Source organism: Momordica charantia, assembly GCF_013281855.1.
Source record: "Momordica charantia cultivar OHB3-1 chromosome 6 unlocalized genomic scaffold, Mcharantia_2.0 BLBB01000006.1, whole genome shotgun sequence".
Lineage (NCBI taxonomy): Eukaryota > Viridiplantae > Streptophyta > Magnoliopsida > Cucurbitales > Cucurbitaceae > Momordica > Momordica charantia.
The window spans coordinates 13598110-13742288 of NW_028275164.1; the positions used below are offsets into that span (position 1 = coordinate 13598110).

At 37.7% G+C, this 144179-nt stretch overlaps 4 protein-coding genes, 3 long non-coding RNA genes, 1 other non-coding gene and 2 pseudogenes across 16 annotated transcripts; 6 read left to right on the forward strand and 4 right to left on the reverse strand.

Annotated features, from left to right (window-relative positions):
• Positions 1-4377: 4377 nt before the first annotated feature.
• Positions 4378-6813, forward strand: LOC148210723 (uncharacterized). Its single transcript, XR_015791319.1, has 3 exons — positions 4378-4545; positions 5576-5682; positions 6628-6813. It is a non-coding gene; the product is annotated as an uncharacterized LOC148210723 (long non-coding RNA).
• A 1143-nt stretch (positions 6814-7956) lies between these two features.
• Positions 7957-14223, forward strand: LOC148210724 (uncharacterized). The gene is made up of 3 exons (XR_015791320.1): positions 7957-9322; positions 9442-9590; positions 13919-14223. It is a non-coding gene; the product is annotated as an uncharacterized LOC148210724 (long non-coding RNA).
• A 4891-nt stretch (positions 14224-19114) lies between these two features.
• LOC111024666 (sterol 3-beta-glucosyltransferase UGT80A2) lies at positions 19115-80139 on the reverse strand. 8 transcript variants are annotated; one of them, XM_088124705.1, is made up of 16 exons: positions 80006-80139; positions 53315-53462; positions 49463-49507; positions 49087-49329; positions 34184-34295; positions 33848-34018; positions 26508-26571; positions 25032-25089; positions 24778-24896; positions 23992-24110; positions 22706-22836; positions 21986-22088; positions 21784-21860; positions 21241-21288; positions 20203-20352; positions 19115-19477 (listed from the first exon to the last, which is right to left on the reverse strand). In XM_088124705.1, the coding sequence occupies exons 4-16, from the start codon at positions 49276-49278 to the stop codon at positions 19298-19300; spliced, it is 1524 nt and encodes a 507-aa protein (XP_087980831.1). In that variant the 5' UTR covers positions 49279-49329; positions 49463-49507; positions 53315-53462; positions 80006-80139; the 3' UTR covers positions 19115-19297. The 8 variants fall into 8 exon arrangements, 7 of the variants coding, with proteins under 7 accessions (XP_087980831.1, XP_022158101.1, XP_022158100.1 ...); XM_022302409.2 differs by having other exon boundaries at positions 24778-24890; positions 53315-53475; XM_022302408.2 differs by having other exon boundaries at positions 53315-53475.
• LOC148210725 (uncharacterized) lies at positions 54742-80146 on the reverse strand (annotated as a pseudogene). The gene is made up of 3 exons (XR_015791191.1): positions 80006-80146; positions 55574-62353; positions 54742-55470 (listed from the first exon to the last, which is right to left on the reverse strand). The product of XR_015791191.1 is annotated as an uncharacterized LOC148210725 (transcript).
• LOC148210726 (uncharacterized) lies at positions 68801-72613 on the forward strand (annotated as a pseudogene).
• A 4415-nt stretch (positions 80147-84561) lies between the features above and the next one.
• Positions 84562-87357, forward strand: LOC148210727 (uncharacterized). Its single transcript, XR_015791338.1, has 3 exons — positions 84562-85288; positions 85376-85414; positions 87066-87357. It is a non-coding gene; the product is annotated as an uncharacterized LOC148210727 (long non-coding RNA).
• Positions 87358-87916: 559 nt separating this feature from the next.
• LOC148210728 (uncharacterized) lies at positions 87917-88246 on the reverse strand. Its single transcript, XM_088125164.1, has one exon. It carries the CDS (start codon positions 88244-88246, stop codon positions 87917-87919), a length of 330 nt encoding a protein of 109 aa, XP_087981290.1.
• A 25171-nt stretch (positions 88247-113417) lies between these two features.
• Positions 113418-113524, forward strand: LOC148210729 (small nucleolar RNA R71). Its single transcript, XR_015792021.1, has one exon. It is a non-coding gene; the product is annotated as a small nucleolar RNA R71 (small nucleolar RNA).
• Positions 113525-131722: 18198 nt separating this feature from the next.
• Positions 131723-132661, forward strand: LOC111019908 (uncharacterized). Its single transcript, XM_022296426.1, has 2 exons — positions 131723-131972; positions 132087-132661. Exons 1-2 carry the CDS (start codon positions 131723-131725, stop codon positions 132659-132661), a joined length of 825 nt encoding a protein of 274 aa, XP_022152118.1.
• A 5485-nt stretch (positions 132662-138146) lies between these two features.
• On the reverse strand, positions 138147-140569 carry LOC111019878 (uncharacterized). The gene is made up of 2 exons (XM_022296384.1): positions 139785-140569; positions 138147-139450 (listed from the first exon to the last, which is right to left on the reverse strand). Exons 1-2 carry the CDS (start codon positions 140548-140550, stop codon positions 138279-138281), a joined length of 1938 nt encoding a protein of 645 aa, XP_022152076.1. The 5' UTR covers positions 140551-140569; the 3' UTR covers positions 138147-138278.
• Positions 140570-144179: the final 3610 nt, after the last annotated feature.

A 144179-nucleotide genomic window follows, 5' to 3' on the forward strand; every position in this document is an offset into this window, starting at 1 on the left:
AGCAATGGTTGCTTCATATCTCTCAGGTATTGAAACATGAATCTTCTGAACCAGTCTATTGTCAGATAAATCAGTTTCTAATGTTCTTTCCTTATTAGCAATTCCAATCAACTTGTCTGAGTATTCTTTGATGGATGTAGAATAATTCATCTTTATTCTCTCAAATTCTCTCACTAAGTCCAACACCTTCATGCCCTTAATCCTCTCATCACTTTTATACTCACCTTTGAAGAACTCTCAGATCTCCTTTGCTGACTTCAAGACCATAATTCTGTTGAATATGGCGCCTTTGCCTTCATAGTGACCATCTCCTTGTAAGTCTTGATCTAATGCATCGTTGGGTTATCAAGAAGCGGACAATCTCATAATCTTGGTCAATTGCTTCCCAATAATCACAACCCTCCATGTTGGCTTGTATTCTTATATACCATGCTTGGTAGTTTTCACCATTAAACACAGATGGAACCAGTGAAGAAAGATTGTTTGATCCTAACTCCATCTAACACAACTCTCACAGGTGTATCACTCGGTTTCTCTTAGTGATATTTCACTGATTCTCGCTCATAGATCCCTTATGAATTTAGGGTTATGATACCACTTTAGTTCTTATTGAGAGAGAAATAAGAAAGTGGGGAAGTGGGGATTTCATTAAATAATGCTCCATATAAATACACATTATAATGCTAAAAATAGACTCAATTATCTCCACAAAATTAGCGACTTACTCCATTAACACCATAAGAATAGCAACTTAAAAGACTTGAATACAACTAAAAATAACATCAACAACTAAAAATAACATCAACAACTCCCTAAAAACTAGGATTTGGACTAGACCCACTCAAAACTAACATTCAAACTTGTAGCTGTAGCTTGAGTTAACTAATAGAGGAGCCTCTTGGAGCTTGTTAGCTATAGTTTTATCAAATGGAAATATATCCTCATCAAATACTACAACGTGACGTGAAATGTAGACTCTATTAGTAAGGGGTTAAGACACCTATAACCTTTGTGAAATGGACTAGATAATGAATACACATGAATAAGTTTTTCTTGCAAACTTATTTTAAGTAATGTCTCTTAAATAAGGAAACATTGATAACCAAAGACTTTAATAGTACTACATAATTAGCCTCTTTGTTATGTAATTAGCCTCTTTGTTATGTAATTTTTTGAATGGAGAGATCACATTTAAGGGTTTGAAGGGTGTTCTATTTATGAGATACACAACAATGAAGGTGTGAACCCAATATTTTTTAGAATGTGAGATTGAAACAAGAGTGTCAAACATGTTTCCACCACATTTCAATGTTTTCTTTCAACTACACAATTCTGTAGTGGTGTGTGTGGACATATGAATTCATGGTGGATTTTGCATTGCTCGAGATGAAGTCAAAGAGTGCTAGATTGAAATTCTCCATCTCCCTCATTTGGAACACTTTTATGTCAAGGAGATTCTCAACTAACTTTTGAAATTTAACCAAACAAGAGAAAAAATCAGATCTTTTTTTTTTCAAGTGATAAAACCATGTATACTTGAAAAAATCATCTATAAGGCTAGCATAGTATTTAAAACCTTAACAATATACGATTGGTGTTGGACCTAGTAAATAATATTAATTCTTTTATAAAGGATGCAAGCTTATGTTATTATTGGAAGAAAAGACATTCTACAACTTTTACCAAGTTGACAATCCACGCAGGCACATTTTTCCTTTGTGCAACTTGAGACATCAATAAAGCTTTTTTTAGCACGAAGTTTTAAAAAACCATCATTCATATGCTCCATCCTCATGTACCAGATCATATAGGGTGCTTTATTATTGATTATAGTGGCAGAAAAAGCTTGATGCAACTGTTGATGTGATTCTCGAAAGGCTTCAACAACATATAGGCCTTCATTTCTATATCCTCATGCTAAGACCTATGTTTGCTTTTGACAACAAATCTATTAACATCAAATAGGATAGTGAAGTTATTATCCTCAATCAGTTTGCTGATAGATAGAAGATTTTTCTTTATTTGTGGAACTACTAAAACCTTATTAAGAACAAATTTTTCGTTCTCATTTTTTAAGTGAATTTTACCAATGTGAGAAATGTTTTAGCCTTTTTCATTTCCAACATATAGCTTTTCTCCTCTATTATAAGTTTTGATGTGAAAGATATCTTATTTGGATCATTCACGATATGGGAACTTGCACCTGAATCAGTATATAGATTTGGATCATTTACCTGATTAAGATTCAGCGCTGCAAGGGCTTTAGAAATTTCCATCGATTGATAGTAACGATCAAATTAGTTCCAACATTCTAAGGCAGTATATGATTGTACTTCTGATAACTTTGACTGCACACATTTTTATCTAGTTTGAATACATTGTTGGTATTATCAGCATTGCCTTTAGTAGAAAAATGGTTGTGAGATTGATTTTGTGATAAGAAAGTTTATATGCCTGGGTGAAAACCACGTCCTTTTGAGTTAAAATGCTTTCCTCTTTCTCGTTTCCTTTCTCTTTGAGAGTAAAAGGCCTGATTGTGGGTTGGTTGACTTGACTTTTCCTTTTCTTCATCAATGTTTAGCTTTTGTTCTTTGACTCTTTAGTACAAGAACAAACTGGTTGTAAGTTGGATAGGGAGGCTTTAAAAATATTGTTGTACGAAAATTTTTGTATTTACCTCCTAGTCCTCTTACCAAATGAAATACCTTGGTAATATCATCCAATGGCTTCGACCAAGTTATCATAAGACTTTTAATTTTCTGATGTATTCGAGATTTCCTTTGTTCAAGCTATGGAGAGCTTCATTCAAATGGATCTCACTTTCATTAGTCATAGTTAGTAATAAGTTTTCAAGGGGGACCAAACCTGTTCTGCAGAGTCAATCTCTTCGAGCGTAGCCAAGACATCCTCACCAATGATTTCTAATAGCCAATAGGTCAATTGGCCATCATTTTTCACCCAAATTATGCAATAATTGGTTGCTTTATCGTTGCTTGCTCCTTCTGATCTTTGTCATATGCATTCCAAAATCACAAAGGGAACTTTTGTTGTCACCAAGAAGATGTTAGAAGTTATCGGTGCAGTGGGAGTAGAGCCTTGGTTGGTGCCAAGTAGATGTTATTCACTAACTATTCGTGCAGTAAGAACTAGGTCTTAATGGTTTTGGCAAGATGAGGGACGTTGTTGTTGCAGTGGGATGCCAGATAGGTGTTTTGTCTCCAAGTGAGAGTTTGTTGGGAGTGGTGGAGCCAAAACAATGGAAGAAGAAGATGATAAATGAAATTTGAAAGCTGCAAGCCGTACTAGCCGAAAGGACAACTTCTCGACGCTATGGCAAATAGGTAGAAAATTAGTGAGGTGCCCGCGTAAGTCATTGACTCTGATATGCTCGTAGTGAACGCTACGGTGTTTTACAAAAAGAACATTTTTTTTTTCTTTTTAGGTTTTTTAATTTGTGTTGTTGCTTGAGGGTGGGGACAGTAGAGTTTTGGTAGAGCAGGGGAAGAGGTCGAGTTCTCGGGTTGTAGTGCATCATCGACAACCTGTTCTCATGAACATTGGTAATGTTTTTCATTTCTGTATTGCTAGGTTCGTATTGTTGTAGTACCTAGAAGCTATATGTCATTTGTTGAGGCAACTAGAGAGAAAGTTGAGAGATTATTGTATGCCCATTGTATGATCCTAAGATTATAGTAGAGCCCACACATCGTGGAGGATTGGACGTAGTCATAGCTAGGTGAACTAGTATAAATTCTTGTGTCTGTGCTTTCTCTATTCCTTTATTGTATTGTTTGAATTTTGGATTCACTGAATGACTGTGAAATGGGAAAATGATTTTTAGTTAGAACTCTGGTTTTGAGATGAACTAGGATTAGTTATTTGTTGTGCGCATAGTTGCAGGGTATTTTTCGCATCAAATGCTCATCCACCATCTTCACACTTTTAGAGCTTGCTCTTATGCATGCCAACCTCTCTTCCATAGAGTATATAACCTATTTAATAGAGTTCAATCAGTATATAACCTATTTAATAGAGTTCAATCACATAGATTACATCGTTGGATAAAAATAACTAGTAATGAGACTGTATTGACTTTTGAAAAAAAAAAAAAAAGAGTTTGAGTGAAAGCACTTTCCTATCGGAGCTCTTTGAAAGAGCACTAATTTATTTTGTTCTAAAAGCAGTTCGAATACTTTCTAAAATCATTTTAAACCTTTCAAAACTACTTTTGGCTATTTAACCAAATTTTGAAAATTTTGAAAAATGTTTTAATTTGGTAAAAGCCTATCCTTTTTACTATTCTGAGCCTTATCTCAAACTCATATCTAGAATACTCTCTTGTGTGTGGAAAACAATAAATAAATAAGTAAGCTACAAAAGAGCAAACTCATTTTTTTATTTGATTAATTATATATAATTTCCTTCATTGTAGACCAGAATGAATCTGCAAGATGGCCTGCCTTCATCTTCCCATCTTCACCTCTCAAGGAATTGGATTCCTCAGGGCCATGGCTTAACCAATACTACCACACCTCCAACTCCAAGGTACATTACTTCTCAATTGAACTTCTATTTTAGTTCTAAAATTATACATCTATTTTATTCCAATTTTTTTGTGTCCCTAAACTTTTAAATATTACATTTTAATTTCAAAACTTTACTAAAAAAAATTATTCTCCTGGTAATAGTTTCATAAAAAATCTCCATTCATTCTGAACTTGATACCTTGCTGCTCTAAATTTCTTTTATGATTTACGAAAATAAACAATATTTAGATGTCTATGGGTCAACATTTATTTTTGTTGACACCATTATATTTTTGACAAGTATGAGAGTGAGAAACTATAAAGTTATTTTAGGGATCACAGATCCACTTTGGACGTAAGTCCTAGTTTTCACCCAAAATGTCTCATATCATTGGAGATATTGTCCCTCAATTATATACTTACCGTGTGCCAAAAAAAAATTATATACTCATGGTCTCTTCCTTTTGGTCTAGCAGACTTTGGTCGTAGACCCAATAATTCTCCCCTTGAACAAAGCACTACCGAACCTCTCCTTAAATAGTCATTCATCCGTGTTTTATTCTCGAGCACATCACTTTTAACGAGGTGCAACTCCTCTTCACCATAGCACACCGCCTCTTGATAGTTCAACCACGGATTGCATTGAGATGGTTGGGCTAGGGGTATAAATCTAATACCAATTGTTAGGGACAATAGACTTTAAACATCTCCATTAATGGTAAGATATGTTCACTTTGAGCACATGTCCTCGTAGTTTTTGCTTTTGGTATCATCAAAAATGCCTCATATGAATTGAGATATTGACCCCCACTTATACATATCCATGATCTTTCCCTTTCTGAATGAATGTATAGGACCTGTCAAGTTTTTATTATGCTACTTACCGACAAGTACCTAAATATTGTAATAGGGCTAAAATAACCCTATATCCAAAGTCCAGAGTCTAAAAGTAGATGGTAATTTTAGGGACCAAAATAAAATAAATACGAAAGAAACGATTTAATTGTTTTTATGTTATTAGTTTGATAAATCTTCAAGTTTGAAAACAGAGTCATTCCGCAGAGTAGAAATGCAGTGTATGACCCAACATATGAATCGATGGGATTACCAGTGGATCCTCATTTGCGCATGTTTCTGGCAAGACGTGACTCAGCTGGTAATCTTCATTTCAATTCTCTCTTTAATTAATTTCTCATATACTCCATTCATATCTGTGTAATAAAAGATTTAATAAGAGCGAGTTATTTTTAGTTTTTTTTTTCCCTCGAAGATTAAGCTGGTACCATGTGTTATTCTAGAAAACTGAAAAATAGTGGTGAACAAGTAAACTTAATTTTAAAAAATAGAAAACCAAAAATGGAGGTCTAAGAGAATTTGTTTCTTTCATTTTGTTCGTTAAATTATAAGTTTAGTCTTTAAACTATAAAAGTTTATCTAACCATACTTTAAAAAGTATTTAATAAATTTTAGAACTTCTATATTTATAGGTCATTGAATTTTTAGAAGTTTCTAAGTAATCTTTTTACACTAATCATTTAAAGATTTGTAGATACAAAATAAACGGACTCAGTAGATGTTTTTTTAAGTTGTTTTAAAAATTGTTGTTAAGTTTTAAAAGCTAAGGTTGTTGGTCAGATAATGATTTAGTTTTAGATTTTTTAGAAAAAAAAAATCATTTATTTACTCGTAACTTTTCTATTTGTTTTCCATTTTTATTAAAAAAATACTTTTTAACTCTTAATCATATTTCCAAAACAAAACAAAACAAAATTTGAAAATTACTTTTTAATTGTACGTTAAATATATAATGTTGTCCCTAATACTTGTAGCCTACCTAAAAAGTTTGTAAATAGTTGATTCTCTAATCTTGTAAGACTTCCAATTTAATCTTTTTATGTATCGAAGATCGTCATAAACCATAAAAGAAGAAGAAATTAATAAACTAAAAAACGTATTTTTATCATCACGAGACTATTAATTGTTAGTAGAGTAATATTTTCAACGGGTCTATTTTCTATAGCATCGAGTCATTTCAGATTAGATAAGTTATAATAAAAATGCTAATCTAATATCCATTTTCTCCTTTTTCCTTGATTTGCAGGTGATGAGATGTGAGAAGTAATTTGGGAATTAAAACTTCCGCTTGGCTTGAAAAACTTTCTTCAAATTTTAAATAATTTGGGAAAACTTCTCAAAATATTTAATATTATTTCCCTTTTCAACAACTGACTCTTAAATTTATAATTTGGAGTTTGTGATCAAAAACTAATTTGGTGTGATTTTTAAACCTGGTTTGGGCATTTCTTTTTATATGATTTTTGTGCAACGAACAAATGGACTCTTTTATTGGATTTATATTTTCCTTTCCATTAATCTTTTCTTTTTAATATAACGATATGTGATGGAAATTTGAACTTACGCCAATTTTGATCAAAGATAAATATATTAATTAGTTGAGTTAAGTTCAGGTTGGTCGTTGATTAATCTTTTTAGATAATATTTTTTAAGGAAAGAGAAATATAATTTCAATTTCATTAATGGAAATGTTAAAAATTCACATTATATATTTGTTTCTTACCAATGATTTTTTTTTTTTTTGGCTAAATATACTCAAAGTTCCCTGTTCTTTAAGATTTTTCTTAAGTTGGCCCATAATCATCTAAATTTCTTGAATTTACCCTCAATGCAATAAAAATATTTAGTGAATTTTAATAATAAATTGAATTTATCATTGTTTATTGGGAGCCAACAAAATAACTAATGAAATTAAAAATATATAGGAAAATTACGTTGGGTAACTAAATTTTTATACATATTTACAAAAATGTCAACCTCTTTTGTATTTTACAAATATGACAAAATATTTAAATTTTTATTTTCGGAATTTTTATTATTCCAATTTTACCCTTATGACATATGATATATATCCAACGTATATATGATATATGCCCCATGTATATCTAATATACGCCTGAAGAATATATGATATACGCTCGATGTATATCTAATATACGTTCAATGTCTATATGCATGATGTATATCTGATATACGTCCGATGTATATTTGATGTACACCCGATGTATCTTTAATGTACTTTCAATGTACATCTGATGTACATCTGATGTACATCCGATGTACCCCTGATATAAATCAGATTGTACGTGTTATACATCTATTATACATTTGATGTACCTCTAATTTATGATATACTAAATATATTTATGACTAATATACCTATGTATATCTTATATACATCCGACGTATCTCTAATGAACATTTGATGCATCATATGTGCATATTATATATCTAATAAACATTTGATGTACCTCGAATTTATGATATATTAAATATATTTGTAACTGATATACTAAATATAAGATATATCAAATGTTTATTTTCAGTAGTATATCAATTGTTTAAATTGTAGTTTATCACTACGATTTGTTGATTCATATAGTAAAATATTATCAAGAATTTTGATTGCTACATCACTACTCTTTAATCTATATTATTATTAATTAGATTCTAAATATAAGGGATATCAGATGTTTAAATTTATAAAATATATTTGATTTTTAACTTTTTTTTACGTCGATGATCCATATCAATCTTTATGCAATAACTTTCAATTTCATTTTATTTGTTTGTACCATTTTTTCATATGAAAAATGAGTGGATATATTAGTATTATATCAATACATAGATAGCGTAGTTATATCAGTAGATATCATGGTTATATCAAAGATATATCAGTGGTAAAGTAGAGGCATGTTAAGTATATATCACATATATATCAATGTTCAGTAAATCATATAATCATATAAGAAGTTATATGAGTAGATATCATAGTTATATCAGTGGTATGTCATTTGCATATCAGTAGTAAATTATAGGCATATCAAGTATATATGACATATATATGTGTTATATTAGTGTGGTAAATCAAGGGTGAATCGTATAATCATATCATAACTTATATTAGTAGAAATCATAGTTATATCATATGTATGTAAGTGGTAAACCATATTACAAGTTATATTAATAGGTATCATAGTTATATCAAAAGTAGTATATCAATTGTCGGTCTTATATCAGTGGTATATTAGAGGCATATTAATCATATATCACACATATATCAATGGTAAATCAATAAATAGTAAATAATGTAATTATATAAGTTTTTTTTTATATAGAGAAGTAAGCTTTATTAATGGGAAACAGCCACTGGGGCTACAGAAGAATGAAACTCCCCCTCAGCAACACGCAAAAGCAAAGGGGGAAAGCTTTGCTTCCATTCAATGGAGCTACTAACGTGAAGACCATGCTTGGCAAGAAGATCTGCTGCCCGATTCGCCTCCCGTGAAACATGCATGAAAGAATAGACTTCAAAATTGAGAGAAGCCGAGTAAATGTCGTGAAGGACAACTTTCTCAAGGCCAAGAGTATCCAGATCTCCATTTATTAAAGAGATTGAAATGCAAGAATTTGATTCCACTGAGAGGCTGGAACAACCAATTGAGATCGCAAAGAGAACACCTTCTCTAATAGCCATGAGTTATGTGATTAGGGAATTGTGGGGAGAATGGTGAAATTGGCACCCAGCCGCAGAAATTGAACCCGACGAATCCCTCAGAAGGTAGTCCAAACCGGTGGATTGATTAGCGACACCACAAGTTGCGTCGGTATTAAGCTTTAGACCACCCGTCGGAGGGACCCACGGGGACGCCACCAGTGGTCGCGGTTCAAAGAGAAGCCTCGGGAGATCATTGGCATCGCGAAAAGAAGACCAATAAGAGGTAATCCACTCTCACTTAGCTTGAATATCTGAAATGGGTCTCTGGTTGTTGTAACAATTGCGGTCATTCTATAAAACCCAGCAAGTGATTGCTCCAATTTCTGTCTCTGATTTACTCAGAATAGTTTGCCAAGCTACCCAATGATCATTGAAGGAGATGTTGTGGTTCTGTGGGAGAGGAACAATTTGCCAAATTAGCCGGGCACAGGGACAGACAAGAAGAGCATGAGATGTGGATTCCACCTTAGATCTACAACAAGGACAGTAAGGTGAGACATCTAAACCCTTCTTCCTCAAATTATCCATGGTTGGGATGAAATTATGCACTGATTTCGATAGAAACATCTGGATTTTTGTTGGTATGCTGAGCTTCCAAATTGTCTGCCAAAATTTGGTTTTGATAGATGGGTTGCTAGTCTCCGCATTTATCTCTTGAGGTTGTAGAGCTCATATGCACTTTTAACACCAAAGAAATCCTTCTTGTCATAGTGACACAACCAATAATCAGGTAGATTGGTGGTACTCAGGGGATTCTTAGAATCAATTCAATATTGTCCAGACAAAAGAGAGTAGACAACTTTTGTAAATTCCAAATACCTGGGGGCTCAATGAGAGATGAAACCATGATTTCATCCATAGTGGGGTAAGGAGAAGAGGCTTAAAAGTCTGCTCTCTTGGGAGCCATGGGTCTTTAAAGGCATTCGTGGCCAATGATAATATTGTCACTGATAGATCTATTGCGCACGAATTCCGATTGAGCAGGCGCAATAATATTCTCAAGGACTCTTTTAAGATGATTAGCCAAGACTTTAGAGATAATCTTATACGAAAGGTTACATAAGCTGATAGGACGAAAGTCGGAGACTAACCTTGGGTTTTTAACCTTTGGGATAAGGGAAATAATGGTTGCATTCCAGGCCCGAAGACTGCCACCATTATTCAGAAGCCGAAGACAAGCATCCACTGTTTGAGGTCCAACAACATCCCAATATTTCTGAAAAAAAATGGCTGGAAATCCATCAGGACCCGGGGCCTTGGTTGGATACATCTATCGGATAGCCATCTCAATCTCCTCCTTCATAAATGGAGCAAGTAATCTAGAGTTCATCTCAGAAGTAACCTTGGCTGGTATAAATTGAAGCACATTCTCCATTTCTGCCAATGAAGGATTTGAAGAGGTGAAGATGTCTGTGAAATAGGAGGTGAATGCCAAGTCAATCTCATTACTGTCCTCTGTCCAAGACCCATCAGTCTTCGAGATTCCTTGTATTTTATTATTCTGTCTCCTCAAAGTGGCCTTTTTATGAAACCACTTGGTATTCCTATCTCCTGATTTAAGCCAAGTCTCTCGTGATCCTTGCTTCCAAAAAAGTTCTTCTTGCTCCAACAAGCCTGCCAAATCATTTTCCAGATCATGAATAAAGTTAAAATCAATGGGAAGAGGTTGTTTGTAAGGATGAACTTCTTCTTGATCTGCATAAAAAGGCCTTTAATAGTAGTAGCTCCCCAACCGACAAGTGCTTTAGAAGTAGCTTTTAAATTGGAGTTTAGGGAGTGCGTAGCATCCGAAGAAATCCAATGGGCAGCCTGCAAAAATTATTGATATATCAATTATATAAGAAGTTATATTAGTGGATATTATAGTATATCAATGATATATTAATGGTATATCAGTAGTAAATCAGACGTATATCAAGTATATATCAGATATATATAAGTAGTATATCAATAGTATATCAGTACTACGAGGGTAAATTTGACTTTTTATTATTTGGATCTCCGTTTTTTCCAAAAGTTTTGTTATATTTTCAAAACTAAAATGTAGATGCAAAATTTGTTATTTCTTTAAATTTTTTTTTGCCATATTTGTAATTGTCCCAAATATATACTGTATTTTCATTTCTATAATTATTTTAGAGATTTAATTATGTTATTAGAGTTTTGGCCCAAATTTATATAAATAGATTTAGGATAATTGTGGTGGGTAGCAAAAATATTTCATGTATTTAAAAAACAAGTCACCCGCTTTTCAAAATTTCAAATATAGCAAAATATTTTAATTTTAATTTTCAGAATCTTTATTATTTCAATTTTACCCTTATGATATTTTATATACATCTGATGTATATCTGTATTTGATATAAAAATACATCCAATCTATATCTGATTTACATTCAATGATATACATCAGAGATACATATTATATATATATATATATATATATATATATATATATATATATAAAATGTACCTCTAATTTATGATATTCTAAATATATTTGCTACTAAACATAAGGTATATGAAATATTTAATTTTTGTGGTATATATCAACTGTTTAAATTCTAGTTTACTAATGCAATATTCTAGTTTACTATTTATTCTATATTAATATTAATTAGATACTAAATATAAGAAATTTCAACTGTTTAAATTTATAAAGTGTATCAATTGTTCAAATTTATAAAGTATATCTGGTTTTTAACTTTTTTTTCTCGACGTACATGGTTCACATAAACCTTTTATACAATAACTTTATATTTAAAAAAAAAAACTTTTTGCACCATTGTTTTTGTATAAAAAAATAGTGGATATAATAATATTACATCAACATATAGGTATCATAATTATATTAATAGATATCATGGTTATATCAGAGGTATATAAATGGTAAATTAGAAGCATATTAACTATATATCAAATATATATCAGTATTATATTAGTGGTAAATAAATCATATAATCATATATAAGAAGTTATATTAGTGGTATATATTTTGTATATCAATAGTAAATTAGAGACATATCAAGTATATATCACAGATATACAAGTGTTGTGTCATCAATGGTTATCATAGGTATATAAGTGGTAATCCATTCAAAAGTTCAGTAGATATAATAGTTATATCAGAAGTAAATGAATTCTATATCATTATTATATCAGTGGTATATCATAGATATATATCAATAGCTAGATATATTAAAGATATATTACAGATGTATATTAGATATATTACAAGAAGTTGCAATTTTAAAATAGTGTTATATTTGAAAAAATTATAAATGTAGTTGTTATTTTACTTATTTTAATAAATATTTTTGTCATATTTGCAACTGTCCTTACTTGGATTTATATAGGTCAAATCTTAAAGAATATGGTAGGAGAAAAAATTATCTACAACTCTCTCCTCTCCTAGTAGCCTCTCTCCCAATAAACTAATAGTCGACAAGATTAGTGGAGTCTGATCAAAACCATTTGCCTTTATGATTCGAAAGGGCATGGGATTCGATCCCAACTATTTTTTCGAAAACATTTTTTTAATTAAATTTATGCCATCAAGATTTGGTAATATCAATTTTTAGCACGTGCTTCCGCTATGTCTAGCAACTAAATCCACTCCAGCTTCCGACAATAGTATTGATTATGCTCATTAATAAAGTCTTAATAATTTTTAAAAAAATTTCGATTTCTAAAATTTGCAAAGATTTTTGTAATACACCTAAGAGTTATGAAAATTTATACCTTTTGTTCATATAGAATTTTTATATATTTATGAATTTTAAGAAAAACCACGAAGATAATCCTACTCGTTTTCAATTTTCAATTTTTATTTTTTTCTAAAATGATATTTATCATATTCAAAATTATTTTTAATTCTAGAAAGCATTGTAATTTAATTTATATTTTCATATTTTCATTTTAATTTTTGAATACATGAAATTTTTGTACATTTATAGATAGATTACATGCTACTCAATTTTTAATTAATATCATCATTTTGACTTCCTAAAAAAAGTAGTTAACTTAAAAATAAATTAGTTTTTTTAATGCCATCTAAAAAATTGGGAACTAAACTAAAAATATGTCAAAAATGAGAAAAATCTCATATACAATAACTAATTTGTTGTTGGAAAATTAATAACCCTAAATAATTTCACCTTCCATAGGATTATCCAAACACACACCACAATATCACACAACAAAATTATATTGGTTCACCAACTAAGAACTACGTGAACTCTTCCACTTAGATGTGGGTAATTCACTAATATTGTCAAGAATTGGATTACAATAAACTCTTCCAAAAAATATCTCTAGAGGTCCCAACAAAAGCCCTAGCTTTTAAGTAATCTAACACAATTACTGTAGGAATTGAGAAAGCTCACAATATGATCAAAATACAATTACCCCAATAAAGACGATCTTGATTTGCCCAAGCCCCTGCCCCCGAGCCGCCGCCTCAAAATGCTGCCAAAATCTCCCAAAATTGGCTGCTACTACAAACCCCTTTTGTTCCACGGCTAGACACATATATATATATATCAAAAAATAGGAGAATTTACAATATGTGTCCATATTTATCATCCAGTTTTGAAAAATGGCTAAATGATATTTGATAACGAAAAATGTCCATTCATATTTTTCTAATTATTTTGCAGGTTTGATTTTGACATTTCTACCATTTTTATTTAATTATGATTTTTAAAATCAAATATCCTAACTTCCATCATTTTTCCTAAATTCTATCCCTCCTTAATTCTAGTTTTTTTTTTTTCCAACCACTATTCTTTCATATATACGTGGGCACAAAACTCACCAGAGACATCACACTAAAGAAGATCATGGATGGAGACGATCAGAGCCGGGGAGAGGGGAGAAAGGGAGACAGTAGAAATCCAGCAAGGAAGAAAGAAGATCTTATTAGGCGATGGAACAGCGGTGGCGCAATGCGGTGAGTGATAGAGCTTGTTGCAAGTGGGGCGGACGGGTAGCGGAAGTGAAAGGGCCTATATGTTGAGTTTATACAGATAGATTGTGTAGATAGAGTGTTTTTTATATATTTTTTTTGTATTAATTGTTCACAAAAATACGCCTTATTTCTTTCACCTCATTTATCGTATTTGTTCCTCCTTTGTTCCTCTGTTCGTCGTATTTGTTATTTGTTCCTCTGTTTGTCGTATTTGTTATTTGTTTCACTGTTCATCGTATTTGTTATTTGTTCCACTGTTCGTCGTATTTGTTATTTGTTTCTTTTGTTCGTCGTATTTGTTATTTGTTATTGGGAAAATATTTGAGTTAGGTAAGATTTTGAAAATATTTGAATTATCCTTTCTACAAAGGTGGTAGAGAAAAATATAGGTAGGATTCTCCTATAAAAAGGGAAAATAATATATTTATTATTTTAAAATCATTTTAGGGAGGGTAATTTCGTAACTAAAAAATTAATGAGATTTTCCTATTTTTACGTTGACCATTATTGAAAACTTAAATTGTTTGACCATCTTTTTAAATTGCCTATTTTAAATGGCTATATCTGTTGTTATCCCAAAAAATAGGGCAACATTAAATTGGGCTCTTGGCCCATTAATTTGTTTTCACTCCTTTTTTTTTCTTTTTTCAACTTTTGTATCAAATTTCCAATAATCTCCCACCTGGAGACAAGTGTCTCCTCATCTTGACAATTATGTCAAGGCTCAGTTCTAACTGCTCTGTCAACGAATTGATCCAAACTGCTCGACCCTCCCAAGCTCTGTCTGATGCTACCTCGAGATTAGGCAGCTCTATGGGGTCTTGTCCCCCAGATTTAGAGACATAGCCACGTACTCCCACTTGATCTAAATGGTTCCTGCTGCTTCTTTCTTCGATCGAACCCACTGGGTCTCTGAAACAATATTTTCTCTCTGCATTATTAGGCTTAGCATTCCCACTCAAGCATGTTGCCACGATAGAAACATAGCTCGTACCCTTCGATGCACTAATTCGCCTACGCGACTTTATCAGCTCGTCTGAACGTTTAATAGCTAAGATATGAACTCGATGGCCTATCAAATTACCATTTCTCTTTTCTGTACTTCCTAGCTGTTTAACTTAAGTTGATGGCAGATTCTTCAGATCTTTTTTGGTCATCAATGTTGCTGGTCCTCTAAGATCTCGCCCTGAACCATATGCAACTACTCCATGCATTCTCTGTCTTAGTGAACCCTTGGCAACCCCAAACTCTGACACATAAACAGAAGATCTTTTATGGCCTGTCGCCACTACCCTGGATTCCCTCTTGAGCTTCCAGTAGCTCTCAACAAACTCACTGTTGTAGTCATCATCATCTAGCTTCCATGCGGATAACAAATTCAATATGAAGCTAGGAATATACCAGACGTCTCGCAATACCAACTCAACCCCTTCACATGACTTCAAACAAACATCTCAAATTCCTCTACCTTGGAGACACTCTCATTCCCCATCATCACTAAGCCATAAACACATGCAGTAAAATATGAGAACCAATGTCTGTCTGAAGTAACGCTACAGTGTCCACTACCCACTCCGATGGATGGTCTATAGATGTGTTCCTCTCAATGCAAGCTAGAAACTCTTCAATTTGTTCTTCTTCTGTTATAACATTTGTAGTGTTGTTCCCCTTCTTAAACTCTTATTTGAACTTCTTGCAAAAATGTTTAACGTGTCCCTTCTTATGGTAGTAATAACACTCCACTTCGCTGGAACTCCCACTAGCCATGTTATTTGTCTGCTGCTACTTCCCTGTGTAATTCATCTTGGCCTTCCCCTCGTTCTGAACTACCATAGCTGATTCGACCTAATTTTTTGCCCCTGAAGTAGATGTAGACATTTTCTCCAATTTTCTTCGGGTTTTATCAGATAAGGGAACATCACAAATAGCTGCAAATTTCATACTATTATCCCCCAACGGATTCGACACCGCGTTCTTCATCGTCTCCCAACTGTCAGACAAAGATGTCAGCAGCCTCATAGCCTTCACCTCCTCATTAATCTTGATATTAATCCCTTCCAGTTTGTTCAATATGTCGGTGAACTCATTAATATGGGAATTCACTGAGGTTCTCTCCTCCATGTTGATATTGAAATACTTGTTCTAGAGAAGTATTTTGGTGTTGGCAGAAGGTTTCTCATACCTGTCTTGCAAGACCTGCATCAGTTCTTTAGCTGTCGTTTCTTTCGCCATGACGCTAGATACACCCATCGATAAAGACATCCTGAAGTTTGCAATGACCTACTCATCCATCTCTTTTCAATCCTTGTCAGTCATCTCCATTGGCCTTTCCCCCAAAGTTTTATGTATCTTATTGCACGTAAAAAGATCCTTTACTTGCATCTTCCAAAAACTGAAATTCTCTCCGATGAACTTCAGAACCCCTTCACAGTAATGGTATGCATGATATTTGTCTCCCATGATACTACAACCTACGTTCTGATATCACTTGTTTGGAAATTAATGATCCTAACTAATTTCCTCTTCCATAGGAAGATCCAAACACACACCACAATGTGCAAATAAGGAAAAAACTGTAAAACACAAGAATACGTCACAATAAAATTATACTGGTTCACCAACTAAGGGCTACGTCACGTCTTCCACTCATATGTGGGTAATTCACTAATATTGTCAAGAATTTGATTACAATCAACTCTCCAAAAAAATATCCCCTAGAGGTCCCAACAAAATCCCCTAGGTTCTAGGCAATCTAACACAGTTACTTAGGTACAGGAATGAGAAAACTCAAGATATAATTATCCCAATAAAGGCAATCTTGATTTGCCCAAGCCTCTGCCAAATACCCCGAGCCACCGCCTAAAAAATGCAGCCAAAATCTCCCAAAATTGGCTGCTGCTACAAACCCGTTTTCTTCCACGGTTAGACTCATATATATATGTCAAAAAATAAGGCAACATTAAATTGGGGTTTTCGCCATTAATTTGTTTTCACTCCCCTTTTTTCTTTTGTATCCAATTCCCAACATTTGTGAAATTGAAAATATGTTTTGCAACTAGTATAAAAACAAAAGTCAAGCTGGCAATAAAAAAGATATCTAGCAAAATCACAATAGAGTTACAATGCAACAAAATCACACCAAAACATAAAATTCCCTCTCCTATACAACAAAATTTGCAAAATGAATCCCTTCCTATTCAACATTAAATTACAATATGCATTTAGCAATTTGAAAGGAAAGTAAAAAAAAAAAAAAAATTAATAAAAAAATAGTAAAGGAAATTTCAAACCTTAAGTTGGAAGGAAATTTTGTAAACTAGAAATTAAGGAGAGAAGTGATAATGCACCAATTCGAGAAAAGAAAAAAAATCCGTTAAAAAGAAATCTAGAGAGTTGAGGAAATATGGTAAATCTTTGGAGGGAACTTTTCTATATGAAATACTAGGAATGAATTTCTTCCAAATTTTCTTCAACTTTTCCCCCAGAAGAGTGAAGATTGTCTCTATAGACTAACACGATACCTTTAACATGTTTTGTCCTCCCTCGTATGTTTCTTAGTAAATCAATTAGGATGTCACTCAACCGAAAATTGCTCCAAGCCAAGCTTAACTTTGAAATTCTTATGATTGAACTGTCGAACACTACAAGAATTTTCTTTTTATTTGACGTAACTTTGGGTGACGAATTGCAATTGCGTCACCCAAAGCTATGTGGCAACGAAATTGCAATTCGTCGTCAAAAAGTTTCATCTAATTCGAGATATTTTAGACAAAATATTGGTTCAACAGGGTACTTTGATTTTCGTCAGCAAAAGTACCCTATGACAACCAAAATAAAGTTGTCACCAAAAATTTAGAATGATATAGGATTTTCTTTATTCAAAACTTTGCCATAGGATACTTTTGGTGTCCATATGTAAGTTTCGTCGCTAAAAGTTTTGAGAAAAAAGTGAGAATTTCATCGCCAATTTTTTTTTAATGAAAATTAAGATGATAAATTAGGGGTTTCACGACAGAATTTTATTTCATTGCCATAGGACCTAACCCTCTCCATTTCCCTTTCATTTCTGCATTTTTTTCTCTCCCCTCCACCTCCCTTTGCTGCCACTGCTCCCTCTCCCTTTGAAGTCTTGTAGAGAGTTAAGAAAATGAATTTTAATGATTCTACAAAGGATTTTTATTTTCTGTTAGTAGGTGTTGAAATATTGTAGCTTTAGTTGGATCTTTGACTAGTATATGTCTGGTATTTTTTTAAATTTTCATGTCTTTAATTTTGTTTATTTAATGATTTTAGTTCGCTGCATTTTGCTAATGTTGGTTCAATATTAGCTGGCCGTTGACTCCTTTGATTCCCCTCCATTTTGTTGGAAATTATTTATCTCGCTTCTAAATTTTGTATTCTTGCTCGGGACAAAATATGTCATGAGAAGTTTCTCTACTAAATCATCCCATGATGTGATGGAAATTGCAGGGAGTGAATTTAACCATGCTCTAACTCCAACCCTCAAAGAGTAAGGAAATAATTTCAACCATAATACTTCTCGCATTACTCCTTGTAGCTTGAAGGAATCGCTCACTTCCAAGAAGCACCTTAAATGTAAGTGAGAATCAATTATAGTACCATTAGTTTTCTATTTTAGACTTTCTAATCCATTATTACATATGAGATATGGTAAATGCAAATGGATATTACGACTAATTTTTATTAATGACAATCTTGAATAGTACATTTACATGAATCAACCAAGTAAATCAGTAGTCCAAAAGTTAGAAGTAAATTTCTTTTTTTTTTTTTTCAAATGACAAATATTCATTTGCCTTTTTTTTTTCAAATCATAAATATTCATTTACATCATCAAAGAGACCTTTCTCATTCTTTAAGTAGATGATATCTTACTCACTGAAAATGATATAAGATTTTAGGTGAAAAGACACTATAATATAAAAATTTAAATAGATATCATATTCTTGTCCCAAATACCTTATAGATAGTAACAAAATTAATATTTTAAAATCCACTAAAAAGTAAAAAAGCAAAGAATCTAAATTACCAAAAAATTAGATATCTTCCATGTGAATTATATTTATTGTTCATACGCCAAGTCTATTACACTACACTAGAAAAAAGGGAAAAAAAAAAGAAAGGAAGAAAATATGCTCAAACCATGAGGTTGTAAATGAAACTCAGGCTGTAACAATAAAAGAAAAGAAGAAAGAAGAAAGATGAAGTTTAGTTCTCTTTAGACAAATGGAGGAGTCGTCTAACAGAGAAGCCACGTTTAGAAAGTGAGAAACCAGTTTTAGCCAGCGTTTTACTTTGATGAAAATGCTTATGGAAAGCATTCACTGCACCTCCTACACCATCCTCACTTTCCATGGCCTTGGCAAGTTCCACAGCCCTCTCTTTTACCTGCAAACAGCCCATCACCATTTTTCTCAAATGCAAAATTACAAGTGTAGCCTCTATAGTTTGAGTTTAGTTTCGGTTTCATCTAGATGGTTTTAAAAGTTTCAACTTGGTCTCTATGTATGATTTTAAAAGAATCAATTTAGTCTTTGTAGTTGGGTTCTAAATCACTATTTACACACACCAAAACTCACTAGTTTTCTTCTATTTTTACTCAATGTTAACCTAAGAACAATCAGCTAACACACCAGCTCATCATCACATATTCTTGTAATGACACATACAATTTGTGAGATTTGACAAAACGGTAGACTAAAAAATTTGAATTTTTAAAGCGATAGGGCCTGCATTGAAACTAAACTCAAACTATAAGAATCAAATTGAAACTTTTAAAACTATAGATATCAAATTGAAACTATGGCAATGAGGACGAAATTTGTAGTTTACCCATAAAAAACGTACGGCCATTAGGAATACTGCAAAGAAATATGCATATCTAAACATATTTATGATATATGTATGATGAGATCAATAAATATATGTACCCTACACCTTACCTTTTTTTATTCCTATTATTTTCTGTTTTGAATTCATGGTTGCATATTTAATGAATGATAATATTTAATTGATAAGAGACTCTTGCACATAAGATCAGACAATTTTAAAAATAATTGACGGCAATTATAGTTTCAGAAGTCACCAAAAGTTCATAGAAGTACTTAAAATACCTTGGGATCTAGCATAAAGTTTATGGCATCAATCAAATTTTCAAGTGAAAATTGAGCAATCGGAATAGGTGGGGGTCCAAGTCCTCTTGCATGCACTCGCTCTCCCCAAAATAGTTGATCACCAAAGATCGGCACAATTGTTGTAGGACACTGAAGAAAACACAAACAAGGCTGAAATCTATTACCATACATAAATAACTGGGGAAATTCCATATATAACAACCTAGCTTAAAATAATAGTAAATCTAACCCAAGCTAAAAAATTGCAAATATGGCACAATTTTCGAAAAATCCATTATATATCTTGTTGAGAAAATGAATGTGATAAAATAAAATTGCGGAAGCAATAGTAAAATTCTCAATGTTTGATGAACAATGAGGAAATATGAAATATGAGAGAGTAGAATTCAATAGAAGGAAATCTCAACTTCTAATTGAAATGATACAAAATTGTGAATAAAAAAGTGAAAGTACAAATGTTGGTGATACAAACTACAAATGTTGGTGATACAAACTTCTCATGGAAGTTCACCCTTATATAGGTGTAGAATTCTTCGTCCTATCTAGTAACCAACACATAACTTAAACTAACATTAAAATGTAGAAACTTACCATTCATAAAAATGAAACTTAAAAAAGATAAAAAAAACAGAAAATTAAATCCAACAATTAAAGAAATAAACTCAAAGAAATGAAATTTAAACTTATGTTGAAAGAAAAAACTCATAACTCTAACATATCTCAACCCGGGCACATTTTATCACTGATGGACCCTATTAGTGATAGATTTCAAAAAACTCATAACTCTAACATATCTCAACCCGGGCACATTTTATCACTGATAGACCCTATTAGTGATAGACATTAATACACGTATGGTAGACGCATATCACTCATAAATATCTACCCTAAAAATTTGCCATATTTGCAATATCAGATTCCTTGTACCATATTTGCAAATATGGCAAAATTATTTACCACCCGTTACAATTCTCTTAAACGATTTACAAAAAGATCACTGTAATGGTAAGTATTTACCGCTGCTTTAAGTCCAGCTGAAGTTGTTCCTGCACCCCCGTGGTGTACCTGAACAGTTTTGGAGGGCACAATCATCAATCATCTAGTATTTTATATCTTATCATGCATGAAATCCTCTTTTTTAGCATTTTACAACTCAAATATGCATTCGTCTTTTGATACCCGTAACTAAACTTAAATAACAATTCATATATCATCCATCAAAAAGCATACATGTAAAAGCCTTGAAGAGCATTACATTCAATTAACCTAATTACGGTATGGCCATATAAATTGGTGCACGCAGCATATTATAGCCAATGGTTGTACAGCTATATTCAGTAATGAGACTTATTTTATTGTTGATATAAGAAACTATAATCTATTTTGCAGTAAGAAACATATTAATGTTAGACCACAATATTCTTAAATCATCAGATTCCTCCTTTTAATATATCCATAGATAGATGGAAAAGTTACAATTTCTAGATGAAGTCCTACTACCACAGCTTTGTTCCACAAAGTTGCAAAATTTAAAAATAAATAACACTTAAAATACTTTACCACAGCCATGCATCTCGGGAATAGCCAATCATGGGGACAATTATCCAGCACGTACACAAACTCTTTTGGCTCTGCCACTAGACAGAGAAATCCATATTGCTTCCATGAGTCAAGCATTCAGAGCCTCGTTATATATATTTTTTGTATTTCATAAATGAACCAGCAAAGGCGAAAACAAAAAGGATAGAAATATTAAACTAACAGCTTCCAAGACCACCCCAGCCCTTATTGATTATTCCTCTCCTTCCTGTTATTTCCAGAGCTTCAACTATAATCCGTGTCATTTCTTGAGGTTGTTCAACAGGCTGCATCAAACTCAAAATGAATAAAAATAGATGGATAATTTCATTTTGTCATAGTTTATTAGCACAAATTAAACTTAAACATTTTGATAGCCTAAAATGTCTAGGATGGTAGTGTTAGGACTGCGGTTGGGGTAGTTAGAAATATTATTAGGACAGTAAGGACATATTAGTAATTAGTGAGTTTGTTGGTTGGAGTTCAATTATAAGTAGAGTGAATGGGAGGGAAGGAATGTATGTATTCTGTTGTTTTAGGCTTGAGAGTAACTCGAATACTTGGAGAGTTCTTGCTCCTTATCATTTTTCCCTTCAATATAATTTCAGTTATTTGGTTTCTATTGCTAATAGGAACGTCAAAAGAAATGAGACAATACGTCCAAGATATTCAGAATTCTTATTCATTGTCAGTTCACTAATAGGATTTGAATCTAAAGTTGGAATTCTTCAATTTAGCTGTGGGCCTTTCAAGTCAATTTCTTATGTTTAACAACTACATCCTGAATTACATATAAAAGATTACTATATTTAGATATAAATTAAAATCTAACTATTTATAAATTGGAAGATCAAGTCAAGTTTAATGCAAGCATTGGAATGCAAAGATTAAAAATATAACTCACAAGGCTGCCAAATCCAATATAAATAGGCCTTTCACCCGCTTCCAACCATTCCACAAGAGAACTTGGCGGTTCATAATTGGAAGCAAGGTCAAGGAAACAAAATCCAACCACGTCAATTTTAGGGCCCCAATCTGAAACAAAGAGAAAAATTTGTCATCAAAGTAACGAGGAAGAGGAAGAGTGGGATCACCAAGTATCACTTGAAGTAGGTGAGATCCCAAGGAACTGAAAACGATAGCAGCAAGAATTTGTAAACAACTCATCCTGTGAAAGGGAGGAAAGAAAAGAAAAGAATATCAAACTTTTGAATACAACAATTACAATGGCCCCCTAAGAAATTTTAAGTTTAGAATTAACCTAAGCCTCGTAACTACAATGTGGTAGCAGAACAAGAATTTCAAACTTAAAAAATTCATCATCATGGTTCTTTGTACATATACATTCTTGGTAACACTTTAGCAGTCCATGTTTTGTGCTGCATCCATTAACTGAAAGCTTGAGCTCACAATGACAATGAAGATACAGGAAACGGAATAAAGCACTCAAGCTACAAAAAATCCTATACAACCTTAAAAGGGTTGTGGCAGGACCTATGTGCTTCTTAAACTTGGCATGCAAAGCAATAGTATAGAATAGAAACCAGAAGAAATAGTGTGTTTTAGTATTTAGCACTGTATTCAAAGCGAAAAAAGGGACCTAGGAAACTAAGTAATAGCCAGACTTAAGATAAAACAAAAACTACGAGGTGTAAAATCTGAAACCCTAAATAAATCTGAAACTAAGTTAATTTGACTGTTAGTTGACTAATGATAAAATAATGTGGCATGTTGAGGTGTAAAATTCTAAAAGAGGTCACAATTTTTATTAATTACATAATTTTTTTAGGATTACATGGTTTTTCATTTTCCTTTTCTTTCCTCTCTTTCCCTTTCTCTCTCCCTTCTCTTTCCCTTCTCCTTTACCCTTCTTCCTCTTCTTTTTCTCTGCGGGATGTTTGCTGTTTCACTTCTCCGTTTCAATAGCCATCCATGTTGTTTGTCCCAATGCCATTGAAACAAAACTAGAACAGATCCAGAATGAATCTTCCATGAGCGGGTGATAGAGGGTACAGGAATGAATGATCCCATAGCCGCACCAAGGTAGCAGGGAAGTGTTTGAGGCTGAAAAATCGGATTTAAGCCATATTTTTATTCAATCAAGGAAAAAAAAATTTCTTGACCTTTTTAAAAAGAAATTATTCTTCTAAATAAAGATGCAGAGAAATTAAGGAAGGGAGAGGAACTAACTCCAGTATAGTGCCAAGCATTGGCAATCAGGAAAATAACACTTGAAATGGTGAACCGACTCATCAAACCATAGAACCCGTTGCTTTTGTTGTAGAATATTTTGCCAGCAGGGATCGCTACTGGAACGGGGATTAGCCATGATCGGTCAGCAGCGAACATCCATTGGAGGAGAAGAAGAGGAAGAAGAAAGGGAGGGGAGGGGAGAGAGAATGGAAAAGGGAAGAGGAAAAAAAAAAAGAAATGCCATGTAAACCATAAAATAATAAAGATTAGTAAAAATTGCCACTGACACCTTAACATACGATGTCATCTTCTTATTAGTCAAAGCCAAACTAACTGAAGAACATTTTAGAACTATTTTCCTGACATCAAGAACTATTTTCCTGACATCAAGGATTGAAACTTCAAGGACCAAATAAAAACCAAACTCAAACCTCAAAGACCAAAAGTGTAGTTTGTTCATCAATATATTAAAAAAATTTGGAAATGTAATATTCAAAATCATCCTTTACAGAATCATAAGAAAATTTACGATATTGGCTATCCAGATAAACAGGTTTACCTGACTATGTGCATGCATAAACGCAGATGATGAAAAAGCAGAATTGGTAAGAATAACAGCAAGAAAATAACAAAGGATCATGCATGTGAAATTGAATCGCCTACCATGATAGTGCTGGTGTAATAGAGAGTATAGTAACAGTAATATTGTCTTTCCATTATGCTATACCCATCTTACAAACTATATTCTTTAAAAAATCTACAGTAGGAGAATGAAAGTTTCACCTTTTGGTTTGGGAAGAAGATGAGGACTCCATATATACCCATAAGGCAAATCCGGTGGAGTGCTGTAATGTCCACTGAGATAGGATATTCGTCTCAGTTTCAGCTTCTTCCTCCTGAAGCTATTTATAATGTCACGAATTCCAAGCCAAATTAAAGTATCAACTACGTTATACGACAACTGCCAAAAAGAAATATTTACATGTATTAAAAGAAATAAAGGGCCTGACAAGTGAGAACTATTAGTACTAACTCACCCTATATCCTATTGGATGCTTGACATGAGCTAGAGGATGAGGGAAATCACTGGTGGGCCTGAAAAAATAGTGCTGATAGTTACAGGATAATCCGATGGAACACATGTGCTTTTCAAATTACATATATTAGTTAATAGTACATCATAACTTCGTTCTTTGGCTTAGACACAATCATGCAAATGAAAAACATAGATAACCCTTGTTACTTTCAGGGGGGAGGGAGGGAGGATATCTAGGGAGGGCACTGTAATTAGTGAAGCTTTATGGAGGAAGGTCATCTCTAGCATTTATGGAGTTAATCCTCATGGGTGGTTGCCTAGAGATCCTAAAGGTAAATCGAGAGGTAGACCTTGGTTCAACATTGCTAAAACTTCGTCTTTCTTTATTAATCAGCTGGCCTTCAAACTAGAGAAAGGTAGCAGAATCAGATTTTGGCTTGATAAATGGAATGGAGAGGCAGCTTTAGCAGAAGATTTCCCAGACTTGTATGCCATTTCCCTTAAAAAAGAAGCTGTGGTGGCAGACTGTTGGTGTAATGTGTATAAAACATGGGATCTAGGCTTCCGAAGAGTCTTATTTGATAGAGAATTGGAAAGTTGGATGAGAATGGTTCAACACTTGGAGGTGTTCGTGTTAGAAGAAGAGTCAGATGCCGTTGTCTAGCCGCTGGAACAGAATGGTCGTTTCACCACGAAATCAGCCTACATGAAATTAAGGGAAACTCCTCCCAAATTAAAGTCCCCCCTATAACTTTCATTTGGAAGGACCCTATCCCGAAAAAAGTAAAGGTTTTCTTATGGTTTTTGTCTCCATCAGTTTGCTGCCTTTGCTGGAAAGGGGCAGAGACATTGGATCATTTGTTTCTTCACTGCCCCTTTGTTTTAAAAGGATGGCAGTTTCTATTTCAATGTTTTGGCATCCAATTATGTATGACTAAAGACGTGGAGAGCTGGTTATTAGAATGTTTTCAAGGGTGGCATTTCAATGGAAAGGCTAGAGTTTTGTGGAGATGCGCTTTCAGAGCTTTTCTTTGGAATGTTTGGATGGAAAGGAATCGCTCCTTCGAAGATAAAGCTAAGTCTTGGGATTCTTTTTGTAATAGTGTGCAGGTTTTAGCTTCTCGGAAATGTATAAGAAATACGAAATTTTTTTGTAATTACAGCCTCTCTCTAATTTTACAAAATTGGAGAGTTTTTTTTGTGATTAGCTTCCTTTTTGGAAGGGGCTGTCTTGGCCCCTGTCCTTAGGCTATTCTTGTTCTTTTGTTCCTTCTAATGAAGTGTTTCTTATTAAAAAAAAAAAGTTCATTTTTTCCTTCTTAAGATTTAATCAAATGGAAAATGCTAAATAGGCAATCAAACATTAATCGAGAATTATCTATGGCTATATCAATAATGTCATTGTAAGATTCATTTTTTAACAATATGCATCGATTGTTTTAGGTACTAGATTTTTTTATCACCAAACAAGACTTACGTCCATGGCATTGTGAAAAATATATGAAGTGGTAATCTCAACGCCTCAGCCACTTGAGTATGACCTGAAAAATCAGTCGAGCAATTTGTTAGGCCTCCAATTGTAAAAACATATAGTAGGAAGGGTAAAGAAGTCTTTTTAGGAGAGGAGGGTCATAACCGCCGAGAGAGAAGGAGGGGGGACCAGCTACATGTAGGAAAGAGGGAAGTTCTGCCTATAATGGGAAGGGAATGTAGGCTAAGGGGGGTATTCTAGCATTTTGTGTGGGTTAGCTTTTGGGCTGTTAGGGAGCGATTCCCCACCCTCTCAGATTGGTGGGTCTTTTGTTGCCTTAGGGCTGTTCTTGTTCTTTTTGTATCACCTTCGGCCTTCGGGTTATCTTTTGGAAGTAAATGCGAGTAGTGAGGAGTTGATACCTCACAAATTGGTATCAGAGCGTGTCGAAACTGGGCGATCAAAAGAGAGAATGACGGTAAAGGAGCTCGAAACCAGGTGTGAGGCAGTGGAGAAGGAAGTAGCAGAAGTGAAGGTGGAAATCAGAAGTGAAGGTGGAAATCACATTGTTACATCAAAAATTTGATGAACAGAAGAAGTTGAGTGAATGTATTCATGCGACGCTGAAGGCGTTCATGGCTCAGGTCATCGGGGGTAAGTCGCAATCCGTGTCGATGGTAACGGGGGACACGTCGGTGACAAAGGGGAAGGCGATTGAGGATGAAGTCTTAGGACAAGAGAATGGTAATCAGAATACACGAAATCGTTTCAAAAAGGTTGAGATGCCGGTTTTTGCAGGTCTGGAGCTGGAGGCGTGGATTTTTTGAGCAGAGCGATATTATGAAATCCAGAAGTTGTCTGAAGATGAGAAGATCATCGTAGCTATCATCAGTTTTGATGGTATAGCTTTGGCTTGGTATCGGTATACTGATAACAGAGAGAAGTTCCGTGACTGGAACGACCTCAAAGGGCGACTACGTGATCAGTTCCATCCGGCAAGCGAAGGCAGACAATGCGCACGGTTATTATCGATCAAACAGGAGGTCAAGTTCATGGAGTACCGACAGACATTCGAAGCTCTAGCGGCGGCTCTCCCGCAACTTTCCGATGAGGTGCTAGAAAGCGCTTTCTTGAATGGGCTCGACCCAGTGATGCGCGCGGAAGTAAGGGCCCTAGAACCCAAAGGGTTGGATCAAGTAGTGCGAAAGGCCCAACTCATCGACGACATTAACACGGCAAGTCTGGAAGCCGCGGGACAAAACACCACGGAGAAGGCCCAAATTGGCCCAATGACGAGCAAAACAGTTTCCAAAACCCTAGAGGTAATACCTACTCGTATGGTAACTCTTTCAAGTAAGGTCCCATTAACGACGCAGGTAGCAGGAACATCGCCGTCAACAAAGAAGGAAGCTCCCTTCAAGAAGTTACGGAGGCTGAGTTTCAGAAGAGGAAGGAGCAGGGATTGTGCTTCCGCTGTGAGAAAAAGTACACGGTGGGCCATAAGTGTCGAAACAGAGAGCTCCGAGTCTTCGTAGTGCACGACGAAGAAATGTTTGAGGTGGAAGATGATAAGTTACCGGAGGAACAAAAGGAAGAAATCGAAGAAAAAGGGGGCAAGATCGTCGAATGTCACCTGAATATGATCGTAGGAATCTCCACACCGGAACGATCAAAGTAAAAGGGGCGATCCAAGGGCGAGAGGTGGTGGTGCTGATAGATTGTGGAGCCACCCACAATTTCATATCCTTACCTTTGGTGGACGAATTGAGTTTGACGAAGACAGAAACAGTGAGCTATGGGGTGATAATGGGATCTGGAACTGCGGTGAAGGGCAACGGTATCTGCAAGGGCATTGTATTATCCCTGCCAGAACTCACAATTAGAGAGGATTTTCTTCCCTTAGAGTTGGGGACTCTAGACATTGTTTTGGGAATGCAGTGGGAGGCCGACTGGCCGGCATTCACATTGAGATTCGATAGAGGAGGAAAACAGATTACCATTCGAGGCGATCCAACCTTGGCACGTTTGGAAGTATCGATGAAGAGATGGGCAAAAGGGTGGGAGGACCATGACCAGGGATATCTAGTAGAACTGCGAACCTTGAGCACATTAGAGGAAGAAACAAAGGAGGTTGCTGAAAACCTGTCCCCTTTGTGGAAGAGCTCATTCATGAATACCTGGACTTGTTCCAGAAACTAGAGGAGCTACCTCCAAAAAGAACCGTGGATCATCGAATCCCTTTGAAGGAAGGGCAAACCCCAATCAATGTCCGACCTTACCGGTATGCCCATGCTCAGAAAGAGGAAATAGAGAGTCTAATTAACGAAATGTTGGGATCGGGGATCATTAAACCGAGTGTGAGTCCTTTCTCTAGCCCAGTGATCTTAGTCAAGAAGAAGGATGGCAGCTAGCGCTTTTGTGTACACTATAGGGCTCTCAACACTGCTACTATACCCAATAAGTTTCCAATACCGGTGGTAGAAGAATTACTTGATTAGTTGAATGGATCCAAGGTGTATTCAAAGCTTGATCTTCGTTCCGACTACCTCCAGATCAGGATGGTAGAGGAAGACACTCATAAGACGGCCTTCAGAACGCACGAAGGGCATTATGAGTTTCTAGTGATGCCGTTTGGCCTCACCAACGCTCCCTCCACCTTTCAGGCACTCATGAACAACGTTTTCAGACCATTCCTTCGAAGGTGCGTATTGGTGTTCTTTGATGATATTTTGGTATATAGTCCTGACTTGCAGACGCACCTCAAACACCTTGCCATGATCTTCAATGTGCTGCGGGCCAATTCACTCTTTGTGAACCTGAAGAAGTGCCATTTCGCGGTCGAACACATCGAATATCTGGGATATTGGGTCTCGGAGAAGGGAGTGGAAGCTGACCCCTCCAAGGTAGCAGCCATGATCCAGTGGCCAGAACCTAAAAATGTGAAAGAGCTGAGAGGGTTTTTGAGCCTCACGGGGTACTATAGAAAGTTTGTATCGAACTACGGCACTATTGCAGCCCCTCTTACCCAACTGCTCAAGAAAGACAGTTTCCAATGGTCGGATCAAGCTACTACAGCCTTTGAGCAACTTAAGAGAGCTATGGTGACACTACCAGTGTTAGCTCTGCTGGATTTCACGATCCTATTTGTCATAGAAACCGATACGTTAGGGACAGGACTAGGAGCAGTGCTCACGCAAAACCAGCGACCAATTGCTTACTTCGGCCATACTCTTTTCTTGCAGAACCAAGCGAAGTCAGTGTATGAAAGAGAGTTAATGGCTGTTGTTTTAGCGATGCAACGCATACTCTTTCGAGTTAATGGCTGTTGTTTTAGCGATGCAACGCATACTCTTTCCTGGGGCAGAAGTTCATTGTTCGAACGGATCAACAGGCCCTTAAATACCTTTTAGAGCAGCGTATAGTCCCACCCGAATACCAGAACTGGATCTCCAAGTTGTTGGGATACGACTTTGAAATACAGTACAAGCTCAGATTGGAGAATAAAGCAGCTCATGCTTTATCACGGATGCCCGCGACCCCAACACTAGCAGTCCTTTCGGTAACCGTAGTGATCTATGTGGACGTTATAAAGAGGGAAGTCTCTGAGGATCCTCACCTTGCCAAGGTGTTGACTAACGAAGATCCGGACAGTGGAGGAAAATTCCACCTGCTGAACGGCGCATTGCAATACAAAAACCGCTTAATCTTAACAAAAACATCAACCTTGATACCAGCTATCCTTCAGATGTACCACAATTCGGTAGTTGGAGGACATTCGGACTTTCTGAGAACCTACAAGAGACTAACAGGGGAATTGTACTGGCACGGGACGAAGGAAGATGCAAAGCGCCATGTGAGTGAATGCGAGGTGTGTCAATGACACAAAACAGAGTCCCTAGCTCCGGCAGGACTTCTTCAGCCCCTACCGCTACCTGACCGAATTTGGGAGGACCTAACGATGGATTTCGTGGAAGGGTTACCTAAATCACAGGGGCAGGAAATGATTCTAGTCGTGGTAGACCGTTTAAGTAAGTATGCGTATTTCATTCCTTTGAGTCACCCGTTTTCAGCCAAGGTGGTAGCAATGACTTTTATTAAGGAGGTTGTTAGGCTGCACGGCTTCCCGAGATCCATCATATCAGATAGGGACAAAGTTTTCATCAGCCATTTCTGGACGGAGTTATTCAGATTGCAAGGCACCACACTCAAGAGGAGCACTGCCTATCATCCTCAGACGGATGGACAATCAGAACAAGTGAATCGCTGCTTAGAAACATATTTGTGGTGTTTTTGTAGTGAGAAGCCTAAGTCCTGGGGATAGTGGTTGGCGTGGGCAGAGCATTGGTATAACACCACTTACCACAACTCACTGGGCTCCACACCATTCCAGGCACTGTACGGTTGAGCTCCTCCACCTTTGATATCTTATGGGAGTCAGAAAACAGCCAATGCCACTTTGGATCAACAACTCACTGAGAGAGACCTTGCTCTTAACCATCTGAAGGAACAATTACAGAAAGCCGAGGATCGTATGAAGAAAAGTGCTGATAAATTGCGCCGGGAGGTGGAGGATAATGTTGGCGACCTAGTGTTCCTAAAGGTGCGACCCTATCGCCAACTGTCTATAGCCAAAAGAAGGAATGAGAAGCTGCAGCCTAAGTTCTACGGACCCTATGCTATCTTACAGTGGATTGGTAAAGTCGCGTACTTATTGGACCTACCAGCGGAAGCACGAATTCACCCTGTCTTCCATGTGTCACAACTAAAGAAAGTTATTGGGACAGCTTTAGCCGCTCCTCTTATTCCACCACAGCTTAGGAAGATTGGGAATGGGCCGCAGAACCAGATAGAGTGTTCGCGTTTCAAAACAATACTACCACAGGAGAAAGGGAGGCTCTCATCAGCTGGAAGGGTTTACCTGACAAGGAAGCTACTTGGGAGAATGTCCGTGACATGAGCAAACAATTTCCTATGTTTCACCTTGAGGACAAGGTGACAGTTGAAATGAGGGGTGATGTTAAAGCCTCCAATTGTAAAAACATATAGTAGGAAGGGTAAAGAAGTCTTTTTAGGAGAGGAGGGCCATAACCGCCAAGAGAGAGAAGGAGGGGGGACCAGCTACATGTAGGAAGGAGGGAAGTTCTGCCTATAAGGGGAAGAGAATGTAGGCTAAGGGGGGTATTCTAGCATTTTGTGTGGGTTAGCTTTTGGGCTGCTAGGGAGAGATTCCCCACCCTCTCGGATTGGTGGGTCTTTTGTTGCCTTAGGGCTGTTTTTGTTCTTTTCGTATCACCTTCGGGTTATCTTTTGGAAGTAAATCTGAGTACTGAGGAGTTGATACCTCACACAATTTAAGTTCTTTAGATGATATTCAACAGTGTAAAAACAAACTGCTAAATTAAGGAATTTTTTTTTAAAATAACTATAAAAATATTTTTTAAAAACAATCAGAGCGCAGGGAAACCTTGAGGGAGGGGGGAATTAGTTTAAGCCAAACTAAAAAACCAATGTGGCACCGACAGAAATCATGTCATGAAGCTAACAATCTTCGATAATATGTTAATTCTAATAACAGTGGGAATGAAAAGAAAAATACAATTAACAGATGTAACCTAATAAGTAAAAAGCAAAAGCATCCCAATTCATACCAATATAACAAATAGAATACTGAGAAAAATATTTGGGTAGAGAACACCATTAAGAAGCTTTGAGCATGACAACATCAAACCTTTAGACTTGTTTTAAAAAGTTCTTTGATTCCTTTCAGAAAAAAATTATGAAATTGTAGGTTTGACATTGACCCAAAGAAGATTCACAAGGAGATAAAACCAGCCGTGCTACTAGTGCTCTACCACGAGAAAGCCTAAAAGAAGACTGTGCTACCAGTCGCAAAAGAAATTGAAAATGAAACAAGTATTTGTGTTCACGAGATGTGGAGTGCCAATCTTTAACCCCCCACCCCGTGCACACACACACACGCTTTTTCTCACTGATCAAGAGAATTGATTGATTTTTTTGTATTGTGTACTAGGGTGTTCTTCTAATCCAAGTTTGATATAGAATAAGAGCCAAATGTAGAGTCCCATTGGCTAGGAAGGGATTTTTTCTATTGATTTTTTATTAAAGGTGATAGCTTATTTAGATTTATCTCAATTAAGATAGGTAAAGTAAAAGAAGTTTTCAAGTGTAAGATGTAGCTTTTTGAGTCAAAATAGAACGCCCCTCTTTCCTTTTTTGTCATGAGAAGGGGAAAGTTTTTTCGCTAGTTACTTTAGAAAGATGGCAGGGTTGTGTTAGTACTTTACACATGGTTTTGAAAGTCGACGACTCACCTCTTTTCTTGGAATCTATAACTCTCTCTACTGAGAGAGACACCATTCATATCTATCGGTGGATATTCATAAATTTTCAATTCTCTCATTTTTTTTACAGCTTAAACTAAGCTTCATTTTTTTATAGGTTTTTGGTCTTAATCAAGATAGGTTAGAGCACGTTGAACCAGACAGTGGTTGCTTAAGTCTCATCCAAAAGTTTAATCTCTATAATTTTCTTTTCTCCCTGAAAAAAGTTAACATTGGTGGCAGCCCAAGATCAGTCAACTCAAAATCTCCTTGATAAAATGAGCTAATTTTCTACAAAAGAGAACACTTATGCTCATCCAAGCGTTGCTTTCTAACTTGCAATCTATTTTCTTTTGGTCTTCCACGCTCCTGCCAAGGTGTGTACTACAATTCAACAAATTCTTCCTAATTTCCTTTAGGAAGGAGTAAAATGAGTGGGAGAACACATTGTTAATCGGTAGATTGTATCCTCCTCTATTACCAACGGTTGCCTTGACATTGAAAAGACCATAGACAGTAATAAAGCTCTCATGACTAAATGAATTTGGCAGTTTTTTTATGACAACCCTGCTCTTTGGAAGGACATCATTTTGCTACAAACCAAATACTGGAATATATTGAAATATAAATAATAGAAGAACTACAATAACTCCCAAATTATTTGGGTATTTGGACCCTCCCTCTCTTGAGCATTCTTACTCGAGCCTAAACCACACTAAAAATACACAAAAACTAATTAAAAGACATAAAATCAGACTCCACTATAAAATCTTCTGCACTAGTAAGATGGAGACCACAACAATTTTTAGCACCCTTCCCTTCTAATAACCTAAACAGCACAAAGCTGTGGCAAATTGGATTGGTCAGCAAATGACCCATGTTGAAGGGTTAAGGAACAAATGGAAGTACAAAAAACAAAAACAAAAACAAAGTAGATTATAAATTGAAATTACACATTCAAAATTCCACGAAAAGAATATATAGAATAACAAATTTGATTCTAACCATATGCGGGGGGATTAGCAATTATCGCATCTGCTTTAAAAGGAATTTTAGATTCCGGATCAACATCCTGGCACGCAGGAAGTAATGAGAAAATAATATCCTTCAAATGATTTCGTTGAGTATGAATCTCCGAAGGTCCTGATGGAAAGAATCCTTTATTCTTGACCATATCTGTAGAAAATAAAAAAAATTTCATAATCATAAATAAGCTCCAAATCTTAGCATATTTTTAATACAAGAGGACATCCCTCACACAATAGTTTAAATACCGATCTTCATTACTATAGCATTTTGATGTTATGCAAAAACGTATGGGAAAATAATCGGAACACTTACAATCGGCAAGAACTTTAGCATCTCCTCCCAAAGGAAAGAACTCCAACCCAGTAGAGAGTACAAAATCTTTAAAGTTTGCATGAGTTGCCAATCTAACTCTATGGCCATACTCCTGCAAGTAATGTGTCATCTCTGCCAACTTAAAATTAACTTAGTTTATCAAAGTTTATTGAAGAAGAGAAGAGAGTTTCTACCAATTTTTATAAGCACTCTTAAGAATAGTAAAATCGCAATTTATTTGTTATACTATCCTCTTCTCCGATGATGAACTATGTTTAGCAATTTTAAGAAATAGCTTGCAAATGAGTTTTACATCAAAGACCTAAGAACCTTAAAGTACTTCTTAGGGATGAAGTTTGTGAGATCTATCTTTCAACAATAGAACAAATGACTGATATGCTGCCTATGCCTGTCAAGAAAAATTCTTGACAAACTAGGTAGGGAAGAGATCTTCAAACTAGCTTGGTAGGTACTGGTAGCATTACATTTATTTTATATTTATTGTAAAGAATAATTGTCTATAACATTTTAGTTTTTTCCTCATTTGGTGATGGTCTTTCTATGTATATGTATACTTTTTTAACCAGAAATGGATAAAAAATACAAAATGTTCAAAGAAATGACCTCCCAAAAGGAGAAAAAGATAACCAACAAACAACCTAAAACAGCAGCCTCCAAAACAAAAAACTTAAGCATACCAAAAAAGCCAACTAACCAAACTCACCAGAGCAACAAACTCTCCAGCAATAAAGTAAGCAAAAGCCAAAGTTAACACTCAACATGCCAAAGAAACCAAGCTTAAAAATAAAAAAACTAAAGATCTGCTCCCAAACAGCCAAAACCAGCCAAACAAAACAGCAAACCAGCTGCTCCTAAAGCTTGAGAAAAAGCTTTCTTCCCACTTCGTAGAACTTCTAGGTCTTTTTGAATTTAGATCAACAAATTGGTATTTGGGCATGATAGAAACAAAAGTGATGCCCACAGGCAGCAGGGTACCATTGCAATATTACGCTAAGGGAATGGAAAGGTAAGTAAGCTCCCTTCTCTCTCCTCTCAAAGTCGTCAATCCTAGCCTTTTGTTCGTGTTTGAAGTTTGTCCATGAGAGATTCCAGTTTTAGAATTAGTTCAGATTTTAGTTCTTTGATATCATGGTTATCATGGAAATTAATAGTTGTTGTGTGGAGAATACACATTCTTGCTTATGGTTCAAAGATTATTGGTTTTATGTGGAAGATATGAAATGCCATGATGTACTGCCCATGAAAATTCTGCAGTTAGTTTGGTTTGAAGATCAGTCAGTTAACATGATGCAGCTGCCAAAGCAAACTCTGCCAAAGCAAACTCCGTTTTATAATCAGTTAAGAAATGAGTGTGGTATGTGTAGAATTCAAAAATTTAAATTTGATTCAAGGTTTCATGTTGAATTAGTTGTTGGGCCTCCAACCGGAGGGAGAAGAAAGATTGTAATTGCCGTTGGAATTGGGAAAAGTGGTTGGATTGCTTTTTGAGATACGATTTTTAAGGGAGATGGGAGTCCCAGGGGATAAAGAAGCTCCAAAGGAGAAGAGCGCATCAAATTCTCAGATTTCTTATGCTGAGGCTTTGGTAGGAGAGAAGAACGGAAGTTTTAAGGATGAGGCTATTCAGAAGTTCACAAAGAAGGTCAAGGATCAGAACTCCTACTCCAATGGGAAGATGAGAAGTCAAGGAGTCCCAGCCACCAAAGGATTCTTAAAGCATTATTGGGTCAGACAGGAGTCAGTAGAGCTCGAGTGGGATAGTGTAATGGTCATTTCGATGATTTATGCACCCTGATTCAAATAGAAACGAATGTTTGCGGTTTCATTTTTGCTTACATCGAGATAAATATAAAATTTGGAATTTTTGTGGGTTGAGTGGGAGCTTTAAATGGAGAAGTCAATGTGCCAGGATTGTTCTTTAAGCAGAACTACAAGAATCAGTTGCTTGCAGCTTCTTCAGACTCATTGGACATCCAAAGACAGGAAGTTGTGGCAGATGAAGAATCTCATAAAGGAAATCCCTCTTCATTTATGCGATAAGAAGTTAGAGGACGATGAACATTTATTTCGATGCCAAATTCCGAGGTAGTGAATGAGAATTTGAAAGGGTTACTGAATGGGCTACAGTTGGCCATTCGGTGATTCTTCCTACTTTTAGGGAAGAAACGGATAGAAATAAGGATGATGTCACTATTGTGCCAGAAATAATCCCATTGGTTGAAAAATTGAATGACTTCTCTGTTGCAGAAGAAGACTTAATGGATGTCTTCAGCCCTAAACTTAATCTGGAAAAGTAAACTTTTATGGATCCTTTATTTCCAATAGAAGAATCAATAAAGAGGGGAGAAGAGGAAGGGATTATTCTTGAAAAGCCAAATGACGTTTGTACATTAAATGAGGAAGGGGAAAATGAAAGGTTTTTTCTCAAAAAAGTAGAGGAGGCTGGTTCATTAGTTGATATTCCAGGCAGACGCCTGACATCTCAAACTTACAACCAACTTTTAATGAAGAAGGGGGTGAGAGAACAGAACATGTGACAAGGAACGAGAGAAGGAAGCATTTAATGTTCATTCTCTGCATCTAATGCAGCTGCCCGTTCGCCAAGGGTTACTAATGTGAATGGTGTTTCTCCTTGTGAAGATATCCAATATTTGAATTAAATCTACCCAAACCATAAACTTAAGCTTTTGGGTTCATTGAAGGTTTATTCATGTTTAATATGGTATCAGAGCAAAGGTCTTCTGTTTGAACCTTACATGGTTGTTTCTTTCCCATTTATATTCATTTCCACTTGTTGGGTCTGGTGCAATTTTCTATGCCCACAAGTAAGAAGGAGTGTTAAGATATCAAATAAGTGAATTAAATTTAGGCAACCCATAAACTTAAGCCTTTTGGTTCATTAGTGGTTTATTCTTTTTTTTTTTTTTTTTTGAACGAGAAACAACTTTTCATTGATATACGAAAAGGAAAAATGTTCAAGATACAAACCCCAAAGGGGTGAAAAAAGAAAAGAGGGAAGAGGAAATATCGAAGAAATAGCGCAACAAGAGCAAAACAAGCTCGAAAAGATAAAAGACATTCTAAAACAGAACTCAGAAAAAACTACTTGCTACTGAGCTTGGAAAGCCAAACTAAATCCAGAGCCAACATCAACAAGAGGGAAAACCCGTCCTTAGCACCAAGAGCGAAAACCAAACTCCAGAAAGAACCCAGTAGAATCTAGGGACACAAGAATAGACCGCAGACAGAATTCAAATAATGAGTAATCACCAAAAACTAAGCCTCAAATCTGTCTTCAAAAAACAGTCAAATACAAACCAACATATGCTAATCTGCACACCGGAGAAAAACTTTGAAAGTCCCACCAACCAACCGACCAAAATAAAACTGCAGAAGGCGTAGGAGAAACATTCCAACTTTCCGAACAACCGAAAACTCAAAGGGCAGACTCTAATCAGACAAGAGTAATCCCCATTTCTTCAAAAAAGGAAGGAATTGTTGATTGTTGTGGGGAAACTAACTTCTTATCTTCTTTTTGCTCATTAAATAAAATTTGAAGATCTTCCTCAAAGGATTGCTCAGAAGCATCCTAAATAGGGATGTCTGACTTTGGGGAAGAGTCCAAGCTACTAATATTGGTTGGACCATCGTCGTCTTCAGAATCATTATCCGAGCATTCTAAACAGGATAATCTAAGAGGCAAACCCTCGTTAGTGGAGTGTATAGAACCAATGCACGGAACATTTACCTTGTCCATACTAACTTTACTAACTCCTTCCCTTTCCTTATTGAAAGACTTATTCAAGTTAACTTGAACCCCTTCAGCTAACAAAGGCTTTGTGAGTTTCTTTCCAAAAATAGTGGTAGACTTTCTACGAAAATAGTAAAAAGGAAGGGGTTGAATTAATCTTTCGGTATTCTTCATACTAGGAGGAAAATGGTTGCCCTTTGATTTTTGTTTTGAAATAGCTTCTGCATCTGATTCTTGAAAAACCGTAGGGCCAATATTGTCCATTTCCTTATCAAAGCCCACGACTTTACTGACCAGAGGGGTGCTCAACTGACCTGTCACAATTACTAGGCCAGCACGAGCATTTTGAGAAGATAAAGGGTCTGTTGCAACAATAGGCGAGGTCTTTGAAAGCTGAACGGAAGGAAATGAAGACTTGGCAGCTCCATTTATAGCAGCCAATTTTACCACAAACACCCCATATTTTGTAGTTATCTCAATAGAAGTCGGAATAAAGCCACATATATTCTTCTCTATTTGAATGAAGGCTACTGAACAGTTTACCAGGTTTAGCGATGTTGAAGAGATTTTCTTTAAACCTCCGAGATGGATTCCAATGGCCTTGAAGCAATTCGTGTTCCGAAGCTCTAAAGGTAAGTCACAAATTCTCACCCAGACACACCATCATTTCATTACTGCCATATTTTTCGACATCCCACTTCTCCATCTTCACATGAATACATCTAACTTGTGCCACTTGCCATTGAGCCAAGAGTTCAGGGCCGTCCATTTTCAAATCTAAATAAAGCCTTATCTGCCAAGAAGGGGTTGACTTGGCAATTTTCTGAGAAGACTCTTTTGAGGGAGACAGCAATTGCCTTCCAACTATCTTGAGCACTAAACCGTGAAATAACCATGGCGCTATCCCAATCTGTTTCCACAACTTCGGCTTCCTTTTGAACCCAATACGAGTTGCTCCCTTTTCTTCTCTCAAAAACCTCATCCTCTATTGTAGGGATGCCATCATGCTATCTCTTTTCTTAACCTTCTCTGTAAATGAAGAGGTGGAGGCACCCTTCAAAAGCTTCCCATTGGAGTTCCCCAAGAAGTCTTTTATCATGTCCCAAAAGGTTACCCAGTCGTTCTTTCTAGACTCTGCAGGTACAGATATGTATTTTCGTCCACCCGATGTGGGCCAAACAACGCATTCCAAAAACCAACCGTGCGAGAATCTCTTTTTCTAGAATCGACAAGTTCCATTCCCGTCCCTAACTTGCATAAGAAACCTTGAATGCAATGCGTTGGATTTATCAATATTTGTTTAAATATTAGTTGTTAATATTAGCTGTTAATATTTAGTCTTTATTGTTGATATTTAATCTTTATGGTATTTAGTACTTTTCTTGTTTGTAGCAGGTCATTCTCCTATATAAGAAGACCTAAGTTACATGTTTGAATATAATAGAATATTTTTATTCTCTCAAATTCACATGGTATCAGAGCTTAGGAAGTAAAACCCTAATTCTAAAAAAAACCCTAGCTTTCATCCAAAACCCTAGCTGTTAACAGTCATCCTCTCCTCCGGCGATCTTTTCGGACGATCTCTTCACAGCGACCCAGCTATCACCGTCAACCCTCTCCGCTGTCTGTCATCACAGATCTGCCATCCTTCGCAGATCTGTAGACCGTCGTGGTAGATCTGTGCCGTCGCACCGATCGTGTTTGTTTGTCTGACCTGTTCGTCCGGCGATCTCTTCTCAGATCGGTTCATCCAGCCCGATCTTTGCAGATTTGTTGTCTGCACATCTTCGCCGGCCTGGTCTGTTCGTCCGACGCCGTCTCTTCGCGAACCCAATATCCAATTTGTTTGTGAACCCAATCGCACGCCGTACATCTAAGCTTGCAGCCCAGTCGATGTCGATCTCACTGCCGCCTTTGCAGCCATCTCGATCCCGCCGCCACCGCCGCCGCGTCATTGCCAATCAGTTCACTGATTTCGCAAATCTCCTTTAGTTCTCCGTTGCCGCTGGAGATTCTCTAAGTATTGGCGCCGTTCAGATTCAAGTTTTCTGGTTTTTCAAACCCTTGGCCAGTCCGGTTCACGAGTTGGTCTAGTACAGTGCTTTGGTTCAAACCGGTTCGGGTTGGTTCATCCGGCTTAACTGATTCTGCCTTGGTTTAACTCTCTTGGTTATGGTTATCTCCTTTCTAATATCAATTTGTGGCCTGATTTGATTTGGTTAATTGTTATTTGGTTTGGTTCTGTTGTCAGCTTTTGTTCAGGACAAGTTGTTTATTTAAAATGGTCCAAATCTCAACTGACAATGGTAGAGAAATGTTTGGTGATAGTTGTGGTGACTCAAGTATAGAGCAAATTCATCAAATCCATGTTTAATACTCCTCCACCTAATAGTGTTTTAGAAATTAAAGAGGTCTTTTTGGCTTTTCATCCTTTTTTTACACAAGAAAATAAGACGTTCTCTCAATGAAAAATCACGTTCTCTCAATTATCTTCTGATCTTCTAGAAGAAAGAAGCTTGAAGTATTTGGATCTATCAGAATTAAATGCTAAGAAAATCTTGGACATTAAGCAACTTCATCAGTCTTCTGCCATTACTCAGCCAACCAATTTTTGGGAAGTGAATTCCCTCAAAATAGGTAACTTCAATCCTTCTCGTGGACCATCCAACATTAATTAAACAAGAGACATTTCTTATGAGTAAGACAAGGAATCTCAATTAAGTATGAGCAGCATTGAATTTGATCCCCCTTGGATGAAAACAGCAATGTCAATAGTGATGAGTCTTTTGAAAACCCTCTAAGTTCTCCTACGCCTCCCAACACAGATGGTCTGGAAGTAGCTCCATCTCCCATTCTCAATCCGTCATTCTCTTTGATCCCAAAATTAAGGGAGCTCGGGCAGAATATTTATCCTCTTGTGGCTTGTCAGGCGATTCCTCCAAAGCCTTTTGGTTGTAAAAACATATGAACATGTTATCATGGAATACTAGAGGTCTAGGGGATAGCACCAAGAGACTCTCTATCAAAATATTCCTCAGCAACATTGTCCTGATATATTTTTAATCCAAAAAACAAAGCTTGAAAGATCGATCTAAGCATCGTCGAATCCCTATCGAGCTCTAGAGAAGTTGGATGGACATAAATAAATTCTGATGAAACATCTGGAGGTTTGTTGATCATTGGGATGAAAGCAAGAACAATGTCATAGAAATTCTAAAAGCTTCTTTTTAGAATGAAAAAGACTTTTGGGTTCAAATGTCTATAGTTACAGAGTAAGAAGGTTCCTATGGAAGGATATTCTTTCGGTTTTCTCTTACTGTGTAGATGTCTGGTGCATAGGAGGGGATTTCAACATCACACGTTGGATTCATGAAAGATCTCGAACCAGAAGATTCAAGAGAAGCATGAAAAAGTCTAATGGAATTATTGAAGAGCTCGGCTTATTGGAAATTCCTCTTTCAAACGGCTGCATACCTAATAAATAGGATGCCTAGTAAAGTTTTAAATTTCAAAACTATCAGTGGGTGCTTTAAATTTGTTTTTCCAACATCCCGTATATATTCTGATTTACCTCTTAAAGTTTTTTGATGTACCACATATGTTCACATAACTAGTCAATTTCTGTCAGAATTTGATTTTAGAGCTGGTAAATGTAGATGTTGAAAGATGACGAGATTGAGGAATACGCCTCACTTCTATCACTCCTCAATTTGTATTCTCCCAATACTTGTCCAGATAACAGGATTTGGTCTTTGGATCCTTCGGGTGGTTTTACAGTAGCTTAAATTTGCAACTCCCTCTCAGATGTTCCTATGCCAATGGATCTGTTTAAAGCTATTTGGAAGTATAAGAGTCCAAAAAAGGTTAGTTTCTTCATTTGGATTCTCTTGTATGGAAAGGTGACCACTACTGATGTACTTCAAAAGAAGCTATCTGGCCATTCTCTTCTGCCTTCAATCTGCCCCCTTTGCCAAGCCGATGAGGAATGCTCCGTTCATATATTTTTCTCCTGTCCTTATGCTTGGCATTGCTGGAAACTTCTTTTTGAGGAGTTCAATATGTCCTGGGTGTTTGGCAACATAGTAGCAGGGAATGTTCATCAATATTATTGCTCGGGTTAATCTTAAACCCTAAAGCCAATCTTCTATGGCTTAACACTATAAAAGCAGTCCTTTACGAGCTATGGTTTGAAAGTAATCTCAGAATTTTTGAAGGAAAGAGTCAACCTCCGGGGGTGCGACTCAGTCTAGCTAAGTTTAGAACTTCTCATTGGTGTTATTTATCATCTTCATTTAGGAATTACTCCCCTAGTTTGATTTGTTTTAATTGGAAAGCATTCACTGTATCTGGTTGTTTATGTTTTATTTTCTGCTTTTTCTCTTTCTTTCACTCTCTCGAGAGTTTGTATCCTTGAACACTTTTATTCCTTTTCATTATTTCAATGAGAAGTTCCTTTCTTGTTCAAAAAAATATATATTCTTGGGATATTTTTCAAGTCAAAAAGGTTATAAATATTTTGATCCTCACCAAAAAACATTTTGTGAGTATGGATATGTCTTTTTTGGAAAAACTACAGTTTCCCCAAAATTCTCTCCAAGGGGAGAAAACAAATTCGGAAGATAATTTTTGGGATATTTTTGTCCCTCTTCCTAGCCCTATTTGTCAAGCTTTTAATAGTCCTTTGAAGCCTTGTGAAGAACCTTCTCAGGTAGGGGGAGAAATACTTTTTTTTGAACAAGATACGAACTTCTCATTAAGATAATGAAAAGGAACAAAATGTTCAAGGATACAAACTCTCGAAAGAGTGAAAATTGAAATGAAACAAAAATAAACTAAAATCTTAAAAAACTGCCATAAAAACATTCCAATTCGAGCAAATCAGACTAGGGGAATAAGATTTAAATAAAGGAGATAGAGAGCTCCATTGAGAAGCTTTAAATCTAGAGATGTCAAGACGAGCCGCGGGAGACTGCTTCTTTCCTTCAAAGGTTCTAAGATTTCATTTGTACCAAACTTCGTACACCAATGCCTTGACTGCATTGATCCATAATAAAGAGGCTTTTGGGTTAAAAACAGGACCTGATAGAATTTGAACCAAGTTGTCAGACACATTGTTGCCGAAAGCCCAAACCATGTTGAATTCCTCAAACAAGGAATTCCAACAATATCTAGCATAGGAGCAGAAGAAGAACAAATGCACCATATTCTCGTCATTGGACTGACATAATGCACAAATGGATGGCAGCAGACTGAAGTTGGGAAGCTTCTTTTGCATAACTTCATTAGTATTAACTTTTCCATAAATTAATATCCAAATGAGAAAGCTGACCTTTTTAGGACTTTTGGATTTCCATATAACTTTAAATAAGGCCTTTGGCAGTGAAGAAGCACTACGTAGTTTACTGATTGATGCAACAGAAAACATACCCGAAGGTTAAAGTGACCAAAGTCTCCTATCCAATTCATTGGAAGGAGAATGAGAATGCAGAAGATATAAAAGTGCACTGAACTCCTCTAATTCATCATCTTTTAGAGCTCGTGTTGTAGAAATTCTCCAAGATAGGGTCTGTGCATCCCAAAACTAAACTACTGATCCGGAAGGATTGGTGGAGATTTGATAGATCTTTGAGAATCTATCCTTTAAGGGCTGATTTTCAATCCATTTATGAGTCCAAAACAGGATGCTAACTCCTGACCCAAGCTTAAAACACGCAAACTGATTCCAATGGCTCCATTGGCGAGAGATGTTGATCCAAGGTCTTCTAAGGCAGCCATTTAACATAGAACCGGAAGACCAACCTAACTTAGAGGAACCATACAAACTTTCTATCACCTTTCGCCATAAGGCATACGGTTCACAGCCGAATCTCCAACCCCATTTAGCTAATAGGGCACTGTTTTGCTTGGAAAGACCTCCAATACCCAAACCGCCATCCTCCAAAAGTTTAGATACCACATTCCAATTTACCAGATGATTTAGAGCCCCTGAAGCACCACTCTTCCACAAAAAAGACCTCATTTTCTTCTCAACTTGTTTACAAACTCCCGCTGGCATTTGATATAAGGACATATAATAGAGAAGCAAATTAGAAAGGACAAACTTACAAAGCGTTAAACGACCTCCTCTCGATAGCTGATACTGATTCCATCTGTCCAATTTCTTTTCAATTTTCTCAACAATAGGGCTCCAAAATGCTGCTGATGATTCTACTAATCAAGCCTCTGAGTTTAAGTTTTATACTAGAAGGTAATTCAATCAAAGAAACAACGACCAGATAGATCTTCACAGAACCAATTTGAGACTCCGAGAAATGAAGTTGAAAATAATGACAATCTCTCTCCAAATGAAACTGAAAAATATTGGTAATTCCTCTTCAATTCCTACTTCTTCAACTGTTTTAAATACTTCACCTGTTCTCTCTAATCTCGATGTTCCCATAGCCCTTAGAAAAGAAGTTCTAAGTTGTAGCAAATATCCTATTACAAACTACATATCAAAAGTTGTCAAATAATCATAAAGCTTTCACATCTAAGATAAATGATTTATTTGTTCCAAGGAATATACATGAAGCTCAAGAATATCCAATTGGAAACTAACTATTATAGTGGAGAACAATGCTTTAAAGCAAAATATTACTTGGGTGATAGTAGAGCTACCGATAGGTAAAAAACCACTGGGATGTAAATAGGTGTTTAACGTAAAATGTAATGCAGATGACAGCATTGAGATACAAGGCCAGATTGGTAGCTAAAGACTTCACTCAAACCTATGGGATTGATGATTATCAGGAAACATTTGCTCTTGTTGCCAAAATTAACTCTATTAGAGTTCTTTTGTCTCTTGAAGTTAATTTAAATTAGCCCATCTACCAACTTGATGTGAAAAATGTTTTTCTTAATGTTGATCTTGAGGAAGAGGTTTTTATGAATTTACCACCAGGTTTCGAAAAAGAACTTGGATGCAATAAATTTTGCAAATTAAAGAAATCTCTATATGGCCTTTAGCAGTCTCCAAGAGCTTAGTTTGAGCGATTTGGAAAAGTCGTATCTAACTTTGGATTTCGTCAAGGTCAAGGTGATAGTACCATATTTTATACATTATGAGAATAATAAAATCTCAATTTTGATTGTGTATGTAGATGATATTATTCTCACTAGTGATGATGAAGCAGGTCTAGTTGATCTCAAGAAGACCTTGCAAGTGAGTTTCAAATCAAGGACCTCGGGACACTGACATATTTCTTAGGGATGGAACTTGCAAGATCGAAGAAAGGTACTTTTGTTAATCAAAGAAAATAGGATCATAACTTATTTGGAAAAACAGGACTACAAGGTTGCACGGTTGCAGAAACTCCTAACGTGAAACTACAAGCAGCAAATGCAAAAAAAGTACAAGACAAGAAACGATACCAGAGACTTGTGGTATGATTGATCTATTTGTCTCATACGCGACTTGACATTGCATTTGTTGTAAGCATGGTAAGTCAATTTATGCATGCACCTACACGGACTCATTTTGAAGCTGCCCATATAACCTTGAGATATTTGAAAGGAACCCATGGAAAAGGTATTTTGTTCAAAAAAATTAAGCACTCCCAAGTAAAGCATGTCTCATACTTTCTAGTGCAAGTGGGAGAACATATTGGGCATAGAGGATGCCCTAGAATACATGTCTCACTAGCTTTAGTGCCAGTGGGAGACTGTTGGGATTTATGTCCTAAAGCCTCGTAATTTATCAATTAAATAATTTGATTATTTTCATGTGCAATATGTATTATCCATCTTATGAAAATCTAAGGTTACTAGTGTAAACTTCAATAGTATGTGGTTGATATACAGGATGATTATGTTCAAGTAGTAATCTAACAAGTCTATAGGATGGATAAGATTGGGTGTCTTATCTTGGTAATACTGTTGATACGGCCCACTTTGTAAACGTTACAAATGATTTCATCCTAATCGTTCACATGGAGACATGCGAGTGGGGGTATCAAATACAATGAGTTTGTATAAGACTGGCTTGCGATGTTGTTTTGTATTTTCTTATAAGACCATTATAGAAATTACAAACACATCACTAGGATAATTATATGCTCATTCAACCTTAATCATGAGTGTGTTATGAACTCCTGCCTATGCGAGTGTATTCTTTGATTCACATGGATTCTTTGATTCACATGGATGACGGTAACCAGAGTGTTCACCTAATAAAACTACTAGTTTGGGAATATATTCAAGAAACAATACTACACAATATGGAATTCAGAACCACTCAATAATGGAATTCAGAACCACTCAATATTGGAAAGTGCAAAGTCTGTACTTCTCTCTCTTTTTTTTTTTTTTTGAACAAGATACTAACTTTTCATCAATAGATGAAAACAAACAAAAATTGTTCAAGGATACAAACTCCCAAAGGAGTGAAAGAAAAGCAAAAAATAGAAGAGTTATAAAGGCCTCCCAATTCATACAGATCATATTAGGAGAATAGGAAAAGAAAACATCAGAAAGAGCACACCATTGAGAGGCTTTAAACTTGACAATATTGAAGCAATCAAGTGACGAACGGCTAGAGTCTTCAAATACCCTTTGATTCCTCTCATACCATAACTCTGAAATAATCGTCTTAAAACCATTAATCCAAAGAAAATTAGCTTTAGGCACCAAACTAACTCCATTGAGAATCTAGAAGATGTTGCTAGCAGCCACACGGTCCCGTACCGTACCCAAGCCAAATAGAACATCTGAAAGAAAGAATTCCGAGTAGGAACTGGATCTATTTGAATAGCCGCCGAACGTGCTGTTACGGAATCCGAAGATCATCCCCTCAGGACCGAACAGGTAGAGGCATATGGGCAGAAGAAAAACACATGATTCAAACTTTCACCTTGTTTATCACACAACAAACAAATGGATGGCTACAAAACCAAATTAGGGGACTGCTTTTGTAGAACCTCCGCTGTATTGACCTTGTCGTATAAAAGAATCCAAACTAACATATTACTCATTTAGGGCCGCCCGAACTCCAAAGAGAAGATGAAAAAACTTTTGAAAACTACAAATCAGCGCCTCCAAGCTTACAAAGTGAACTCAGATAATTCCACAATCCCCCCATCTTTCAATGCCCTTCTAGTTATAATATTCCAAGAAGAAGACTCCCTATCCCAAGCATCCAAAACCGAAGTAAAAGGAGATGCCGAGATGTTATAATAAAAGGAAATCTTTCCTTAAAAGGAGAATCATCAATCCACAAATGATGCCAAAAAAGAGTTCTTTGACCGTTTCCTACTTTTAAAAGGGAGAATTTCTCCACCTTGAGCCATTGTTTGTTGATACTGTTCCTAGGACTACGGTTCAACCCGTGAAGCTTAGGCTCTGCATTCCAATTAAAACTACCAAAACCATATAGACTAGCCACCACCATATGCCACAAAGCCATTGACTCCATGCTAAATCGTCGCCCCCATTTGGATAAAAGTGTGTGTACTTCTCCTTATTGAGTAAGCATATAAGTGATTCCCTTAAAGAGATGGTTCGAGACTTGGATAATAGGGTACCCGCTTTCTTGATACTCCAAGAAGGATTAACCCATGATGAGAACATGAAAGGCTATCCATTAGAGAACTAGTGGGACTTAAAGTACAAGGGATGGAACCAGAAGCAAAACAGTAATTTCATCCATCTAAAACCATGGACCACTTTGTGAAGGATTAATGTACGTCTATAATTATATTCATGGACATAACTCATCAGCAGTGCATGAGGGTACAACCCCTAGCCTATACTGGAGTCACCTTGGGTTAATGGTAAAATTGGTTAATTAATGAGTTTAATTAATCAATTGTTGACTTCTACAACGAACCATAAGTCGGGAGAAAATTAAATGATGTTGATTATTTAATTTAAAATTAAAATGTTTAATTTGCCTTTTAATAATAAATTGGATTTATTATTAATTGAACGAGACATGACTTAACTGATCTCATGGAGGAAGATTCCATGGACTGAAACCCATGAGATGGGAGCTAATACATTAATTAAGAAAATTGAATATTATTTTTTTAATTTTCATAATTACTTAAGAAATTAATTAGTCCAATAGGGTTTTGACCCAAAAAAGGCCAAATCCTCACAAGATAACACTCTCTTCTCCTCCCTAATAACCACCAAGGAAGAAGGTGTTCTTCCTCCTTCCTCCTACAAGGTGCCCACACACAAAGTTTGTTGTAGATAGAGGATAGTGTTAGGATCCCAAATACAATAATCTAACGAGATAACTATATTGCAATCTCAAATAGAAACTACAATATCGATAGCCTTTCTAGAGGGCTATCTCTCTCCCAAGAACTCTCTCAAGTTCCTCACAATACTATTCTCCAAGATACTCTCCTTCTCCCCTACTACTCTTATTTATATCCATCTTACCCCAACTAATTACCATACTGCCCCTTCATACTAACAAACTAATAATATTCTCCTATACCCCTAATAGGACTCTCACATTTAGCTAGAAAGATCCCATGGAGTCCACGAGATCTAAAAGGTAAGAAATTTGATGCTTGTTTTCGAAAATATTTTTAATTAAAAGTCGCAATCGAGATCCACTAAATCGATTAAAACTGTTGGCTTTCGTTGCGTCCGGCGATTAAATCTATCATGGCTTCCAGCAATTTAGGTTGTTTGGTTGGCTCTTTCTTTTTCTTTTCTAATGCTTCCTTTCAAAATAATAATGATGATGATGATGATGATGATGATACTACTGTCTTTCTTTGTCAAGAATCTTCTAGCATGTTTATAAATGATTTAACTTCTAACTTCAAGAAAATTTCCTAAGATATCCAATTCTTTTTCTTTTTTTGTCCCTTTACTTGAAACTTAAAATGTCGAGGCGAGGCATGTAATGTGTTCAAACTTCACAACAGTTCAAAAGGGTAACTCCATTAGTTTAGTTAGATTACATCTAAGCTAAGAACATATCTGAATAAATCAGGTGTAACAAGACAATGGTGATAAAATAGTTAACCAATATATGTAAACAAAAAGTAACAGAGAGAGAGAGAGAGAGGACGTCAGATCAGGAAAAGGAAAATCAATTAAAAGAAACTGACAAGACACAGAAAATTAGGATAACCTGCAAACGCTTCCCAATGGCAACAAAAGGTTGTACATCTCCTCTTGTACCAACTATGAGCATCACAATTTGTAGTGGGGGGATGGCTGGAACATCTGCCATGTCAAGGGGTTCTTCATCTACAGCTTCATCAACCATAATTCCAGATTCAAAATGAAAACTTTCTGGTTGAATGCCCTCTAGAACTTCCATCTTCACAGTTCCATCGTCCTGTACTGTGGCAACCTTTTTCAACCACTTAAGCTGCAAACACAATTTAACTCAAAACTTAGTAAAAAATCTACATAATTATCAAGAAGATGCATCATTGCAGAGAAGATTTACACTGCTTTGTAGGGAATTCTTGTATGACCTGTGACAACAGAAGACTTCATACCGTAGTCAAGTCAAACACATCCAAACTTGAAAGTCTGATGACGTGCTGTACCACCAAATTATGGAATGTTCACTACTTAAATATATATATTTTTTTTTTATAAAAGAAACAATTTCATAATGGTATGAAATTACAAAAAAATGGAGAAATCCTATCCAAGGGAGTCACACAAAATTTCTCCAATTGGATAACAGAGAAAAAAAGCTATAGTAAGGGAACATTTACACCACGAAACTACCAAATAAACTATGGCGCCAAATAATCGATCAAAACAGTGCTCCTTTTCTTTGAAATTTTTTTGATCTATTTCACGCCAAGTGGCCGATAAGAAGGCTCTAATAAAGTGATAGGCCCCTCATTACTCAAGTATATGTACATAGGAAATTAGGGGGGCAAGGAAAAAAAGGGAATAGAAAGGCGCATGGTTGTTTTGTGTGGGGTTGAAGGAATATAGTTAGTTAGAGGGCTATATACCTAGCAGGGGGAAGTGGTTTTTCATATTTTTAGTATCTTTTCTGTGTTGAGGCTCTTGTTGAGCATTCTTGGGAGAGTGAAGGAATCTCAAATTTCCGGAATTTGAATATTGTTGCATAAATATAGGTGGATTCTACCATTTTTGGTATCAGAGCCATCATTTCTGATAATGGTTAGAAAAACTGAAAGCCAGGATGAATGAGTTAGAGGAGAAAATGGCCTGGATGAAATCGGGTAATGAAGGGCGGATGGAACGAAGACTATCTCAATTCCAAGAGGAAATTAACATGATGATAGAACAAAAGCTGATACAGGGATCGGAGATGTTAGCGAGGAAGCTGGACAAGAAAGATAAGAATGATGGTGAAATGAATTCCTTCGATCATACACGAATAGATTAGGGGAAATAGCCAATCGATTTAGAAGTGGTTTGTAGTAAATCGATTGATTGAAAAGGATAAACTCTAGGCTATCGTACTTCACTTGGAAGAAGAAGCTTTGTCTTGGCATTAATCGGTGGAGAGCAGCACACCAATTACAAGTTGGAAGGAGTTCCACGAGTTAATGATTGAGAGATTTTGACCATCGAAAGAAGGAGATGGAGATCAATATGTATAGTTCATGAAATTGAGCAAGAATTTGATGGTAAATTCGTATCGTTGGAAGTTTGAGCAGCTGGCGGCGTTGATGAAGAATGTTCCAGAGTTGATTCTTGAGGGTAAGTTTATCAATTTGAAGGAAGAGATCAGAGTGAGCTTAGAGTTCTGAACCTGTGGGCCTTAATGAGAAAACGGTGATGGCACGATGGCCCAATTTGTGGAAGATAACGAACTGGATCGCCAAAAGAGAGGACTTGGGCCACCGGTTTAAGCCTTAAAAACCACCCAACTACTCGGTTCTACAAACTTGAGGGCACAGACAATAACTTTAAATCCCACAAGAAGCACCGCCGCCTCTATGATGCCCTCTACCAGCCACGATACAGTTCTAAAAGGCGGGATTTCCAAAAATTTCAAATGACTAACGGAGAATGAGTGGGTCGCCAAACGCAAAAAGGGACTTTGTTTTAGATGTGACGAAAAAGCCTCCTTGAGGCATCGATGCAAGGAGTTACAAGTACTGTTATTTCAAAATGAATAAGGGGGGATGTCACGGGACCAACCACAGAGTGTGAAGAAGAACCCACGCCCGAGACAGAACTGGTTGTTTTGGAATCTCTTGAATCCGTGGAAACGAAACCTGGCGGGGTAGATTTGTCCTTACAATCAATGGTGGGGCTTGATACTCCCAAGATAGGCTGTATCCGAATTCAGGAGGTGATTGCCGGTGGGGCATCACATAACATTATTGTTGAGGAAGTCGTACGGGAGTTAGATCTCCGTAACTCCCTCTTCGAGTTACGGAATTGTCTTGGGGATAAGAGACTTCGTGTGCCACCAAAGTATGCAAAGGTGTGGTTCTTTCCGTGGCTAACTTGACCATTATTAACAACTTTTTGCCTCTGTCATTGCGTAATGCCGATGTCATCCTCGATATTCAATGGCTAATGACATTGGGTAAGGTTCAATACGATTGGAGAGTTCAGAAAATGGATTTAAAGCTAGGCAATTGAGAAATTCATCTCAGAGAAGATCGTAGCCTCGTGAAATCCCAAATCTCACTCAAATCAATGAAGAAAGCAGTAAAGGGGGATGCACAGGGAGTTCTCATCGAACTCAATTCTATTGATCCAACCGAAGGACAACCAACTGTGAAACTAGGGTGACCGAATTGGAGTGGTTTACCTCCAGATATTTAGGGTGTGCTCTAACAGTATGCAGTGGTGTTCTCGCGATTAAATACACTGCGCCCAAGTCGGAGTCGTGATCACACTATTGAATTGCTACTGGGTACAGGCCCAATAAACATATGACCATACCATTATCCACAGTTATAGAAGGACAAAATCAAACGTTTAGTCAAGGAGATGTTGTTAGCTAGAGTGATCCAATCGAGCAAGAGTGCTTTCTCGAGCCCGGTACTCTTGGTAAAGAAAAAAAATGGCAGTTTGCGATTTTGTTTAGATTATCGAGCATTGAATAGAGCTACAGTTCCTTATAATTACCCGATTCCTGCACGAGGCTACTGTATTTTTAAAAAATCGACCTAAAATCAAGTTATCATCATATTCATGTCAGCCCGCTCGATATGCATAGAACAACATTCTGAACTCATAAGGGCCATTATGAATTTTTAGTTATGCCTTTCAGACTTCGCAATGCCCCGTCCACTTTCTAGTCAATTATGAATAAAATTTGTGTTGCTTTTCTTTGATGACATCCTAATTTAGAGCCCAACAATGGCAGATCACTCTTCACTTGGGCTATAATCAGCTGGTAGCTAATCCTAGCAAATTTTAGTTTGCGCAATCACAAATTGAGTATTTCGAACACCTTGTTTCAGCCGAGGGAGTTGCTGCAGATCCATCGAAGTTGTCAGCAGTAAAAGAGTGGCCTACACCTAGGAAGAAGAAACAGCAGTGCTTACCATTAAGGGGAAGGCCAAGATAAGAGTTATGCCACAAACTCTTTGCAAGCAAACTTATCTGTTAGCACCTCCAACTCTTGATCATCCAAATTTAAACCAAAAATTTTCATATTTATGGTGATTCACATTAAGCCCAGATGCTTCCTCAAATAAACTAACTCAATTGAACAAATTAGTAAGGGATTGATCTTCAAAGGAAGAGAAGAGGATGGTGTCATTCACAAACTGAAGATGATGAATATCAATAGAGTTGTTGCCCAAGTCAAAACCTTTAATCAGGTTTTTATTCACTGTGTGCATAATTAATCCACTGAAGACATGCACACCCATGATGAAGAGGAAAGGTGAGAGGGGTCACCTTGGCAGAGACTTATAGAAGCACCTATCTTACGACTAGGACGACCATTAATGATGATGGAGAAGTTTGTTGATGAGATGCAGCCCCTAACCCAACTTCTCCATTTTAGCTCAAAGCCTTTGGCCATAAGGATCTCATCTAGAAAGCCCCGGTCCACATTGTCAAAGGATTTTTCTATGTCAAGATTTTTTTTCCAAACAAGATAAGAACTTCTCATTGATAATTGAAAAAGAAATTTATTCTCTTATTCCCAATAGTATTAGGGATATTAATTACTATTTTTGACATCCAACAAGTGCAGATCATCTTGATTATTGCTCAACATGCTTTATTTAATCTAGTTGTTGCATCACGCTTAAATGAGATCATCTACTTCAGTAGGTTTGACAAGAAGTAGTACTTTTCGTCGCAGAACATTAAGTTGTGCATTTTGACAACCAGAATAAAAAAAAAGAATGTAAGTAGAACTAGAATCTAAAAGCAATGTAACATACCTTCTCCTCGAGATGACCTTCATCAAAAAAATGTGCAACTAATCGACGACTCTTTCTTGACTTCTCCACCTTGATAAGCTTGCTTGAGCTAGGATCTGATTCCCTACCCACTGATGATTCACCTTGAGTATTATCTTGAGATGAGTTCCTGTCAGTTTTTCCTGAAAACATATTCAGAAATAGGATAGACTATAGTTTTACACAAAAAATCCAGAGTCCCCCATTTATTTTCGTAGATGCTTACACCAACCAATTTACAGCAAGAGAGTGCAATTGGTGGACGATGCTTCTAGAATGGATTATTTGGCAGATTTTGTTTTCATAATTTAAGGCTACCTGAATATGTACCTCCCGATGGGCCTATTTTAAGAACTGATTACTTCATACAAAAAAAAAAATATCAGAATTTTGGGAATAATAAGAACTCTACTTTTTTTTTTTTGTGAACAAGATACGAACTTCTCATTGAAATAATGAAAAGGAACAAAATTGTTCAAAGATACAAACTCTAGTAAAAAAACTAAAACATAAAATGAAGTACTACAGAAGAACTAAACAGATGCTACAAAAACACCCCAATTAGAATTAATCAAACTAGGAGAATAAGATTTAAAGAGAGAGGATAAGGAACTCCATTGAGAGGCCTTGAATTTAACAACGTCGAATCGAGCTGAAGACCACTACAGTTTACATTTTACATTAGCAATACAAACTTTCTAATATCGTCAGTGTCACAACATGCAAAATAAAAAGACCACTGGCCAAGAAAGATTTCATGTAAAAATTTTCCATGAGAAGGGTAGGCAAAAATGAACAAAGAAAATGTGGAATTATCAAAAAACACCAATTTTACATGAAAAGTAGAAAAATCATTGAACAAAAACTTGTTCCACACTGACCAACAAATCACAGAAAAGGGCAATTCCATAAAAGAAAATGTCAATAACACATTTTTTTAGAACAAGATACGAACTTCTAATTGAAATAATGAAAAGGAATTACAATTGTTCCAAGAAACAAACTCCCTGGGAGTCAAAAGTAAACCATAAGAGAAATATAAAAGAGAACGAATGAAAATAAATTCAGAATAAAGAAAAACACAATCTGTGAAAACCCAGAGGCTTGACCAAGATTCACGGCAAAAGAAACTGAACGGAATCCTTCGAACGGGGAAGAGATCTACAAAGTAAACGGTCTGAGAGATCTACAAAGTAAACGGTCTGAGACATTAACGTGACAACGAGAACTTCAAGAACCAAGAGATGTGAGATTGTAAGAGAATGGCCTAAGAAGCACGGACACGGACACGGACACGACAGGACACGGCGATACGTCAATTCCTAAAAACTTAGGACACGGACACGTTGGGGACACGTTTAATTTTTTTTAATATTTTTTTAGAATAGATATAAATTTAACACAAAAAATGCTAAATACAATAAATGCATAAATATGAAGTCAATTACATCCAATGATCCAATGTTCAACAAAAGTTACAAAAACAAAGTCCCAAATGACCAATACAATGACAACAAAGTTCCAAAGTTCTAAAGCTATCATTTCAAGTCTCCATATCATCCTTGTCAGCGTGACCATCCTCGTCAAGAATTTATGCCTCCAAATCTGGTTCATCTAAAGACAAATTTGCTACTTCAAGCATGCCAACGTCTTCAAGAGAATCAAAACTATCTCCAGCAATATCCCATGACTTAGTCTCTCCTTGGGAATATTCTGGGGTTCTTCTTGATAAGAGACGAAGATTGCTATGGATGAATACCAAATCTTCTGTACGCGTCATTTTATTCCTCTTGACAGAGTTAACCAAAGAGTATGTGCTCCAATTTCTTTCGCAACATGAGGAGGAAGAAGGTTGTCCAAGTAATTTAAAGGCAATTGCTTGAAGCATGGGCGCATAGACACCATAAGTTGCCCACCAACTTCTAGGATCTAATACATATCTATCCGCTATAGAATCGTAATCTGCAAAATCTCCAGATTTTGTAGAGAAATTTGCAAATTCTGTAATCACCTTTGTACGATCCAGAGGGCTACTAAAATACCTCTTCAACAACTTCATTCTCTCCCTAGATAATTTCACATCTTGACTCGAAGGCACGCGATTAGAGTCTTCTGCAAGCCACTCTTCACTATAATACCTAAATTTAAGTTTTTACAAAAATGTTAAACTCTCATGTTAAATATAAATCATGCTAATCTCAGTAAGAATTAAATGATAGATAGTAATTAAGCAGTAAATACCTTGGATTTAGAGAATGTGCTACAAAATGTAGTGGAGTATTATTTTTGTTCCAACGATCAACAAGAATGGTGTGCACCACATCATAAAAAGATGAATTTTCGTTCTACTGCAATCCTTCATGTCTATATATGATTTTCTTCACCTTTTCGATCATCGTATCTCACATATCATATACCAAGTGCAAACAAGGCTTGTCTGTATCACAAGCTCCGATCATGTCGTATATAGGTGAAGTGAAGGAAAGAATGTAGTCGATTTTGTCCCACCATAAATCATTAAGCAATAACTCCTTTACATGTTGGGCCTTTCCCACATCATCTTCTCTATAATTTGCCCACTTGTCACTAATGACCATGGCTTGTAAGCCACCTTTAATCAATTTAAACCTCTTCAACATAACAATAATCGATGCAAAACGTGTTTCAGCCACAGACAACAATTTAAGAGGTACAAATTCATTAAACATGGACAACCTCATAGAATGATTCATGATAAAATGTTTCACAACCATGACATCTCCAGCGACATCAAATATCCAGCTGCATTCTCCATATGCAATTTGATTGTCTTCAACATTCTTCGCAGCACAAATGTTCTTCAGGGCAACATTCAATGTATGTACTACACATGGTGTCCATACAATCATTGGAAATTGTCCTTCAATGAGTTTTCCTGCACCTTTGCAATTAGGAGCATTATCGGTTATCACTTGCACTACATTGTCAGGACCAACTTCATTGATCACTTCTTTCATCAAATTAGCAATAAAAAACTTGTCTTTTACCTCGCCAGAACAATCTACTGCTTTCAAAAACATCGGTCTACCTTCAGAGATGGCCATAAAATTAATTAAAGGCCTCCTTTGTGAGTCACTCCATCCATCACTCACAATGCTCACTCCTTTCAAACGTCATTCACCTTTAATTGGTATTAATAACCTCTCAATATTCGCCTTCTCTTGTTGTAAAAGACTCGTCCTCAACGAATTAAATCCCGGAGGTACATATCCGGTCAACATATGGTTCGCCGCATAACCAAAGGCACCTCTAAAGTGTGGATTTCTAGCTAAATGAAATGGCAAGCCAGCAGAATAAAACATTCGTGCAATGAGTGCATTCAGTTGATCTCGAGATGCCTTGTTGAATGACTTCTCAATTGCACTTGGAGTGCCTTTCCTCTTTTTTGGCTCAATATTACTCGTGCCGGGAGAATTACTCACATTAACACCACCGACTGATATGAATGAAGGTGGTAAACGAATATTTTTAGGGGCTTTTCTCTCCTTCCGATTTTTCGCTTCTTCTTCCAATTTCTCCATATCCGCAATATCTGTAGGAGTAACTTTTAAACATATCTCTATTCCTTGACCACTTATCTTTAACAAGTGAGCTCTAACTCTTGTGTAAGAGCTTTTCTTGATGGCTTGACAAAAGTTGCATTGCCATGAAAAATTTCCACCCCCCTCACTCAATTTTTGAATTTTATTTACGTATTGCCGAAGAGGTTTTGAATCATCTTCAATGCTAGAAGAGGTTGTTTCTTGGGATGGATTTGAATTTGATGAAGATGTCATCTTAATGTGTAAGCACAATGAAAGAAAATGAAAATGAAATAAACAAAACTAAGTGGAGAAAGAAAATGAAAATGAAATAAGCAAAACTTGGACAGAAACAAAACGTACGAAAAAAAATCATTTTACCTAAGAAAAAAAAGAAAAACAGAGGCAGGGGCATCGGCGGCGGCAAGGGCGGGTGGCGGCAGCAAGGGCGAGCGGCGGTGGCAACGGCGTCGGCGGCAAAGAAATCTGGGAGATTGTTATCGTGGGTTGGGTGGGTAGGGTATTAGGTTTTTACTTTTTATTATTGATTTGTTTTGTTTTTTAATTAATAATTACTAATGGCCATTGGGCCTTTCAATTTGGGCCCAGAAAACCCACAAACTTACACAGGTCGTGTCCAAGCCGTGTCTCATCCGTGTCCAGCCGTGTCTCAGCCGTGTCCAATATTAAAAAAAAATTCAGACACAATTTGGCGTGTCCGACACGTGTCCGGCACGTGTCCGAGCGTATCTGTGTCGGACACGTGTCCGACACAGATACTTCGCCCAAAAATAAGTGTCCGTGTTTCATAGAGAATGGCAGTCCAAAAACTGCAGTGGCTTCTGTCCCCCGCCTGGCAAAGCACAAAGTCCTCGATGATGTGATATTGTAAGAGAATGGCAGTCCATGGGCCTTCGTAGATGGAGGAACCGCTTGTGGGCCAAGTAACGGTGGATGATCCCATGTATTTGGCCGAAATGGATTTCCTCCATAGGTGATTTTTTTCAGTAATGAATCACTAAACCTTGGAGAGCAGTGAACCGTTCCTAAGCTTAATGTTACCAACTCCAAGGCCTCCGTTAGAGAGGGAAAGTTGTATCCGCTTCCAATTAATTAGGTGCAGTTTGCCATTTGTGTTTGGTCCTTCACATAAGAAATCCAAAAAGATTTTTCTAATCAATTCAGCTGCTTTCCCTGATAATTTGAAAAGGGATAGGTAGTAGGTAGGTAGGTTGGATAGGATTGATTGTAGAATGGTGTGTCTCCCTCTTTAGAGATAAATAGGTTGCTCCACTTCATTAGCCAGTTCTGTAGTTTTTCAATGATGGGTCACTAGAAAGACTCTTTTCTTGGGTTATCATTCAACGAGAGACCCAAGTGGGTGCATGGCCAAGTTTAAACTTTGTATCCCCAGGCTTTAGCGATTTGGGCAGTGAGCTATGGCTCAATGGAGATGCCATGAACTCAAGATTTATTGTAGTTAATATTGAGACTCGAGGCAAGCTCAAAGGACTTGATAATTCTCTGGAGGTTCTTTACCCTTGTAGGATCCTTACTAGTAAATACGGGAGTGTCATCTGCAGAAAGAAGATGGTTAATCTTAACCAAGCCACACTTTGAAGAGTAACCAGTGATCTGACCTCGATTTTCTCCATGGATAAGCATGCGGCTGAGAACATCTATAACTGTTATGAATTGATGAAGAGAAAAAGAGAAATGGGGTCCCCTTGTGTCAGTCCTCTGGTTGCTGTGAATTTGCCCCTTGGTTTCCCATTTAACGATAATGGAAAAGCTTGTTGTGGAGACACAAGCTCTGACCCATTTCCTACATTTCACTCCAAAGCCCTTGTGGGTCATCATTGTATCAAGGAGGTCCCAGTCGACCATGTCAAATGCTTTCTCGAGGTCAAGTTGGATCGCTGCTCCCTCCACAAAGGGAGATTGAAAATCAGTGGTGGTATGCAAAAGCACCTATTTACCTTTGGACGCAATTTCGACTTGCATCGCATACATTCAACGCGATTTCGCTACCCTATTTTTGAAATTTCTTTTCTCTCTACATTATTTTGGTAATTTTTTAAAAAAAAATCCTATAATTCATCTTACCCCCTCTTTGAGCTGCTTTTGCCTTCTTATTCTCCTCCTACATTTGGAAACCTCAAAGGGATTTTGTACTTGGTAAAATGATACCATAAAACGGAATTTGAGTGTAATTCACGAAATGAGTTGCTTTCAATCATTCTTATGTAATCTTACAAACATTGAATCGTCCTACAGGCAAGGTTGTTGTTAACTCGTGAATCGGAATGTAAATCGTAATTAAAATTTAATGTATCGTGTACCGTAAGATTTTATTTTTAATTAATATTTATATTAAAAAAATGTATATATTATAAATATTAAATATTTATATTAAATATGAATCCAGACCACCCATTAGTAATTTAAAATTTACATATTTTTTAATACTGCCCACCCAACAACCAATTTACTTTTAATAAATCCCAGCCACCTTAATTTTCTGCCTCTACTGCTTCTTCTTCCCTTTCTGCCCTTTCTCATTCCGTGAGGATTCTTCACACTTTTGGTATTAGAATCAAGCAAAAAGCCCGAAGGCGATACAAGCTACCCCACCTATTCAAGAGGGTTGGTAATCTCTCCCTATCCGCTTACAGCACTCACAACAAGAATGATCCTGCCTTACTAACAACTTCCTATTTCTACTGCCCTCCTACATTCCTAGGCCCACTCTACGAACCGTTACTCAATTACTCATAGATATTACTCATCTACCCCTTCTATGGCAAGTGTTTACAATTGGGAGCCTAACAACTTCCCCCTCTGTTAGCTCCACCTTGTCCTAAGGGGGAAATCAGGGAACTGATGCTGCATATCATAATAGGTCTCCCATGTTGCTTCTTCTTCTATTAGCCCCTTCCAACTGATCAGAGCCTCTTTCATTCTAGTAACATCGTTCACCCAAGTGGCAAACACCTTTTCAGGTTCCGCAATCCATTCCAACTCTTCGGATAACTGTGGAGGAATATGCTGCACCGGTATAACAGTACTGCCAGCCTTCTTGAGTTGGGAGATATGGAAAACAGGGTGAATAGAAGCTCCCTCAGGCAACTTAAGCTTGTAAGCTACTGCTCCAATCCGCTGAACAATCTTATAGGGCCCAAAATACTTGGCAGCTAGCTTCTCATTTTTCCACTTCGCTAGGGACTTCTGGCGATAAGGCCAAATTTTCAAGAAAACCTCATCCCCCACTTGGTATTCTACCTCTGTCCGATGACTGTCCGCTTGTTTTTTCATCTGATTATAAGCCTGCAATAAGTTGTCATTCGGGGCAAACAAGGCTGCATCATGTTCGGCCAGTTGTTGATCAAGGGTAGCATTCGTGGTTTTCTAACTTCCATAACAAAGGAGGGGGGTGGGGTGCGCCCGTAGACTTCCTGGAAGGGAGTAGTACCCAGGGCACTATGGAACGTGGTATTGTACCAATACTCCGCCCACGGAAGCCATTGTCCCCAAGTTCGAGGTGATTCACTACAGAAGCATCGGAGGTAACGTTTGTTCATGATTTCAGTCTGACCATCCGTTTGAGGGTGGTAGGCCGTGATGCGTCTCAATTTAGTTCCCTGCAACCAAAAGAGTTCTATACAAAAATGACTAAGGAAAACCTTATCACGATTACAGATTATGGATCGTGGAAATCCATGTAACCAGACGATCTCTCGAACAAACGCCGCTGCCACGGATTTCGCAGTGAATGGATGGTTAAAAGGAATGAAATGAGCGTACTTGCTCAAGCAATCCAGTACCACGAAAACGGTATCATTCCCCATGGACTTAGGCAGGCCTTCCACGAAGTCCATAGATATGTCTTCCCAAATCCTATCCGGAATGGTCAGTGGTTGAAGCAATCTAGCTGGTGACAGTGTCAGTGACTTATTTCATTGACAAACATGGCCTTCCTCCACAAATTTCTTTACATCAGCCTTCATTCCGAGCCAGTACAACTCTCCTGTTATCTTTTTGTAAGTACGTAGAAACCCCGAATGACATCCAAGGATGGAATTATGATACAAATGAAAGATAGCTGGTTTCAATGTGGAAGCACTGGAAACCACCATTCGGTTCTTGTAATGTAGCACTCCATGTTGTAAGCCGTAGTTACGGTAACGTTCTGTTCCATCCTTTACCTCCTCTAGAATTTTGGACAACACCGAATCTGTTAGAACCTCTGCCTTTAGCAACTCCACATCCAGAAAGGTAGGACGGTCATTACAACCATATAGGGACCAGGGGACATGCGAGACAATGTGTCTGCCGCCTTATTCTCAAGTCCAGGCTTGTACTGGATTTCAAAATCGTACCCGAGCAATTTAGATACCCATTTCTGATACTCTGGCTGCACAATCCTCTACTCTAGTAGGTACTTTAATGCTCGCTGATTGGTTCTGACAATGAATTTCTGGCCCCAACAAATAGGGACGCCACTTCTGGATGGCAAGTGCCACCACCATCAATTCCCTTTCATACGCTGAGCATGTCCTTGCCGTGAAAGAGTGTGACTAAAGTATGCTATTGGGTGCTGCTCTTGAGTAAGAACGGCCCCTAAACCAGTACCCAAAGCATCCATTTCAATCACAAAGGGTAGGTTGAAATCAGGGAAAGCCAACACTACACTGGCAACGTAACCATGGTGGTCTTGAGTTTCTGAAAAGCCTTAGTCGCTTGCTCACTCTATTCAAAAGCATCTTTCCTCGAGAGATGAGTGAGAGGGGCTGCTAAACTTCCATAGTTCAGGACAAACTTACGATAGTATCCCGTGAGGTCGAGGTAGCCTCTTAATTCTAGTGTAAACTCCAAGGGAGAATTTTTATTAAGAGTGATAAGATGATGATCTAAAAGAAAAGGCTTGCTATTTATAAGCAAGGAGGCTAGGAAGGCTTTAACTAACCAACCTAAGTAAACAACTAACCAACCCAACTAAACAATAAACAACTAACCAACTAACCAACCCAACTAAACTAAAGATAACTAAAACATAACTGTTAACTACATCAGATTTTCCTCCCCTTGAAAAACAAACTCGTCCTCGAGTTCTTAGTTAGCTAGCTTGAAGGAATCCGGCGCTTGATATGGTAATATATCTGCGACATTAAAGATTGGGTTGATATTGTACTCGGCTGGCAGCTGAATCTTGTAGGCATTGTCACCGCACTTTTCTTGGATTGGAAAGGGACCAATCTTCTTTTTGTTAAGTTTGTTATACTTGCCCGTAGGTTGTCTGCCTTTCCTTAAATAAATCATGACTACATCTCCAATTTGGGAGTGTACTGGTCTTTGTTTACTATCTGCAGCCTCTTTATATTTGGAGTTGGCTGCTTCAATTTGACCACGGACTTCTTGATGCAATTTTGGTATCCTCTCTGCCATTTGCTCCGCCTCCAAACTAACATCAACAGAAGATGGTAAATTAGTAATATCTACGGTTAAGCGAGGGAGTTTAATATAAAGTACTTCAAATGGGGACTTCCCCATAGATCTGTTTTGCATATTATTAAAAGCGAACTCAGCTTGGGCAAGAGCTAGATCCCACTGTTTTGGACGGTCGCTTGGTAGACAACGGATTAGGTTGCCTAGAGTGCGGTTTGTAACTTTTGTTTGTCCATCCGTTTGTGGGTGGCTAGTGGTGCTATATTTAAGAGAAGTGTCGAACTTGCGCCATAAGGTTCGCTAGAAATGGCTAAGGAACTTGACATCACGATTCGAAACAATAGTCTTTGGAATACCGTGAAGACGAACAACTTCCCTGAAAAAAAGATTAGCCACATAAACAGCATCTGAAGCTTTCTTACAAGTTAAAAAGTGTGCCATCTTACTGAAACGATCTACAACAACTAGGACTAAATCGAATCCACGTTGGGTTTTGGGTAATCCTAAGATAAAATCCATTGATAGGTCTTCCCAAATGGATTGAGATATGGGCAATGGAGTGTAAAGTCCAGTGTTCTGAGTTGTTCCTTCATTTATTTGACATATAAAAAATTTAGAAACAAAGCTAAACACATCCTTCCTTATTTGTGGGCAGAAAAACCGATTTGCTACCAAAGTGAGTTTTATCACGCCCAAAATGGCCGGCTAACCCTCCCGAATGAAGTTCTTGGATAAGGGCTATCCGTAAGGATGATTACCTTTGAATAAGTACCCCTCTAGAAGATGAAAATCGTTAGAGTTATTGTTTATTGAGCATGTGTGCCAAATATCTTTAAAATCTACATCTGTGGCATATGAATTAGGTAAGGTATTGAAAGCTATAATTTCCCCTTGTAGGACTGCTAGTAAACTTCCCTTTCTACTTAGGGCGTTGGCGGCCTTATGGTTATCCTGGTTTTATGTTTTATAACAAAGTCAAAGCATTGAAGGAAAGCCAACCACCTAGCATGCATTCGGCTCACGGTTTTTTGAGTATGAAGGAACTTAAGGGAAAAATGATCAGTAAAGAGTATGAATTCTTTGCTTAATAGGCAGTGCTCCCATTGCTTAAGAGCGCGGACTAACGCGTAGAGTTCTTGTTCATAGGTGCTCCAATTTTGGCGTGAAGGGCTTAATTTTTCACTAAAGTATTCGATGGGATGATTGTTTTGGGATAAAACAACCCCTATGCCTACTCCGGAAGCATCTACTGAAACTTCAAATGGTTGAGTGAAGTCGGGTAAACTAAGGACAGGACTTTCACTAAGTTTTTGTTGGATAGTTTCAAAACTCTCGGTTTGTTCCGTACCCCAGAAAAATTTTCCTTTTTTGAGACGGTTAATGGGGTCACTAGGGAACTAAAATTTCGTATGAATTTTCTATAGAAAGACGCAAGTCCTAGAAAGCATTGAATATCCTTTACTGTTTTAGGTTGAGGCCAGTCCATTATTGCTTTTATTTTCTTAGGGTCCATTTTAATGCCTTTCCCATTAATAATAAATCCTAGGAATGATATCTCAGAAACAAAAAACATGCACTTTTTCAAATTTATTACTAAGTTGTTGTCTCTAACTGTAGTAAAGACGTGTTGAAGGTGATGTAAATGGTCTTCCCAAGAGGTACTATAGATCAAAATATCATCAAAGTAAACCACGACAAATTTATTAAGAAAAGGAAGAAGAACCTAATTCATTAACCTCATGAAGGTGCTAGGGGCGTTGGATAAACCAAAAGGCATGACGAGCCACTCAAACAGTCCTTCGTTGGTTTTGAAAGAGGTTTTCCATTCATCCCCTGGTCGGATACGTATTTGATGATATCCACTGCATAAATCTATCTTTGAGAAGATCAAAGCTCCCCCTAATTGGTCAAATAAGTCATTAATACGAGAAATAGGAAAACGATATTTAACGGTTATTTTATTGATAGCTCGACTATCCACACACATACACCACGACCCATCCTTTTTTGGAGTGAGGAGGGCGGGTACTGCACACGGGCTCAAGCTAGGTTGAATATAGCCTTTGTCTAATAATTTGGTGAGTTGCTCATGTAGGATTTTATATTCAGTGGGGCTCATGCGATAACGAGGCAAGTTAGGTAATGTGGCTCCCGGTATAAGGTCAATATGGTGCTGAATATTTCGGAGGGGTGGTAATGTGTCTGGTAGTGTGGTAATGGTTGGAAATTTGTCCAGCAGAGTAGTAATTTCAGGAGGAATTTCGGCCAAGTGGTTGCTGTCGGTAGGGGTAAAATCCTTGATGACTAAGCCAAGAATGAGGTCGTCTGTTTGGACGGAGAATTGTTTCCATTTAGCTAGGTGAAACAACTGTTCTTTGTCTTTAGGATTTGAAGTGTTTGCCCCTATCAAAGGCAACAAAACCACATTTCTGTCCATCCACAAAAATTCGTAAGTATTCACACGGCCTTTATGTATTGCTTGGGTGTCATATTGCCAAGGTCTTCCAAATAGTATGTGACATACGTCCATGTCTAGAACATCACATATTATTTGATCTTTGTAGTTGTTCCCAATGGATAAGGGAATTGTGCAAAGAGAAGTAACTTGGCTTCTCCTCCTTTTTTAATCCAACTAAACTAATTTTGTGAGGGGTTGGATGAGGAGAAACTTTCAAGTTTAGGGCATTTACTAACTTCATAGAGACAATGTTTTCGATACTACCACTGTCTAACAGTGCACACTTTCCCATTGATAGTGCAACAAGTTTTAAACAGGGAGTGTCATTGAGGAAAGGACACCACTTTTTAGGTGTGAGTAGGATGCATTCTAAAACACAAGAAATGGGATCACCCTCATCGGGTTCAAGAACTAAGCGATCGTCCTTATCATTGAGATCAACATCGTGATCAAGATTGTCACCATCTTCCACGAAGTTGATTGTTCTTCTTTGGGGACATTCATTTGATAAATGGCCAACTTGGCTACACCTAAAATATTTTCCTAACGTGGGTCGGCCATAAGTATTGTTAATCTTCTTGGATTGTTCCCCCACTTTAATGCCATCAAACCCCTTGGTTTTAGAGCTAGAAGCCACACTTTGGTTTATGGGTTTATCCACTGTCGCCGATCCTTTTTTGAAACCAGCAACATTGGCATCAATGGTACGGCGTTGATATTGATATTTAAACCGGTTGCCAATTTGTTCTTCAGTTGTTAAGGCTATGGCAATAGCTTCATCTAGGAATCCAATTGGTTGAATTTGTAGTCGTTCCTTGATGTCAGTCTGTAGGCCTCCCACGAACCGTGCTACTTGATATTGATCAGTTTCCCCCAAGTTGGTTCTTGCACCCAGTCGATGGAATTCCTCAGTATAGTCAGCAATGGATCGGCTCCCTTGTTTACAATTGTGATATTGGTTGTAAAGGATCTATTCATAGTTAATAGGAAGAAATCTTGCCCGCATTAACTTTCTCATTTTCTCCCATGTTCTTATGGGTTGTTTCCCAAACCGTTGCCAGTTTGTCTCCAATTGCTCCCACCAAGCGGAAGCTCCACCTTTGAGTTTTAAAGCGACAAGATCGACTTTTTTATGATCCGAGGTGTTCATATATCCAAAGAAACTTTCAACATTCTTGATCCACTCAAGAAAACCTTCAATGTCAAGTTTACCATCAAAAACAGCGAGGTCAACTTTCATTTTGTAGTCATTAGGTTCACGATACCTTGGGTTATATCTTGGGTTGCCCCTGTGATTCACTTCCCATGCTGGATATTCATCATCTTCACTCGAAGAATCAAGTGGAATACCCCTTCGTCGATTAATCATACGATTCCGACGTGGATTGTTGTACAATCGACGAGGTTCTAGATACCAGGGCGGGAGGAGGGTCTTGGAACATACCCGGGCCATCTTGCACCAATTCAAGTGTAGGATCATGTTGGGGTTGGTTACGCCGAAGAACGGGGGGTCTTGAAAAGGGAGAGGTTCTTGATACATTCTTGAGACTGCTTGTTGTTCCCCTTTCCCAATAACAATTCCCTGCCCGTTAATATCCTTACCGTTCCTCTTTCTTGGTTGATCTTGTTGTTCTTGCAAGTTATCAATCTTGTCCACCAAAACGCTCAAGATTTGCTTAATCTCTACCACATTCCGCTACAAATTTTATACAGCACCTTCAACCATCAGTAAACAATTGGTTGATGATCGTGGAGAGAGGACGGTTGTATTTTCCGCCACTTTTTCGGCAAGAGAAGAATCCCCTTCAGCTGGAATAACTTTCTTGCCGGCCATGTCCAAAAGGAACCCAAGATTCTTGATGCTCTGATACCAATTTGGTGTAAACTCCAAGGGAGAATTTTTATTAAGAATGATAAGATGATGATCTATAAGAAAAGGCTTGCTATTTATAAGCAAGGAGGTTAGGAAGGCTTTAACTAACCAACCTAAGTAAACAACTAACCAACCCAACTAAACAATAAACAACTAACCAACCCAACTAAACTAAAGAGAACTAAAACAGAAATGTTAACTACATCAAATTCCCTCTAGTTAGTAGGTATAGGCCATTGGAACATGGCTTTTACTTTCTCTAGATCTGCCTCTACTCCCTCTGTCGAGACCCAACGACCCAAATACTCCACTTTGTCTTGGGCGAAGCTACACTTCTTGTAGTTGGCGTATAGTGAATGATCTCGCAACAAATTAAATACCACCGTAAGGTAAGTTAAGTGAGATTGGAGATCCTGACTATATATTAGTATGTCGTCAAAAAAGACAAGCACAAATTTTCGTAGGAAGGGTCTAAATACCTGGTTCATCAAAGCTTGGAATGTGGCTGGAGCATTGGTTAACCCGAAGGGCATAACTAAGAACTCATAATGCCCCTCATGAGTTCTAAAAGCCATCTTTTGCACATCATCCAGAACCATACAGATTTGGTGGTACCCCGACTTCAAATATATCTTGGACTAAACACGTGATCCATGTAGTTCATCCAAGAGTTCGTCAATCACAGGGATCGGAAATTTATCGGCCACTGTAACATTGTTCAAGGCCCTATAGCCCATGCAAAACCTCCAACTTCCATCCTTCTTTTTGACCAGAATAACTGGACTGGAATAGGGACCTCGGCTGGGTTGAGAATTAGCCCTTTCTGAATCAACTCGCTTATCATCTCCTCTATTTCAGCCTTTTGAGCGTGGGCATACCGATAAGGCCGTACATTTACAGGAGGTCCCCCCCCCCCAAATCTGAATTTTATGGTCTATTGCCCGCTGAGCGGCATCTGCTCGGGTGTTTGTAAAATATCCCTTATATTCCTGAAGCAAATGATGTATCTCCAAAGGCATTTGCACATCCCTCACTTCCATTTCCTCCATGTACTCTCCCCCTTGAGCGGTTAAGGCCCGTAGCTCCATAAAGTAACCTTCATCAGTTGCTTGCCAAGATTTAGAGAGTTGTTTGAGACATACTTCCAGGCGCGCCAAGGACGGATCCCCTTTCAGCATGATCCTCTTATCTCCCCTCACGAAGGACATGGCTAATGCTGGCCAATCCGTCTCCATTTTACCTATGGATTGCAGCCACTTCATTCCTAGGATTACATCCAGGTCATTTACTTCGATGGGCAAAAAATCCTCCACCACAGTCACTTCCGGCAATTCCTTACCACGCCACAACAAATTCCTTGCCCTTTTACCACAACACCTGTACCCGTAATGATACCATAATTGAAGGTATTCGATTGGGGAATCGCTAACTCTTTTACGAGAGTCTGGGATATGAAATTGTGCGTTGCCCCACAATCCAAAAGGACTACTACCTCCCGTCCCTGCAAAGTTCCCCTGATTTTGATCATTCCGAGTGTCGTAAGGCCCACTATGGTGTTCAATCGGCACATCACTACTTTTCCTTTCTCTTCAGCGCGATCCACCTCTACCACTTCCTGTTCTTCTAACTCTAATTCGATTTCGTATTCATCATGAACTACTATCACCCTCAGCTATTGATTCTTACATCGGTGGCCTACTGTAGACTTCTCTTCGCACTTAAAACAGAGACCCTTCTCCTTCCGCTTACGATACTCCTCTGTCAATTGTCTATAGGAGTTTTCTTTCTACGTCGCCGGCACAGTACCCGTTACTGTTGCTGTTCCGACTCTGTTGGTCAAGGTAACCATCCGTGTCGGCATTATCTCTAGAGGTTTTGCCGCCGCCTTGCTAGCCATTGCTCCAACCTCAGTGTTCCAATCTACCACTCCTGCTTCTTGGACCGCAGTTGCAATGTCCTCGATAAGTTGGGTCCGTCGCATTATTTCATCTAGGTCCTTAGGCTCTATGGCAAGCACCTCTGCGCGCACCACTAGGTCCAGCCCATTAAGGAAAGCGCACTCCAAGAATTCGTCGGAAAGTTGAGGCAGGGGAGCAGACACCGCCTCGAACGCCTCCTGATATTCCGCCACCATGCCCTCCTGCTTGATTGCTAACAATCGAGCGCACTGTTAGCCTTCCTTCAATTTCCGGAACCGATTTAACAAACGAGTCCTCAGGTTCTCCCAATTAGTGAAACGAACTCGGTTCTCATGGTACCGGTACCACGCTAACGCGACTCCATCAAAGCTTAATACTGAAACCACCATTTTCTCCTCATCAGATTGTTTATGAATCTCAAATTAACGCTCTACAAGAAATAACCAAGAATCAGGATCCTTACCTAAAAAGATAGGCATCTCCACCTTCTTGAATTTGATTCGATCAAGTCCCTGATCTTGGATCTGGATTATTCACGACGTCTCCTCCACAGATTTGTTCTCCTACACCAACGATTCGCCGAGCTGAGATATCGTCGAAGTCCTCCCTCCGATTATCTCCGACATAAATCCCTTTAGCATGTTCTGTATCCTTTAGCTCATCGATCGCTGCTCTTCCATCTTCACACACAGAGTCGCAATCGCCCCCTTAACGTCGGAAATCTCCTTATCCATTGCATCACACTGATTCTCCAGCTCATTCACCGTCATCTTCGAAGAATTTTCCCAGTCTAAACTTGCTCTGATACCAATATGTGAGGATTCTTCTCACTTTTGGTATTAGAATCAAGCAAAAGGCCCGAACGCTATACAAGCTACACCACCTATTCGAGAGGGTGGGTAATCTCTCCCTATCCGCTTACAGCACTCACAACAAGAATGATCCTGCCTTACTAACAATTTTTTCCTATTTCTACTACCTCCTACATTCTTGGGCCCCACACTACTAACTGTTACTCAATTACTCATAGATATTACTCATCTACCCCCAAGTACAATTTCCCTTCTACCCCTTCTATGGTAAGTGTTTACAACTGGGGGCCTAACACCTTCTTCTACCATTTCTTCTTCTTTCTTCTTCTTCTTCTTTCGACATGCCATGGATAACCACAACCAAGTAAAAAAGCCCTTTTTTTTATTGTTTTTTAATCGAATTGTTTCAATTCATTGCATTTTTTATGATTCCATCATTGGGAACTATGAAACACGGACACTTATTTTTGGGTGAAGTATCTGTGTCGGACATACGCCTGGACATGTGTCGGACACGCCGAATTGCGTGTCTGAATTTTTTTTTTTTAATATTGGACACGGCTGAGACACGGATGAGACACGGCCTGTGTAAGTTTGTGGGTTTTCTGGGCCCAAATTGAAAGTTCCAATGGCCATTAGTAATTATTAATTAAAAAACAAAACAAATCAATAATAAAAAGTAAAAACCTAATATCCTACCCACCCAACCCACGATAACAATCTCCCAGATTTCTTTGCCGCCTACGCTGCTGCCACCGCCGCTCGCCCTTGCTGCCGCCGCCCGCCCTTGCCGCTGCCGTCGCCACCGCCGCCGCTCGCCCTTGCCGCCGCCGACGCCCCTGCCTCTGTTTTTCTTTTTTTTCTTAGGTAAAATGATTTTTTTTCGTACGTTTTGTTTCTGTCCAAGTTTTGTTTATTTCATTTTCATTTTCTTTCTCCACTTAGTTTTGTTTATTTCATTTTCATTTTCTTTCATTGTGCTTACACATTAGGATGACATCTTCATCAAATTCAAATCCATCCCAAGAAACAACCTCTTCTAGCATTGAACATGATTCAAAACTCTTTGGCAATACGTAACTAAAATTCAAAAATTGAGTGGGGGGTGGAAATTTTTCATGGCAATGCAACTTTTGTCAAGCCATCAAGAAAAGCTCTTACACAAGAGTTAGAGCTCACTTGTTAAAGATAAATGGTCAAGGAATAGATATGTTTAAAAGTTACTCCTACAGATATTGCGGATATGGAGAAATTGGAAGAAGAAGCGAAAAATCGGAAGGAGAGAAAAGCCCCTAAAAATATTCCTTTACCACCTTCATTCATATCAGTCGGTGGTGTTAATGTGAGTAATTCTCCCGGCACGAGTAATATTGAGCCAAAAAAGAGGAAAGGCACTCCAAGTGCAATTGAGAAGTCATTCAACAAGGCATCTCGAGATCAACTGAATGCACTCATTGCACGAATGTTTTATTCTGCTGGCTTGCCATTTCATTTAGCTAGAAACTCACACTTTAGAGGTGCCTTTAGTTATGCGGCGAACCATATGTTGACCGGATATGTACCTCCGGGATTTAATTCGTTGAGGACGAGTCTTTTACAACAAGAGAAGGCGAATATTGAGAGGTTATTAATACCAATTAAAGGTGAATGGCGTTTGAAAGGAGTGAGCATTGTGAGTGATGGATGGAGTGACTCACAAAGGAGGCCTTTAATTAATTTTATGGCCATCTCTGAAGGTAGACCGATGTTTTTGAAAGCAGTAGATTGTTCTGGCGAGGTAAAAGACAAGTTTTTTACTGCTAATTTGATGAAAGAAGTGATCAATGAAGTTGGTCCTGACAATGTAGTGCAAGTGATAACCGATAATGCTCCTAATTGCAAAGGTGCAGGACAACTCATTGAAGGACAATTTCCAATGATGGTATGGACACCATGTGTAGTACATACATTGAATCTTGCCCTGAAGAACATTTGTGCTGCTAAGAATGTTGAAGACAATCAAATTGCATATGGAGAATGCAGCTGGATATCTGATGTTGCTGGAGATGTCATGGTTGTGAAACATTTTATCATGAATTATTCTATGAGGTTGTCCATGTTTAATGAATTTGTACCTATTAAATTGTTGTCTGTGGCTGAAACACGTTTTGCATCGATTATTGTTATGTTGAAGAGGTTTAAATTGATTAAAGGTGGCTTACAAGCCATGGTCATCAGTGACAAGTGGGCAAATTATAGAGAAGATGATGTGGGAAAGGCCCAACATGTAAAGGAGTTATTGCTTAATGATTTATGGTGGGACAAAATCGACTACATTCTTTCCTTCACTTCACCTATATACGACATGATCAGAGCTTGTGATACAGACAAGCCTTGTTTACACTTGGTATATGATATGTGGGATACGATGATCGAAAAGGTGAAGAAAATCATATATAGACATGAAGGTTGCAGTAGAACGAAAATTCATCTTTTTATGATGTGGTGCACACCATTCTTGTTGATCGTTGGAACAAAAATAATACTCCACTACATTTTTTAGCACATTCTCTAAATCCAAGGTATTTACTGCTTAATTACTATCTATCATTTAATTCTTACTGAGATTAGCATGATTTATATTTAACATGAGAGTTTAACATTTTTGTAAAAACTTAAATTTAGGTATTATAGTGAAGAATGGCTTGCAGAAGACTCTAATCGTGTGCCTTCGAGTCAAGATGTGGAATTAACTAGGGAGAGAATGAAGTTGTTGAAGAGGTATTTTAGTAGCCCTCTGGATCGTACAAAGGTGATTACAGAATTTGCAAATTTCTCTACAAAATCCGGAGATTTTGCAGATTACGATTCTATAGCGGATAGATATGTATTAGATCCTAGAAGTTGGTGGGCAACTTATGGTGTCTATGCACCCATGCTTCAAGCAATTGCCTTTAAATTACTTGGACAACCTTCTTCCTCCTCATGTTGCGAAAGAAATTGGAGCACATACTCTTTTGTTAACTCTGTCAAGAGGAATAAAATGACGCCTAAACGTACAGAAGATTTGGTATTCATCCATAGCAATCTTCGTCTCTTATCAAGAACCCCAGAATATTCCCAAGGAGAGACTAAGTCATGGGATATTGCTGGAGATAGTTTTGATTCTCTTGAAGACGTTGGCATGCTTGAAGTAGCAAAATTGTCTTTAGATGAACCAGATTTGGAGGCATAAATTCTTGACGAGGATGGTCACGCTGACAAGGATGATATGGAGACTTGAAATGATAGCTTTAGAACTTTGGAACTTTGTTGTCACTGTATTGGTCATTTGGGACTTTGTTTTTGTAACTTTTGTTGAACATTGAATCATTGGATATAATTGACTTCATCTTTATGCATTTATTGTATTTAGCATTTTTTGTGTTAAATTTATATATATCTTAAAAAAATATTTAAAAAAAATTAAACGTGTCCCCAACGTGTCCATGTCCTAAGTTTTAAGAATTGACGTATCGTCGTGTCCTGTCGTGTCCGTGTCCGTGTCCCGTGTCCGTGTCCGTGCTTCTTAGATTGGGAACGTACAATACATTAAATTTCCGATTCAAAAAACGATCTGAATCGTTTTGTGTTCTTTCATTCTGAATAGTACGATACGAATTGCGTATCATACGTTTTTAACAATGCCTACAGGTGTAGGGCAATAATGTATAAGAATCCTATCAATCTTTTGTTGGGGTTTTCCTATTGGAAACCCCCCTCTAGGAGATAGGGGAAATTGAGTATTTGAATTCCCTGATCAAGGGTGAAGTTTAGAATGGAGTCACGTTACACCATAACCATTGGTTTAGTCAAACAAAAGGAAGAGACTAAGTAACGTTCTAATAGACACTTAATCGCTTACCCTAGTGTATGAGGTATTTACCCTAGTGTATACACGATACTTCATGATCTCTAAAAGAGACTAAACGGCTTCAATCGAATTTTCGAGGCCAAAAACTGAGGGAAAAATTCCCCTCAAGGGAGGCTAGGGAAAACGTTCCTTTAGCTTTGAGGCTAAAACAAAAACAATTCTATGGCTATCTTTATCTCTGAGAAAATTTTAGATTCCAACAATTGAATAGTCTTGTATCTCAGTATTGGTAAAATGAATTTTAAGCTTCTTTAGAGCCAATATCAAATATAATCCTCGGAGCTTTGGCAAGAATAGTCAGGTAGAAGAAGCCAACTAAACCATATGATTAGTCAACAATGAGTGCAGCATCTCCAAGGTCAATATTTTTTTTTTTTTTTACTTGTATAATTAGTGTCCTCCATATGGAGTACGGACAACTGGCTTCACAGATGAATCAATCAAGGATTGTAAGGTTCCTAGTTAGAATATGGATGAAGTACCTTCACTTCGTCAATGGTACCTCCTTATTTTTTTTTAACAAGAAACGAACTTTTCATTGATAAATGAAAAGGAACAAAAATTGTTCAAAGATACAAACCCCCAAAGGGGTGAAATGAAGGGGATGAAGAAGGAAAAAAAATAAAAATAAAAGTAAAAAAAGATACAAACAAACCAAACTTAATAAATGAAGCTTAAACATTACACAAAAAAGCCTCCCAATTAGAACAAATCATGCTAGGAGAATAATTTGCAAAGAGATTGGAGAGAGCACACCATTGTGAGGCTTTGAACTTAGCTATACTGTAGCATTCGAAAGCTGAGCGGCTTTTCCCTTCGAAAGTCCTTTGATTCCGCTCAAACCATAACTCAGATATAAGCACTTTAAGGCCGTTTACCCAAAGAAGACTTGCTTTAGGTGAAAAGAAAGGACCAAATAGCAACTGAAAAATTGATGAAGATACTGACTTGTCCTTTACCCAAGCTAAATTGAACATATGAAAGAAAAGATCCCAACAAACTGATGCATAAGGACAAAAGAGAAACAAATGTGCTTGGTCTTCGGAAGTGGCAGCACACAAAACACATATAGAAGGTTGGAGGAGCATGTTAGGCAGCTTCTTTTGGAGAGTTTCGGAAGTATTTACTTTCCCATTAAAGAGAATCCATGTTAGAACATTGACCCTTTTTGGGCTGCACGAATTCCACAATCTTGAAACAAAATCCTTAGGCAGAGATGAAGGACCAACTCTAGGCTTACAAAGGGAGCTAACCGAAAAGGGTTCAGAAGATTTTAAACTCCATTTCAACTGATCTTCATCATCACAAAGCTGAATCGGATTTAAACATGACATCAAAGATAAATATTCTTCCAATTCTTCATCCTTTAGCATTCTCCTAACTTCAATTCTCCAAGAAGAATGTGAGTCCCAAGCATCATAGACTGGTATAGAAGGAGAAGAAGAGATCCGAAATAAGGATGGAAACCTATCCTTTAAGATAGAATCCCCCAACCATAAATGGTGCCAAAATAGAACTCGTTTGCCATTCTTAACCCTGAAAAAGGTGAAGTTTGCCACCAACGACCACTGTTTTTTAATGCAAAACCATGGACTACGACGACTACCAATTTTTTTCCCAGAAACATTCCAGTTAAAATGGTCAATACCATAAATGCTTGCCACAACTTGCCTCCAAAGAGCTGAAGTTTCTATACTAAACCGCCAGCCCCATTTGGCTAGCAAAGCATGATTTCTATGCAACAATCTCCCAATACCCAAACCACCTTCTTCCTTGCAACGAGAGACAATATCCCACCTAACCAAGTGTTTCAATGTACTCTTCTGACTATCTCCCCAAAAAAATGATCTCAAACTTTGCTCAATCTGTTTGCTAATAAGAACTGGCATTTGAAATATTGATAAAAAGTACAATGGAATGCTGCCAAGAACCGAGAGGCAAAGAGTCAACCTCCCTCCACGAGAAAGCTGGTACTTTTTCCATCTCTCAAGCTTCTTCATAATTTTTTCTTTAATGGGATTCCAAAAATCAATATTTTTAGGATTTCCACCCAAAGGTAGACCTAAGTAAACAATAGGCAGTGTTTCAAACTTACAATCAAACTTCTTTGCAACCCTAACCACCCTTTGAAGGTCAATATTAATTCCGCACAATGAAGATTTTTCCCAATTTACTTTAAGGCCCGAAAGCCATTCAAATGCCTTTATAGTATCGAAAAGGACATCCAGCATCTCTTCATTATCCTTACAAAATAGCAATGTATCGTCAGCGAATTGTAAATGAGAAATATGCACCGAATTGCTCCCCACAATGAAACCTTCAAACAAACCTCTATCGTGGATGTTTTCCATTAATCTGCTTAGAACATCACTGATCAATAAAAACAAAAATGGTGAAAGGGTATCACCTTGACGTAAGCCACGCGAAGCAAGAATTCTTCCACGAGGCCTACCGTTTATGAAGATTGAAAATTTAGCTCCTCGAATGCACCCATTAATCCACTGAATCCATTTATTTCCAAATCTTTTCTTCCTAAGGACAGCAATCAGAAAATCCCAATCCACCTTATCGAAAGCTTTCTCAATGTCTAGCTTTAAAAGTCAACCTCTATTTTTCTGTAATCTGTAAAAATCCACCGCCTCATTTGCTATCAATATCGGGTCTAGAATTTGTCTACCCTCAATGAAACCGCTCTGATTAATGGAGATTGTGCTGGATATAACTTTCTTAAGCCGCTCGGTGAGAACTTTAGCCATAATTTTGTATGTGGAGGTCGTAAGACTAATGGGCCTAAAGTCTTTAAACTTGTCCACAACATCCTTCTTAGGAATAAGACAAATGTAAGTATCTTTGATACAAGCATTTATAATACCACTTGTGTAGAATTTTGCAAAAAGTCGAGCAAAATCCCCTTTCCAATGTTGCCAAAATTTGGCAAAAAACTCAATGGTAAAGCCATTAGGTCCAGGGGCCTTATTTTTCCCAAGAGATTTAATAGCTGACCATATTTCAAGATCATCAAATGGTCTTTCTAACCAGTTACTGTAATGATTCGAGATGGGTCTCCAGTTGATCCGTTTGGGAGAAAATCTTTGGACAGCCTCTCCCTTATACAAATTTTCAAAAAACCCAATGATTTCTGCTTCAATTTCCCTCTGATTTAGCAGGGATATATTTTGGGAGTTCTTTATCTCAGTAATCTGTGCTTTTCTTTTCCGAGCAGCCAAAAATTTATGAAAAAATTTACTGTTTTCATCCCCATTCTTCAGCCAATGTATCTTACACTTCTGGATCAGAATTTGTTCTTGATTTAAGAATAAATTCAAAAGATCCTTCTTCAATGAAACTCTCCTCTCCTCCTCTGCCAAAGAAACTCCCACGGACTCATCTGTTTCATCAAGTAAAGCAATCTCCGAAATAATCTTCTCTTCTGCTTCTTTCCTCTTCTTTTCATTTTGAATATTCCACTGCTTAAGAACCGTTTTGAGATTTCTAAGTTTTGAAGAAGTGACAAAACCTGCCCATCCATAGGAAATGTCATCCGAGAGCTTAGATTCAATTAATTGAACGCACTCCTTGTCTTCTAACCAAGAGTTCAAGAACCTGAATGGAGAAGGCCCCCATACAAAATCTCCTACATCAAGAACAATTGGATAGTGGTCAGAAGTAATTCTTTCAGCCCTGCTTACCTTGGAGTTGCTAAACAAATTATCCCAATCCTTAGAGATAAAGAATCTGTCCAAAAGTGAGTGGATATTGCTGCTGCCCATTTTCGACCAAATGAACTTTCCATTAGACAAAGGAATTTCCAGCAAATCAAGGTCTTCAATAAGTTTATTAAACTTTCTCATCTCTCTTGTGATTCGCCCTCCTGTAGATCTATCTGAGATCCATCTTGTGATATTAAAATCACCCCCAAGGCACCAAACTTATCACAGAGTCCTGAAATATTCCGAAGCTCAGCCCATAACAACTTTCTTTCTCTGTAATGATTTGGACCATAGACATTAGTAATAAACACTGTATTCAATTGAGAAAAGGAAATAGATATGGTTACAGAATATCTCCCTTCGATGACTTCAATTGATCGGATTTTGCTCTCATCCCATAAAGTTAAAATACCACCAGATCTTCCTTTTGCAACAAGCTGAGCCCAGCCAACATCTTTTGAGCTCCATATGGATTTAATAATTGACTTATCAACCTGTTGAAGTTTAGTCTCCTGAAGAAGCACCACATCCGGACATAACTTCTGAATTTTTTTCTTAACCTTCAATCTCTTGTTAAAATCTCTTAGGCCACGTACATTCCATGAGAGGATTTTCATCTTGCTTTCAAAATTGGGGAGAGAGAAATACCAACTTCCTTAAAATACGATGGAATTGGATTTTTATTAACTATCCTTGCCAGATTATTGGAAAGAGAATGGGAATCTGATGAAAGATTTCCCAAAGCCGGAATTAAAGGAGAAGATTCCTTTTCAATTCCAAATAACTTGTTGAGATCGTCACCGAAGGAATTTTCTGCGTAGTCTGCAATGGACTTCTCAATACTGCCTATTGAACAAGGGGAGTCTTGACTACTAATGCTGACATTCAAACCTTCTTCATCATCTGATGTTACAGCATCTTGATCACAAGATTTCGGCTGCTCATTTGTAGATTTAATCAAGCCACGACTCAGATTCAAATTTATCAGATTAATAGGATCTATTTTTGAAGTGGTTGCCTTCAAGATTTTGCTGACTTTGTTGAAGGAGTCTAAAAGATTCTCTTGGATTAAACGAGGCCGAATTAAATCACTTGGTTTTTCCAAAGACTGCAGTAATGGTACCCCCTTATTTGCATTCCTAATAAGGAAAATTTTAAACTTTTGTTAGAGGTTTTAAATATCTTTCAAGAAGTTTTTGGATTGATAAGTAATCTGTTTTCGCATATGTTAACAAACAGAAATCATTCATGCCAAAGTAGTAGAATTCTCCTCCACGTCCTTGGCTCTTAAATTACTTGAGGCCTCTATTGTGGTCACTCTAATATCTAATAAATTTTTGGAACCCTGTCACAGAGAGATGATGGGTAAGCTCTCAAAAGGGAGGAACATTATCATGTCAAAAGAGGAATCCTCTGGTGCAATCAACTTTTTCAGCATTCCAAGTTACTTTGTCTCTCTTTTTAATCTGCCTTTCACTAGGGTCCATCGGTGAAGAAGGCCAATGACTTTGTTTTGAACACAAACAGTGAGGTAAAAGCCATTATTAACTGGAAGTTGGTCTGTTTACCTATTAATGATGGTGGTTTAGGACTAGATAATCTCATGAATTACACTACGGCTCATTCGTGTAAGTTGATTGGATATTTCCATAGGATAACGAAGCCCTTGGCACAAATAGGCATGAGATAGTAATAAGTATGGGAAGGAGAAAACAGGAGGTTCATGAAAATCAACAGTACTAGATACAGAAAAAACCCCTTGAAATTTTATCACCAAAACTTATCAGCAAGTGATGGCATTCTAATTAGGGAGTAGGAATCGAATAAAATTTCTGGAGGACCCTTGGTATTTAACGAATCTCTCCTTTTTTTAACAAGAAAAACTTTCCATTGATAGATGAAACAATAGAAAAAATATTCAAAGATACAAACTCCAGGGGAGTGAGAAGAAAACAAAATATCCAAACAAATCTTGCAAAAATTACAAGAGGCTAAAAATAAAACAGTGAAGAACAAAATGCCAAAGATCTCTGACTAGACAATGAGCCTATGCAACAAAAAAAAATTCCTTCAAACTGCAAAGATGCACGCAAACCCTTGAACTCCAATCAGGAGGAAGGCCGACTAAATGGACTCCAACTCCAAAGATGGAAAATGCTTTTAGCCTTCTTCTTGATGAACGAAGCATCGAAAGGAAACAGAAACAGCACCATTATCCCATAAACAAAACCACAAATCCAAGAAAATTCCACCAAAAAGGCTGCCACAATTTCTTATAAAGCAAATGAACACCATAAGGAAAGATGAGCACAAACCCCTACTACTCTGACAGGGGGACTGAAATATTCTTGAGAAAAATGAACCATCTTTGGAAGTGTCTCCCTTGTTGTCACTATAAATACGCATTAATCCAGCAAGTGACCTTTTGTTTTCAAAAATAAAACTGATTGGGAATCCTCAAAAGTGATTGGTTGCTTATCTGGAAAGTGAGCATGCAAGGTTTGGGTATTTAACGAATCTCTAAAAACTCTTTAAAAAATTTTACAATGTAGACCATTCCAAGGAATTCTCAATCAGCAGACGTCGGAATGATTCTGGTATGGGCAAGAATCTTTTATTAAGAAGTAATTTCTCTGGAGCAGATGGATGAGCGAGTTGGCTTGATGGACCTTAATGCTAATTTTCAACAAAATAATCAGCTGGATTCCAGAAGGCGGGGTGGGGATCCCTTTAGCGGATACTCATATAGTTAAGATATAAATGTACGCAATTTCGACGAGTAGCCCAAATCTATTCACTCGTTTGTGTCAGAGAAACATTTCAGTTTCACTTAAGAATTTGGTTAGAATAATTGAGCATCAAAAACCCAGAAAGATTAACACGACGTATAAGAGTTTCATAGACACCATAATCCATTCCAAAAATAGAGAATTCAGAGAGTAATTACAACAATAACAATAAAACTTAAGCATGGTGAAGAGGGAAAAGAAGAAAATAAACGAACCAGAAGAAGAGACACGGTGATCGCCGTTGCTGTCGCCGTCGCCATCCGAGGACACGGATCCAGAGAAATCGCTGGAGTGATCGGAAGAAGATGGGGGAGAATGATCGGTTTCCAAGTGGGCCATGGAACTGAAACTTTCGAAGAGGAAAACGGGACGAAACTATGAATTGGGAAATGGGTAGAGCGGGAGAAGTTCAGAGATGGAAAGAATATTTGAGAAAACGAGCACACCACAGAGAGAGTAAAAATGGAAAATTAGGAAATAGGTTAATAGGAGATTTTTGGAAATGTCAACTGCGGAAATGGAATCGAACCCCGCCTGCCTCAGAAGTCAGAAGTCAGTTACCAGAGGATTGGCTGCGCGCGCCAAATGTTTTTGTGTCCGTGGGCTTGTCATGGAGCTTGGACACCCTGGTTTGGACTGCCACGTGCAAATGCACGTAAATTGAGATACTCGATCCGATAGTTCATTATACAATGTGACCTTGCTAAATAATTTATTAGAACAAGATATCAAAATTAAGGGAGAGCTAAATTATGATATTAAAAAAATAGAGATGATTTTCATATATATATAGGAGATGAATAAGTTGGAAATTTTTTTAGATTCCAACACCTTTTTAATTATATTACTAATTCCAATTAAAGTAACACTGGCTAGAAATAAATACATAAATACAGACTCTTTCACATTCATAATTTTTATATTTTTATTAATTAAAATTATTAAAATTAAAAATGGTATACTTAGTAAATATAAAATTTGATAAAGGACAAAATGCTCTAAAATGTTTTTTAAAGATCCCCTTTTAATATAGTACAGATTAAAATTATTAAAATAAAACAGTGTATGCTTAGTAAATATAAATTTGATAAATGACAAAATAGTCTAAAAATGTTTTTCCAAGATCCTCCATTTTTAATATAGTATAGATTAAAATTATTAAAATTACAAATGATATGCTTTTTTTTAGTACAAAAATTGGTGATGGGGGCTTCCAACTTGTTGATGCGTGAATTTTGCTCTCCCAGTTCTTTTCGAGGTTCGCAGCAAACTTGATAAGCAGGGGACAAAGAACCTGCAAAACCAATCAAACCTAAACTGATGTGACTCCAGTCACACGGGCTCCAATGCCTAAGTTAGCAAGGAGAGTTGATGGATATGGAATTATAGTATAGAGAGTAGGGTGTCTTTTTTCATACCTCTAGGGTTCCGTCCCTTTCCCTCTTATAGCAGCCCCATCTGAATCCTGGTAGATTTCAGACCCATTACGGGTGTAACTGCGGAATGAGAGGTACTGCGAAACTGTCGAGTGGGCCGTTATCATTCTCAACTGGGGGCTGAGAACTGCTCGGCCCCGAGGAGGTCTCAGCGCCGAGGTGCTTGGTTGGTTGAGGTCGACCCAGGTTAGCCCGGGTCGACGTTTCTCGGCACTTACTTGACCCGTACGCTTCTTCCCCGGTCTAATATTTGCTTGTATTCCCTATAACAATGACCCCCACTCTCAAAACAGAAGACGAATGATTGTGTCAAGACTTTTGTTTTCATAGTACCTGTCACTTGCTGCTATCACGATATCATTCATAGCATAATTTGTATGTGTACTAGTGGTTAGCTACACCAAGGTTTCTAACCCATAGGGCTTCTATCAAAAGCTTCTTTGTATCCAGTTTTGGATTTTTTTTATGCTTGGTTTTTGCTAATCGTTTTGTACTTTGAGCTCGTCGATATTATCTCATGAACTGGCAGTTTTTCCAATTTTCTTTGATCACAATCAAGTTTCTTGAGCCTGGTTTTACCTTCACCCGATTTTAACCGTTCCTCTTTAACTCTAGGATCTAACTTTAGCAAAAATAGCGTTGATATTTTCGGATTTCTAACTTATTTGGCTTTTATGCCAAATAGTTCTATATCATGTATTCGCATGCTTTAGTTTTGACCATTCTGAGCTTTTTTTGGCTTGCTTCTAGGTATGTCCCAATTTTGAGTTTCTTGACTGGTCGTAGATACTCATATATAATGCCTCATGCTTAAGAGATTTATTTTAGAATAAATATAAAAAACTCAAGTATTATGTCAAATGTCGAAGACTTTTAATACCTAAAATAAACGCGTTGAACTAGTGGTAGTATTTTTTGAGGTGTTGGACGTACCATGGGTGTAGTAAGGCCTTCCCTTGTTGGTCTTCAAGGTATAAGTGTCTGTTCAAACCACCTTAGTGACTTTGTATGGGCCCTCCCACGTTGCCCCGAATGCTTCACTAGTTGATTCTTTGGTATTAGGCATGATCTTTCTCAAGACTAGATCACCTTCTTTAAAGTCACGCTTCTTAATCTTCGAGTTGTAGTATCGGGCTATTCGATTCTTGTATTCAGCCGTTCGTAGTCGCGCTGCTTCTCGATGTTCTTCTAATAGGTCGAAGTTGAGTTGTATGGACTCATTGTTGCTTAGTAGACTGAACTGCTATACCCTTGGGGAAGGAAGCTCAATCTCTACTGGCACTACTGCCTCAGAACCAAAATGATAGTGAGAACGGCGTTTCTCCCGCCGATGTACAAGGTGTAGTTCTGTAGGCCCATAATGCGGTGGGAAGTTCTTCTGCCCATAATCCTTTGAGTTTCTCTAACCTGGTTTTTAGAATCCTTTTGATGATTTTGTTGACTGCTTCAATCTGCCCATTAGCTTGTGGGTGTGCTGGTGAATAACAGATATACTTAATGCCCAACTCCCTACAAAACTCTCGAAAAGCAGTATTGTCGAACTGCTTCCCGTTATCACTGATAATGGTGTAAGGTATTCCAAAACGGCAAATGATATTTTTCCAAATAAAGTCGGTGACATTTTTCTCCGTAATAGTAGCTACAGCTTTTGCTTCAGCCCATTTGGTGAAATAGTCGACTGCCACTACTTCAAATTTGGTTTGACCATTTCCTAATGGGGGAGGACCTATAAGGTCTATCACCCATTGAGCAAAGGGTCAGAGACTTATTATGTTTGTTAAGGGTTCTGGCGGTTGCCTAGGTATTGTTGCGAACCGCTGGCATTTGTCACATTTTTTAGTGAATTGTATCGTGCCGTTTAGCATGGTCGACCAATAATACCCTTATCGTACTATTTTGTGACTTAGGGATCGTGCTTCGGAGTGGTTCCCACAAACGCCTTCATGTATTTCTCTCATGACATAGTCAGCCTCGTCGGGCGTTAAACATTTTAAAAGTGGCAGTGGGTAGCCTCTCTTGTACAAACTTTCGTCTTTAAGCACATATCTGGTCGCTCGTTGTTGTAGTTGTTGGGCCTCTATCTTCTCAGTAGGTAGGATCCCATTTTTCAAATACTTGATCAAGGGGCTCATCCAGTTTTCTTCTAGCTGCCCTTGTTTGTCGATATCCATTACTCACTAAGCTTCTATGCTCGGTTCGGGCAAAATTTTGACCGACACAGTTCTTCCTAGGTTGGTTTCATAAGCTACAGCTAGTTGAGCTAATGGATCCGCATTGACGTTCTGGGTACGAGGAATTTGTCGAATCTTATATTTTGAGAAATGGCCAAGCTGGTCTTTTACTCGAGAAAGGTATTTCGTCATCCGTGGTTCTCTAGCCTGGAATTCCTTTTTTACCTGACTTACAATTAGCTGCGAATCACTGAATATCAGTATGTTCTTGACCCCAATGTGCTTGGCCACCTTTAACCCTGCTATTAGAGCTTCGTATTCGGCTTCATTGTTGGATGCATGGAAACTGAATCGCAGTGCGTATTCGAATCACTCCTTATCTGGAGAGACTAATAGAAGTCCTGCTCCACATCCCCGAAAATTTGATGATCCATCTACGTAGAGCGTCTAAGGTAGCTCTTCCTCAACTAGTTGTGGGTTGATGCTACATAGTTGAGGCTCCACTGGTGTTAATTCTGCTATGAAGTCTGTCATGGCCTGCCCTTTAATGGCAGTTCTTGGCTTATACTGAATGTCGTACTCACTGAGCTCCACGACCCATTTCATCAGTCGCCTTGAAGTGTCTGGCCTTTGCAAAATTTGTCGTAAGGGAAAATTGGTGAGGACAGTTATCTTGTGGGCTTGGAAATATGGACGTAGTCTCCGAGCTGAAGTAACCAGGGCTAATACCAACTTCTCATGTAACGTCACGCGTTCTCTGACTCGTCGTTTTAGAGATAAATAGTGTCTTTGAATTTTTTTCCCTAAGCTGATAACTTTAATTCTTGGATTTTATAATTTTGAAATTCTAATTTTTGGCTAAATTAGAATTAAGTTTAATTTCATTGGATTAAGATAATTTAAGTTCTCGATCAGTGTAGGAGATTTTTAGTTAAATCTTAAATCATGGTTTTTGGGGACTCTTAATTTCTACTTATTGAATTATTATTCTTGGCTATTAGAGTTTAAGTTAGTTATTTTATTTCGGGTTGTTGTGGGTTTTATTTGATTTTTAAAGTGAAATTTTGGGCTTCTTGTTTTGGGCCTTCGTGTTATTTATTTGGGCTTCCTTTAAGATTTGGGGTTTTGGCTATAAGTTTTAAAACAAAGTAAAAGAAAAAGGAATTAAACCAAATTAAAAGAAAAAAAAAGAAAACCCTAAATCTAATTTTTTCATCTTGTTCTTGTTCTTCTTCCCCAACCTTTCCCCCCAGCTCCACCCGCCGCCCCAACAGCCTTCATCGCCGGCGATCGTACCCGTGTTCTCCGACGATGCATCCCCAGAATTGACGGCAGACGGTGGACTCGCAGCTGAAGCAGTATGTCAGCGATGGAAACGGTGACACCACGAGGCAGTGACATCGGGTTGGGCGTGTTGCAGCATATTCCGATGTCTCTTCTCCCGATCAACAGCGGCGCAACTCCCTCCAGCTTTATGGTGTAGTGGCTTCGTGTTTTCGAGCTTAGATCCGGCAAGTTGCGAGCAGATCTGGCGAGTTTGGCTTCAGCCCAGATCTGGCGGCACAACCTTTCGGGCGACGGTTCTACACGGTTCGCGTCAGTTTCGACGGTCTACAGTGGCGGTGATATTTCAGCAGCATTATTGTGGCGTTTTTTTATTCTGGCGATATTCGGCGCTTACCCACACCAATCCAAGCTTGATTTGAGTTACCCACTCCCTCCGGCTTTGATTTGATGTCGACCCACTCATGTTCAGACTCAAATCAGCAATACCCATCGGTTTTCTGCTTAGGCCAGCAAGTCTAAGGCCTTTCGAACTCGGTTGTGGGAGCCCGAACTTCCTCGGCGTTGACCCACTCCTTATCCAAGAGGTTTTATGGTGAGATAATAGGTAACGGATCATCTAAACTTACTTTCGATGCAAACTAAGTGTTTCTAACATGAACTCTAATCAAGTTTGGTTTGCTTTTGGATTTAGGAACCCTTCGACAAGCTTAGTAGTGTTATGGCCATTGTTGTAAGTAGTTTCTTACTGGAGGGATTGGTTGTTGTGTGCTGATATGATATGGTTGTTTGCTCGTGTGCCCATGTGTGATATTTGCATGATTGCTTATCGTTGTTATCATTTAGTAAACGTCATTGTTGATAAAACTGTTGATATATCTCGGGAAAATTATGTGGTTGTGTGAATAAATTGTAACCAAGTAACCTTGGATGACTATGTTCGAATTGTTGTTGTGCTTTAATTGGTTTTCATGATGAAAATTGTATACTCGTACTATAATCTGTTGTTTCGAAAGCATATTGACGATTTATGAGAAATCAGTTGTGGTTGATGTATGCTGGATATCTATCGATTATATTTTGGTTAAGTTGTTGGTGTGCCTCTTCTGTGAACAATGCCTGTTGGAGTTGTTGGATCATGTTGGACTATTTTAAATTGATTAGTTTTTACTTATGATCATTTTGGCGTATCGCATATTGGACTGTTATGAAATTATTGATGCATGAGGCATGACGTAGTAGCAGTAGGACTCTTGTGAGAGTTTTGAGACATAACAAGTAAGTAGACAAGGGGCGTGTGCGTGCGTTAATGTATGTTAAATGGTCTCTAATGTGCTGGTTTTGTGGCGTTTAATATTAATTTTGTTACGTCATTGTGATAAACAGCTCTCGTTGTGTTAATCTGTATACTTGGAGTAGTGTTGATTATCTGTCGGTGATAATGGTGTAATTTCTGCTTTGCTAAACTGCTGAGAATTGCTGTGGAGATGTTTGTTGTCTGAATATGCATGAATTGTTCGGCGTGTTTCGTGTGTTTATTATATCTAGCAATGCTTATTGAATATTGATGTTAGATATTAAGTGTTTTGGGTGAACATTGTTGGGCCCTAATTGTTTAAAATTTGTTTGGTTATGCTTTGTTGCGACAAAACTCATTGTGGAGCTGTTGTTAAGAAATGTAACATTGCGAAAGCATGACTGGTTTATCATTTCATTATTAGAATGTTGTTTATGTTGTAGAAGCATGCTGAATGTGTTTGTGAGCTGAAATATGCATGGGTCATGGCTTAAGAGAGTATATAGTAAGACTCTGGTGAGAGTTGGATTCTTGGAGAAAGTGAATGGGTGAGTGTCAGGGCCTCGGGTATAAATGGTCGCGGGCTGATACGTCACTAACTGAGTATCGAGGACTCGGGTAAAAACGGTCGAGGGTCGATGCGAGCAGTCTTTTGGAAGGAACACTATCGGGGCCTTGGGTAAAAATGGTCAAGGGTCGATGCACAGTTCAAAGCCTTGAGAATAAATGGCAAGGTTGAACGCCAAGCCTCTGTAGATGAGTGTCGGGCTTTGGGGATAAATGGCAAGGGCCGATGCGATTCTAATGAGTAAGCCTTGGAGGAATCAAGAAAGAGAACTAGTGTGTTAATGTGTAAGGATGAGTTTGACATGTACGGTACATGTATAGTTAAACATTTGCATAAACTGTTTCTTGTGATATGTTTCTATCTATTCAAAGCTCGAGAGTTGTGATAAGCATGATATGTTGATTCTTGATAAGCATGATACGTTGTTTCCTTGATAAGTATGCTGTTGCGCGTGACCCTTCAGATAAGGGCTGCTTACTGAGTACTATGGTTGTACTCATCCCTCTTTTTCCCCTCCAGTTTGCAGGTATCGAGCTAGCTCTTGGGATGGTGATGGCGAGGAGGAGGCTTGATCGGAAAGACCATTAGTTATGCTGCGTGCAATTAACTTCTTTTAGTTAAGATAGTTGTGGCTATTTAATCTTGTAGTTGAGTTGTTAGTGGTTGGTTTTGTTTAGTTTATTGTCTAAAGGATGTTGTAAGGTTGCCGATTCATTATTCATTTTAGAGCATTAATTTTGTTAGCTTCTTGAACTACGGGATTGTAACCTACTTAAGATATTTATGAATACATTTGTTTAAGTTGATCGTACTTGAATTAGTTTTTGCTTCATTGCCATTCGAGATGTTAATATTCATTTAGTGGATGGTTTATAGTTAGTAGAGGTTTCCTTGAAGGGTTTGGTAATGTGAAGTCGGTATTAAATGGTTTATCTGTATAGGATGTGAGTTTCTCTTAAATCTGTGGTGTTGTTGTTCTAATTGTTCAAGCTCTCGTGAGTGTTGGAAATCAGAGTAGCGCAGGAGAAGCGTGGTAGTTTTATTGCTTAGTATTGTTGTGAAGATAATTCTCTTGTTTATGTGAAAATTTTAGGTAGTCTTAGTAACGGTCCCTGTTTGGAAATGGTGAAATTCCTGGGGCGTTACATCTCAATTCATGGGTATCTAAGCTCTGCATCTACCATTGCTTTACTTGTGTAGTAAACTGGAGATTATCGTCCATCTTCTTCTTTTATCAACACGGAACTCACTGCAGTGTCGGATACGACTAAGTACAGGTAGAGTTCATCACCCGCGACCGGCTTCGTGAGGAGTGGGGCTGTCCCTACATATTGCTTTAGCTCTTTAAAGGCAGCTTCACACTCTTCTGTCTATTCAAATTGCCCTTTCTTCCTTAGAATTTTGAAGAACGGCAAGCACTTGTCAGTTGAGCGGCTAACAAATCTGTTGAGTGTTGCTATCCTTCCGTTGAGTCCCTGTAATTGCTTTAGATTCTTGGGTGGATCCATCTTCAAAACGGCTTTGATCTTATCCGGGTTGGCTTCGATTCCCCTTTGGTGCACTAAAATCCTAGGAACTTGCCAGGGTTGCCTCGAATGGCACTTAGTAGGATTCAGCTTCATCTTGTACTTTCTCAAAATGTCAAATGCCTCTACCAAGTCCTCCTCATGTCGCTTGCTTTTTCGACTCTTTGCTAGCATATCGTCATGTAGACTTCTATATTTTTGTCGATTAAGGTTGCAAACATCTGATTTACTATGTGTTGATAGGTCGCACCTGCATTCTTCAATCCGAACGGCATCACCGTGTAGCAATACAAACCTCGGCTTGTGACAAAAGAGGTTTTCTCCTGATCTGGTAAATGCATCTTGATTTGATTATACCCGGAGTAGGCGTCCATGAAACTCAATCCCCCATGTCCCGCAGTGGCATCAACCAGTTGGTCTATTTAGGCCTGTGAAGTCGATGCACATTCTTCATTTACCGTTTGACTTTTTTACTAGCTCTACGTTGGATATCTACTAGGGATAATGTACTTCTCGAATGAAGCCTGCTTTCAGTAGCTCTTCCACCTGTTTAGCTACAATCTCATTCCTTTCTTGGTTGAACGCACGTCGCTTCTGTTTGACTAGCTTACAGCTTTCGTCAACGTTGAGTCGGTGTACCATGACTCCTCGATCGATTCCTGGCATGTCCTTATCTGACCATGCGAACACGTCGGCTTTGCTTCTGAGGAAGTTTATAAGACTTTCCCTTTCCTCATCCCCCAATATGGTTATAATGTTGACTCGTCGATCCTCGGCTGTCAGAGGAACAGAGTCTACCTCCTCAGTCGGTTCTCCCCTGTTGGGGGTAGTCGGATTAAGTCGATGACCTGGGCTTTGGACTTGCTTTTCTCGAGTGGTCAATAGCTTCGGTCTGGATCTTCTTTTCAAAGTGTTACCAACCTTCACCTGGGCTTGCATCGACCTGCTCCATTCTACCCTTTTCTGATTTGAGTTTTGTCTCGACAGATCTAAGTTTCGGCTCGGCAGATTTGGTTTTCACCTCGGTAGATCTAGTTTTCACCTCGTCAGATCTGATTTTCGCCTCGACAAATCTGGGTTTCGGCTCGGTAGATCTGGGTTTCGGCTCGACAGATCTGGGTTTCACCTCGACAGATCTGGGTTTCGCCTCAGCAGATCTAGGTTTGGACTGTGTCGTCCCCACAGACGGCACCAATTGTTGATGCGTGAATTTTGCTCTCCTGGTTCCTTCCGAGGTTTGCACCAAACTTGATAAGTAGGGGACAAAGAACCTGCAAAACCAATCAAACCTGAACCGGTATGACTCCAGTCACATGGGCTCCGATGCCTAAGTTAGCAAGGAGAGTGATGGATATGGAATTATAGTATAGAGAGTAGGGTATCTTTTTTCATACCTCTACGGTTCCGTCCTTTTCCTTCTTATAGCAGCCCCATCTGAATCCTAGTAGATTTCAGATCCGTTACGGGTGTAACTACGAAACGGGAGGTACTGCGGAACGGTCAGGTGGGCCGTTACCGTTCTCGGCCGGGGGTCGAGAACTGCCCAGCGTCGGGCCTTCTCGGTGCCGAGGCGCTTGGTCGGCTGAGGTAGACCCAAGTTGGCCCGGGTCGATGTTTTTTGGCGCTTACTTGGCCCGTGCGCTTCTTCTCCGGTCTAATCTTTGCTTGTGTTCACTATAACATAACTCATAACCTCTTGAGGGATGCTAAATACCTCTAAGCTAAGCTCATGTTGGAAAAATAATGGTATGCATAATAAATATAAAATTTTATAAATGACAAAATGGTCTAAGTTTGTTTTTTCAAGATCTACCCTTTTTAATATAGTATAGAGAGGTTTGATAGTTTACAATTTTAGTCCATCTTCTTTAATAGTTGTATTTAACAGGTCTGTTAATTTTAAAAATTCAATCTTTAGACTTTTAGTATTTCTAATTTGTAACACATGTCAGGCACGTGATACGTAGAAGTTGCAAAGTAGTAGTGTTATTTTTTTATTTTAAAATATAGCTATTTTAAAGAATTCTAATCAGCATTAAAATTTAGAACAAAAGTAATTATAAAATTAGTTTTTTCAATTATAAAAGAACTTTATAACTAGTAAACTTGGTACATGTGTTTGAGATTGTTTTGTTGAAACATCTTCTTTTCTATTTTAACACAATGCTATATAATTGGTAAACAATGCGTACTAAGGATATTAATTTGATATTGGATAATTGGTAAACATCTTCATCATCTCTTTTGAGCACATCATGACAAAATAATTGGATAGCAATAAAAAAACTTAAGTAAAAGATAGGACTCCTTATATAATTTAGGAGTCCAAGAAGATCGTAAAACTATTAAAATTTCATTATTAATTATAATAAAAGGTAAGCTCATAAATTTTAGAATTAATCTTTAGGAATAAAATGTCCAACTTTTTAATATTAATCTTCTCGTATTCCATTATTAATTTTAACTAAAATTAAAATCATAAAATTTTTAAAATAATTTTTGAAATAAATTGACAAAATTTTTCATATTCAAGCTTTTCCATGTTCTAACTGTTGGAGATGATTTCTCAACTCACATGTGGCATGCGATGATTGGATTCTTAGAGGTATACGTGGCTTCTCAAAAGTCCAAGTTTTCTTACCTCGATCATGATTCCTCATGCCGGGCCAACCTCTTAAGTCAGCCTCATTATTGGGTCGGGCCGGGCTGGCCCAGCCCAAAGAAGTAATGGCCCAAGTCCTACGGACCTCAAGTATTGCTTGGGCCGGCCCAACAACTCAAACCTAGGCTCATAGCCTAATCCATGGGCCTAAGTTGATGAGCTAAAGTTGGATTGGGCTTGGATCGACCCATATATTAATATATTTTTAATTATTAAATTTTCAATTTTAAATAATTTCCAAACTAAGTTTTTTTTTTTAAATTCTAGAATATGTATTTTTATATAATTTTTGGTACATTTTTTTATTTTTTTTTAACTTGAAACAGAAAAAATTTGAGATGAACGGAGGTTAAATACAAGAAAAATTTAAAACTTAAACACTTTGAATGGGAACTTGAGAGAATTTGAGATTTAGAATTAGAAAGAAATTGAGATTGAGAATTAGAATTTGAGTGAAGAAAAAGAAAAGAAGGTTGATATTTATAAGAAAACTTTGTATTAAAAAATTTAAAAAATTACAACCTAAATATTAGATATGTTTAAAATAATTTTAAATTTTGAATTTTAAAATATCATGGAGTTGGAACCTTTCAAATCTTTTTGTATTTTTCAAAACAAAGATTTAAATAAGGTATTGGAAAGCTGGAGAGTTTCTTCATAAGATGATCTATTTAATAGGATGGAAACCAAAGTTGTTGCATGCCAGCCTACCATACCTATACCTATGTGTTATTTATTTTTTATAATAAATAAATAAATAAATAATAAATTAATAAATTAATATTATATAATATAAATATTAATAAATATTGGATCGGACCTTTGGGCTGGCCCAATGGGCCGATCCAAATCGATAAACAAAGATCCATATCCAATCTAATTTATGGATGGGCTGGGCTGGGCCGGACTAGTCAAATGTTGACCTTAGGCCAGGCTTGGATCGGGCCTGGCCTGGGCTTGGGTCGACCTTTGAGCTTTGAGACCGATGATGAGGCTGACTCTTAAGCGACCGACCTGAACAAATAGTTCCAAATTATATTCCCAAATAGTTGAATGGACCGACTTCTTCCACTTCAGCTCAGCCTATTATCCGACAGACTCCGCGACATCACGCTGTGTTTCAAGCTTACCTTAAAGAGCCATTGAGACCTTGTCGGGAACACTGTCAGAGAATTCCTCTATAAATAGAACTCATTTCCTTCGTTCTAAGGTACGCAAATCCTAAATTCTGTCTCGAGTTTAGTTCAACAACTACTGACTTTAGCATCAGAGTGTGTTCTGTTTTGCAGGTCACCACTCTACTCCATTTCCAACTTATCCTTCGAAGAGTCTTCAGTATCGAGCCGAGGTTAGCGCACTTGGTTGATTTCCTGATTCAAAATTTGGTGTCGTCTGTGGGGATGACTTAATTTTCAAGTCATATCCTACCAATAAATTAGACTAAGGAATGGAAATCCCAACCCGCTCTCGTACTTATACCTGCCGAACCCCTGATTGTGAGCGCACCCGCCGAACCTATACTCGTGGTACCTACTCCCAGATCATCGGGAGCTCCAGGAACCAGCTCCCACCATTCCCGACAAGCATAGACTAGACTAACAATGCTTCAACTAGGGGCCAAAAGAACAGGGGCCGAGTCGAGAACCTTCCGGCAAACCCTAGACGACTCAGAACCCAGCTATTTAGGAGAATAGGGAAGAGTTCCCTCCACTGCCAACTTAGTAAACCCAGCAGCGGGTCCAGCTGGTCAAAGATTTGGGGCGCATTCGCACTCACTCTGGCAATAGCATCGACCCCCTAGTCAACCCGACCATCGTCGCCAATGTTATTGCCGACATCGCCGAGGTCAAGGCTCGTTTGGCCGCAATGCAGAAAAGCGAGGGGGAATCCACCCTCACGATTTGCCGCGACCCAAAGAAAGGAAAGGGACCAGCAAACCCCACTCCTCCTCAGGCAAAGGTCGACCCCTCGCGTCGACCTACAGAAGGAATTCGCATCGGAACACTGCTGCTACACCCGTAGTAGAGTATGGAGATTCTCTCCCCTCTCGACAGGAGAGAATAATTAATTATTATTTATTAATTATTATGATTAATTCATTAAATATATATATTAATTATTATTATTAATTAATTATATTAATATATATTAATTATAATTAATATTTAACTCCCTTGCATTTTAGTAGGGGAGTGGGCAGTTTAGTGACGTGGGGTAACTCCCCACGTCATGTTGTTGGTTTTCTTCTGCAGAATAGTTCTGTTGAGAAAAGAACAGAACAAGAAAAAAAACTCCTAGCAATTTTTCTCTCTCAAGTACTCCCTCTCAATTATCCCTTGGGTTCCAAACCGATAGCTCTCACAAACGCATTCTCGTACCCAGAGGATAGTAAGGAAGTCTATTGGTGGTGTTCGGGTTAATCCATTGAAGAAGCGTTCTTCAAAGGTAAGGGAAATATTTCTTTTCCCCTATATTTACTTTTTTACATTGGGTTTTGTTTCTCAAAATTGATGAATGAAGATCATCGCTTCCGCTGCGGGATTCACATCCCATCAGGATGGTCAAAAAGAAAGAACTCGGTCACCACCTTGACATACCGGCGATCGATCCACAATGATCAATACCATCGTTGGAGGACCCAGTGGCAGCCAATCATGACAGAAGCGCAAGGCCTTGATTAGAGAAGCAACGGATGAGGTTTGCATCTCATACTCGAAAAAGCCGAGCTTGTCAATTCTGTTTGATGAGCAGGATGCTGAGGGTGTCCATATGCCTCACAATGACGCCTTAGTCATCGCCCCACTAATTGACCACGTCATGGTCAAGAGAGTTCTCATTGATGGAGGGGCTCAACCAACGTGCTCTACATGTCGGTATACTCAGACCTAGAATTGGAGCAAGCTCAGCTGAAGTCGAGTCCCCTACACCTCTAGTCGGATTCGCGGGAGAGTCAGTAACCGACGAGGGTTGTATCTCACTTCTGGTCACCCTCGGGGAGGTGGAGCAACAAGTTACATCGATCGTGAGTTTATGGTGATCGATCAAACCTCAGTCTACAATGCCATTTTGGGCTGACCCTTCATACACTAGTTGAAGGCAATTCCCTCAACTTACCACTAGATGATGAAATATCCAACAACAGTTGGGATAGCTACAATCCGAGGTGAACAGAAGATGTCAAGGGAATGTTATGCCACAACATTGAAGGGCTCCTCCACTTGTGCAGCCATCACGGCAGAGGCCCCATCGGCGGACGAGCCGACCCGCGGGACACCAGTCGAGAAGCTCGAGCTTGTGTCGCTACTGAGCCTGGACAGACAGGTCAGCATTGGCACCAAGTTGGGGGCAGAGACCAAGACAGAGCTTATCAACTTCTTGCGAGCAAATGCAGATGTCTTTGCATGGTCGCACGAAGACATGTCGGGGATCAACCCAAGCATCATGGTCCATAGACTTAATGTAGACCCTTCGGTCGACGCTAAGCGTAGTCTTGTTAGCTAAATATGTTGACAAGCTCTTGCGAGCTGATCTTATAAAAGAAGTTCACTACCCTGCGTGACTCTCTAATGTAGTTTTAGTAAAAAAAAGCTAACAGCAAATGATGAGTCTGCATCGACATCACGAGTCTGAACAAGGCCTGTCCGAAGGATAGTTTCCCTCTCCTTTGGATAAATCAGCTCGTCGATGCCACCCCTAGACATGAATTACTCACATTCATGGATGCGTACTTAGGATACAACCAAATTAAATGCACGTACTTGACCAAGAGCACACTTTGTTTGTGACCAACCAAGGGCTTTACTGCTACAAGATCATGCCCTTCGGCCTTAAAAATGCGGGAGCCACATATCAACACATGGTGAACATGATGTTCGCAAAGCAAATCGACAAAAACATGAAGGTTTACATGGACGACATGCTAGTCAATTGCAAATAGGTCAGCTCACACATAGTCGACCTAACGGAAGCCTTCGATGTCCTTCGCCGTTACAGTATGATACTGGACCCAGAGAAATGCGCCTTTGGCATCGCCTCAGGCAAATTCCTCGGCTTTATAGTGAATCAACGAGGGATCGAGGCTAACCCAGACAAGATTCGAGCCGTGCTCGAGATGGAGCCTCCCAAGAACCTGTACAGCTCCAGTGCCTCAATGGTCGTGTGACTGCCCTCAATCGGTTCATTTCAAGGTCAACCGACAAATGCCTCCCATTCTTCAAGGTTTTGAAGAAGATGGAGAAATTTGAATGGACTGCTAAATGCCAAGAGGCATTTGACCAACTCAAACGATACCTCAATTCAGCACCACTACTGGCAAGCGTCTCCCAGACGACAAGTTGCTGTTGTACTTAGTCGTGTCCGAAACAGCAGTCAGTTCGGCCCTCATCAAGGAAGAAGATGACCAACAACACTTGGTGTATTATACCAGCAAATCATTGACTGATGTTGAAACGAGGTACCCTTGCATCGAGAAGCTAGCCTTAGCCCTCATTACCTCAGCTAGGCGATTAAGGCTTTATTTCCAGGCGTATCACGTACGGTGCTCACAAATTTCCCATTAAGGCAGTATTCCATAAGCCTGAGACTTCAGGCCATTTGATGAAGTGGCATTAGAACTCAGCGAGTACGACATTGGATTTGAACCTAGAACCGTCATTAAAGGACAAGTAGCTGTGAACTTTATAGTCGAGTTGACCCCTTACCGACTCGGGGTTGGCATCAAGGACTAGTGAGCCTTACATGTCGATGGTTCTTCAAATGACAAAGTCTGTGGAGCCGAAGTGCTCTTGCTCAGACCAGGAGAGCTTTGCTTCGAGTATGCTCTAAGGTTCAGCTTCCGAGCGTTTAACAACGAATCTGAGTACGAGGTATTGATTATTGGTCTGAGGGTTGTGAGAGGGATAGAAGTCAATCACCTCCTCATCCTCAATGAATCGCAACTTATAGTCAACCAGATTAATGAGAAATATCAAGCAAAAGATAGCCAGATGGAACGATACTTGAGTAAGGCTAGGGAACTCCTCAACTAGTTGAAGAAGTACGTAATCCTGCAGGTTCCGAGGTTAGAAAATTCCAATGGGGACGCGCTAGCCCGGCTTGCTTTAGCATATGAAATCGACATGCCGCGATCTGTCCCGATCAAAGTTCTGAATGAGCCATCCATAGACCAGGTCAAGCTAATGGATATCCTGTTGGGTTTTATGTCTTAAACTCGTGGTGTGTAAACATAAAACCAATATTCATTCAATAAAGTTATTATTGATGCTTCTCTTAGAATTGCATTAATCCAAATCCAATAAACTAATCCTGGGTACCTTATCCTAGTAACACTATGGATACGACCCACTTTGTAATAATTACAAATGACTTGATCCAAGTCGTTCGTGTGGAGACATGCGTGGGGGTATCCTATACAATGAGTTTGTATAAGATCGGACTGCGAAATAATTAATCTTTAGCTGTAACACTGTTAGCTAATAGATTAATATTTCAATAGGATAACCAGGTAACTCGATCTAAATCCTGAGTGAGTTATGGACTCCTATCTGTTAGGGCTCATCCTTTGATTTGTATGAGTGAGAGTGGCCCGAGTCGTCAACTCAATATTCCTATCATTTTGGGGATGAAACCGAGTGGGGAGCTAGGAACATAACTACACAAGACGAAATTCACTCCTTCCCGACTTTAGGGTAAGTAGATGAGTGTTCTCTTAAGTGCTGACTCTCGAACTTGAACAAGGGGCCCCACCCTTTCATTGGACCAAAAGGGACTTTCGGTTATTGATCGGACCATAACTGAGTTGTTCATTAGAGAATGAACGGTACTTAAGGTCTAAGATGTAACACAAGGGTAAAACGGTAATTTGATCCAATTGTGGTTACAAACACTCGTGAAGGATTGACTTACCGTTAATGGTCAAAATCCATGAACACATAATATTCTACAGTGAGAAGAGTGCAGCTGTGGGTCTTTAGTGGAGTGACCGACAGTTAGCGAATGTTGATTAATATGATTACTGAGTTTAATCAATTAATCTCGTATCGTTGGAGCTTCCGATCTGTAGGTCCATTAGGGCCCTTTGCTAGCTCGTAAAGGATAGTTAAGAACATTTAGTCTTGAAAAGAATTTGAATTGTTCAAATACATTGAAGGGAATTAAGGTTAATTGTATGAGATGCAATTAGTATAATTAGTATAATGTATGTTGGTTGATACATTATAATATAAAATTATGAAAGAGATGGATATTAGAATTTCATTTTGATTAATTTAAGTTTAATTTAATTAAATTAATGTAATATATTAATTTGGTTAAATGAAATTAGATTTAATTTAATTTAATTAATAATTCTTTTTTGTAATTAATTAAATTAGATTTAATTAATTATGTTTTAATTAAAATTGTTTTAATTAAAATAAAAGAGAAGAAAAAGGGAAAGAAATGGGAGGAAAATCTCCCACTTCCCACCACTCTTGCTCGCTTATAAAAGAGAGGTTCTCCCATTCCTTTTGGGTTCCCCAGTCCTTGGTTGATTGAGTTTTCGAAACTCCAACTAGAATCTCTCTCTCCCGATCTCTCAATCTCCTTCTCAATTATAAGACGGTTCCCACAAACCGAGTTCTTAACATCCAGAGGGTAGCAAGGAAGGTCTTTTGGTGGTGTTGGTGTTTACATTGAAGATTATCTTATAAAAGTGTCTTCAAAGATATGTTTCACTAACTTCCTTTTATTCATGCTTATGTCTTTTCTTCGTTGTAATTCTAAAACAAGATCAAAGCACATGCGTTCACGCGCTTCCACTGCGGGATCTGATCCGTTCATATCCAGCCTGCCTCCACTACGTGGATGGACCCAATCAAATATTATCTCAACTGGAAGGTACTAGAGGATCGGGCCGAGACAAGGAAACTGGGATGCCGAACGACCCACTATGTCTTGCAAAAAGGAGATCTATACAAAATAGGCTTCTCTCTCCCCCTCTTGGGATGCCTCGACCTGGATGAAGCGAACTACGTGATGGGAGAAGTCCATAAATGGATCTGTGGAAATCATTCTATAGCTCGGTCTATGACTGCAAAGATAATTATGCAAGGCTACTATTGCCCGAGCCTAGATCACGACGTAAAGTAGTTCGTCAGGAAGTGCAACAAATGCCATGCTTTGCCAGTATACCGCACCGACCCCCGAGCTCCTCACTCCTATCTCAAGCCCTTGGCCATTCGCCCAATGGGGCCTGGATTTGATCGGACATCTTCCAACCGACAAAGGTTAGGTCAACCACGCGATAGATGCCACAGATTACTTCACCAAGTGGGTCGAAGCTGAGCCGTTTGTGAAGATAACCGAGCAGAACGTCACCAGCTTCGTGTGGAAGAATATCATCTATCGGTTCGGCATCCCTTACGCGTTCATAACTGATAACAGGAAACAATTCGATAACACACGCTTCAACAAGTTCTGCGATGACCTCGGTATCATGCCCTTCAGCTCGTCCCCCGCGCACCCTCAAGCCAACGGGCAGGTCGAGACCATAAACAAAATTATAAAACGAGGGTTGAAGACGAAGCTGGAAGCGCTCAAAGGCCACTGGGCCAAGGATCTCCCCGAAGTACTCTGGTCGTATCGCACCACGACTCGAGTTGCGACTGGCGAAACCCTCTTCAGTTTGGCGTTCGGCTCGGAGGCAGTCATCCCTGTCGAGATCAGATTGCCAACGAGAAGGGTCGAAAACTTTGATCAGCAAGCAAACGACGAAGCACTGCTGCTTAACCTTGACCTCATAGAGGAAAAGCGAGCCTAGTCTCAACTCTACCGAGCCAAGTATCAAAATCGCATGGCTCGGTACTACAACGCAAGAGTGAAGCCTCGAACATTCAAGGTAGGAGACCTAGTCCTCAAGAAGGTGCTGACTCATGTAGGGGCCCTTGATCCAAATTGGGAGGGGACCTTACAAAGTTCGTGTAGTAGTTCGGCCCGGAACGTACATCATAGCTGACCTGAACGACAATAAGTTGCCTCATCCCTAGAACGCTGATCATTTGCATATTTATTTGTTGAGTGTGTTGCCCTAAACTCGTAGTTTGTATTTTGTAAAAACAAATGTCTATTTAATAAAGTTTTATTCAATAAATTTGTTGTTGAATCATAGCTTTGCATTGTCCAAAATCCAATAAACTAAACATCCAAGGTTATTTTTGATGTAATCGGGACAATATATATACTGGGTATATAGTTGATATACAGGGTATATATTTGATATACCCCTGATATATGAATAGATAATGTCCCGTGAATAACCTAAAGGGTCTATAGTATATGGATAAGGTTGGGTACCTTATCCTGGCAACACTATAGATACGGCCCGCTCTGTAAAGGTTACAGACGACTCGATCCAGGTAGTTCATGTGGAGACATACGAGTGGGGGTATCCTATACAATGAGTTTGTATAAGATCGGACTGCGAAATAGGCAATCTTTAGATGTAACACCGTTAACTAATAGATTGCCATTTTTTAGGATGACCAGGCAACTCATTCTCAATCCTGAGTGAGTTATGGATTCCTGCCCGTGAGGGCTCGTTCTTTGATCTGTATGGGTGAGAGTGGCCCGAGTCGCCGACTCAACATTCCTACCTTTTTGGGGACGAGACCGAGTGAGGAGCTGAGAACATAACTTCACAAGATGGAATTCACTCCTCCCCGACTTTAGGGGAGTAGATGAGTGTTCCCTTAAATGCTGACTCCGGGACTTGAACAAGGGGCCCCACCCTCTCATTGGCCGAGAGGGACTTCCGGTTATTGGTTGGACCATAACCGGGTTGTTCATTAGAGGAGCAGTGGTGTTTAAGGAGTAAGATGTAACTCAGGGGTAAAACAGTAATTTGACCCAACTTGAGTTACGAACACTCGTGAAGGATTGACTCGTCATTAATGGTCGTATATCCCTGGACACGAAAACATTCTGCAGTGAGAAGAGTGCAACTGCGGGTCTTTAGTGAAATGACCCGTAGTTAATGAATCTAGATTAACTCGGTCAATGAGTTTGACCGATTAATCTTGCATCATTGGAGCTTCGGATCTGTAGGTCCATTAGGTCCCCTTGCTAGCTCATAACGGGTAAAACGAGGATCAAATGTTTTGGAAGAATTTGAATTGTTCAAATTACTTAAGGGATTATATGTATATTGATACATTATAATATATATAGTTAATTGTAAATTAAAACTATATATTATGAGAGATATTATTTGAATGAGATTCAAATAAAATTAATATGAATAAGATTCATATTAAAACTATAGGTTAAAAATAATGTGCATAACATGTACATTAAAACTATAGGTTATACGAGAGAAATGTTTTAGAATATGATTCTAATTTTATAAATAATTAAGTGTTAATTATTTATGTATATATATATTTATTAATTATTAATTGGATTAATAATTAATTAAATTAATTAATTTGATTAATTAATTATATATATATTAATTATTATATATATATTTTAATTATTATTATATATTATATATATATATTAATATTGATATTGATATTATTATTAATATTAACTCCTCTGCAAAATTGTAGGGGAGTGGGAGGTGTTGTGACGTGGGGAGTTACCCCACGTCACCCTTCTTCTTCTTCTCCAAGTGTTGGAGAAGGTGAAGAACAGTGGTAACAGAACAGAAAAAAAAAAGAAAACTCACAACAATTTCTCTCAATATTCTCTCAATTTCTCCCACTCTTCAATCAAGGTGCTACCACAAGCACGATCCCGAGACCCAAGAGGATAGCGAGGAAGATTCGGTGGTGGTGTTCGAGGGGAATTTACTGATGAAACGTTCTTCAAAGGTTTGGAATTTCCCCTGTATTTTCTTCTTTAAAACTCGATTTTGTATCCCGAAAATCAGCAACGAAAATCCGTTTCCGCTGCGGGATTCACATCCCTTCATTATTATCAATGAATGTAAAACAATCTAAATGTAATTAGGTTGTACACATCATTAATAAACGCAAACCCTTGATATTCAAGTATATATCATTTAGCTGAGTTGCACTTAAAATGGGGCCGGGGAATGATATCAGAGCTGAGCATGAGATGTTAATTCATTGCCTAGCTCGGATCAGACCCCCTCATTAAACTAGTCGTGTTAAATCCTAATGTGTACTAAACTATCCATATCATAGGGTCATATCAGTCACATATCGCAACTCGGGTTAGATATCGAATCCATACAACATCAAAATAACAAGTAAAGCAAAAAAAAAGCATTTTCATTAATGGTTTGAAAGTTAGAAAGACGGAAAGCTCAGCTAGTACAGAGCAAATCGAGCCGAGGCATAAACGCCCCGACCCGACAAACTTGAACAAAAAAAACACAAAAAATAGCAAAGCTGACTGCAGTCAGGCACCCTCAGCAACACCTTGATCATCAGGATGAACTTCTCCCTGGTTCTCCACTAGAACCTCAACATAATCCTCTTCCATGGCAGCTTCGAAGGCCGCGTATGAGGGGGCCAAGTCCAGGTCAGACGCCAATTTCTTCACCTCGACTACAACAATGTCGAACTCCTTGTCAGCGAGGTTCCGAACCAGATCGTCGAAACCAGGAAGTTTCTTCATTGCTGATTCCAAAAAGTCGAACTTCTTTAACTTCGCAGCAAGGTCAGCTTTCTCCGCAGCACGCTCAGCCACTTCCTTGTCGACTCGCTCCTCAGCCGCTTTGGCCTTTGCCTCCATGGGCTTTATATCCACCCGAGCTTGACAGAGAAGATTCTTCCTAGAGCTTGTTGATTTGGTCAACTCGTTAATTTCCTTGTTAGCCTTCGTCAGCTCAACCTTCAGCTCATTGGTCCTCTTCGTGGCCTCCCGCTCATGCTGGAAGCTGATCTTCCGAGCCATCAGCTTTTGGCTCACAATAGCCTTGGTGTGGCACGTAGTGAAGTGCAATTGGGCTAGCTGATCGATCAACCCCTGAACGTAATCTCCTGGCTTCTCCAGAAAGACCTTCTAATTGTCTTGTAGCATGCACGTCAAGCTGTCCTTGTATGCCTGCATTGCGGCATCCCTGACAGACTCTCCATTAAAACTCAGCTTGAAGGGGTAAGAAAAGTCCAACTTCGGTAGAAGTGTGGGCTGAGCTTCGTCCTCTGAGTTGATGCTGATTGATTATGGAGGAGAACGAGATGAAGCCTCCTCTGAGCGCTTCTCCTTTGGGTCCGCCGAATGACTCTTCGATTGTGAGTATTGGAAGGGTAACACTGTTTGTAAAGGATCAGCTCGGACTGCACGCGAAGATCCCTCCGGCGCACATGCGGTTCCATCCGACCTCCCTCTATTTTAAGGCGTATCGCCTGGAGCAGTTCGGTTTGTAGAACGTTTGCGGTTCATCGAGTTGTAGAGTATAGACACCATTGTTCCGAGTCGGTGTGAACATTCGGGATCTAACTGACCAAGACCACACTGGTGCAAATTTACGTCGTCTAGAACGTCTTCGAACTAGAGTCGATCCAGTTGCTTGATTCTCTCTTTTATCTTCAAAGAGTGTTCGCTAATCTAAGGTGGAGGATGTGGTAAAGCTACAAAACAAAACAAGCATCATCAGAGCTAAGCGATGAACCGAGATGAAAAAATGAACCGACCCCTAGAGACTTACCCATATCCCCAAACTCTATAGGGACTTGACAATATGGCCTCTCGTCCCTGGTCATCAGCCAATCCCCTGAGACGAGGAACCATTTATTTGCTGACGGGGTGTGGATAATTTTGGTAAAGGAATTCTGAGCCGATATGTAATACCGACCCGGATGCTCCTTGTATGGCTTTATGAGGTGGGTTGCGAAGAACTGGCCAACATCGAACAGCAGGTCGGACTCACCCGCACTGATACCCCACCACATGTAGTACAAACCCAGTAGAGTGGCCCATCCGTTCGATGCAAGCTGAGCTAGGATAAGTTGGTGGCTGACAAAAAACATTGGATGAAAGGGTGAGGGGAAGACAAATCCCTCTTTTGAACATCTGGAGATACATTCCAACTCATCCTAAAGGAGGATTATCTAGATGCTCACCGACCTGAGGCAAGCGCATCCTAATATTCTCTGTGATCTTGTATTGATCCCTAAGTTCCCTAAGTTCATCCTCAATACATTGGGAAGAGGGTCCCTCTACATGAGGTGGTGGTTCTAAATTAGGTTCAGTCCGACCCGAGCTGGAAGGACTACTACGTCTAAAGAACTACTCGAACTACTCTCTATCTTTAGTTCTGTCCTATAACGTCCAGCAACGTCGCCCTAACCTGCGCAGGGCCTTAGTATGATTCTCCCTGACTCAGAAGATGACCGACCATGATAAAAGTAAAAGAAGTTGAGAGAACTCCGAATCTTTCAAATAAGAAAAATGACAAAATTGATGTAACGCCCCACGTTCTCTGACTCGTCTTTTTAGAGATAAATAGTGTTTTTGGATTTTTCCCTAAGCTGATAACTTTAATTCTTGGATTTTATAATTTTGAAATTCTAATTTTTGGCTAAAGTAGAATTAAGTTTAATTTCGTTGGATTAAGATAATTTAAGTTCTCGATCAGTGTAGGAGATTTTTAGTTAAATATTAAATTCAGGGGTTCTAGGATTTTCCTTCATAAATTCTACTTTTCTTTGAATTGTTATTCTTGGGTCTTAGAGTTAAAGTTAATTATTTTATCTCGAATTATTGTGAGTTTTATTTTAACTACTAATGTGAAATTTCGGGTTTCTTGTTTTGGACCGTTAGAACTATTTGAAAATAGAATTATAGTTTCCTCTAGCCCATGGGCTTTCCATTAGAGTTGGGAGTTGGACTTTTCTTTTTTTAAAACTAATTAAGAGGATTCTTTAAAAATTGAGAATGTGGGCTTTTTGGTTTAAAAGCAAATTAAATAAAATAAACATAAAACAAAGAAAACCCTAAGTGGCCTCCCTTTCCCCCTCATTCTCCTTGTAGCCGTCACACCCACCCCACCGTCTTCTTCTTTTCTCCCCGGCCACTTTCCGGTGTTGGCAACAATGGCAGCGGTGGCGGCGGCTTAAAAGGAGACCCACGGAGCAAATGCGTTTTCCATGGTTATGGAGCAGCTCAACGGCTACCGGCGGCACCCATGGCGGCGATTCATTCTGCGGCGGCCCGACTATTCGGCGGCGACCCACGAACCCGAACACGCTCGTCCCCTCGACGTTCCTCCGGTAACTGACCCGACGCGCGATGACTTCCTAAGGTGGCGCATCCTTGCGGTCATCTTCTCTTCGATGTTTTGCGTCAGTTTTACGGCAGCCCGAGCACTAGACAGTGCTGCAGCAGCGGGTCATGGCGTTCCGACGATTTTTGCCTCAGTTCATGGCGTCCCGACGTTCTTCAGCGGTTGAAATGGTGACGCAACTCCTCGATTAGCCCAGATCTGGTGCGTTCAGCCCTCCCCGACGCTAGCAGTAGCTTTCCGACCCGTTTGGAGTTTACCCACAACCAAACGAAGCCGGATACATGATACCCACCCGTGTGCGAAGTCGATTTGTGATACCCACTCTATTCGGTATTGGTTCGGCGCTGACCAACCTCAAATCGGACCCAAATCAGCGTTACCCATCGCTTTTTGGCGTCGGACCAGCAAGCCTTTGGCCTTTGGAACTCAATTTTGGGAACCTGAACATCCTCGGCATCGACCCACTCCTAACCCAAGAGGTTTTAGGGGGAGTTTTAGGTAACGAATCACCTAAGCTTAGTTTCGATCCAACTTAAGTGTTTCTAGTATGAACTCTAATCAAGTTTGGATGCTTTTGGATTTAGGAACCCTTCGACGAGCTTAGTAGCAGTTTGGGACCTTGTGTAAGTAGTTCTTACTGGAGGGATTGGTTGTTGTGTGCTGATATGATATGGTTTTTTGCTCGTGTGCCCATGTGTGATATTTGCATGTTGCTTGTCGTTGTTATCATTTAGTAAACGTCATTGTTGATAAAACTGTTGATATATCTTGGAAAAATTATGTGGTTGTGTGAATAAATTGTAGTCAGGTAATTTTGGATGACTATGATTGAATTGTTATTATGTTCTAATTGGTTTTCATGATGAAATTTGTATACCGGTACTATAATCTGTTGTTTCGAAAGCATATTGAATATTTATGAGAAATCGGTTGTGTTTGATGTATGCTGGGTATTTATCAATTATATTTTGGTTAAGTGGTTGATTGTGCTTTTTCTGTGAACGATGCCTGTTGGAGCTGTTGGATCATGTTGGACTATTTTAGATTGATTGGCTTTTACATATGATCATTTCGGTGTATCGCATATTGGACTGTTATGAGATTGTTGATGCATGAGGCATGGCGTAGTAGCAAGTAGGACTCTTGTGAGAGTTTTGGGACATAACAAAGTAAGTAGACAAGGGGCGTGTGCGTGCGTTAATGTATGCTTAATGGACTCTAATTTGCTGGTTTTGTGGCGTTTAATGCTAATTTGTTACATCATTGTGCTAAATAATTCTCGTTGTGTTGGTCGAAATACTTGGAGTAGTGTTGGATATTTGTCGATGAAAATGGTGAGATTTCTGCTTTGCTAAACTGTTGAGTATTGTTGTGGTAATGTTTATTGCCTGGTGACTGGGTGTTTATGCTGAACGCACGCACTAAGCGTGGTAACAATTATATAGATGCAAGCGCACACCTGTCAGAGTAATATAAAATGGATGGAGTATCCAAGTATCGATCCTCAAGGACTTCTAAACAATTTCCAAACTCTAAAGTTTTAAAGAATAGTGAATGTTGGAATGAGTGATTCTTGTAAAATGGGAAGTGGTCACAAATAATGGTTTGGATTTGGGATTTGGACTTATAATAAGAAAACCTAGCCCGATTTACTTCAAGTTAGCCAACAAAGAATCAAGGACATGCTAAGGATAATATGCATTTTACTTTAGAAACTAACGACTACGCTTCTCACTTTACTTATGTCTAAGCAAGTTCAAAGTCCTAAGACATTCCCTAATATGTCTATTATGAGATATATCTTAGTTTTAGGATGGAAATAGTCGCAACCTCGGGTTAAGGTCCTATGTCTAGGCTACTTAAGCGGAACCCTTATGTCTAAGGCGCTCCTCTCCTCGATTTAACCACTCAACAATGCAAATAAGCAACCTTTTCAGTATTGACTTGTTAAGACTTACAGTGGCCTTCTCTAAATCCTAACTTTTTGGGAAAACATGTTGAGCAATGAATGGAAAGCAAAAACACTACCTCTTAGCAACCCTTTTTAGACATAAAAGGCTAACTATCCATAACCGGGCTAGAGACGGGAATTTAGAAAGACATATTGAAGAAAATACAGCAAGTAAAATGGTTGAATGTGGAATGCATGTGTGAAAAACAAAAGTTAACTAACGGAGAGTTTTTATCGGGATTGAGAGCTTCGCCCTTCTCTTTCAAGCAAGGGAGAGTGTCACGTGCTCTTTCCTCCAAAAACACAACTCTCTTAACTAAAGATAAAGTAAAGGCAAAGAGAAGATAAGCAAAGTGCTAGATTTTTATATATTTGAATAAGTAGAAAATAACTAAGTACAAATGGAAACAAAACAAAGCTCAATAAAAGAATGTAAAGTACTCGGGATTTAAAAATCAAAAGCAACTAATGAAAGCAACTCAAAAGTACTTAGAAAGCAACAAAGAAACACTAAAAATGATCAAGAGAAGGAAGCAAGGCTTGATGAATTTGGTGGAGAAGTTGCTGGAATTTATAGCTGTGCAGAATTGGTTAGGTAGGTCCTAAAACGATGGTGAATCACCCATTCCCAACTCCTTTGACTGACCAAATCGTGCTCAAACTGATAGTGGAACACTTCTTCTACACGTATGCATCGGTTGGAACCACCAAAACGCATTGGAAGACGCGTTTCATTAAGGGCAAAGTTGGAAGAAACACTGTTTTCTGCAGGCTTCCCAGGCGCCTGGCGCCTCCTGAGGTGTTTTTTCGTCTTTTCGCTTCTTTTGATTAATTTGCACTCCCAAATGGTCCTAAAATGTCATAAATACAACATAAGCCATCCACAAACCATAGTATATGAATTTTGCATGAATTGGAACTCAAACGATCGAGAAAAATCCGAAACAAAGCTGAAACATAGTAAAAACAGCATCTAAAACCTTCTTTTTACGCATGTAAACAAGCGTAATCACACCCCCAAACTTAACTTTTTGCTTGTCCTCAAGCAAAACTTAGCAACTTTAATCAGCTTTCTAACACATGGACAAGGAAAAGCAAAAGCAACCGAGATGTTCAATCATAAATTGTCTCAAGGAAAAGATGTCAAAGCCTACCATTCTATTGCCTTTGTAAACTTAGTCACTATAAACCAAGTTTGAAATGATAAAAACTTTTTCTTTCAAAATCTTTTTTCTCTTTCACAAACAGAAAACGTTTTCAAATACCCCTAAGGAATCTGCACACTCCCTCCTTACACTAAGACTTTTACATCTGAAAGACCGGCTACTAGCCCCTGAGGTTTCCACACACTAACATCGGTTTCAACCACAGCTACTCGTAGAAAGACTTTGAAACTAACAGCTAGGTCATAAAACGACGACAATGAGAAACACGAAGTCACTTATCACCATCCTTACTGCTATTTTCAAAGTCAACACCCAACCTAAAACTAAATGGGTGTCTACAGTAGGACTCGGGAATCATAAATACATTTTCTTTAATTCTCAATGTTTTTACCGCTCTTTTCTTTCTAACACAAGTCTTTTCCCCACTCTTATTTTCTCTCAACAAGACTCTTTTTACTCTTTTGCAACTTTTTTCTTTCTTTCTTTCGTTTTTATATATATATATATTTTTTTTTTTAGCTAAGTGCTTTTTCAACATTTTCTTTCTTTCCAACTGACTCTTTTTCAAAAGAAAATAGCATGATTTTTTAAATATAAATAACACCTTATCTTTTTGAAACAACGACTGACACAACGACTGTCCCCCCCAAACTTAAGAGAGACAGTGTCCTCACTGGGAAAAGACTTTTGCATCGGATGAAAAAGGCTTAACAGTAAAAAGGACAAGGACTTCCTATATAGGGGCAAAGAAAAAGCTTAAAGTCTGTAAAGATCAAAAAGACATAAAAGAAAATGAGTTTATCATATAAACAAAGGAAATAGCTCAAAGCTTAGTCAGGCATAGAACAGAAAACTCAACAATCTCTTATAATCATCATCGACATGAAATCACATGCACAGCACAGATGCTTCAAAATAGGCATGTGAAAAGCTAAACTAAGGTTAAGTGAAGGCATACTTTAAGTGATCAGAAGATAAACGATACTAATTTATTCATGCTTCAACTGAGCTCGAAACATAATCAATACAAAAAAAAACATGCGTAGTAATGCTAGAAAACTACGTCATTAACCAAAAGAAGAAAACACAAAAAATAGCAAAGAAGGAACCTCCCCTTCATGAAGTCGGAGGTTGTGGACTAGGATCAGTGTCAGTACTGGGAGATGGATGACCAAGGATAGCAGCTAGCGCTGGAGACTATGAAGGTAAAACCGCAAAATCCAATGAAGCCCTTAAGTTGTAGATATGTTGCACGACTTCTCGAACCTGAGAGTTTTCGAAATGCTGGAAAAACAGGGCAGGCGCCAGGCGCCTGCGTGATTTATTTTCGCAAAGAGCAGGCGCCAGGCGCCTGCATAATTCTTTTTTTTTTCAATGTTTTTTTTGTTTCTTTTTTTTTTGTTTCTTTTTTTCAACATTTTCAAAAACATTCTCTTAATAAGAAAAACTTTATAATGAAACAAAGAGAAAATACAAGATACAAAGACTTCCTTCCTTTACTTTTGTTCTTTCAAAAACGGATAAGAAGGAAAAAACATTTTTCGCAAAAATTTATTGACCTGAAAGTTGAATAGAGGTTTTTCCTCTATCCACTGGTTCTCCAAAATACGGCTTAAGTCTCTGCCCATTTACTTTAAAAACATTTCCCTTAGAGTCAACTAGATCCACTGCCCCATATGGGTAGACTTTAAAAATTTGAAAGGGACCAGACCATCTAGACTTAAGTTTTCCAGGGAAAAGTTTCAACCTAGAGTTGAATAACAGAACCAGATCACCTTCTTGAAGATTGTTCGGCCGAAGACGCCTATCATGCCACTGTTTAGTTTTTTCCTTAAACAACTTAGCATTCTCATAAGAAAAGTGCCTGTGTTCTTCTAATTCCAACAATTGTAACTTCCTCGCTTCACCTGCAGCCAACAAATCAAAATTTAATTTCTTAGTAGCCCAAAATGCTTTATATTCTAGCTCAAGAGGCAAATGACATGCTTTTCCAAAAACTAGCCTATAGGGGGACATGCCGAGGGGAGTCTTAAATGCTGTCCTATATGCCCAAAGTGAATCATCAAGCTTAAAAGACCAATCCCTACGGTTAAGATTTACAGTTTTTTCTAAAATGTTTTTTATCTCCCTATTAGATATTTCGGCTAACCCATTCGACTGAGGATGATACGCTGTTGCAACCCTATGACGCACATTGTATTTAGTCAGCAACTTCTGCATAGACCTATTCACAAAATGAGCCCCCCCATCGCTTATCAGACAACGCGGGGTTCCATAACGCGTAAAAATGTGCTTTTGCAGAAAACGAATGACAACTTTGGAATCATTGGTAGCAGTTGCAATGGCTTCTATCCATTTCGAAACATAATCTACTGCTAACAATATATAAAGCTTACCATTAGAAGATGGAAATGGACCCATAAAATCTATACCCCACACATCAAATATTTCAATCTCCAGGATCGGGGTTTGAGGCATTTCGTGGCGTTTAGATATATTACCTGTCCGTTGGCATTTGTCACAAACCTGGGCAAACTTATGTGCATCTTTGAACAGAGTGGGCCAAAAGAACCCACTTTGCAAAACTTTGGCTACGGTTTTGTGTCCTGCAAAATGTCCTCCATATGGAGACATATGACAAGCGTCTAATATCGCCTCGTGCTCTTCTTCTGCGACACACCTGCGTAAGATATTGTCAGGTCCTAGCTTATATAAAAAAGGCTCATCCCAACGATAAAATCGAACTTCATTTAGAAATTTCTTTACCTGTTGCTTGTTGAACTCATAAGGAACTATTCGACTTACCAAATAATTTGCTATATCGGCATACCACGGAACTAAATCAACTCGCAAGAGTTGCTCGTCAATAAACCGTTCACGTATAACAGTTCCATCATCACAGAGCGGGGATTCCAATCTAGACAGGTGATCAGCAACTTGGTTTTCAGTACCCTTCCTGTCCCTAACTTCAATATCAAACTCTTGAAGTAACAAAATCCACCGTATCAAACGTGGTTTAGCATCTTTTTTAGCAAATAAATATTTTAAAGCAGAATGGTCAGTAAAAACAATGACTTTTGTGCCTATCAAGTAAGACCTAAACTTATCAAAGGCGAACACAACTGCTAACAGTTCCTTTTCAGTAGTAGTGTAATTGAGTTGTGCACCGGTCAGAGTCTTACTAGCATAATACACAGGATGCAAGATCTTGTTTTTACGTTGTCCTAACATAGCTCCTATTGCATAATCACTAGCATCACACATGAGCTCAAAAGGTAAATCCCAATTAGGTTCGATAATTATAGGAGCTGAACTTAGAGCAACTTTCAACATTTCAAATGATTTTAAACAGTCATCATCAAAAACAAATGGTCTATCATGTTCTAACAATTGACACAAGGGTTTAGAAATTTTAGCAAAGTCTTTTATAAAGCGGCGGTAAAATCCCCCATGCCCTAAAAAACTTCTAATCCCTTTGACATTTGTAGGAGGAGGTAGCTTTGAAATGATGTCTATCTTAGCGTGGTCTACCTCTATTCCTTGCTTGGAAATTTTGTGACCCAAAACAATACCCTCTTGTACCATGAAATGACACTTCTCCCAATTTAGGACTAGGTTTGTTTGTTCACATCTCTCCAATACTTTCTCCAAATTAACTAAACAGGCGTCAAAAGAATTTCCAAAAACAGAAAAGTCATCCATAAAAACCTCTAGAATATTTTCTACCATGTCAGAGAAGATGGCCATCATACACCTCTGAAAAGTCGCGGGTGCATTGCATAGTCCAAAGGGCATTCGCCTAAAAGCGAACGTACCATACGGACACGTAAATGTTGTCTTCTCTTGGTCTTCTGGAGCAATAGTAATTTGATTATAACCCGAATATCCATCTAAAAAACAATAGAAATCCTTACCTGCCAGACGGTCGAGCATCTGGTCAATAAACGGGAGAGGAAAATGGTCTTTCTTTGTTACCTTGTTGAGTTTGCGATAATCAATGCAAACTCTCCACCCGCTCACAGTTCGGGTTGAGATGAGCTCATTCTCCTCGTTGGCCACCACGGTTATACCCCCTTTCTTTGGTACACACTGTACTGGGCTTACCCAGCTGCTGTCGGATATTGGGTATATAACACCGGCGTCAAGCCATTTAAGAATTTCTTTCCTTACAACCTCTTTCATCTTCGGGTTCAACCGCCTTTGACTCTCAATAGAGTTCTTAGCATCTTCTTCCAATAGAATTTTGTGCATGCAAAAGGCTGGGCTTATCCCTCGGATATCTGCTATCGTCCATCCAATGGCCTTTTTGTGCTTCTCCAAAATCTGCAATAAAGAATATTCATTAGTAGGTGATAAATTGGAAGCTATAATAACTGGTAAAGTGTCGTTATCCCCTAGATACGCATATTTCAAATGCGACGGCAATGGATTCTGCTCCAACGTGGGTGGTTCCACTATGGACGGAAGTAACGACTTGCATTCTTCTTTTTGTATTTTTTCAATAGGATTAGCCACATCTTCTGGTCCTTCTGCTATCTTATCAAGCTCTTCTTCAATCTCTGTAACTAACGAGTCATAAAACTCATCAAACATAATAGGATTCAAGCTATTTATAGCAGAGCACTCTTCAAAGTCTCCTGGTAATTTCATGGCATCTAGAACGTTAAATTTAACTTCTTCATTATTTACCCTCATTGTAATTTCTCCCTTCCTTACATTAAAAACTGTATCCCCAGTGGCTAGAAATGGTCTTCCCAAAATAATGGGAACGTCTAAGTCCGCCTCGCAATCTAGAATGATAAAGTCCGCAGGGAAAATGAATTTGTCCACCTGGACTAAAACATCTTCTATCTTTCCCTCAGGTCTTATGATAGATCTATCTGCTAGTTGGAGGGTAACCGTAGTAGGTCTAGCTTCTCCTATGCCTAAAGATTTGAAAACTGATAATGGCATAAGATTAATGCTAGCGCCTAGATCACATAATGCCCTACCTAAGTTTTTTCCTCCTATGGAACATGGAATGGTAAAACTGCCAGGATCATTACATTTCATGGGTAGCGGGCTGCCTACAGCTTCACTACTACATTTTGTCATGGCTACCAGTTCATGCTCTCCTATTTTTTTCTTCCTAGAAACTATATCTTTCAAAAACTTAGCATAATTTGGCATCTGTTCTAGAGCATCTACTAATGGTATATTTATATGCAGTTGTTTTAAAATATCTAAAAACTTTCTAAACTGGGAATCATTATTTTTTCTTAACTAATCTTTGTGGAAACGGGGGAGTAGGGGTAAAAGAAGGCTGTACCTGTGGAGGAACACTCGGGGTGTCCTCATTACCTTTTCTAATATTTTCTTTTTCTGGTGTTGTTGGATTTTCTGGTATCTTTACAATTGGTTCAGTGGACGGAATCTGTACATCTGTTGTTGGCATTGTTGGTCCATCATATGCCAGTCCACTCCTGAGGGTGACAGCTTTGCACTGTTCTTTCCCTTCTCGTTTTGGTAATTCAGTATGGCCTGGAAAAGAACCTTGTGGTCTATTCTTCAATTCATTGGCGAGCTGTCCCAATTGGGTCTCGAAATTCCTCATTGATGCCGCTTGGGATTGTATCACTGCGTCGGTTCGGGCCATGTACTCCTTCATCATATTCTCAAGATTTGAGTTGTTATTTTGAACTGGTGGAGTATGTGTTCTCTGATTGTACTGCTGTTGCGGTAGTGGGATGTATTGCTGTGTAGGTGGAACATAGGGCTGCTTGTTCTGCTGGCTCTGCCCTTGATTAAAACCGCTCGAACCTCCTTGTCCTCCCCATGAGAAATTAGGGTGGTGCCTCCAACCTGGGTTGTAGGTGTTCGAATATGGGTTAAAGTTCCTATTGTTCCCATGTCCTACATAAAAAACAGAAGCAGGGTTATGTGGACAATTATCATAGATATGGTTTTCACTGCAAAATGAACAAATGAGATCGTTGACTTGGCAAACAGGGGCAGGAGTGCAATAATCCGACTGCACAGGTTGTATCGGCGTGGCTAATGGATTTTTTATTCCCAATGCCATCTCTTTCAGCCTCTGGTTCATTGTAACCATCTCTTTTTGCATCGAGGTCACAATGTCCAGAGCCAAAACTCCAGCTGGATCTTGCTTCTTTGGTGCTGCCCTAGATCTTTGCGAACACCATAGTTCGTTGTGTGAAGCTAAGTCATTTAGGATGTCAACTATCTCGTTGAATGTCTTCTTTGTAAAGGCTCCGTTGGCAGCATTGTTTAGCATCATCTTAGTAGGATGATCTAAACCTCTAAAGAAATGTTCTATCTGGATGCATGCCGGTAAGCCATGGTTCGGACATTTCCTGATTAGTTCTTTAAATCTCTCCCACGCCTCGTGAACAGGTTCACGATCATATTGTCTAAAGGAGATGATCTCCTCTCTGATATCAGCGTGGCGAGTAGGTGGGAAGAATTTTGTTAAGAACTTCTCCACTAACGACCCCCATGTGGTGATGGATCCCGGTGGAAATGCATTGAGCCATGCTCTAGCTTGGTCCTTCAAAGAAAATGGAAAAAGTGTTAGTCTCAGAGCATCGTCTGTTATACCAGGTAATCGAAATGCATTTGCAATTTGAATGAATGATTTCAGATGATCGTGTGGATCCTCATGTTCCTGCCCTCCAAAATGTCCAATTGTCTGCAACATTTGGAACATCATTGGTTTAAGCTCAAAGTTTGCGTGGGCTGGAATAGGGTTGACTATCCCTGAATCAAAGTTCTGAAAAGCCGTGGCGGCATATTCTCGCATTGCCACGTCTCTATTGTCCGCCATCTGGATATGGTTGAATTCATCATTTCTTGCATGATCCCTCATATTACCGTTAACAGCAGGTGGATCAACCGGATCACGAGGTGGAATATCTGCCATCGATGTGCTCGTACTCTCTACCTCACTTTCAGGACTGATTTCACCTTCTCTCTCTTTTTGCTTTTCTAGTTGTTTTCGAAGTCTTTGCTCCTTTCGAGTTTTTCGAAGGGTCCGCTCAATCTCAGGGTCAAGGGGTAGAAGAAAAGATCTTGTGCTCATGCACTTTAACTTACCCTTGTGAGATAAACGACCAAAAATATAGAACAAAAACGGTGGATGGAACTTACACCCAACAACAATTCACAAAAATAAAAACTAAAAGAATTTGAAAATAAATTTTAAAACTAAAGTCCCCGGCAACGGCGCCAAAAACTTGACTGGGTGTTTATGCTGAACGCACGCACTAAGCGTGGTAACAATTATATAGATGCAAGCGCACACCTGTCAGAGTAATATAAAATGGATGGAGTATCCAAGTATCGATCCTCAAGGACTTCTAAACAATTTCCAAACTCTAAAGTTTTAAAGAATAGTGAATGTTGGAATGAGTGATTCTTGTAAAATGGGAAGTGGTCACAAATAATGGTTTGGATTTGGGATTTGGACTTATAATAAGAAAACCTAGCCGATTTACTTCAAGTTAGCCAACAAAGAATCAAGGACATGCTAAGGATAATATGCATTTTACTTTAGAAACTAACGACTACGCTTCTCACTTTACTTATGTCTAAGCAAGTTCAAAGTCCTAAGACATTCCCTAATATGTCTATTATGAGATATATCTTAGTTTTAGGATGGAAATAGTCGCAACCTCGGGTTAAGGTCCTATGTCTAGGCTACTTAAGCGGAACCCTTATGTCTAAGGCGCTCCTCTCCTCGATTTAACCACTCAACAATGCAAATAAGCAACCTTTTCAGTATTGACTTGTTAAGACTTACAGTGGCCTTCTCTAAATCCTAACTTTTTGGGAAAACATGTTGAGCAATGAATGGAAAGCAAAAACACTACCTCTTAGCAACCCTTTTTAGACATAAAAGGCTAACTATCCATAACCGGGCTAGAGACGGGAATTTAGAAAGACATATTGAAGAAAATACAGCAAGTAAAATGGTTGAATGTGGAATGCATGTGTGAAAAACAAAAGTTAACTAACGGAGAGTTTTTATCGGGATTGAGAGCTTCGCCCTTCTCTTTCAAGCAAGGGAGAGTGTCACGTGCTCTTTCCTCCAAAAACACAACTCTCTTAACTAAAGATAAAGTAAAGGCAAAGAGAAGATAAGCAAAGTGCTAGATTTTTATATATTTGAATAAGTAGAAAATAACTAAGTACAAATGGAAACAAAACAAAGCTCAATAAAAGAATGTAAAGTACTCGGGATTTAAAAATCAAAAGCAACTAATGAAAGCAACTCAAAAGTACTTAGAAAGCAACAAAGAAACACTAAAAATGATCAAGAGAAGGAAGCAAGGCTTGATGAATTTGGTGGAGAAGTTGCTGGAATTTATAGCTGTGCAGAATTGGTTAGGTAGGTCCTAAAACGATGGTGAATCACCCATTCCCAACTCCTTTGACTGACCAAATCGTGCTCAAACTGATAGTGGAACACTTCTTCTACACGTATGCATCGGTTGGAACCACCAAAACGCATTGGAAGACGCGTTTCATTAAGGGCAAAGTTGGAAGAAACACTGTTTTCTGCAGGCTTCCCAGGCGCCTGGCGCCTCCTGAGGTGTTTTTTCGTCTTTTCGCTTCTTTTGATTAATTTGCACTCCCAAATGGTCCTAAAATGTCATAAATACAACATAAGCCATCCACAAACCATAGTATATGAATTTTGCATGAATTGGAACTCAAACGATCGAGAAAAATCCGAAACAAAGCTGAAACATAGTAAAAACAGCATCTAAAACCTTCTTTTTACACATGTAAACAAGCGTAATCACCTGGATATGCATGAATTGTTCGGCGGGTTTTGTGAGTTATTATAGTTAGTAATGCTTGTTGAATAATGATGTTGGATATTAAGCATGATTGAGTTATTATCTCATTATTAGAAAGTTGTCTATGTTGTGGAAGCATGCTGGATTGTATTTGTGAGTTGAAAGATGCAGGGGTAGTGGCTTAAGAAAGTATATAGTAAGACTTTGGTGAGAGTTGGATTCTTGGAGAAAGTGAATGGGTGGGTGTCAAGGCCTCGGGTATAAATGTTCGGGGGCTGATACGCCACTAATTGGGTATCGAGGCCTCGGGTAAAAACGGTCGAGGGTCGATACACCAATATTGGATAAGGATGAGTGTCGAGGCCTCGGGTATAAATGGTCGAGGGTCGATGCGAGGAATCTTTTGAAAGGAATACTATTGGGGCCTTGGGTATAAATGGTCAAGGGCCAATAGATGGTGAAGTCATCGGGGCCTCGGGTATAAATGGTCGAGGGCCGATGCAGCAGTGTCGGGGCTCTGGGTAAAAATGGTCAGGGGCCGACTCTACTCGAAGGAGTTAACTGTGGGAGGCTAGGATAGCTGTGATAAGCGTAGAGGTACTTGAGATGTTAGGGAGACTAGAGGTTGGTAGTTAATGTGTAAGGATGAGTTTGACATGTACGGTACATGTAGAGTTAAACATTTGCATAAACTGCTTCTTGTGATATGTTTCTATTTATTCAAAGCTCGAGAGTTGTGATAAGCATGATATGTTGATTCTTTAATAAGCATGACACGTTGTTCCTTGGTAAGTATGCTGTTTGTGCGTAACCCTTCAGATAAAGGCTGCTTACTGAGTACTGTGGTTGTACTCATTCCTCTTTTTCCCCTCTAGTTTGCAAGTATCGAGCTAGCTCTTGGGATGGTGATGGCGGGGAGGAGGCTTGATCGGAAAGACCATTAGCTATGCTGCGTGCAATTAATTTCCTTTAGTTAGGATAGTTGTGGCTATTTAATCTTGTAGTTGAGTTGTTAGTGGTTGGTTTTGTTTAGTTTTATTGTCTAAAGGATGTTGTAAGGTTGCCGATTCATTATTCTTTTAGAGCATTAATTTTGTTAGCTTCTTGAACTACGGGATTGTACCCCACTTAGGATATTTATGAATACATCTGTTTAGGTTGATCGTACTTGAATTAATTTTTGCTTCATGGTCATTCGAGATGTTAATATTCATTTAGTGGATGGTTTATAGTTAGTAGAGGTTTCCTTGAAGGGTTTGGTTAATGTGAAGTCGGTATTTAATGGTTTATCTGTATAGGATGCGAGTTTCTCTTAAATCTTTAGTGTTGTTGTTCTAATTGTTCAAGCTCTCGTGAGTGTTGGAAATCAGAGTAGCGCAGGAGAAGCGTGGTAGTTTTATTGCTTAGTATTGTTGTGAAGACAATCCTCTTGTTTATGTGAAAGTTTTAGGTAGTCTTAGTAACGGTCCCTGTTTGGAAATGGTGAAATTCCTGGGGCGTTACAATTGAGGTTACTATTTATAGGAATAGTGAGATTCATCTCAACCGTTGATCAAATCCAGATCCAACGGTATAAAGCCAATTCCACCAAAAGACAGATGTACGTGACGTCAGCATATGTCAGTTGGACCTTTCGCATTCCAGAAGTCATCCAAATGGCAAGACAGGTCAGTTAGCGCATCCCCGTGACAATAAGCTGAACCGACTAGGCACTACGACATAGTAGGAGCTAATGTCGGAGGTGATTTCTCAGAAGCCCAAATTTTCTTACCTCGATCATGAATCCTCATGTCAAGCCGACCTCTTAAGCGGCCAAGTTAAACAAATAGTTCCAAATTATATTCCCAAATAGTTGATTGAACCAACTTCTTCCATTTCGGCTCAGCCCATTCTTCGACAGAGCGACATCACGTCGTGTTTCAAGGTTACCTTAAAGAGCTATTGAGGTTTGTCGGGAATACTGTCGGAGACTTCCTTTATAAATAGAACTCATTTCCTTCATTCTAAGGTATGCGAATCCTAAATTCTCTCCCGAGTTTAGTTCGGCAGCTACTGACTTTAGTATCAGAATGTTTTATGTTTTGCAGGTCACCTCTCTACTCCATTTCCAGCTCGTCCTTCGAAGAGTCTTCAGTACCAAGCCGAGGTTCGCGCACTTGGTTGATTTCCTCATTCAAAACTAACTTTTCACATTTTTATCCTTGGTTACTTTTATGCATTTAAATTATTCATAATTTCAATTTACATTTATAACATTATTTTAAAAAAAATTATTTGACCATAAAATTCTAAAACTTTTGAAATTTATCCTCTATTTATTATAATTAAATAAAAAGTAATAAATTTTAAAGGTGAAATTAATAAAATATGAGAAAGTAGGAAACATGATAATTTGTTTCTAAAGACCCTATTTATGATATTTATGTGAGAATGTGAAAAGGGTGTAACTTGAGGGAGAAAAAACAATAAGTGATGTGATATTTGAATTATTTGTATGAGTGAATGTGGTATAGGAGTGTGGATTATCACCATAAATATACCTCCACATTTGAGCATAAGAAGCATTTGCGCAAAAAAAACAAGTGGAATATGTGAGAATGTGTAAGATATAGATAGCTAAACACAAATATAAAGATGAAATTTTTCTTTGTATTCGCCGATAATAAACTTAAAACTAAATAGAGAAAGAGTAATAATAGGATAACAACAACCATTTATTTGAAAGGTCAAAGTTGAGCAAATAATCAATAAAGTAGGTGTAGCAAAAGGAGGGGATATACATCCACCCTCCATGAATTAAGAAGATTGGTAAAATCTATTAACTATAACTACAAATATGATTTAGTCTCAACATGGTACTACCTTACAGTTGGAGGAGCCATTAAAAGAAAGTAGTTTTCGATCGTGATGATAATGGACACCATGGCAGATGAAGGTGAAGCATGAGAAGCTCTTTACCTAAATTTGAACTTTTAATTTAAAAATTTGTATTATTCAACATTTACCCAAATTTTACCCAATGGTAACCATATTAGAAGTTATGTCAATATTATGTAAGTGGTATATCAGAGGCATATCAATTATATATGACACATATATTAGTGGGTAAATCAATAAATAGTAAATTCTATAATCATATAAGAAGTTATATTAGTGAGTATCATAGTTATATCAGTGATATATAATTATCAAGTATATATCAATGCTACTCAGTGGTATATCAGTGCTATGAGGGTAAATTCGACCTTTTATTATTTAGACCTCCATTTTTTTCAAAATTTTTTACCATTTTTAGCAAACTAAAAAGTAGATGTCAAATTTATTATTTTCTTAATTTTTTTTACAATCTTTGCAAGTGCCTTTATTAATAATAATAATAATAATAATAATAATAATAATAATAATAAAATAAAATAAAATAAAATAAAGAGAGATCCGAGAGATACAAGAGGTCGAACATCTTTTGAAGGCACTTTGTTGTGAAATAAAAAACGTACCAGACAAAGAAAGTTAGTAAAAGAGGAGGGAAAGGTTGACAATAAAAAAAAAAAAAAACCTGCAAATCCGAAAAAAATGATAACACATAAAATAATTAATATATATATATATATATATGTTGTATTTAAAATAGTATATGCAAGTGAATAGGGAATAAATACGTTGTATAAAAATCAATATACATAGGAGAATAGAGTAAAAAAAAAAGAAAAAAAGAATATATGATAAGGTATTAAGGAACATAAAATCGAGGATCGGTTAGTTACATTGTAAATTGTAAAATATTCCTAGTAAATAAAGACTTAAAAAATAATTTAAAATTTCATGGTATGTACTAAATTGAAAATTCAAAAAAAAAATGAAAAGAACAAATCTTATACTAAAAGAAATCTAAAATCAAGAGAGTAAATAAATCTTGCCTGCTTTATTAATGATAATGTGGCAGTACATATAGGCCACACACAAGCAGTTATAGGAGTTACAATACATAACAGAATTAAGTTACTATACAGTGGTAAACTTAAGTCTTAATACAACCCCTCAAAATAGGAGGTAGATATTCAACACACCCATCTTGGATAATAAAAGTGAAAAAGAGCTGCAAGGTAAAACTTTTGTAAAAATGTCTGCTAGCTGAAGATCCGACCGTATAGCCATGAGGTTTACAAGTCCATCAATAACTTTGTCCCGAGCAAAATGGCAATCAATCTCTATGCGTTTTGTTCATTCATGAAATGATAGATGTGTGGCAACGTGGAGTGCAGCCCGGTTATCATAGAACAGAAGAGCTGGGGGCTGAAAAGGGACTTGTAAATCCTGAAGAAGATGAGTAAGCCAAACAATTTCACTAGTTGTAGCTGCAAGAGCTCAGTATTCCGCCTCAGTTGAAGAACGAGATACTGTTGTTTGTTTCCTAGCCTTCTAAGATACAAGACATTCCCCCAGAAAAATGCAAAAGTCAGTGGTAGATTTTCAAGAATCTAAGCATGATGCCCAGTCAGCATCACAAAATGCCCTTAACTGAAATGGAGAAGAACTCGGCAAAAAAATGCCTTGCCTAGAACGCCCTTTAAGATACCGAAGAAGCTGAAAAACAACATCAAGATGAGGACGATGTGCCTGTGAAACAAACTGGCTGAGACGGTGTACTGCAAATGTAATATTAGGTAGTGAGATGGTAAGATAAAGAAGACGACCAATAATTTGACGGTACTATATCGGATCAGACAATATTTCACCATCAGAAGCAAGAGGCTTAACATTTGGATCTATGGGTAGAAAGGCAGGCTTGGAAGCTAATAGACCAGCTTCTTCAATAATTTGAAGAGCATAATGGCGTTGAGACAAAAAAAATGCCCTACGAGGAACGAGCAATTTCGAGACCCAAGAAATATCTCAAAGAACCCAGATCCTTGAGTTTAAAAACAGTGTTAAGATGAATCTTCAACTCAGAAATAATAGAAGAAGAAGCCCCAGTAAGGATGATATCATCCATATAAACTAATAAGACCACAAAGGTATCACCCGAGCCATGAATGAATAAGGAATAATCGGACATGGCTTGATGAAAATCGAGTAAGAGCAGGACATGAGAAAACTTATCGAACCATTGCCGAGAAGCTTGCTTAAGTCCATAGATAGACTTATGCAACCGGCACACCAAGCGCTCCCCCTTAGAGGCAACCACATTGTGCTTATAGCCCAAAGGTACGTCCATGTATACCTCCTCAATTAAATCTCCATGTAAGAATGCGTTGTTGACATCTAATTGCAGAAGAGGTAGCAAGAGTAAGAAAGACCTTGACGGTGACCAACTTGGCAACGAGAGAAAATGTCTTAATGTAATCAAGGTCTTCTTGTTGAGTGTAGCCTTTAGCAACAAACCGGGCTTTATAATGCTCAATGGAGCCATCCGATTTGAGCTTAACTTTGTATACCCATTTGCAGGCTATAGAGTGATGACCAGCAGGCAATGGAACAATGGACCAAGTGTGATTAACTTCCATTGCCTTTTAACTCATATTGCATCGTGTGGCGCCAATGCAAATGAGGTACTGCCTGAAGATAGAATGTAGGCTTAAAATGGGCAGAAACATTGAGAACAAACTGTCGAAAAGATGGAGATAACCGATCATAGCTAAGATAATTCTGCAAGGGGTACTTGAAGGTAACTTGTGGAAAAGTAAAAGAAGAAATCAAATGGCAGTGATAGCACGAAGATAAGAAGGTAGATGAATAGACCGGGAAGAACGCCGAGGGACAATAGAGGTCATAGTGTCAACCACAGGACCATAAGCTTCAACCGAGGGAGCGCAAGCTTCAACCGAGGGAGCACAAGCTTCAACCACGGGAACATTAGGCTCAACCAAGGAGATAACAGCAGAAGGGTTATTATCAACACCAAGAACCCTAGCTTGCACAACATCAACATCAGTGGCCACAATATCAGGCATAGCATAATTCATATCAGCATAAGGTATATTATTAGATGCACCAAAAGGCAATAAACCATCAGCAGAAGAATCAGCATGAAGCATATTGATAACTCTCCAAAAGAGAGTTATTGTAGGGCATATTTGGGTGTTTTTATGCAAATGATTTTCAAACTGTGTCGGTTTTGGTTCTTAATTAGCCTAGATGAGATTAGAAATTGGAATCCAAGCTAAAAGCTCCAGGTCTTGAATGCTTTAGCTAAATATTACACTAAATGCTCGTATTTCTGGTGTAAATGCACAGGTTTGGAAGCAAAAGACTAAACATAAAGAGAGAGCTAAATCTAGAAAAGAGTGAGCAAGACATTTTCAAGGCAGAGAAGATAAAAGCTGGAGTGGAGTAGAGTTGGAGCATGGATTCATTGTGCAGTAATAGCCCAAACACAGGATTTACTGTGTCCGTATAATTTTCAGCCGGGTTCCCTAAAAATGGAACCCGATATAAAAGGGGTATGTTGCCCTAGCCGCCACACACAGATCCCAAGAGAAGCACGTTTTTTAGAGCTGAAATGACAAGGAGGAGGACTCTCTCCATTTTCGGGGGTAGAAAGCCAACGACAGAAGGGATATTCCACTGCAATTTCGAGCTGTCATCTTCTTCTTCTTCGGTTTTTCTGCTATTTCCCTAAGATGAGTTGTCTCATTCTTTTACCCATTGTATTTTCTTCTTTATTCATGAGTTAAACCCCATTTCGGGGGAGATTTGCATGTTGTAACTGCTATGAAACTGAACTTCTAGCTGCTATATTCGTTTTTTAATGAAGTTGTGTTTATCTCTTATATCCTATTGAACATTGTTGGTCGCTTTGTTCTGTTTACTAGCTTTTGTATTGATCTGAGAGGGCTTACGGTTTGCTGACTTGTTTCACTAGTGATTAGTACTTTTCTATAGTATTTGCAGGTTCTCAGGAATGGGGTCCCCTAATCATGCCTAGAACTTGTTTTTATTGCTTGGAAACTTAGCAACGGGAGTTGTGGGTATCCATGTTTGGGTGTATCTGCTCACAAAGAAGGATGCTAAGCGGAGCCTGATTCGCTGGATTTTTTGCTGCAAGAGTTCGACATAGAAATCAAGGACAAGAAGGGAACGAAAAATTTGGTTGCTGATCACTTGTCCATATTGACTGGCGTAGGGACCTCAAGGGAAGAATCAGAGATCAGATGAACATTTCCGGATAAGCAGGTGTTGGTGATTGAAGTCCTAAATGAGGAAGAGGAACCATGGTTCGCTGATCTAGCTAAGTACATCGCCAGTGGAATATTGCCAGCTAATATGAACAAGCAGCAGTTAAAGAAGTTCTTGAATGAGAGTAAATTCTATCTGTGGGACGATCTATTTCTCTACAAAATTTATCAAGAAAAAATGATAAAAGATGCATTGCCAATGATGAAGCACGTCAGGTGCTAATCAAATGCCACCTGCACCATATGGTGGGCACTTTGGAGGGTAGTAGACAGCAGCAAAAGTGTTCCAGAGTGGGTACTTCTGACCGAATATTTTCAAGGATGCCTACAAATTAGTTCAACACTGTAACGAGTGTGCAGAGGGTATTGGCAACATCTCTAGGAGATCTGAAATGCCTCTCACATACATCTTAGAGGTGGAGCTCATCGATGTCTGAGGCATGGATTTCATGGGGCCCTTCCCACCGTCAAATGGCAATCTATTCATTCTGTTAGCGGTTGACTATGTATCCAAATGGGTCGAGGCAGTGGCATGCACCAGCATTGACGCCAAAGTGGTCGCCAAGTTTTTGCACAAGCATATATTCACAAGATTTGGCACACCTAGAGTCGTGATCAGTGACGAAGGCTCCCACTTCATCAACAAAGCTATAGCATCACTCCTTGCTAAGTACAACATCAGGCATAAAGTTTCTACAGCTTACCATCCCTAATCGAATGGGCAAGCTGAGATATCCAATAAGGAGATCAAAAGCATTTTGGAGAAAGTAGTGAGCACAAATAGAAGAGGCTCGTCAACGAAGCTGGATGATGCCTTAGGGGCATATCGCACTGCATTCAAAACGCATCTGGGTAGCTTTCCATACAAATTGGTTTTTGGAAAACCATGTCACCTCCCATTAGAGTTGGAGCATAAGGCATTCTGCCATCAAGAAGTTAAATTTAGATTATGCTGCAGTAGGAGAAGTCCGTCGCTTACAATTATTAGAGCTTGAGGAGTTTCACAGAGATGTTTATGAAAATGCCAAAATATACAAGGAGAAAACAAAACGATGGCATGATGCGAGAATCAAGCCGAGGCAGTTTGAAAAAGGCTAGCAAGTATTGTTGTACAACTCACGACTGAAGCTTTTCCCTGGGAAGCTCAAATCTAGATGGTCTGGACCATTCCTAGTCTCACACGTGTACCCCCATGGAGCCATCAAGGTGCAAGAAATGGATTCAGGAAGGGAATTTACAGTAAACGGACAGAGGTTAAAGCATTTCTATGGAGAGAACATGGTGAGAGATGCTGGAGCCCACCACTTCGCAACAGACTTAAGAAATTAAAAAAAGGAATAAATGAGCAGAATTTAATGCTAAATCATTTTCATGCTCCCGCAATTTAATTTTACATTTTACGAGTTTAATTTGTTCGTATTTCATCTTTACCATTTAATTTTGTTATTTTTCTATACAAAAGGGATAAGGTTAAAGTCAGTCTAGAGTGAATTGCAAGTAAAGGTCGGCAGCGGCTGTAATGAGCTTGTCCAACAACCCTCTATCAGAAGGCTTGACCATGACCTACAGCTGGTAAGGGTAGAACGCGCATCTTGGCAGATCACAGATAAAGGCGCCCACTCGTTAAAGTCTGGTCAGCTCACTACCGAAGCTAACGTTTGGCTCTACTTTGTAAAGAGTCGAATCATGCCGACAACGCATGATAATTCTGTTACAAAGAATATGGTCTTTCTGTTGGCTTGTATCCTAGAGAAGCGCTTTATTGACGTTGGCCAGCTCATCCACAAGGAGATCACCCATTGTGCAGCAAAGCGATCTAGCCGCCTATTCTTCCCCAACCTCATCACCAAGCTCTACCTCCGCAGAGATGTCTCCGTCGTTGACAATGAAGAGCCCCTGAAAGATAAGTCGGTGATAGACAAATGTACGATGGAGTGTCATATGCTTCAAGACCCTACTCGCCGTGGAGCAATGCCTACAAGGGCCATCAATGAAATGATAGCCCAATTCGCAAAGCTCCGGAAGCAGCTTACGCGTAATGAAGAGGCGCAGTCAGCCTTTGCCATTCAGGCAAAGAGTGGGATGCTGGAATTTTGGCAGCGTTGGAGCATTTAAAAGCGGCGGCACCGTCTACATCTACTACTCCCCCTGCTAGCTTGAAGATGCTGGAGCAATCTTGCAGCTCTGAAGAGGAATATCAGCCCACGGGCGACTCTTCAGAGGAAGAAGAGAGCTTAGAAGGAAGCTCGGCTTGACTCGTAGAAAGGAAGTGCCCTTCCTTTTTACCTTAACAATCAAAACCCCCCCCCCTCCCCATTGTCATTAATGTTTTTAGATTAGAATTTCAATTTCTGTAATTTATTTTTTTCCGCATTTTAATTCAGTCTTTATATTTTTGTCAAATTAGTTTTTAGTCAATATGTGAACCCCCCCGTTTTGTTGGAATCAATGAAGTTAGCTGTTAGAGATTTTGTGTTCTTATTGCCTATCTGTTGCCCTGCCCTTTGTATATAAGTCTCGATGCTAGAGCCTGCTACGAGCGCAGTTTTTCCTGTAGATGCTGGAGCATTTTTGTGAAATTTAGCTTTCTTTTGTTCCCCCTCTAGTACATGTTTACCCATGCCCTAGCATCCCTCTTATAGTACTGGCCCCAGATAGCACTTACCTTAGGGAGGAATTTCAATGGTCATCTATCCAAAGTCAACCCTTATCTTTATATAGCTAGCATGGACCTCTTCTTTTAGATCCCTTTAGTTGACAGCATTAACCCTCCACACTCATGTACATATCTTGGTGGCGAACATCCTTGTATTTCTCATTATACATTCGCTTTAAGTTTGGGGGTATGCTACAGCATTACATTCTAGGTGTCCTTAGCTGCATTGAGGACAATGCAACCTTTTAAGTTTGGGGGAGTGAACATTATGTTATTACATCTTTATTAGCAATTATAGAACCATGAATCTTTCTAATCCTGAAATTCAGTCTTAAGAAAAAAAAACAACAATAAATGAGGAAAGGAATAGTAGCCCATGGTTAAGAAGCCCAAGTTGGTAGTGCAAGGTTTAAAGGTTTAGGTTACTGAAAGGGGCTTGAGAAAGGAATCTCTAGGAGAAGTTAAGCTTGAGGTTGGGAAGTAGAAGGAAGCTAAAGTTGAGCAGAAAATAGCGTCTTCTAGAGTGTGAACAAACTTCGACTTCTTTCATTTCTGTTCTCCAGCTGAAGTACCTAGCAGGGTATGTAAGTTCTAGCAAGCTTGATCAAAATGAAAGGTTGAGGAATAGGGCAGGTTGCTTGAAGTACAGATTTCTAACATTCTTCATTGGTGAACAAGGGAAAAGTGCATGCTCTTGCTTGAGGGCAAGCAAGATTTTAAGTTTGGGGGTGTGATAACTCTCCAAAAGAGAGTTATTATAGGGCATATTTGGGTGTTTTAATGCAAATGATTGTCAAAGTTTGTCGTTTTTTGTTCTTAATTAGCTTAGATGAGATTAGAAATTGGGATCCAAGCTAAAAGCCCTAGGTCTTGAATGCTTTAGCTAAATATTGCACTAAATGCTCGTATCTCTAGTGTAAATGCGCAGGTTTGGAAGTAGAAGACTAAACATAAAGAGAGAGAGCTAAATCCATAAAAGAGTGAGCAAGATATTTTCAAGGTAGAACAGATAAACCTTGGAGCGGAGTAGAGCTGGAGCATGGATTCACTGTGCAGTAACAGCCCAGACACGGGATTTACCGTGTTCGTACAATTTTCAGCTGGATGCCCTAAAAATGGAACCCGATATAAAAGGGGTATGTTGCCTAGCCGCCATACACAGATCTCAAGAGAAGCACATGACAATGAGGAGGATTCTCTCCATTTTCGGGGCTAGAAAGCTGACGACAGAAGAGATATTCCGCTGCAGTTTCGAGCTGTCATCATCTTCTTCTTCGGTTTTTTTTTGCTATTTCCCTAAGATGGGCTGTCTCCTTCTTTTGCCCATTGTATTTTCTTCTTTATTCATGAGCTAAACCTCATTTTGGGGGAGATTCGCATGTTGTAACTGCTATGAAACTGAACTTCTAGCTGCTATATTCGTTTTTTAATGAAGTTGTGTTTATCTCTTATATCCTATTGAACATTGTTGGCCACTTTGTTCTATTTGCTAGCTTCTGTATTGACCTAGGAGGGTTTACGGTTTGCTGACTTGTTTCATTAGTGATTAGTACTTTTCTATAGTATTTGTGGATTCTCAGGAATGGGGTCCCCTAATCATGCCTAGAACTTGTTTTTATTGCTTGGAAACTTAGCAACGGGAGTTGTGGGTATCCATGTTTGGATGTCTCATAAGAGAACCAAGTCGAGTTGGGCACTAATGAATCTTTGTAAGCTAGAGGGTAGGTTGAGAAGTTTGTGAAAGCATGTTGAATCTCCCCCATTTTTCCATATCTGTTCACTTCCCCTTTTCGCATTATGTGCTGTTTCATCTTCTTGTTATCAGCTCTACGAAGTGTGTCTACTACTGAGATATGTTTACTGCTTTTTTATTTTATTTGTTTAAGTTACGACACCACATCTATATTTCTTTGTTTTACACTTTTGGTATCTGTGAACATCGTTTAAAATGTAATCCAAAGTCCCTGTGGATTTGACCTCGTTTCATACTACAATCGACAATTTCGTGTATACTTGCACGTGTTATCAGCACGGTTGTGTGGACGCAACACATATCAACACCAATAGTTTCATCAGAAGAAGTACTAGGCAAGATAGATCAGTAGAGCCAGAAACATCAAAAGCACAGGGCATAACAACATCAGGAAATGGATCCACAGGTGTATCATGCACGAAAACATTGTGAAAGGGAAATATGTGTTCATGGAAAACAACATCCCTGTAAATAAAAATCTTGCCACGTTCAATATCAAGTAAACGAAAACCCTTAACTCCTTGAGGATACCCCAAGAAAACCGAAGGTATAGCCTGAGGATGAAACTTAGAATGATGAGAGGGCAAAGTAGAAGCAAAACAGAGACACCCAAACACCTTTATCTAAGAGTAATCAACAATTTCACCATGAAGCTGATAATAAGATGTATCCTAATTAAGATAGGGAGATGAAGTATGATTAATAAGAAAACAAGCGGTGAGAACACACTCTCCCCAAAACTTAATGGGAACACTAGACTGAAAATAGACAGATCGAGCAACATTTAACAGATGTTGATGTTTCCTTTCCACAACATAATTTTGCTCACACCTACCAACACATGAAAATTGATGGAAAACCCCTTTGGCATGAAAAAAAATCAGTGAAGGACAATTCTGGAGCATTATCTGATCTAAACTGCTTAATACACTTGCCAAACTGTGTTTCAATGAGTTGAAAAAATTGTGGGACAACAGTTAAAGCATCAGATTTTTGGCAAAGCAAAAATACCCAAGTATAACGGGAGAAATCATCAACTAGGGTAAAAAAATAACGAAATCCAGCATGGGTATGAGACTAATAAGGACCCCAAATATCGCAGTGAAGCAAATCAAACACAGCATTAGCAACACGATTATGAGACACAAAAGACAAGCGACGTTGTTTTGCTAATGGATAGATTAAGCAAGGATCAACAGATGCACTGTCATTAGATCGAAAATGCAAAACATCTTTCAAAGCAAGTAAATGTTTATGAGAGGGGTGCCCCATTCTAGCATGCCAAGTGGGGATAGAAACCATACAAACAGTGTGTACAGAAGAATTTTCACTGTGCAAAGACTTATGTGGCCTAAGAATGTAGAGACCATTCCAAAACACCCCCTTGCCAATCATCTTCAATGACGACTTGTCCTGAATAAGACAAGAATCATCAAGAAATTTAACCATGAGAGAGGTATCACGAGTTAAGGCACCAATTGATAACAAATTGAATCGAAACTCAGGAACATATAACACATTTTGTAGAACAATATCAGAAGAAAACTGAACATCCCCAACAAATTGCATCAGAAATCGAGACTGATTTGGCAAAGTAACAGATATACTAGACACGGGCTTCAAGAACATAAAATAATCTTTGAAATTACATATATGTGCAGAAGCCCTGGAATCAATCACCCAATAATTTGCCAAGCTACTAGAGGACAAAATGGTTGAACATGAACCTGCCACATGAGTGGTGCTAGAAGAAGCAACCGAGCTATCTTTAGCTTTGGTAAGATGTCATTGAAGGAGATTCAACAAAGTCTGGCATTGCTCAGTATTTAGAGAAGCCAAAGAATCAGCTATTGCAACAAGATAAGCCGATTTCGACGTGTTATCACTAGCAGCAGATGCAGACACAGAGGATTGTGTCGATTTGGATTGTGAAGAATTACGTGAGCGATACCCCGGAGGATAGCCATGAAGCTTGTAGCACCGATCAATCGTGTGCCCTTGAAGACCACAATGAGTACAGACGGATCGTTCCCGATGCTTCCCTTGAGAATGAGAAGCATGAGAATCCGTTGAAAAAGAAGACGAGCGTGCCAATAGAGCAGTAGGCGAAACAAGAGGCAGGGAGGTCAGTGCCCACTATTGAGACTCCTGAGTAATTAGGGCAAAGGCCCGATTAAAAGACGGCTCCAACTCCATAATAAGCAATTGAGCCATAGTTTGGCTAAAAGAGTCATTTAACCCCATCAAGAACGTCATCACGTGCTCCGTCTGAAAGTAATCAAAAATAGCTTGAACACCACTACAAGAGCAATGTCCACATGTGCAAGAAGGATGATATGAAGCCAATTCAATCCACAAAGTCTTCAGAGTGAAATAAGAGCTGACAAAAGACTGATCTTTGAGCAAGGTTGAAAGTTCACGATTCAATTAAAAAATCTGCGGTCGATTTTGGCATTGGAATCTCTCCTTGAGATCCAACCACATTTCGCGCACTGAATCAGTACACAAGAGACTCGTAGATATCTCTTTGGACAGAGAATTCAAGATCCAAGCGATAACCACGTTATTGCAAATGATCTATGAATTGAGTAATTCACTAGTCGGTCGCTCAATAGAACCATCAACAAAGTCGATTCTGTTCTTGACGGTGAGGGCTATGGTCATAGAACGACTCCAAGTTTTCATCCGTAAGCAAACCAGGCACAAGAACAAGGCTTGTGTGATCAGAATGATGAATGAAATAAGGATTTTTGCATTTTGATCAAGAGGAGACGCTGTTGGAATTGCATAATTGACTGGAACACGAGTCGGAATCGGAGGCGTAGGCGGATCAATTTGAGTAGAAGTCATGGCGAAGAAGCATGAAAAAAAGGCGGAGAAAACAAGGAACGCCAAAGAAATGGCGGGGCCAGCAAAGCACTCTCAAGAAGTTTGACTTATTCCATCTAATACCATATTAGAACCAAGGAAGTAAATAAATCTTGCTTGCTTTATTAATTGATAATGTGGCAGTATATATAGGCCACACACAAGCAGTTACAGGAGTTACAACACATAACCTAATTAAATTACTATATAGTGGTAAACTTAAGTCTTAATAATCAATATAAGGTCCAAAACATTATTTTAAAAATAAACCGAAAAAATAAATCTTAAATTAAAAAAAATACCAAATCAAATTTTAAATTGAAAAATATGAACAAAAAATCTATAATATGTAAAAAAAATGAAGATTAATCTATGAAATATTCAAATCTAAGATATTTGATAATAATTTAGGAGAAAGGGAGAAAAATTAGTTGGATAAGTTTTAAAATAAAAAATTAAGATAGAGAAAGATGCAATGGGATGATTTTAAAGAAAATCCAAGAAAATCCGGGGAGCGTGGATCCAAATAGTTGAGTTTAAGAATAAACATGCGGAAAAAATGAAAAATGGTTGGATTTTTAATGTGCAAAAGAAAGTGGTATTTGAATATATTGAAAAAACCGTTGAATATACGAATTTAACATCCGAAAATTAAATTGTGTATTAAGAAGTTGAAACTTATTTTATATCTGTAACAAATTCATTATTTATTTCCTAAGTCGTTTTTTGTTTCAATTTTGTGTGTTAAAGTTACATAATTGTTAAGTTGAAGTTATACTTCAAATGATGAGTTTTTCTTCATGTTGTTAAAGTTGAACTTAATTCATGTGTGAGGAGTTTCATATTTACACAATTATAAATAGTTGTTGTTTTGTTCATTTGAGATATCCAAGAATACCACAATTGGGTATTCTCCTCATCTCACAAGAATTCTCTCTTCTTTTGAGTTGTTATTCTTCATTGTGTCGAGAGTTAGTATTTAAGTGTTCTGCCAGATTCGAGTAGTTTGAAGTTGTTGTTCTACTGGAGTTAGTCGTTGTATCCAACTGAGACGATCACTATAGTCTGCTAGCAACTTGTGCATAGTGAATAATTTCTTCATATAAGTGCTATTGAAGTGTGCCTTTACTATATTTATCAAGTTTTGCTGTTCATCAAGTTGTTAAGATCTGTAATTGTTTGTAGCCAGTTATGTTGTAAATTGTTTGCCAGTATTATTTAGTTTACATATACAGCGTATGTTTACCAACAATCTGAAGATAATTAAGATGGCTGCAAACACTTCCACCAACGCTCCTGCGATGACGGGATCGACCATTGTCAAATCTCACGCTGAAAACCAAAAGAAGTTTAAGGGAGAAAATTTAAAAGATGGCAGTAGAAGATGATCTTCTTCCTCACCATCTTGAATCTTGCTCACATCCTAAAGGAAGTATGCCCAACTACTCCATTAGAAGCAATCACTCCTGAAACTGAAGCTACCAAGCAAGCGTGGTTGCATTCGGACTTTCTATGTCGCAACTACATTCTAAGTTGCTTGGATGACATCTTGTATAACGTCTATTGCAATGCCTTTGATACTTCAAGGCAATTGTGGGAGGCATTAGACAAGAAGTATAAGCTGGAAGATGCTGGTACTAAGAAATTCCTTGTTGGAAAATTCTTAGATTGTAAAATGGTTGATAATAAATTGGTAGTCAATCAGTTGGAAGAATCACAAATTATCATTAGTGATCTATAAAGTGAAGGATTGGTCATTAATGAACCATTCCAAGTTGCTGCTGTGATTGAAAAATTGCCTTCTGCTTGGAGAGAATTCAAATTTTATCTGAAACACAAGCGAAAGAAGTTGTCCATGAAAAATCTTACTGTGAAACTCCGTATTGAAGAGGACAACAGAAAGGGAGACAAAGAGCCACAAAAAGTTGAAGCTAAAGCACATATTGATGAAGCTTCAAGGCATCATCCAAAGAAGCAACATTCCAAGACAAAAAACGTGAATCTTGGACTAAGGAATGACGCTAACAAGCGCATTCGTGGAATCTACTGCGTTTGTGGTAAAAGTGGTCATATCGCTGCAAACTTTAGACATAAGAAGGGACAAAGCTCCAACAACCAGGCCAACATTGTGGAACATGACAACCTAATAACTGTCATCTCTGAGGTAAATATGACCTTTGACACCAAAGGCTGGTGGATTGATACTGGTGCTACTAGGCACGTTTGTGGGGATAAATCATTGTTCACCACTTATGAGATGCTAGATGGTAGTGATAAACAGTACATGGGAAATGCTTCAACAGCCTCAGTGGAAGATAGCTGAAAAGTCCTGCTAAAATGGACTTCTGGAAAGAGACTTACCCTCACTGATGTGTGGCATGTGCCAGAGATTCGAAAGAATCTTGTGTTAGGAACCCTACTAAATAAAAACGAGTTCAAGCTTGTATTTGAGTCAGATAATTTTATTCTAACTAGGGGGTATGTATGTGGGAAAGGGCTATCTGAATGATGACATGTTTAAATTGAATGTACTGACACAAGTGCCCAAGAACAATAATAATAATGACAACTCTTTTGCTTATATTGTTGATTGTGTGATGTATGACATTCTAGGCTAGGACATGTCAATTATCATGCAGAGAATGGTAAGTTTAGAACTATTGACTAATTTTAACATTTATAATAGATACAAATGTGAAGTTTGTGTTGAATCAAAGTTTTTAAGAAAGTCATTTTCATCTGTAGAAAGAAGTAATTAGTTACTTGATTGAATCCACAATGATGTATGTGATTTGAAAAGTACTCCCACAAGAGGTGTTAAGAGATACTTTGTCACATTCATTGATGATTGTAGTAAATATTACTATGTATATTTATTATATAGTAAAGATGAGACCTTAGATGTTTTCAAAACATATAAGGCAGAAGTTGAAAATCAACTTGAGAGGAAATAAAAGTGCTTAGATCAAATAGAGGTGGTGAATATGATTCATCATCACTTTTTGAATTTTGTGAATTGAATGGTATAATCCATCAAACTACGACACTTTATTCACTACAACAAAATGGTGTAGCTAAAAGAAAAAACCGAACTTTGAAGGACATGGTCAATTGCATATTAAATAGTTTAGGTTTACCCAATAATTTGTGGGGGGAGGCTTTGCTTACAGCAAATTTTATCTTAAATAAAATTCCACATAAGAAGAGTAATAAATCATTTTATAAAGTGTGGAAAATGAAGTTACCTTCATATAAAATACTAAAAGTGTAGGGGTGTTTGGCAAAGGTACAAGTTCCTTTACCAAAAAAGATAAAACTTGGATCTAAGATAATTGATTGTGTCTTTAGAGGCTATGTTATGCATAGTGCTGCTTATAGATTCCTGGTGATTAAATTAGATATATCTGATATTAATCATAATACTATCATGGAATCTATTGAAGCTAAATTTTTTTAGGATATATTTCCTTTTAAAGAAGAAAGACGGAAAGGTAATTGTACCAAAAGAAATCATGAGGCTAGCTCTTCAAAAGGTCAAAACGATCAGGAAACTGAGATCGAACCTAGAAGAAGCAAAAGAACTAAGAAAGCTACTTCCTTGAGACTTGATTTTATAACTTATATGATAGATGGGGAGTCTCAAAATTTTCAAGAAGTTATGTAATCTCCAGATGCACCTTATTGGAGAGAAGCTATCAATAGTGAGATAGAATCCATTTTGCAAAACAATACCAAGGTATTGGTTGATTTACCTCCTGGAAGTAAACCAATTGAAAGTAAGTGGATTTTTAAAAGAAAGCTAAAAGTTGATGACACTATTGTTAAATATAAAGCTCGTTTAGTAGCTAAAGGTTATCGTCAGAAATAAATGCTAGATTTCTTTGATACTTATTCTCTAGTAACGATGATTACATCTATAAGGATGTTAATTGCTATAGCAACTTTACGAAATTTGGAAATATACCAAATGGATGTAAAAACTGTGTTTTTAAATGGAGATTTAGATGAAGAAATATACATGGAACAACCTAAAGGGTTTGTTATAAAAAGACTTGAAAATAAAGTTTGTAAACTTGTCAAGTCTCTTTATGGGTTGAAACAAGCACCCAAACAATGGCATGAGAAGTTTGATCACACTATGTTATGTAATAGATTGAAGATAAATGAGTGTGACGAATGTGTCTACGTTAAAACCATAAATCAAGATTGCGTCATTGTTTTTTTATATGTGGATGATATGTTGATAATGAGCATAACTAGAAGCATCATTGATTCCACTAAAAGGATGTTGAATTTCAACTTTGATATGAAAGACCTTGGTCTTGTTGATGTTATCCTTGGAATTAAAATAATAAGAAATCCAAGTGGATATATACTTTCTCAATCTCATTACATAGAGAAAGTGTTGAGAAAATTTGGTTATTTGAGAGTAAGTCGGTAGTTAGTCCATTTTATTCAAATTGTAAGTTGAAGAAGAATAATGATGAAGGTGTATCTTCTCTAAAATACTCTAGAGTTGTAGGTAGTTTAATGTACATAATGAACTGTACAAGACCTGATATTGCCTATTCAGTAGGAAGATTGGCAAGATACACTAGCAATCCTGAGCATGATCATTGGAATGCGTTTGTCAGAGTTTTAAAGTACTTGAAGTACACTTTAGACTATGAATTGCATTAAACGAAATATCCATTTGTACTAGAAGGATTTAGTGATGTTAACTGGATCTCTAATAGCATAGAGACTAAGTCAACCAGTGGGTATATATTTACCTTAGATGGGGCAGCTGTGTCATGGAAATCTTCAAAACAGACGTGTATAGCACGATCTACTATGGAATCAGAGTTTATAGCTCCTGATAAAGCTGGAGAAGAAGCAAAATGGCTTCGAAACTTTCTTGAAGATATTTCATTGTGGCCGAAGCCTGTAAGTGTCATATGTATTTATTGTGACAGCTTAGCAGCCTCAATGAGAGCTAAGAATATTGTCTACAATGGGAAGTCATGACACATAAGACGTAAACATAATTCTATCAGGCAATTACTCTTTAATGGAATAATTTCCATTGATTATGTAAAATCAAAAGAGAATGTTGCAAATCCTTTAACCAAAGGATTGTCAAGAGAGCAAGTTGCATATACATCGAAGAAAATGGGACTAAAGCCTATGAAATGAAGTATCTAGTGGTAACTTAACCTAGTTGACTAGAGATCCCAAGATCTAGGTTCAATAAGCAAACTAACTGGATAATTCATAGTTGACACACTAAGAAACTTATAGTTTCTTCCCATTTTTATGATGTTATGTGTGTGATCTGTTGATGTTAAGTTCATATTGATATCTTGATTACAAGAAGAGGAGTGGCAGAATACTTTTAATCAATATCGCCTATGTGAGAGTAGAATTTGTCAGTTCTATGAGAACTTTTCAAATGGCTTATGTTCTCTAAAGCTCTCATGAATTCAGGATCTTGTCTAGGACTAAAATTGACACAACCGTATAGAACTCAAAGATACAAGATAAATTATGTGTAATATTTGTTGTCTTAATTTATCATGTGAATGGTAGTTCCAAAGCAGGTTCTCACTATTTCTTCAGTAAATTCGATAAATATTCACTAAGGAAGGTTCAAGTTCAAAAGACACCTCTCATTGCATAACTTATCTATTTGCTCTCAACGTCTTGGTTTTTGTTTTGTCTGTCTCACTTTCTTTCATATTGGACATTGTTGGATTTTTAATGTGTGAAAGAAAGTGGTATTTGAAGATATTGAAAAAATCGTTGAATAATACGAATTTAACATCCAGAAATTAAATTCGTGTATTAAGAAGTCAAAACTTATTTTATATTTGTAACAAATTCATTATTTATTTCATAAGTCGTTTTTTGTTTCAATTTTGTATTATGTAACTTTATTTTGTTAAAGTTACATATTGTTAAGTTCAAGTTATACTTCAAATGAGAAGTTTTTCTTCATGTTGTTAAAGTTGAACTTAATTCATGTGTGAGGAGTTTCATGTTTACACAACTATAAATAGTTGTTTTGTTCATTTGAGATATCCAAGCATAACACAATTGGGATTCTTCTCATCTCACCAGAATTCTCTCTACTTTTGAGTTGTCGTTCTTGTTTGTGTTGAGAGCATGTATCTAAGAGTTCTGCTAGATACGAGTAGTTTGAAGTTGTTGTTCTACTGGAGTTAGTCGTTGTATCATGTTGAGATGATCGCAACTTGTACAGAGCGGATAATTGTCTTCAGGTCAGTGCTATTGACGCGTGCGTCAACTATATTTATCAAGTTTTGGTGTTCATATATCAAATTGTCAAGATCTGTAATTATTTGTAGCCAGTTATGTTGTAAATTGTTTGTCACTGTTATTCGGTTTACATATACGGCGTATTTTTACCGACCAAAATGACATGAAATTTAACTACTGCTCAAAATCTGATTGCAAATTATGATACTTTTTGCTATTTTTAATTAGAATATTGTGAATATTATGACCACTACTCAAGATTTTCCCCAAATTAACTCTAATGTATATGTGAATTTGAGCGCAATTCAATAGGTTAAGACACCTACTTCCGATCAGAAGTTCGTGAGTTCGAATCCCTCACTTTCACATACTATACTAAAAAACTCTAACATATCTTATCCGACTATATTTATACATAATTAAAGACTTAAAGTCATGTTTCTTTTATTATAATCTTCCCATTTACAAAAAGAATATATCAAATTCAACAACTTTCCTTTTAATATAGTTAACGGGTGGGATAACTTTAAATACAACAGATCAGTTTGCAAAATCAACAACTTACGTCAATATATAGATTTCAAATTATTTTCGTTTAAATTTTAGCTTATTCTACACCTTATTTTAAAAAGTTTAGCATATGCGGCCTAAACTGTTTTAATATTTTATTTTTCAGAACTAATGGCCACATTTGATAGAAAGGAAAAACGAGTAAAAAAATAATAATAATAAATATGATTAAAATCAATCTAAACAATATATTTCCTTTACAGTTTTTTTAAATTATAGATATGTAACTAATAATTATTTTAATAATTAGTCAAGTCAATTGCTTACTCAAGCTTATATGAATTATATTACTGAAAAAGTCAATGAATTGACAAGAGACTTCTATCACGAGTAGGACAATTCAAAGTTAAAAAAAATTAAAATATGTCGTAGTCCATAACATTTTTTTTCAAACTTGTAAGATCAAAATAGAAAGAATTCCACGAAATTCAATTAATTTTACCACTTCTCATCTTCTTCTTTTTATCATTAATTTAAAATAAAAAAGTATCATTTACAAATTTTATATATTATGTAATTATTTGATGATTAATTAACACATTGAAAACTTTAATTAGTGACTAGTCAAGTCAATTGCTTTGGAATTAAATTACTAAAGAAGTCAATGAAATGATAAGGAATTATTATCAGAGTAGCATAATCTAAAATTGAAAATTAAATTATGTAAGTTGAATAGTATGAATAGATCAAGGAGGTAATACTGTTTCAGAGACAGAAAGAAAAAAAAATGATGCAGGTCACATTATTAGTTTTCTGTGATGGATCGCTTACCATTAGTTTATTAATTGTTAGGGACTAAATTGCTAGATTTTAAAATTTAAGGACCAAATAAAATTATAACCAGTAAGAAAAAATGTAATTTACATTAAAATTTAAGTAGAAGATTGTCCTTAAAAAAAAATAAAGATGCATATATCGACGATCTATATGAGATAAACAAAGATGGATCATAAATGATCCAAAGTGAAAGAATATAATTCAAATAACATAATCTAATATTTAAGAACCACGACCCAAGTATAATTACAAATAAATACACACAAAAAGAAGGACTCGGAGTCTTTCATGAATATTCAGAGATACCATGCACATGAAAACATAAAATTCAATGGCTATATAGTGATGGGTGTCATAGTTTCAATGGATACGATGATGCTATCATCCGTAAGGTCGTCATCCCCAACCTCTAGAGAGAATGATGAAGACGTTCCAATTGATTGAACGTCCTCACTAATATCTGGACAATCTCGAGACTTTCTTAATCCTTCTAGTTCCAAATATACTTGTTTCATCGTTGGTCTTTCCTTCCCATTTGATCTTAAACATTTTGTGGCAAGTGTAGCAACACTGTTAACAACGTCCATGCTTTCTTCTGCGGCTACTATAATATCTAAAATTTCAACAAGCTGATTAGCCTTTTCCAGTGAAATGAAATAGTCTAACAAATTTCTACCATCATCTCTTGCAAAAGTAACTGGTAGCTTCCCCGTTAAAAGTTCCACCATCAAGACTCCAAAACTATATACGTCACTCTTTTCAGTGTATTGACTTGATCGGAAATACTCTGGATCTATATATCCAAAAGTTCCCAACACTTTTGTAGTTAAATGTGATTGATCACATGACACAAATCTGGATGTTCCAAAATCAGAAACTTTAGCACTATAGTTTTCATCCAAAAGTATGTTTAAAGATTTGATATCTCTGTGATAGATAGGAATTGAAGCGGCAGAATGCATGTAAGACATAGCTCCGGAAACTTCAGAAGCGATTCGAAGACGAGTTTCCCATGAAAGAGGAGGTGATTCTTCATAATTTTCCTTGTGAATATGGTGCGAAAGCGTCCCGTTATAAACAAATTCATAAACCAGCAAAGGAAACTCAGTTTCTAAACAACAACCTAGAAGCTTAACAATGTTTCGGTGATTAATTTGAGATAGGATAATAACTTCATTAATGAACTGTTCAATCCAGCTTGTGTCGATTTGCTTTGACCTTTTGATTGCAACAACAGTGTTGTCATGGAGAATCCCTTTGTAAACTGTGCCATACCCTCCTTGACCCAGAAATCTACTGTCGTTGTAGTTATCTGTTGCCTGTTCAAGTTCTTCTTGGGTATATATTTTCACTCTCTCACTGTCTTCAAGTAGTTTTTGCTGCAATAAGTGGCCACCATTTTGTTTGAAAAACTTTTTCTTATAAAGTTTGCGCCTTCTTTTCTTCAAGAGTAGTTGATTCCCTTTGCATCCGCAACAGAAACAACATGCTAATCCAATCAGACCAGCTGTCGTGCCAATAAAAAGATGTTACTTAGTAATCAGAAGGAGAGAAATTAAAAAATAAGTGCAAAATGAAATGAGATTGATAATAATTCTACATAGATAATTAAACCCGTAACGTTCAAACGGATTTACATACATTTAAACAAGATTCATTAATTATTTCCCAAATATCAAAATAAGATTTCATAAACTATATTTCATCTTAGATAATTAACTTATCTGATAAACAATAATCCATACTCATGTTGAAAAATTTAATGCGAGGCAAATATAAGAAAAGAAAATAATAATAATAAATATAACTTCATACACAGGAGCAAAGGGAAAGAGATAGACCTATTGGAATGAGGACTAAGTTCAGGAAAATGTACGAGAAAATGTCTGAAAAAGAAGAAGACATGTCTCTGCAATCCAATGAGTAAGGGTATATTCTGCAAGTGTCATCTTTACCCAATGGAACCAAAATAGGCGTAAATGGATATATGTGGCTCCAATTTGAAAGCATATTCGCTTCCAACACGCTTTTCTCCTCAACCCCAAAAGCCCTCGCCACGGATCCAATGGTCTCGTTTAGTTGTAGCGTATACACAATCAAAGAATGAACCCTGCTAGCAATCTGAGCTTTGGTAGGGCAAGCACATCGTATTGGAACTTCGAGCCTTCTGCCTATCGCAGCAGTATTGACAAGGGGATAGTCGTGGTTCTTATTTTTCAACGCCGAACAACTCGTCAAGCCTTGAAAAACATCATGCGCTATCTTTTCATAACTATCACCACTTTTAATAGTGTAGAGCATGTTATATTGATAGGAAGAACCCAGACATGAACATAATACCTTAGCAATGGACAAATTGTTGTCTCCTAATGTTATGTTGAAGTAATAGAAGTTACCAAAGTGAAGTTCATATCTGAAGGCGAAATAAGAATCACATGAGTAAATAGAATCGGTGCATAGGTATTCTTTTGGTCCTGAATTGTTGTTGATAGAACAACTCGTCTCGTTTCCTAAATACGACTGTTGGCAGAAGGATTGGTAAAGAAAGAGAGAAAAGAAGAGGATTATTAGAGGAAGAGCATGGAATGAAGAAAAAGATGTTGCCATCTTTTAGATGCTTGTTATTCTTCACATGGTTTGCTACGGAATTTTCTTTATATTGAGAGGTCATGTTTAGTTTGGTTCTTATAAATAAATGATTATATTCATGACTTTTTTTTTCTATATATTTATTTTAAAGAAAATCATTTTACTTATATACAAAATGTTTTTTAAAATAGAAAAAAGTTATATATCTATAGTATATATAAAAGGGGCTACAGGGAGAAACTTTGTATCCCTATTTTACCCTTTTAATTTCAATATTCTATATTCTATAGTATATATAAAAGGGGCTATAGGGAGAAACTTTTTATCCCTATTTTACCCTTTTAATTTCAACATTCCCATCGATATTTTGAGGACAATTTTGTACTTCAAATATAAATTTTTCTCTCTCACTCCCTCTTCCTCCCCCTTCCACACCACTTTTTTTTTTCATTTCTTTTAAAATATTTAATCTCCATAATTACAAATCTTACATTTCTCAAATTAATTTTCTTTTTCTAATAAACTCTCTCTCTTAAAATTTAGAATATAAAGTGTTAGAATAGGGAGGGTTTTGTCTCTTTATTTCTAGGTTAAAAAGTTATAACTTATTTTGAATTATAATTAATAAAGAATTTCAAAAATTTCGTAACTTTTTATTTTCTACAACTATATAAAGAGTTTTTTCTTACTCTTTCTCCCAATTCTTTCTTTATCAAAACTTGAGTTTCTTTTCTCTTTTGTATGTAAATTTTCTTCTTTAGTCAATGTCTTTGTGTTTTTTATATTTAGTTAGATTGTTTGATTGAATATTCAACTTTTTTAGTTATTTTTTTTTCCAAACGACTCAATCAACTGGAAAAAGGAAAGTGAAAATGAGTGATAAGATCGAATCACATTGGACGGATCCACTTTGGGATGGTACTTGATAACCGCGAGAACTCTCTCAATGACCTCCTCCTTGGAAAGGTGATCATCGTGTGATGAAAATAGCCGGAGCAATCCATCGGAACATGGCTACGGTTGGCATTCCCCGCGAGCTATGACAAAGAATTGGACCGGAACTCGAACATGGCAAAGAACGGCTGCCCTCAACGCATCTCTATCTCTCACTATTTTTTTTTGTCATTTTATTTTTCAATGACTCAAATAAGAAATTGAAACAAAGTTGTATTTACTTTTATGTATTCTTATGTTCAGGGAAAATAAGATGAAAAATCCATGAATATGTGTTTTTCTTAGAAAAAAAATTTAAGTAATTGAAAAATAATACTTTTAGTCACACTAACCGCATCAATGTGTGATGAGAATTATTGAGACGTTGTTTTATGAGATAAACATTGAAAATACGAAAAAACTTGGTGAGGTAAATATTTAGAGATAAAAAAAACCAAATTATATTATAAATTTTAACTATTTAATTAAATTTTATATTTTTAAACATTGAAATAAAAACTATGAAATTTCACGTGCACCGCACGTATTTCTTACTAGTATATATATATGTATGGGGAATTGAAACTCCTGCTAGCTTGATAATTAAAAGTATTAAAGTAATGCTCAAATGGACAGTTTTGTATATTTATTAATTTGCTTATTAGGATTAACTACATTAATTGCGTTGGAGGTGGAATTTTTCACCAGCCACATATTGACATATGATAAGACCATAAATCATGAATCAGTACGAAGATTCACACATAGAAATGACTACACCTTAGACCCTTTCCAGAGGCCAACCGAACTAGAGATGGTTGCGAGTCATGAATGAGACGAATTGACCTAAGTCTCATTCCTCGGTCGCCTGAGATGTCATTCCAGCCGAGTCGAACCTGAACCTCATCGGATGCCTGAGTTATCGACTGAGCTGATCAAAAGAACACTTCTGCAAGAATCTCATTTGGACACAATCTACGACAACACACCACGATTCCCGGGCGGTCAGAGAGCCATTGGAAGATTGTCAGAAGCTCTGCCCATAAATAAACTTCATTTTCAGGTACGCGAAACCAGATTCTCACTCAAGTATAGATCGACAAGCTATTAACTTGATCGTCAAAGTACTTACTCTGTTTTGTAGGTCTTCATTTGCTAGCAGGCTAGCACACCTAAGAAGTCAGCCATGCCCGAGCCAAACTTGGTGGACTTAGTCAAAATCTTGGTCAAAAAAGTTGAATTAAAATGTACTAGATTGCGGGAGTGTTTTCAAAAGTATTTTTAAGAGCTAGCAAAGCATTTAAAAATTTTGAAAAATATTTTTAATTATTTTTAATTATCCAAAGATATTGATAAAAAAAATTTGCACTCTTAAGCATAACTAATTAAATTTTAGTTTGATAATAATTTATTCAAAATTTTTTTGTTTCTTAAAATATAAGTTTATCGCTCAGTAATTTCTTTATTTTATTTTAACTATATTAGGTCTATTTCAAGAAATAAAATTTATTTATCTATTTTGCACTTTTTTTTTCCTTTTTTCTTATTCATGGTAATTTTCAAAAGTAAATTTAAGTCAGATTTTGAGCGTTTAAAAAAATATACACAATAAAATAAAGATATTATTAGTAATTAAAGAAGTTTCATTTTATGTAATAAATGAACTAAATCTATATATATAAAGGGGTTACATACCGGGGAGAAACTTTCTCAACCCCATTTTATCTTCTTTTTTTTTTTCTAATTTAAAGATTTGGATCAAGTTTGTCCGTCAAATATAAATTTATTTGTCCTACACCCCCGCTCCCACGCCACTACCCCTCAATTTCTCTCTATTATTATTATTTTTTAATATTCTTTCAAAATATATTATTTCATCTCCACCTCTACAAAATCTATGTTTCTCAAATTAATTTTCTCTCTTGTTCCTGACATTTATATTTCTTTCTCCTCCACTGTTGATTAATTCTTTCTTCATCCCCTTAAATTTTTTACTCAAATTAACCCACCTAAATAACCTTTTATTACTTCTTCTCTTTTTTATCTTTAACAATTCTAACTTAATTTTGCATTTAAGATGTTTGAATTTGAATATGAAAAGTTTTATCGTCTATTTAATTATAGAATATTAAAAGATTGTAGAATAAATCATCGCTCAATTAAGCTCTTATAAGCTCATTTTGGCTTTTTGGACAGTATTAATTTTAGTCTTTTTAACAATGTAATGTAAATAGGAGAAAACAGATGCTAGCATAAATATTGCTAGATTAAATAATTAATCTTTATTAAAAATATGTTTATTTTGAGTGATTAAGTAATAATAGTTATAACCCGCTAATCTAAGTATAGTTCAACGAGTTAAGGCAAGACACCTATGATCGATTCAAACGTCGTGAATTTGAATCCCTCACCCCACTTGTACTAAAAAAAATTATAAATGCCTCTTAACATTATGATCATACATGAATGATTAGAATATGAAAAGACTGACTAATGACAATAATTTAAAAAAATTAGAATATAAAAAGTTTTTGTCTATGTCTAAAAATTAACATAAAAAAAATCATGACTTGACCTTTAATTATAATTAATAGTAGAATCTCAAAGTTATTGAAATTTTACCAGTTATACAACTTTTTTTAACTTCTACTCCATTTTTATTTTTTTCTAGAAAAGTTTTGCGTTTTCCTCATATATGCCAATTACCGCTGAGC

Coding starts and splice junctions, on each gene's coding strand:
- LOC111024666 (XM_022302408.2), bottom strand. CDS start 80,129: ATGGCCCACTTGGAAACCGATCATTCTCCCCCATCTTCTTCCGATCAC. Junction 34,296..49,086: donor CCATTGGGAAGCGTTTGCAG/GTTATCCTAATT, acceptor CATTACTTGCAG/GAGTATGGCCATAGAGTTAG. Junction 21,861..21,985: donor CTGGGGTGGTCTTGGAAGCT/GTTAGTTTAATA, acceptor TTCTCTGTCTAG/TGGCAGAGCCAAAAGAGTTT.
- LOC148210728 (XM_088125164.1), bottom strand. CDS start 88,246: ATGCTAGCAAAGAGTCGAAAAAGCAAGCGACATGAGGAGGACTTGGTA.
- LOC111019908 (XM_022296426.1), top strand. CDS start 131,723: ATGATCTTCTTCCTCACCATCTTGAATCTTGCTCACATCCTAAAGGAA. Junction 131,973..132,086: donor GTATAAGCTGGAAGATGCTG/GTACTAAGAAAT, acceptor TATAAAGTGAAG/GATTGGTCATTAATGAACCA.
- LOC111019878 (XM_022296384.1), bottom strand. CDS start 140,550: ATGGCAACATCTTTTTCTTCATTCCATGCTCTTCCTCTAATAATCCTC. Junction 139,451..139,784: donor CTTAGTCCTCATTCCAATAG/GTCTATCTCTTT, acceptor TTGGCACGACAG/CTGGTCTGATTGGATTAGCA.